Source organism: Erithacus rubecula, assembly GCF_903797595.1.
Source record: "Erithacus rubecula genome assembly, chromosome: 3".
Taxonomy (NCBI): domain Eukaryota; kingdom Metazoa; phylum Chordata; class Aves; order Passeriformes; family Muscicapidae; genus Erithacus; species Erithacus rubecula.
Window position 1 is genome coordinate 111,243,851 of NC_136689.1, and position 144,179 is coordinate 111,388,029.

The 144,179-nt window shown below is 39.9% G+C and overlaps 1 protein-coding gene across 4 annotated transcripts; it reads left to right on the forward strand.

Annotated features, from left to right (window-relative positions):
• The first annotated feature begins 11,842 nt into the window (after positions 1–11,842).
• FAM110B (family with sequence similarity 110 member B) lies at positions 11,843–119,740 on the forward strand. 4 transcript variants are annotated; one of them, XM_079301547.1, is made up of 4 exons: positions 11,843–11,961; positions 41,487–41,617; positions 103,541–103,607; positions 116,852–119,740. In XM_079301547.1, exon 4 carries the CDS (start codon positions 117,154–117,156, stop codon positions 118,264–118,266), a length of 1,113 nt encoding a protein of 370 aa, XP_079157673.1. In that variant the 5' UTR covers positions 11,843–11,961; positions 41,487–41,617; positions 103,541–103,607; positions 116,852–117,153; the 3' UTR covers positions 118,267–119,740. The 4 variants fall into 4 exon arrangements, with proteins under 4 accessions (XP_079157673.1, XP_079157674.1, XP_079157676.1 ...); XM_079301548.1 differs by having other exon boundaries at positions 41,487–41,558; XM_079301550.1 differs by lacking the exons at positions 11,843–11,961; positions 41,487–41,617 and adding an exon at positions 61,611–61,872.
• Positions 119,741–144,179: the final 24,439 nt, after the last annotated feature.

A 144,179-nucleotide genomic window follows, 5' to 3' on the forward strand; every position in this document is an offset into this window, starting at 1 on the left:
AGTTGGTAAGACTTGGGTTTACATGGAAATTTCTGGGGAAAAAAAAAATTCTTCAAGCTTAGAAAGATAATAAATTCCTTATGGAGAAAAGATACACAATTGAGAACTTCTCCCATTCTCTGATTTTTCTGCCATGATACAAATGTGATTTTTCAGAAGGAAAATGTATTGTTCTGGTGGTTTCTCTTACCCTAGCCACAGGTATAACTTTCCCAATACCTCTACAGAGGAAAGGTGGCTCAAAACCCTTTTTCCCCTCCCATTGCTTTCCTTTGTTGTGGGGTGCCACAGCAATAAGGTCTGTGGTGGGGCCAGCAGCTGGCTCTGCAGGGCCACTTTGCTCAAGCACACCATGAATCACGAAGGGCTGGTGCAAGCAGACTCTTGAGGACCCAGGCTGAGCCCCTGCAGGTGTGCTCAGCTGATGGGGGAATGGGGGAAGCTCCTCCAGGGTTTTCTTAAGAGCCACACTTGAGAGAGGAAACAAGAGGAAATCAAAGTATCTACAGTGTTTCTAGCAGAGTTGACTAAAGAGGTAGAAACTGTTACATCCATATTGCAACATGCAGATGTTCCCGGGGTAAAATGCAAAATGACAGGAGTTTCAACTGTAAAGTCTTCTTAGCATTAGAAATCTTGCTGGTAATTATTGAATGTGACTCTCTTGAGGGCAGAGTCAGTTCATATCTGATTCACTGTGCTCCTAGAGATGTTTGTTCTGTTCCTTCCTTCAAGAAAAACTCAAGTGATCCTCCAAGGCAGACCTGGACTTGTGCAGGAAAATGTACTCTCTGGCCCATTTTGGTCAAGGGAGATTTAGCACCTCCTTATGATTGGACTTAATTCAGGTGGAGAGAGTTTCCATCACTCCCTCTACTAGTGGCACATGTAAAGACAAAGATAAAATTTTAAAATATGGAATATTTAAAGCTAGTAAGCATTCTTAGACAGCCAATGTTGCAAAATACTTTGAAGTTTTAGAAAATGAAATATTTCAAAATATCAAGATTAACACCTGGCAAGAAATTTGAGGGAATACACAAAAGGAATACATGCTTTAATTAAAAGTCACCTGAGGCCTAGGAAGATATTTGTTTATAATACAAGATTTCTTATGAACAGTAGCAATTTGTAGCATAACATAGGATTCTGACATAAGCAATTTTATCTTCAGACTGTATTTTGAACACCGGGTATTTTAGCAAGGGTATATATTGAGTTTAACACACTCCATATGTATAATCAAATAAAAACAACAACAACAAAAAATTAAATTTAGAAAAATATGAAGTCTTAGCTTATTATCAATCTATTAAAATGTGTTTCATACTTCTTATGAAGGGGACTAAGCACAATATACTCAACAGTTGCACAATCTTTCCTGCCTGGCATATTTAAATTACTTTCAGGAAAAGAAAGTAGGTGTTGCTACAAATCAACTTCAAATTTAACAAAAAGGCAAAGGACAACTTGTATTACTCTCACTTTCCTTTACTCTGTGTAAAGTTGTACCTGGCTGGTTTAATGACCATGCACAGCAGTGCACAGAGTGCATTCCCTTCCCAATGAAAGGAAGCAACTTGGCACCTGCAAACCTCATACGTGAAAGCCCCAGAAGTTTTCAAAGTGCAAGGGATTTTAGAGAGATGAGATCCCTTTTTTTTTTTTTTTTTTTTTTTTTTTTTTTTTGTGAAAGAGCAGTTGTTTCATATGGAGATTTTTATTACCTAAGGACCTAAGCTTGCTTCTGCATTATTGAAAATACATATTAGAGTACAGCAAACAAGCAATTATTTATTACAGAGTCAAGAGGATTAGCAACATGGCTTTGCCACTTTCTTTTATGAATAAAACACATTAATAACACCTTTGCAAAACCAAATAAGGTTTTACAGTATACTGAGGCAGACAATAAATAAAAGTTGGAAAAACCAGTAGAAAAGAATATTCATTTATGTTGCTCATGAAATCAGCTGTATGCAGCCTTCTTGACTATTTTACATATCTTTGAAGAAACTTCATTTAATGTAGAACGGAACCTATTTGAAGCTGAATGTATATCTTGAATATATGCTTAAATTTAAATCTGCAGCATTAACAACAAATAAATATTTCCCTAAAGGTTAACAGTGTCCTCTCCATGTTTTTTAATAGATTATGAATATTGCATACACCTGGTCAAAAATCAGGAAAATGCTTGAGTGGTAGTCAAAGTCTATTACTGAAAGCATGAACTAAACACAAACTAAATTGGAGGCACACCTGAAAAAGGATGTTTCATGTTTCTGAACTCAGGTTGTGCTTTTTATCTTTATTTAATACTGTAAAATTAGGATTTACGATTGCAAGCAAAATTCAACATATAGTTTGTGACAATATACCATTAAATATTGCACAGTGGTTTTCCTGCAGCTATGAATTGTATCAGGATTCTTTTAATGGCATATAAAACACAAGAACCCAATCTTTCTTCACATGCACCAACAGTTTCCATCATTTCATTCACATAAAGTCTCTTGTTGATATTGAAAAATGTCTGATGAGCAAAATAGGATATATCCCAGTATATGGTACCTTTAATAAAACATCTGCCATTTGAACAACTGGGAATGAATTCAGGAATAATTTTAGAAATTTTGGAGAAGAAAGAATAAGTCAAAATTTTAAAATAAATTATTGAAATAATAAATAAAATGTTATGGACAAGTTTTTGCTGCAAATTATACTTTCAGAATCTGTAATGGTACTATAATGTTACACCATATTTTTGTAAACTGCTGTTTCCTCATAAAAATACCCCACTCTTTTATAGTTATTTAGCACACCCTTTTAAAGTTAAATTTAGAAGACACTGTCATTTTTACAAACATCTACAACATATCTGTTTGGTGTGAAATAAATACCTGCATTGCTGCACTCAGCAATCAAGTAAGCAATATATATCTCCTTTAGTTAATCTATTAAATAATAAGGTACTATGTACCTAGTTTTGTGTAGTGCCTTCTAGCCAAGATTTCCTGACAATTTACACACTTTACAATATCATTTTCAGAGGGTCTGTGAAATGAAGAAATAGCAAATATTTATTCAGTTCCTGGAACAGAAGCACAGAAAGGATGTTTTCAAATGTGGCATCTCCGTTCCCAGCTGTGGAAAGGCAAACATTTGGTGGCTGTTTAGCACCTGCAGCTGCTCTGGAAGTGGAGCTGAGTGCAGTCCCTACCCTGCTATACCCAGCCTTGGCTCCATCCCTTTGTAAAAGCTTAATGTATGGCTTTTCTGCTGCAAGATAAATCTTACAAGCAGCCAAGTACAGAAAAAAGACAGTGGATGCTCCACCTCTTTAATACAATATTAAAGTCCTGTAGTTGCTATTTTTTTAATGTGGATATAGAATGTGTCTCTTCCATGATTCATGCTCTTTAAACATGCAGATTTGCATACTTTTCTTGTTATTGTTATTGCTATTCAGTAAATTGAAAAAGTGTGCTGACTGATATGAAGTTTTATCTGACAACTCTTCTATGTTAAACTGTTTGGGAGTGGTAATGAGACCACCACCACATGGGAGCTGATACTCTGCTCCAGCCATTGACCTGTTCTGGAAAGCCCATATATCTCTCTCTTCTGTTTTTCTGATGTAAAATATTTCTTTTTGGAAGATACTTCAATGACTACAGAGATTTGTTCCCAGCTAGATTATACCTGCTGCTGCTTTTGAAGAAAATAATTGGCACTGTTGAATAAAGAACTCAGGAAAAGTACATACTGTCTTGTAACTTCTTGGTTTCACTGCCATTTCCAGTCTACAGATAATTATCAAAGAAAAAAAAAAAGTCTGAATGAAAATACAGTCATGGCCTTCACTGGAGTCTCTGAAAGAACCCCGCAAGCTCATTCAAATGTCCTCCCTGGAGTAAGTAATTTGTTGCTGAAAAACTGCATTGTTCTTATGGGGGTTAATCATAATATTTGTTTTACTGTGTGACTTCATCACCATCCAAATTGCTTTTACACTACACATACCCATCATTCTGCCTGATCCTGCTGTATATTTTAAATACCTTTACAGGATCTTTTTTACTTGCAAACCAGTGTCTCACAATCAATGGGGCTTCATCACATACCTGTTTTACAAAAACCACAAGTATTTAATAGGGTGCTGAAGTTATTATTGGCTGTATATAGAAATTCAGATTAGAGTTTATAAACACTTTCTTTTTTCTTCTGATCTGTTAAACTGAGGTTCCTTTCATCTTCAGTTTTTCTCCTGCTTTTTAGAAATTTTATATGAGTTTTGATCCATTTGTATGTCTATATTCTCTCTTTTAGTAATCCCACTCCTTTTTATCTTTATCAGCTTATTTCTGCTTGCTTTTTCTCCTTGTCATGGTTATTCATTTCTCTCCTCTGTATTTGCACTCATCCCCTTTCCTTCCTTTCAAGTTAACAAATGTAGACTGTATTTACAGACTGGATTTTTTAAAGAATAACATATCAAAGTCAGACTACAAATATTACTTATGCCTGATGTCAGTTATTCACTGCTTGTCACTTCCAATGCACACATCACCAAAGAGCCTCCACTGACACTCTGGCCCAAAGTATAAAACCTCTACCATTACATTTCAAAAAATAACAAATCTTTTCATGTCTGAGCTGTCAAAAGAAGCTCTTGGAATAGCCAGCATAGAAAGGGACACAGCCACTACCCCCACACACAATATAAGTATGATCAAATACCTACTAGCAGCAAGAACTGATAACTCTGGGGGGTGGCAAGCTCTTTCTGAGCAGCTTCAATGCAATGACATGGATTGACTTTTTTTCCTTTTTTTTCCCCAATCTGCCTTTGCTGGGGTATTGGATGCATTCTTCACAGCAGGGCCTGGGAGCAGCTGCAGCTCTGCTGGGAGCACTGCAGGTGAGTGCCAGGGAGGCATTGCACATTTGGGGTTAGACAATGTACGAGGCCACGCTGAGCTGCCTGCTGTGCTGCCTGCTCAAGCCAAGTGAGAAAGAGCAAGCAAGGCTTGGAAAGTAGGGTAGTTTCATGTTCTGCAGAACTAACCCCCAATAACCCCAACCTCCTCTGACACCACACCACAGAGGGACATTGATGCAACTCAACCTGTGCCCTGGTAGGATCCCACACCAGCTGGGGGGCAGAGTTAGGGAGAGAGCACTGCTGTCAGCTCTAAGCCAAAGGAGAAGTGAAACCTCTCATGCAACTTAAAACCATCAGTCTTCTAGACCCCTTTTGACAGAGACTGGGAAAAAAAATGGGAAAGAGCTGGTTCAGGGAAGCAACTCTTGCAGATGAAGTTCTGGAGAACAGAAACTGTTCTGGAGAAAGAGGCATCTGTTCCTTTGAGCAGAGAGCTTTACTGAAGGGGAGAAAAAACACACACAATTGTAAAGGCATACAGGTTTAATATGCTAGCCTTGTATTTCAGACTTTGGCTAAGATTTTTGCTTGTCACATTGTTGTGTTACTGTAATTGCAAAGTGCTTCAGTACAAGCAGATTGCCCTCATGTTTAGAAAATCATATGGATACAATAGATACCATGAAAGAAACATTACGATTAATTAATCTTTATTTTGATATATCATAGTTGTTGGAACAACAAGTTATTAATTTCTACATACAACTCAGTTCATGCTCATCTTTTAAGACTCCTTTTTTTTCCTTAACTGTTCTCAAGATCCTTGTAAGGGTAACCCTCTTTCTGAGGAAAACAACAAGTAACTACATCTTTAAAAAATGCTAAGTAGAGCTTTCTTTCAAAGACACTTTCTGGATTAATGATTTACCAATCCAAACCGTGTTTAGCTCTTGAGAACTTGGTGTGTTGTTTTGCCATTTTCCTCCTGCTATTCTGAGCTATTTCTGTACCTCACACAACACTTAAACAATGGAGAGACCCTGAAATCAGACCTTGATGCTTTTGGATTTATTCACACTCAAACATCCACACTGCATCTCATCTGGCTTGAATGATACTCAGCCACACTCAGCAATTTTGACCCCACTCAAATTTTCTAGCTCTGGGGATTTAAGGGAGAAAGCCATGCAGCAGGCAATGACTCCTGGAGTCACTCTCTGCTAGTGCTTGCTGTGTGCTACAGGATCTGCTAGATCTTTCTCATCTCCCTTTCTGATCCAGACTTCCCTGATAGCATCACTTCCCATGCTGGCTTGATGAGCTGCAGAGAAGAAACCCTGCCCCAGTGTTTGAGAGCTGTGCAACAGCCAGAGTGCTGCAGGCTGACGTGAGCACACAGCAGGGTGGGGGCTCTGTGCATGGATGAATTATGATCAGCAGTTTATGTCATCACATTTTCTATCTGTTACCGATTCTCTTGTTAGTGCCATTCCCCAATGTGGTCATGAGTGTGTTCCTACATTCCTCTGGTACAATACTGAGAAATGTGATGCTCTGTGGTTTTAGTTCCTGTAATGAGAACAAGGCAGCTCTCTTCACACACAAAATTTGTAATTATACAAGACTATATTGTGTTACTGGCAACTAATTAGAGTTCTCTGTTGAAATGACATTATTTTATTATACATAATTTACATAAAATGTCAAAACTAGCATGATAGTTGCTTTCATACAAAAATTGAGCTACTTCTGTAAGTGAAAGCAACAAAATTACAGCAATTTTATTATCAGTATTTTAATATATTATATATTATAGTTAAAGTGGTATGGTAAGAGGTTTCTCCATATAAAGATCACAAAAAGGAAATTCTCCCTTTAAAAAATGTCAGTGACTATCAATTTTGCCCTCTGCATTTATTATGCAGATTAAATAAAATTCAAAAAACATTAAATGTCAAGGGGTGTGGTGGGGGGGGGAAGCAGGTTTGAACTTATTCTATAAGTTTGTATTTTGGTCTATATCCTTAGAGCACAGAGTACACATTACAACTAATTTACTTTCCTCAACCACTAAGTAAGTGATATTATTATATTGCATCCAGTTAAACTGAGACAAGCAATTGAATCCCTTCTGGCCAGGCAGTAAGTAAAATGCTGGTGCTGGGATGAGGACCCAGGGCTCTTCGGAGCAGGATGAATACCAGGATACCACATTTATTTCTCATTTACATGCTAGGATGGAATGTTTCTAAACTAGATAACAAGAAGGTTTTTCATCAGGGATCTGTAGGAGACAGTGGTGAAATCAAGCCCCAGTTGGCAAGGTACCTAGCTGTTCCTTGACAATATTAAGATGTTGGTAACATATAAAACTGATGTGAGGGTAGCATTCCCTTGGCACCACACTAAATATGCCACAAGACACATAACCAATGAGTGTAAATGCAAATGTGTATGGAGAATCAGTCTTGACAGTTTTGTTTACAAAGGCAGGCAGCTATTTGCTGATAAGAGATATGACATGCTATTCATCTTGCTGCTACTAAGCCAAAGGGATTGCAACTATGATAACAAACTGTTAGATTTGATTGTTGGAATGCTTATGCAACGTTAGTAATAAAGGGTGTTTAAAAGCATATCTCATTTGTTCTTGGGCAATCATATGGTATTCCTTATAACAATTTTCCTGGGACTCTTAAAAGGACCAGCTAATTAAAGAAAAGATATGTCTGGCTCAGCTTTAATGGGTCTGTGTTCTCTAAGTAGGTGTATGTAGGAAACAGGAGCAGACGTGTCTTTATTTCTCTGCTTGCATGGGTTGAGGCAGGATGTCAAGTGACACAGTCATGGCCTCACATCTTTCAGTTCCTTCATTTTGGCTGGTGTTACCTGCACACACCTTCCAAACCTGGAAAATAAACAGTCCTAAAGATAGGACAAGTGTAATGGCTTTAAATTGAAAGAGGGTAGGTTAAAATTAGATAACGAAGAAATTTTTCACTATGAGGGTGGTGAAACACTGAAACAAGTTCCTATCCCTGAAAATTTTCAATGCCAGGTTGGACTGGGCTCTGAGCAACCTCGTCTACTGGAAGTGTTCCTGCTTGTGGCAGTGGGGCTGGAACTGGATGACCTAAAGGGTCTCTTCCAACATAAACCATTATATGATTCCAAGTAATGCTGAGACCTTCATGAAGCCAGGAGGAGGGAGGCTTCTGGCTTTTTTCTCCCTCTTGCTGAGCACCAGAAGAATGGGTCAGCATGACTAACACTTCTCCTTTGTCATCAGCCCCCTGCTTCAAACAATACTGAGAAAACACTTTTCCCAGCACTCCTAAATACCTGCACCATTTATAGCCTGAGTAACATGTTGCTCACACATTTTCTTACAAAGCTCACGATCAAAATAAAAAACTCGCGAAACTTATATAAATGCTCTGCAGAGCAAATAGACGACTCGAGAACTCAGCCATGTTTTTGTTAAATATTGCTCACTGAGCTTTGTTGAATGTGTACATGCAACTCAGTAATGTGCAGACGTGGGCTGATCCAGCTGTGATGGCTAAAGTAGTGTTTTGTCTGGCCACCTCACTCCCACCTCAGCAGGCACAGCTGAGGTGACGGCTGCACAGCCTGAGCAGGCAGACCAGGCTGGCCATCAGAGATCGTGCACATGCCTCACTAATGGATTTAACCAAGGCTGAGTACACTGAAATACTTGGTGAGGGGCTAGCTGCTGCAGCTTGGTCAGTTCAGCTTGAGACTGACCCCAGATCACAGCTCCTGATCAGAAGACTGGAGAGAATATTTACAGGGACAAATATCATACACCCTTACAGGGGTAGGGGCAGCTAGGAAAGCTGCACCACTCAGTACCTGAGTTACTGTGGCTTATTCAGTCTGAGTGCTACAGTAATTCAGGCAGCAGTCTGCATTTTTTAATGTATTTGAGCATTACACATAAGTCTACACAAGGAAGACATATCAAAACCCCAAACTTTCCACAGCAGGGATTTTTGAGCTAACAAGTGGAAAATGAGTGGCTTTGTTCTTAATCATTCTTACAGTTACAGGTGACTTTGTGAATAGCATATACTGTGCCAAACTGGAACTGAAATCCTCTTTGAATGCAAGCAGGCCTTAGGTTCAGCAGCAGCTGTGAGATGGAGACTTACTCTTAATGGCAGATTCAAGCAGCGTGAACAATAACGAGGCTCTGTTTAAGGTGGACACAGCTTGTCTGCATTAGAGCTGGACCTTGAGCACCTGCGTTAATTAAAACGATTTTAAGTGGTGTCAGCTGTTTCTGAGTCAACCTATTGATTAGAGCAACAAATGCTTTATTCTTGGTCTTATAAGAATATGGATTTAGGAAGAGAGTTATGATCAATAGGTGTGGTTTTAATTTTTTTTATCTAAAAATCTTTTGAAAGTTATGAAATGGACTGAGAGGATTAATGCATTTTTTAAGAATCTGTTACTTGGAAAGCACAAAGAAGAAATCAGTCTGGAATGTGATAATTTTATGTTCATTTCCAGGGGTTCTTGACTTAGTTCCAGACAACACAATTTCTTATGCACAATTTTTACTCCTATTTAGCAGCCTTATTTTGAGTGAGTTTAATCTGGTACATGGATGTTTATAAAATTGGTTTCTTGTCTTAGGTATGATTTATTAATCAGGGGTTATAGTATTTTAAAACATAAAGATTTGTGTATGAGGATAACCATTTGATGTACACTTAAACATCATTGTAGGGCCAGGGTGCTGGTTTCATTAAAGGGACCTGGCACGTGATAAAGGCCATGGGTGTCCATGATGAGCTCAAGGCTGCAGCTTGTCTTGCAGAGGGAGGTGGGTTGGTCCTGTCTGAGGCTTCTGTCACTAGTTTTGACAGTGAGGACAAAGATCATATTTTAGTAACTATATTAAAATGTCATGCATCAATTGTATTATTCCATACTTCTCAGAGGCAGCAGCTGCACAACATGGCATAATTTAATAAAGCTATCCATCATCTGATGCCTGGGTGTGAAAAACTTAAATAAGTGTGTAAGAAACAACTCCATAGTTCTTGTTTTGTCAGAAAGGGCACAACAGAACTGTTACATGCACTTAGGCTTTAGGAAACATCAGTACATTGATCTGAAGTTAAGCTATCAATAAGCCTCTGTTTTGACTAGGAATTGGGAAATTTTCTGACCAGAACAGGTCCACCTAATTTCACATGACAGTTGCATTTACCTACTCCTCCCCTTACTATGTACACTCAGCCTAAAGAGTGAAGGGCACAATGCACACATCCTGTAAAAGTTGGCCAGAAGAGCTGGGATGCCTGTGGATTGACTATGTGAAAAATGTCTATGCCATTGTGGCAGAGGCTTCATTCTGCCCATGCTGAAGGGCTGATGGTTGGCTTCTAGTGCATAATGCAGCAAGCAGATCTCAGTAACACCTAGGATGTATCCTACACCTCTAGCACACTGGCTTTATTTAAGGCTGGCTGGTGTCTTAGGCAGGCTTCTTCATGCTTACTGCACTCTTACATTTTCAGATTTTTTGCCCTCAAGCACATAATTTTTAAATTTTAAGATAAAACAAAAAAAAATATTTCCTCTACAACACAGCTACAGGATTAAAGATTCAAATTCACATACTTTTCATTCCCTTTTTCTGATGCAGCTATGCTAACACGTGCAGGAAGCAGAAGGTGGGTAACGTGGAAGAGCTTACATGCCACAGGTTCCCCTCCTTCCTCACATACCTCATGGACCATGCAGAAAACTTCTAGCTAATAGCTAGGGAATCTGATAAATAATCTGCTTCTTTGGAGCACAAAAATGCAACATGGTCTAGTACTAAACCTGAGGAGCTGGCTTAGCATCTAAAACCGTGTTCTACTCTATCCCTTTCAGTCTGGGAAGCAGAACTCTGCATAGTGAGAGCTCCCAGCTGGGATCTTTTAGCTACTAGGGCTTAATGAACATTATGTGAAAAGACCTTTCAAAGGAGCCTGCTTAGAGTTTATTCCTGGTTTTTACAACTCTAGGGTAGTCAAGTTTTGTTGCTGCCTTCTTAAAAGTCCTCAGTGACTGTTCATTCCACCTCTATGCAAACCACTAAAGTCTAACTATGATTCAGAGAAGGCCTGATACAAGGGTATTTCTATCAGATTATTTTAAGTTAGATGTGAATGAGGAGAAATCTCCCGCTTCCACTGTTTTAACTGGCATGATTGGACTACATGTGCTGACCTCAGGTACCTGAACTGAATGACAAAATCGGTAAGCTTGGAGAAGGTTTATAGGATGAGCACTATAGTACTGTGAAAAAGAAAAAAAAAAAAAAAAAAAGCTTTGAGAAAGGTACCTTAAATTGGACACGTAAACCAATAGGCAAATGAGTTTGAAAGATCTGTGACCTACTACAGACAATGGGGCAAAGGTGCATTTCAAATTAGTTTTTCAAAGCTTCTTGGCTGCTGCCAAGTACAGAATACCAAGATACCAATCTTGGCGATACCATCTACCCTGAGCAATAAAAAACCCACCCTTAATTTAACAGGAGTCACCAGTCAGCTCCCGAGGCATAAACAGGCAGCTGAAGCACGGCGCGTAGGCTGCCTTCAGTGCCGGGTGCCGAGCCGCGTTTGGCACAGGTGGAGGAGTTTTCATCACAGACCCGAATTAACTCCGGCGGAGCGGCTCCGCGCCCGCCAGCGCCGCAGGAGAATCTCCGTGTGGGAGCAGCGCCCGCCGCTGCCAGCGCCGCCCGGCCGAACAAAGGCGGCACGGCGGGTCCCTTAGCGCGGAGGGGCCGGGGAAGGGGCGAGCCCAGCTCCCGCCCCACTGATCCCGGTCCAGCCCGGCCCGGCTCGGCGCCGGGAGGAAGCGCCGGCTGCGCGGCGGGCGGGCGGCTGCTCGGCCCGGCCCGCCCCCGTCTCCTCCCTCCGCCGATCCCCCGCCCCTCCGCCTTCTGCTCGCGGCGGCGGCGGCTCGGCCCCGGCTCCTCGGGCTCCTCCGCGGCTTCGCTCGCCGCTCTGCGGGCGCTCCCGCCCGCGCTGCCCAGCACGGTAAGGGCTGAACGCGGCGCCGCTCCGGGCTGGACGCGGCTCCGTCCCGCGGCTCGGTCCCGCGGGCTGGGGGCGGCCCCGGGAGCGGGGGCGGGCGGGACCCCCCACTGCACTGCCAGCCCGGCGGGTGTCGGGCGGAGGGGCTGCACGGGGCCGGGAGAGGGCGAGCCCGCCGGGGGCTGCAGCAGGAGCCGCCCTGCCCTGCCCAGCCCTGCCCAGCCACGCTGCCGGGGGTCGGCGGGCGGGGGCTGCCGGCGGTTCGCAGCGCGGTGCCGCGGGCGGTGCCCCACCGGCCCAGCCGGCTTCGCCCCCCGCGCCGGGGCGGCGGCTCCAGCCCCCAGCCCGCCAGCGGGTGCGCGGCGGGGCGGGTAGGGCGGTTTGGCTCCTCTGAATTGCCTCGCTAAATGGCAGGGGAAAACATATGGCCCAGGAGAAAGCCGCTGGAAGCGATAGCTGCTGGTCTCCTCCGAGTTACTCCCCGAGTCGGTGCGTGGTGAGAACTTCCTCCCGGGATGCGCTTTCGGGGGGATGCGGGGCTGAGCACATGGCTGCCTGCCCTGGTCTGCCCCGCGTCTGTCACAGCACCGCCTGCCAAGGGGCCTGCTCTCCTCTCCGAGTGCTGCTCTGACCTCAGAAAACTTCAGCTGGCCGAGGGAACGGGGCTGTTGGGTTTTTTTCCTGCTCGTCCTCTTTCCTTCGCTCAGACAGGCATCTGTGCAAAGGAGGGAAAGCAATGGGATTATTTGTGTCTTAGGGTCCGATACCTATGGCAGCTGATAGTGCAGAGAAGAAGGTCGAAACTTGCAGAGATTTGGCATTGGCAGATTAACATCTCCAGTGAATCGTAGTGTTAACTTTTTAAGCCCGAATTTCGTGATTCTTTGCATGTTGATTGCTCCTCATGTTTAAAGTCTCCAGATACTCAGATATTTAAGGATGAAACATGTTCTTTGTGCTTGCAATGATGATGTTGTTGCATTTTTGTAGACATCAGAACAACTTTTATCTTTAATATAGACCTTTTTTATCACTCAGCTCTACTGAACTGTACTAAATACTTGTACTGTTTGTAAATCTGTTGCTGATTTGTTGGGTGGCTTTGCAAAGGTCACTTCAGTTCATCCAATAGAGGCATTTTTTGTAAAATGCCTGTATTGATTTAGTGTGGTACAGGGTCAGACTTGGCATTTATAAATTATTTCACGTGTGCTGTGAGAACCACGCTGTATAAAGCAACTATTCCTTAGCTGTGCCTTAAAGCCCACTGGCAGATCTTGGTGTGTGGTGTTCCGGAGGTATGCAACTTTATGGCATCTAATGTTAGGTGTCCTACTTACTTCAAAATGTTGGGAGCTCTAAAAGGGTCAGTGTAATCCATACCACATGTGCACTCAACTGACTTGGCCTTCACGGGATAAAACACTTTTAAGCACTTCTGGAGTGAAAGGTAAGATGCTACTGCTTTGTGCATGGCTAACAATGACTTGCTTTTTCAAGGTGTCCAGTGCCATGCTCCCCAGTTTGGAGTGTGGCAGAGCACCCAGCCCACTGCTGGAAAGGCTTGGCTTAAACTGGTGAGACTGGTCACGAGAGCAGGAGGCACCAGCAGCCTGAGGTGCTCCATGGGGAGATGAACAGGATGGTATTGGTGGCAGGGGAGGTGGATGCAGAGACCTCTGTCAATCCTTCATGGCTGGTGGGCAGCCCTCACCGTGGTGTGGGGCTGCTGGAGCTGACAGAGCTGTGTGCCCTCTCAGGGCCCCCATTTCTTCTGGGTTAGCAACTTAGCATGCCAGCTGCTGTTTCATGCTGCAGGACTGAGTTTTCCCTCTGGGTTTCAGGAGGCAGCAGGCAGGTGGCAGGTGCCTGTGTGCTGCCCTGTAGGTGCAGGCATACCAGGAATGTGGTGGTAAGTGTGATTTACTGCCTCGATGGGACTGATAGCCTGTGCCAGCAAGTTCATTCTGCTGCACAGAAGGCCTGGACTGCCCTCGTGCCAATGCATCCGTGTTAAGCAAATTGTATCACTAGCTAAAGCTAAGGGGAGACATCTCCAGATTCGTGTGAACATCATGCACTGTCACTTTGCTACAGAGGCTCTCTCTGTGTTGTGTTGTACCAGTTGGGCACCTGCACCCTCTTTCTCTGCCCCTCTTAGGCTTGTGGTGACCATGCTGAAGATCCAGCTGTTGCTGCACTTAATATAGGTGCAGTCTTCTGCTGGATGAGAGATGGCTGTGAAAGGTTTGTGCTTCTGTTTCAAAATCTGGACATCTAAGGTTGATTTACTGAGGTGAAACCGAGTCAAATTATAGGATGCAACTTTGCAAACATGTTTTGGTTGCTTGGAGCTACAGAGCTCATTTTGGATAGTGTGCTAGTGTGTAAAGGGAAGGTGTTTCTCTAATATGCATTTGTAAGTGTGTTTCCCAGTGCTGACTAGAGAAGTCAAAACACTGAGTTATCTTAGGGTAGATTTTGGCCATTAATTGTAGTGGAATGCAGAGTAATGAAGGTTTATGTTTGCAGCCTGGCCAGAACTAGAGGGTGTATCTTTAAATTCTGGATCATCTCTGGTCTCTCACTGGCTGACAGCATGTCTTGTTTTCTGCTGCTAGATTACGGCTCCCATAATGCCTTAAGCACATGTGTTGATCAGCCACAATTTAATAATTTTGAATTAAACTGAGTACAAAGTGTATTTCTTTCATGGAAGCTTTATTTTGTAGGGCAAGATCTGAGGAGTTAGAAGAACTAGTTTGTGCTGTCCATGGAGCTAAGGGCCTGTATGAGTTGGAGGCTTAAATTAAAAAAAGGGGAAAAAAAAAAAAAGCTTGGACTCTCTTAAGTGGAAGGTACAATAGCTGCTTGGAAACTGCATTTTAAGGAGGAGGAAAAGCTTGCCAAGTGGGGCTGTGGACCTTGCTGTGAGAATAAGATACTGCAAGTTACCAGAAAACCTAAAAGGAATGAAGGAAAGGAGGGGATTGATTGTTGGAGAGCAGAAACTGCAGGGATAGCATGTGAGCTGCCAAAAGCTAGAGGATGAAGAAATTTAAGATGAAGGGGGGGGGGGAAATAAAAAGAGAAGGAGAAGAGAATTTGACTATGATGTTGTAAGGACCAGACTGTATGAAAAAATGCTTGATGCCTCTAAAATTAGCAGCTCTTGTTTTAGTTGTTTAGTTTAGATATGCATGGGAGAAAGATAGGGTGCCAAATGGAAATTACTAGAATAAATGTCTTATGTCTGTTCCCAGTCAGACTAAGTCTAAGGGTCTCTGCTTTTGGGCTGTGAAAGACCTGGCACTGGAGCCAGGTTAAAAAATAGAATTGGGTGTTATCTGTTAGGCTGAAGATAGCAGTTGTGATAGCAAAATAGCAGATAATGTATACTTCCATTTATTATAAAAGGAGAAGAGGATGATATCTTCACACCTTTTACTCTGGTCACAATAGAATTCAAGGATTTAGAATAAGTTTGGAATAGAAAAAGTAATTAAGTATATAAAGCTAAGTGGAAAACAGGATAAAATGCATCATGTATTTGCCACAATTAGGTCGTGGGAGACTAAAGTAATATTATTACTGGTTAAATACTGAATGTCTTAGACAATAGAAGCATAAGGCTTCAATTCCATGTGTATACACCAAAAATAACTAAATTGGAAGCATGAGGCTTAGCTAAAGGTGTCTCCTGAAGGAGAAATTATGAGTTTGCCTGCCTGAATAAAGGAATTATTCATGCCCTGCATCAGTGTTAGTGGTCTCTTTGCTTCATCATACCAGCTGAAATAACTACAAGGATGATTGCTGATGAGGCAAAGTTGGGAAACGTAGTCAGCACCGAGGTGGGCTGGATTATTGCACAGGAAGAATTGAATGTCTGTGATGAGTGAAACAATAGGAGTGACAGGAAGTTAAATAGCTCCAAAAGCAAAGTTATCTACTGAGTAATTATTAGCAGCACATCTGCTCTCAGCTGGCAAGTCATCCCTTAAAGCAGGTTTGGAGGAAAAGGCCTGACAGCCATAGTCAAATGAAAATGACTTTTATTTGATACTGACCATGAAATGGGAGCAAACACAATGCTCAGGAAGAGCTCTGCAGTGAAGAGAGACAGGTCATTAGGCAAGGCATTAGGGTGACTTTGTATCAAATGCTGTACATAGTTCTGGGCACCTATGAACAGAAAATACTAAATCCTAGTGGAACATGTAGATGGACATCCAAGCTACAAAGATCGTGTAGTGTGAACAGTCTGGAGTTACATGAGAGACCAAAACTTGAACTACTTTGGCTTTTGTGTCTTAGTAATGGCAGAGATGGGAGATAGCAATTGCTTAGAGATTCCCTGTGGCAAATCCTTGGAGGAGAGGAAGGGTCATAAACTGAAGGTTCACCTGTGATTTTGGGTTAAAATTTTGATGTACAGAAGGGTAATTTGATGAATGAATACAATAATAAAGTATGTGGGAAATTCAAAAGGAGTTGCCTTGCTGTCAGATTTTGGATGCCTTCCTAGCTGTATGTATCCTGAATCCCAGCTAAGTATTGAAGTTTGCATGTGACTGTTCAGGAATTGATCAGTTCAGATAACTGAAGCTGCCATATTTTATGCTTTGATCAGAGTTAATCAACAAAGATAGAAGTCACTTCAGGAAAGGAGGTGTGATGAGCAGAAGCACATATTTTTGGAGAGTGTGTTGTCACATGATGGTGGATGGAAATTATGGCCAGTAAAAACACTTATCTATGACATTAGTTGCTTTCTTTTTCTCTTTTAGGTGCATAATGGAGTGAATGAAGCTTAACTCATAAAATATTAAAGATAACCACAAATTAATATGTGTGGGACATAAGATGCACAAATGGACATGCAGGCTGGAGGTCAGGTTGGCTGACTTGCACCCATAAATAAATAAAAGGGTTCTCCTGTCGAGTGAGTGCCCATTTTTATCCTCTGCCTGATTTCATGCCCTCTGGTCTTAGGAGCATTTTGTGGCTCTGGCTGCATCCTCTTGTTGGGGACTGTGCTCCTGGGAGAAGGAGACTGCCTGAGGAGGGACTTGGGCAGAGCCTTGTGCAGTAGGTGAATTGCAGAGCTGTTGAACACCCATGGTGGGGGCTCCCAGCTGGAGGGTGTGTGCTTGTCTGTGGATTCCCTTTGCAGTACCTGGCCCAGGTGTTGGTGCTGAGCAGTGCAAAGGCCAGTGCAGCCTAACCCCTGTGAAGGAATTGGGGCCATGCCTTGTTGACTTGGTTTGATCTTTGCTATAGCATCAGTCTCTGTCTGCTCATAAGCTGTCCTGTGGCTGGTCTGTGTATGCCCAGTGAAACTTCTGGAAGTTTTGAGATGACTTCAGAAAGAAAAAATAATATATCATCTGTGTGAATGTGTTCTGAGAAGAACCATTGCAAAAATAAGGTGCTTTGAGTGTGCTTGTACATAAAAGCAAGATCAATATCTTAATATTACTTTATGGCTGTTTGTTTTGAATTTATAAGTTGTCTTACTTCCTTAGAAATAATCCAGTTGCAGACTCCTTTCTGGTGTAGTTTATTAAAAATCTGAATTACTGAATTTTGCTCTAAATACCTGTGTATTTTTTGCTTTAAAGAGGAGCTGTGTAGTGAACTCAATGTGTCAGCATGCCCCATAAGAAGTAATTATGAAAAGATTGTGTTGAGCCATCAGAAGAATACTTAAACAATCCCAGGGAAAATTGAATGTATTGTCCTGTTGCTTTTAGCACACATTATTGGGCTGTTTGCTTGCTGTTGTTTTTCATTTACTGCTATTGCCCTATTATACAAGTGTTGGGTGTATAGTTAAAGATGAGACTAGGCCTGTGCTGGGCATTATAACATCTTTCACTTGACAGCCTTAAAGTCCCAAATATTAATGGATGAGGTGGAGAAGTTATTTCATGTTTACAAGAGAGAGATTCAACCTAAATTCAAACTGTCTTTAGCAAATCAAAGAGCAGAGCACTTGTCTCTTGATGTGCTTTGCTGTGTTCTTTAAAAACAAAAATCACTCAAATAATTTCCTGTTACAGTTTGAGGTCTTGGAAAAGTCTGCATTAAGAAGTGGGAGGAAATGTCTTAACACTTTATTGGACCAGGAAGATAATAACAGAGTTGAGTATTGTCTGAGTCATCTTCTTCCTCCAGTGCCTCTCCACAGTACTAGAAAAATCTGTTTTAAGTAACTACCCAAATTCATGAGTGGGCCCAGACCTCTGGATTTCTAATGACCTTTGTATGTTCTCTCTCTCTATTTGACAAGTTAATATGTGCATGCTACTACTTGGGAGGTCAAGCAACACAAGAAAACTGTTTCTTATGTATGCATGTGCATATTTAGATATATGCAGTTAAAATTAGGATGGAAAAGAGTCATTTAAGCCATGGTTGGGTAGAACCCTTTTGAGATTATGGTGATGATGATAATATGCATTTTATTTGCATATATAAAATTTATTTCATATATATATTTCATTTATTTCATATATATAAAACTTAACATTACTGTGATGTGTTTGTCAATCTGTTTGTCAATCTGTTATTTGTCTTCCTGTCTAACTCCAGTGGGTTTCGACCATTTTTTACTTAAGAACTGTTTGTCACTTCTTATGCAGCTACATACTTCAAAATTATATTTTGAAAAATTCATATTTGTTACTAACATATGTAAATTGCTTATGCAAGTAAGTAGCATGATACATTCATTGTGTATGTTGTATTTAATTGCAAGATTCTTATTATCTGTGTTGTTTTGTTTTTCTGAGCTGCAGTATTACTGAATGTTATTACTTTTGGGTTATCCCAGTGTGTTGGTTTGGGTGTTGTATGATAATTGCAGTGGATGTCTATTCTGAATGAATTTAAATGGTAGGCACTGTGAATGGGACTTCATGGTTTGCTGTTGCTCTGTTTGGATAGATGTTATTTTGTCACTGAAGATCACTTATGATTGTTTCTCTACATAATAAGACTTGATACAATATGTAAGGACTTATAATAAATCAGTTGATTTTATTAATTAGTATCTACTAATCAGAAAGTAGAATCCCAGTTCCATAATGTGTGATTTCTGCAATGTGTTTGTACAAATGCTTGGAGAGTATTGGAGGTGTGAAGATCTGCTTATTCAGATTTCCTGCAAGGCCTCCATACATGCTTTACTGAAGGATTTCAGGTGTTCTAGTTAATTTTGTCTTTATTTATTGTTGCTGTGCTGTCTCCATCTTGCACTGTTTTATGTGCAAGTTTGGGGCTTCCTCCTGTTGTAATATTGGATCCTATTTCCTACAAATGAAATGATGCTTATTAGGTTGAGCTTCAGAACTTCTAGCTGAAATGAATCCCCCAAATCTTTGTTTATTTAAAACCACAGGTTTCAGGTCTTTCCCCCTTGCACCTCTTGCTTTCTGTTTGATAGACTGTGAGGAAAAAGAGACACTTACTCTAATGGAGCACAGCATATAGGAGTGCACAGTGTTCTCTTTAATTTGGAGAGAAATGTTATTTTCCTCTGATCTTTGCTGTAGTCATTTGAGGTGTTCACTTCTGACTAAAATAAACAAGTTTGTTTATTTAGAAAATAAATCTCGATTTGTTTCCTGATGGCCTATTTATTATAGCAAGTTTGTGCTATCACACAAATTTCTTTTAGGACTAATAACCTTTTTTTTTTTTTTTTTTCCCTTGTTTAATTGAAAGATGATCAGTATCATTTTTCTCTTCCTTCCCTCTCAATCTCCCTTAAACCAAAACAAACCCTTCAGTCCTTAAACAAAAGTGTCTTTGTTTTTACATTTGTTTTATGAAATTGCTTGAATCCTATGGGAAAAGCTTTCCTCTCACAGGAAGAGAGGAAAAAAACCCCCCACCCTTCTAAAGCCAAAAACAGCAAGTCTGCTACCAGCCATTACTTTGTTTTGCTATCAGAATAGTAGCAGATTGCATAAAAAAGGCAATTTCTCATCTTAATGAATGAAAAGTGCAATTGCAGAAATGCACACAAATAGACAAATGGTTTTCACTCAGCAAATGTGAAATTGGTAGTATTCAGGGCAATAATTGGCTGCATGCCTTTCTGGGAGCTTCTTTGCATTGTTGCTATTGGGAGTGAAATTTTAAATGGGCATTTCATAGTTCTGAAATGTGGGCCCATCAATGCTCTTTGGCCTCTCTGATTTTATTTTATTTTTTTGATACTATTTATTCCTAAAAGTCTCTTGGTTCTACACCTTTGTGCTGTTCTGATGCCCCAGTTGTGAAGCCATCCATCCTGGCATACAGGCAGTTGGGTGTAGCACGATCTCCTGACCTAGGAACCTGGAATCTGGCAGCAAACATGAGTTATATGAGAGACTGAACCAGGAAGACAAAGAATTATGTGAAATATCACCCTGCTAGTTTGTCTGCATGGGCTTTATCCAGAATATAAATACTAAATACTAAATATTAAAGAACAGAAGTGCTGATGAGCTAGAACAATATTATTGCTGCAGATTTTCTCACAAACATAATAAAAATATAAAATTGAGTCAGTGGCCAGCAAAATCTTCATTCACTGATGGTTTGGTGGCCTACTATTCTTGATCACCTGTATTATGCAGTCTGGAGGGATCAAGGATGAAGAAAAAGTTTTCTGAATAAATTCTGAATGTGAATGAAAAAATAAGGAAGCATTCCTTAAGACCAGGAAGTGAGGGTTTATCTTCTGAAGAGTGAGAAATCAGATGCTGAGGTAAAAGAATTGATACAGGACTATCCTAGAGGACCCCTTGCTAAGCATTATATGGAGAATTAGGAGTATGGTGACTTCCCTGGGTTCCAGTGGCACCTCACATCCTATGCAGCTCTTGAATTTCACTTGACATTCCCTCTGTTGGTGCTCTGCATTGTTACTGTCCCCGTTCTGTCCCCAGAGCCCGTGCTGTATCAACTTTATAGCTCATGCTGGGCTTCCATGTGTGTGCAACCTGTGCAATCCTGGTGATTTGGATCCTGTGCAGCTGTGAAACAGCTGTGTCCTCATGACTGGCTTATCCAAAGTGTCCTGGTGAAACCTTCATGCCATTTCCTGGGCTTACTTTTTATATCCTAACCTTGCAGATACACCTGCTTGTGCTTCCAGTGCCTGGGAAGAGAAGTGTACTCTGCAGTGCCTTCTGGATTAGCATCCATACCTTTAATAAGCAGGCATGTGCAGAGATGATTATATGGATGTTCATCTTATATCTGAAACATTTTTAAGTGCTCTTCATGAAGACTAGACTGGAGAATTATAGGCTTTGGAGAGATAGAAGCTGAATTAACTTTGCTGGCTAAGCTGCATTAATGTTTTCATTACTTGGCCTAAAATGCAGTAGGCAGAAGCTGTAGGGAGAGGCCCTGTCTCCCAGCTATGCTGAATTTAATAAAATATAGGATTTCTCCTTCTAAACTTTGATTATCCAAGAACCTCTATGAATGTATCAAATGATGATGTTTAGATTGTTGCAATCAACTAATTTGATTTCCATACTACTTCTGGATGACTGTTACTGAAAATAATTTTTTTTACAGGGTACCTTGCCCCAGTATGAAATCAGATCCTCACACTCCTACATATATTTTACTAGATTATGTGGTCTGAGCTACTGAGCCAGAGAGCATAGAGGAATATTTGCCTCCTGTGCTATTGTTGTGGTCAAGGCTAATCAAATGCTACTAGTGACAGTCGGGTTTGCTTTGCTGATGAATAACAGGATGGTATTATATGTTTTACTCATGGGGAATCAGCATAGATGCTGAGTAGGAGAGCTGCCCACCCAACAGATCCATGCTCACTCTCACAGTTTGCTGGAGTTTGCTGTGTGCCCAGAACACTTCTCCTGATAACACTGCTCCCTGTTGCAGCTGAGCTGGGACAGGAAGGTGCAGACTGGAAGGACAGACTGGTATCCAAAAGCCTTTGAAATGGACGTGGTTGGTATTGCAGCTCTGCAGGCCAGAGGCTGTCCCCTATTGCTGCAGGTTCAAGCCTGAAGGAATTGCTGTGTGAGTTGGACATGAAGGCAAGGAGGCAGCTTGTATTGTGGTAGTTGTGATACAGATACTGTCTAATGCAAAGCTGCCTGCTGTGAGGTTGCAATCTTTCTCCTACGTCTTTCCCATGTCTTGAACTTGTACTAATTTAAAGCTGAACTTCTAATGAGAAGCAAAAAAACCTGTTCCTTAATCAGTGTGATTTGCTTTCATGGAGAACTTCATTCAACTTAGTGCAAATTGTGAAAGCCATGTTATATTTGAAAATTATGCCAGCTGTTCTTGACATTGAACCAGACAGAAGAGTGCTGACAATCCCCATGAAGTCTGGCTTCAATGAAGTGCAATTTAGTACCATAATATACTAAGCTGAAAGAAGCAATGAAGTAGTTCTCCATGTAGTCCTTTTTGCATTACAGTTCTGGAGTTGCAACTGTGGATTTCCCATTGTTTCCTTAATACCTTTCTCTTCTTAACAGGCAATATATAGAATGCCAGACTTCTAAAATTCACTTTACTTGTTATTCTAATAACTGATATGTAGGAGTGGAGATAATGGCCTCTTGTTCTTCTGTAGAACAGTCACATGGGCACAAGTTCTTTTTTTCCTTCTTTCTTTGAAGTTGTTTAGCAGAGTTACACAGAAATGCAGAGATTTCCCTAGGCTGGGATTTTTCTCCAGTCAATATCAGAACTCACTTTTTCATAATTGCAAAGGTTGTGGTGTCTGACGAGAAGATAAACAGAGCTATCTCTTGTTCACCAAGTTGAACAGCTCTTACAATTTTTTTCCATGATCAACCAACTCATTGACATGACAATTAATAAAAATGTAAATGACAATGTCAAACTCTGTGGTCACTACCCTGTAAGCATCACTGGCACATAATAGTGAGTGTTTTCCAAGGGTAAGGGAGATGCAGAGCTTGGATATGGATACAGTGCTAGAGTATGGCTGACTTAATTGTTGTTTTTGTGCTTTGTATCTCTGAAGGCTTCTGGCATTGAAAGGTGTGTGCCACTGGGTTGTTATCCAGGTTCTCTTTTTTTAAATATTATGATATCTCTAGTCAAAATTCACAGACTTTGGCAGCCTTAAAGTATAAGAGAACTTATTTTCCCTGATGAGAAATTACAGAACATACCTACTTACATGTTCTCAATTACATGATGATTTTTGTTCTAACCAATTCTTTTCTGACTTAGGATGAAAGGGGATATATTCTTCATGAAAAGAGATGTATTCTACATGGAAACTGTGTCCAAAGTTTTCAGATGATTTAAAAGCCCATTTCAAGACAATGTAATCTTGATTTATATATGTGGTCTTCAGCCTGACTACATATAAAATGTAAAGTAAATAAAATTAAGATGTCTGGTTTATTATGTTGTCTACTCATAAAGTGTACTCAAGTAAGTGTTCTCAAAGGAAAATTTTCTTGGGAAAAAGATTCAAATGAAGTACCGCCTTACTGTCTCTGTTGTTACTTTTCTGTTGTCTTAAAGTTTTTCAGTTGGTTATTTTTTTTCCCCTTCTAACATTGCCTAGGATGTGTATTTGAGCTAACCATTAATGCTTCATTTTTGATGTCTGTAGTACTTTTACCTGTATGCTAATGTATGTAGATGAACAGGCCAGGACTTGACCTATATAATACAAATGCCTTAATTTACTCCTATGTACATTCCAGGGTGTGGGTATGTAAATACAAAGGAAAAGAAGAGATGAGCTGGGGCCTGGTACAGCACTTCTAGCTGGAGACTGATACTTGTGATAGGAGGGCAGTTATCAAAGTAGCCACCATCTGATGTTGTTTTTCCCTCTCCTGCTGTAAAGCAGCTCATGGAGACACATCTGCAGCCAGGCAGAGACCAAGGGCTGGCTTGGGCAGTGTCACTCCTCAGTCCCATCTTGATGGCAGGATGCACGTGTTGGGCTTGTCCTGCAGCAGGCTGCACCTTGCACCTGTGCTTCCCAATGGTCTTGGGAAGAGGCAGCCCCTGGAAAGCACAGAGCCTCCCTGAGGTGCCCCAAGTTCAGGCTTCCTGCAGGAGCCCAGGGAACACAGCCTTTCCTCTGGATTAGGGTGTGGCTGGCCTCTGGGTTGGACCATGGGATCTACCTGGCCATCCCTCCTGAGTCCTTTGGTGTCTCACCTCTTTTTCTGTGATGGGCACTTAACAGGAGAACCACAGATGGTTCAGTGGATGCTGTGTCAGGAATTCAGCCATGCAGAGCACTCGCAGGTCATAGTTGAGATTTTGCATCTTAAATAGAGAGAAATAACAAATCCTTCACATTAAACAGTATGAGAATACACAAAAGAACATTTCTAGCATGCAAAGCATGCATGAGATGGAGAAAAGGAGTTGATCTGCTTTCTGATTTGTAGCATTCCTCAGCAGTAGAGAAATGTTATGTGGATGTCTGCAGGTAATCTTGAGTCATCTTGGAGACAGAAGACTGAATCCTTTCTATCCCTAGGTATTCTTTCTGTAACATGATGGTATCCACATGTGTCCACACACAAATAATACCCTTTGTTTAGAAGTCCTAAATGTTTCTATAGGGACCTGATCTAATAATCTAGATGAGCTTTCCCTTTCTGCAGCTGGTTTGGACTGAATCTGAGAAAACAGTTCCAGTCCATGGTCAGCATCCAAAGGAGAAGCATTGCTCCTCTGAGGGCTGTTAGCTATGCTGGGAACATAGTCCTTAGGAGGGCTGGGCTCAAACTCTTGCCCTGCCCTGTGCTTAGAGGTTATCAATGAATTCTGAGCTACAGCATTGCTCCCCCACATCTTCTGAAGGGTGCTGAACACACTGGTGACAAGGCAGACTGAGGTGGGCATCCAGTGAGACACACTCCCCAGGTCCTCCTCCCAGGTTCTCTCCTAAAATTCCATGAAATGGTCTTACTTTTATCTTCCTGTCAATCCTCTGAGTTGAATTGTCAGAAAACAGTTATTTTATTGTAGAAGTTTTTACTGGTGGTATAAGATAGCTTGGCAGCATCTGTGAGAAAACAGTTATATGGGGAAGAGGTTATTTTGAGATTTTTGTCTTAACTGGAAAAGTACCAAAAGCTGGGAAGTGCAAAATACATATGTTTTGGGTTTTTTTTCCCCCTGAAATTTCACACCACTTTTCAAAATAAATTCTTCTGCCTTTAAGTGGGTGAGTCCTTGCTCAAAAGTAGTGATTCCCAAATGTTCATACTTGAGCCAAGAATAAAATCTCTTTTTATGCAATGTCTTCAGAGCCTGCCTTTGAGAAAGAAAGAAAGAATTTAGTCTTCTTTTAGAGACTTTATTCTCTTTATAGAACATAATGAGTTTGCTTTTCAAAGGAAAAACTGAGAATTGGAGTGAAGGGGCTCTGTTGTATCTTGGCTTGATTTTATGCAGGATAAAGCTGTTTAGTACTGAATACAGTAAACTGTTTAAAAGGATAAGTTATATAATTACCATGAACTTTTAAATAACGATTAGTATTAGTACTTGATTGTCAGTCAAGGCTGTGGCATTATAAGTAGGAAAATGGTTGCAGGTATAGTCAGAGCTTTTTAAGATTTTTCTCCCTTTCTTTTTGTTTATCTTTATTTGCATATTTAAATTATGTAAACATCTTCAGTTTGGAAGCTGAAATGCTGCTTAATTTTTCCTAGTATCTTTTAGTATCAGTTCAGTGAGTTCCAGTTTTTAGGAGCTTGTTAACCTGCTTTTGACAGTTTCTTCCTAGTCAGATCTGGCAGATATGATGTCTGACAGCTTTAAAATAATAATGAGTGCCATAAAATTCTTTGTTTACTTAGTGATGTGATCCTGTAGCTTGAGTTCAAATGAACAAGTATCCATATGGTGTTCAGGAATAAGTCACTAGTTCTGTGATCCCTGTTGCTGGACTGCAGCTGACTCTTCAGACAACAGAAGAACCTAGTGGCAGAGTATGAAGCAGTATGAAACCACTGCTGATGGCAATCAGCTGGTCGTGTATGCTTGAGGGGAAGGGTCAGAAAGTAGCCTGCAAGCATTTCCACTTCACAGTGTTGAATTGTGGTTTTGTTATTGCCAGTATTTGGCTAAATAAAGGGGTAGGAGTTGAACCCAGTTTATGGGTATAGTTCACCAAATTCAGTTCTATTCCACTTCAAGAGAAACAGCACTAAATATATGCAAAATGTCTCTTGCTCTATTAGTATTTAAACTTTTGTAACAAAATTGCTTAAGACTGAGAACAGTAGCTTTGGTCTCAGAGGTAAAGAGATGCTTCTCAAAACTGCCACACTGGAAAGTATTTTTGTCTCTGACTCTCTTTTTAATGTGCTCTGTGCTAAATTTATAATCACAGGATTTGGAAACCCCTCCCCAATCACTTTTTAGTAGTGACCCAGTCTTTCCATGATACGAGTTGGATTTGTGGACTTGTGAATGTTCATTTAGCTCCCAGAGACAGCTGGAATTCCTTTACCAGGTGGAATACCTTTACCAAGTGGGTAGGCTTCATCAATGAATACAGGAATTTACATAAAGGTGATGCAAAGTTCACAGAGTAGTAGTGTGGTATGGCTGTCAACTTGAACTGTCTAATATGTTCACAGCAAGAGGGTTTTTGTTTTTGGTGGTTTTTTTGTCTTGTCTTGAGCTTTTTCCTACTGTCAAGTCAATCCCCAGGAATGATGGGTTGTGCATCTGTCACATCCAGGCTATCATTCTGGCAAAATCACTGACAAGCTGGTGCACATGGTTATTGTTTATGTTTTTGGAGAAGGTGGATACTCCACTTCCTAAGCCAAAGAGAAACTTTTCTCAGAGAAGATTTGATCTCTTTGTAAGTACCTTTAAATCCTGCCTGTGTATTGCAGGTGCATGCCCAGACCACATGCTGCCTGGTGACTGCTACTTGTGTGAGCAGAAGGATTAGAATAAAGTTTCAGCCTTAATCCTGGGTTTCCTGAACTGATTCACTTCACAGTCTTATTCTTGTTTCGTTGCCTGTGTGTTAAAATGTGTTTTTATTTACAATTGCTGTCACAAAAAAAAAAAAAACAACAACCAAAAAACCACTCACTGTGGTATTTTGGTTTTTATTGTTGATGAACCATGTAAAGATTCCCCCCCCCCGCCCCCCCAGACTCTTCACAAGATAGTAATTAGCCATGTACTATGCAAATTCATGCAGAAAACAAATTGGTTAGGTGTTAATTAAAACTAAATGACAGCCATTTTATATTTAGGTTATTTTAAAGTATCTAAATTATTTTGGATTTGAAGTCTTAAGTGTTTTTCAATGCATGCCTTAGTCCCCTCTTTGTTACTTTCAAACTCTATAGTAAATATCTATGGTTTATGTACAGCATTATTTGCTATAATTAAAAAAAAAAATAAACAACAAAAAATAACCAGTGTTTATCTTCTTCAGGGCTTGAACTGACCTGCAAATTTTTGTGAAATGTGAAAAACAATTGTTCACTTTTTTTTAGTGGTCTTGCTTTTTTGTATTTTAATGATCTTTGCAGTTTTGAATGTGGGGTGCAGAAATTGAACTGCATCTAAGATTTAATATTGGCCAGGAAAAGATCTGGCAACTAAATTTGTTCAGCAATATGTTTAATTTACAAGAAATTGGTAAAAGACTGTTTTCTCTTTATGTAGTTTTTTGTTTATCCTTGAAAGTTTTGCTTTTAGGGAGCTATTTATATCATCTATCTTTATAAGTTAAATCAATAGCAAGCATACAAAACGGTTTATGCAGCAGGAAAATTAGTTTCTTGGTGTTCTAACAGAAATTAAAGAACTATTTTTGAATTGTGTGGTAATGGCATAGGATGGGTTTTTGATTAAAGAAAACATACTAGAAGCATATGTTTGTGGCGGGTTAATTTTTTTCAGGTTTTCATGTCTTAATTTCAATTTCTTTACCAGTCTATTGCAAAACTGGGCTTGGTGCCCTGTTGAGTCCTCTGAGGGTTGTGTGAAAATCTGAAGTAAAAATTTCAAGGGTTTCAAAACCACTAAGTCAATAACATGTTTGACATGGAGTTGGAGTTAATTTGTTTTTGGGCACTACAAAAGTATAAATCCGTGGCTAAGGTGTACAGGAAAATGTGTGGAGGTGAATGAAGTTACAGGGGGCCACTGGGGAAAATTTCAGATGTTGACAATTTCCCTGATGTGTTTCTGTGAAATGATTGCCAGTATTCCCTCATTCTCACTACTCAAAAAGGTGCTTAAGTGGAAATTAAGCCTTTTGGGAGGAAGTGCTGATCAGCTCTTGTGTCCCATATGACAGAGTCAGGAGCTTGCCTCCCTGTGTGGGGAGGGAAGGGAGGATGGGGAATTCTTCCATCTCTGATCCATATATTTGTAATCTCCTGCTGTTATTATTCAGAGGCCTAAAAATATATTGGATTCTGCTTCAGAAAGAAGATTGAATACATGTTATTGTAGGAACAGTGTTTTAGGTAGTTTAGGCAAGAAAGCAGCTGTTGTGTTAAAATGCCTACATAAGTGTAGAGTTCTCCTTTGAGACAAATTTGTTTTCTATACAACTGAGTGCTGTTGGTTTGCTTTTTTTTTTTCCCCAGTTCTTAATGGAAGCTTAGCAGTAATCCTTGACATGGAATAAATTCTTTCTCCTGTGTGATTTGTGTGCATTTGTCTTTTAAATTCAAATCTTTTAAATGTTTTTAACAAAGTAGTGTGACAAATTTGAGATGACCAACATTGCTGGTTAGCTTTGCTGGAGGAAGCTGGGACAGAAAAATGGGGGAAATCGTGTTTTTTGCATTAGATATGATGAGCTGACACAAAGATTAGCTGTATTGTGCATTTCTTTTCAAATGGTTCCTGACCTCATGGGTGCAAGGAAGTTGTGATTCAGCTGGAGCAGGATAAATTTGGCAAAGATAATAAGCACGGGTTTTGTGCTGATCTGGATATTGGCAGAAAGATATTCTCAGCTCATAGGCTTTCCTTTTACCTCTCACAAATTTAAAAATAAGGTTGATTGAGTGCCAAATTTTGTAACACATGCCCTTGTATTGTGTTTTAGTGATCTTTACTGTTTGTAGTGCCTCTATTTTTTTTTTTCTCTGGATCTACTCTGACACATATGATATGGAGGGCTGTAAATGCAAGTAAATAAGGTGCTGCTTGCCAAAGTTTCTGATACGTTATGAATTACACATTTTAAATTTCAGTAATGTGAAACCTGGACCGTAAAATCCTAGTTTTAATCTAGGCTTATTTGGTTAGGCTATGTTAAATCCACCCCTAAAAATACTCTAGCTTTTTAATATTATTATTTTCATTCAAGATCAAATCTCTTTGAACTATGTAGACACGCACCTGTGCTCATTTTAATCCCTGTGTAGTTTTCATCAATTATCACAGCAGGCAAGAAGAAAATCAAATTGTAAAATGCTTTTGAAAAGTAAATACGTGCAACTTGGGGTTCAGGTTTCTGTTTTAATCAAACATCATCTGTATTCATGTTCTTAGACAAAGCTGGGTGAGGGAGGGGCACCAAGAGCCTTTTTTTGTTTTCATTGTGAAATATCTGTTTTGAAGTGCTCTGCCATATGCTGAGTATAATATGTTTGTGTTTGTAGAGGAAGGCTGTGATGTGTGTGTATAGTTTGTTTTTGTTTAAGCTGGAGAAAATCTAGGTCAAGAGATTTCATTCTTATTAATAACTTAAATCTTTATTCCTCAAAAATTATCCTCCATGGCTAGGAAGCTTCCTCACTGGGGAAGCATTGTTGCTCTCAAACATGGATGGGAGCATTTTCCATCAGGGTGTTAAGATGCTCACTTTAGAATTGTGAGTCATTTAGATTTGAAAAGACCTCCAAGGTCATTGAGTCCAACCAGTAGCCTAACACTGTCCCTAACTGAGTCCACAGCTCAGCCATGTCCCTGAGCACCACATCTACACAGAGGTATGGTGACTCCATCACTTCCTTGGTCAGCTCTTTTGGTGAAGAATTTGTTTTCTTACTAACCAGTCTAAACCTTCCTTCACACAGCTTGAGGCCATTTCCTCTTTTCCTGTCACTTATTACTTGGCAAAAGAGACTTACCCTCACCTGGCTACAACCTCTTCTCAGTAGTTGTAGACATCAGTAAGGTCCCCTGTGAACATTCTTTTCTCCAGACTAAACAACCCCAGCTCCCTCAGCAGCTCCTCACAGGACTCGTGCTCCAGACCCTTCCTCAGCTTTGTTGCCCTCCTCTGGATGTGCTCCAGCATCTTCCTTCCCCTGTGTGATTTTGAACACCATCACAGAGCCTCACAGGAGCCTGTTCTTTGTGTGTTTATCAGTGTGGGGCCAGGCTTGGGGCTGGGGACTCATGGCATTTCCCCTTGCCTGCTGTCCAGCTCCATGCCATGTCCCCAGCCTCCTGACCCATGTGTGACCACACTCTACCCAAAAGAGCTCTTATGGTATTGATATAACAAAATGGGCCACAGGACTGAGGCTTTTTTTGTTTTCCTGAAAACATACATGACCATCAGGAAAATAAATAAATATGGGAAGCTTGCCAGTTCTTGTAGTTCATTGGGAGATGCTAAAACATGAAATCTCTCACTTGGCCTTGTGTAGCTTTCCTGTTCCTCTTCCTCAGCACTACTGCTCTATGTGTTTAGCTGCACAGTGACTTGGCCTGGTCTTGTGTATCTAATCTGAAAACACTGAGAAGAGTGCTGTTAAACTGGAAGAATAAATTCTTGGCTCTTACACAGATAGAGTAATCTACTATACTAGAAGTTTAAACAATTTTGGGAAAAATAGTTTTATGAAGCCTTTAATTTTGTCTTATTCTTTTGTGTCAGCTTGAAAGCAAAGGTCATTAAATTAGGATAATTAATCATGGAATAACTTATACATGGGAATGTAATGAATTTTCCATCAATTTGCAAGTTATGTAAATCAAGATATGAGTCTTCTCATAAACATTCTGTTTGTAAACTATGGACAGAAAACCAGGTTAATTTAGATACCCTTTTTGTTGGCATTTTGGAGTTGTTTCTGGTGTAGCTCCTTCAAATACTAGTATTTGGAACTTTAGTCTATGCTTTGATGTCTGGCACTGTATGAAAGAGTGCAGACTTGAGGGAGAAAAGATAATTTTAAGTTAAAATGTTTGTGTTAATGATTCCTGTGTTGGCTTTCCTTTTTCTCCTGTTTCTCCCCAAGATCTTGTGGATATAGGAGAGATTGGACAGGAGACTATGTGCTGCTACAGGACCAGCAAAACTGGGTTTGTGCAACCAGTCAAGAAATATATTTACTGCTTTCAGGGGGAAGTCTTCCAATATGTTGAGCTGCAGGTCCTAACTTCCCAAAGGGAGATGTGCTGAAGCCTTAGACATTGTATCAGCCCATGTGATTAATATAATTGCATCTTCTTTGTGAATAACTTCTGTAGATGTGAAGCAGACTTTGAAGCAAGTCAGTTGACACCCACACAGAACCAAATTATAGCATCCTGATTAAATTGCTGTGCAGTGTAAATGCTAAAGTATTGTCAATACAAAGAAAGTTTGTGCCCAACAATTCTTAAAGTGTTGAAATCCTGGATTAAAAACTTAACTTGCATAGTTAAGTTATTTGCATATAAAATGATCAAAGATTATCAAGATAATTAAAAATGCAAAGCACATGAAAAAATAATGTCAAATGTATTTTAGGAATACCTGTCAAATTCTGTTCACATCCCACGTATTTTAACTTTTTTAGTTAGTGATCAAATGGTGACTTTTGGTACACTGCTTTTTCTTGAAAGTATAATAAAATAATTCTTCTCTGGTTTGTGTCAAGCAGATTGAAACATTCTGCTTGAATCATGTGAAACACTTTCTCAGCAGGGTCTGAGAAAGCGTGCTTCTGACAATTTATCTCCTTTTTATCATTACAGAGCAGTGGTAGATGCCACATCTCTGGAAGCATTCAAGGTCAGGTTGAACGGAGCTCTGAGCAATCTAATCTAGTTGAAAATGTCTTTGCTCATTGCAGAGGGTTGGAATTAAATGACCCTTGGAGGTCCCTTCCAGTTCAAACTCCTCTGGTTCTGTGGTAATAACTGGACATTTAAATGCATTGTTTGTACACTGTGCAAATGTGGGAGTAGAAATTATAGTACTGCAATAAAAATTGAGATATCTCTTTGGATGTTTGACTTATTTTTAAAGTTTGTTCCTTCTGTCTATAGTGCTTTTGATAAGTTTGATTAATTTTGTATGTTTCATAAGCATCTCCTTAGATGCCTCATACTTTCCTTCAGAATGTTCGAACTGTGTCTGGGATTTCGTACTTGTTTAGGTGCCTGTCTTTGTAAATAATTAAGAATAAATAATAATTATTATTACATAATAATATGTAAATAAAAGGATTTTCTGCAATATCATAATATTGTCAACTTTTACAAGGAAGAATGCCATATCAGCTTCTTATTAGCCTACTGGAATCATCAAAATGTGCATCTTTAGGGATATGTGGGTGCCTCCAGTGAAAAATACCTGTTTTGATGTAGAAAAATGTTTCATATGTGTTTTTTGAAGGTTTTTTTCTTGTAGCATACTTTTCTTAGCTGTGGTTCTTTAGAAATTCCAAAGGTTAACCAATGTAAGTGTTAGTGATCCATCTCATTATTTAAAAAGAATTGCTAGGAAGTTTCAGGATGAGCGATAGGACAGGACAGTGTCTCAATTGCCCTTTGGCTTCAGAGTAGAACAGAGTCCTTGATTTTGGACTGATGATGTGTGACTGACCAGCTGCAAGCTCCCACGCATCTTTCCTTTTATGACTGGTGCTTTGAAGTAGCTATCTACTTTGTGAATTCTGTTTCCAGTTTGTAAAGTTGGGGGGTTTTTGTGGTTTTTTTGTTTTTGGTTTTTTTTTTTTTGGTTTTTTTTTTTGTTTGTTTGTTTGTTTGTTTGTTTGTTTGGTTTTTATTGGGTTGGGGTTTTTTTTTTGTAGTACTCTCTGCTCTTTCCTTGTTCCCTGGACTCAGTGGGGTTAAACAAGGGTAAGAGTTGTCAGTAAAATTATACATGTGGCTCTCCTTGGCTCTTTGTCCTGCATCTGATGACATGATGTGACTGCTTGATATTTTTATTTATAAAGTATAAGAAAAGTGTCAGAGTTCTATGTTATCTTATGCTATGCTGAGTTATGTTTATGTCAGAACAGTTTGAGATTGTAGTCTCTTGAGTTTTGCTCCTGTATTTTACGTTTTACAGTCAAGTGGTCCAAATCAAGGTCAAATCCATGAGGTACTCTGCAACTGTTGCCCCTTTCTTCTCTTCCAAAGTGACCTGATACAAGGTTGATAAATGTTTCTAAAAGAAGCAGTAAGTGGCTGCATCCTCAGAAAGGAAGTGTAAAGCCTTCTGATTCAAACTGTTGATTTATGCTGCTCTTAGCAGTAGTGGCTGGTTTGGCTGCTTGCCCCTTGCTTGCTTGCCAGCTTCCTGCTACTTGGAGATGAACAGGGTCCTGGATTTGCTTTCTCTGGGGTATGGAAGTGCTGTGCCATTGCACTGAAATTCTGGTTAGTAACAATTTGCATAAACAAGAAACAATTTTTTGTAACTAGCTTTAAATATTGAAAAGTAATCAATTGTGGCACATTATGTATTTTTTCCTCCTGTACAGAATTGCCTTCTTGTAAGCTGGAGTTGGATAGGTGACTACATTGCTGTTTGCTTCTCTGTTTCTCAAAATTGTGGTGTGCAGCACAAAAATGTTATTATTAAATGCCTCTGATGAATGTAGGCTTTTGCAGAGCTGGCACGTTACACTTAATTCCTGCTTTCATGACCATCTGCTGAGTAATCCTGTGATGAGCCCATGGGCTGGAGATGGGCTCTCCTTCTTGTCCAGGGAGGAAGACTTTTGGTAAGACATCCCTTTTCCATCGTGTGCCAGGCACAATGCAAGGACTCTTTCCAAACCTCATTAAAGTTAAATCATCGATATCCTATACCCAGCACTCTTTTTTTTCCCCTGCAAGTGTGATACTGTTCCTATCAATGATGATAGTGTGGTGTTGGAACAGGTGGAACAGGTCATAAAGGGAAGCAATAAAACCCTTGTTCTTTATCGTGATCCAGTATTAGGTATATTTAATAAACAACAGTAATGGTTTAATGTAGTTCCTGGAAAAGGGTTTGATGTGTGTTCTCTGAGGTGTCTTGATTTGAGCCTTCCTGAATCCCCAGCTTGGTCAGTGTGGTTCCTGGGGTACTCCCCACTTATATATAACCTGGATGTGAGAGCCACGTCCCCGAGCTTGGCTGGGGACAGGGATTAGGTCTGGCTGCTAAAGCAGGCAGCACATCTGTGGCTGGCTGACATCTGCACGCCCTTGTACTTGCCTTTTTTCCAGTGTTGATATGTTTTCATAAATACTTCCGTGCTCACTGTCTTGTCCTTTGGCAAGCAAGTTTTAGAAATAAAGTCTGATTTATATCCTCTTTGTATATTTGACCCTCTGGCCTGACCCCAAGTCAAAGCTTTGTATGTCTTCTTATTCCCAGCAAAGTGGACCGTAGGGTTTTGTTTTGAAGCCCAGCTGTAGATTTAGTATTTCCTATTATGGGTAATGTGTCTGTTTCATGTCTCTTACTACTAACATTTCATTTGTTGATTGATTTAAAGTCAAAGCTGAGGTCACCTGTTTGTATCTTTTCCTCCTCCAGCTGTAAAACATCCTAAGAGAAACAATTACAGTTGAATAATCAGGAACCAAGTTATTCTTCCTGGTAATACTGAGTTGTGAAGAGAGAACTGACAGTCTGAGTATGAAGGAGAGTAAGCAAGTGGATGTCCTCAAGCAGAGATGGAATAGTGATTTAGGTGAATTCTTGCTGCTTTGGGGTTTTAGTAACTCGCTGATGAAAAGTCTTTTCTTGGAAACTTGGATGTAGAAATGTAGGCTGCAGAGTCTTTCATGCCAGATGAAAATTCATCTTTACAGGCTGTAATGTCCATCTGTGTTTCAGTCATGTGTGATGAATTGATAAATCAATGACTGTTTACCTCAGCTGATTCCTCCTGCTGGTTTTCTCTTACTTCTTATGAAGTGCCTAACTTTTGTGGGCCTAACTCTTCTGAAGTGTTTTGTTTGTTTGTTAGTTTGCTTTCTGGGATTTTTTTTGGGTGCCTAGGGGGTGGGCTGGTGAGGTGTCTTCTACATTTGCAGCTATCTCATTATTAGTTTTTTTTTTTTGTTCTAGTCTGAAGTTTGTTATAAATTCAGTTATTGTGTTGGCCAGTGAGCAAACAAAGGTGACCTGAAACTCCTCCAAAGTGTATGCATGGCTTGATTTTCTGTAGCCATTTGGCACTTTCTCACTTCCTGATTTCCTGTAGATCTGATGAAAGAGTCGTGCTGCCTCTAGTCATTCAGGTACTTTGGAGAAGCATTCTTGCAGTTCCCTGGCATCATTCCCTGGCAAAATTACTTGGGCAGGTTTTGCTTCAGCATCTGACTGTGAACTGAAAACCTGAGAGCTGCCTTGATCTGGTTACTTAATGGAATTGGGTGTCACTTTTATTGCTTTGAATGTTAGTCATTGTCCCTTGGTCACATTCAAGGAAGAAGGAACACATCTCACATGGGATTCACTGCCAGGAAGGATTAGGATTCTCATGTCTCTTGCACAGCCTATTTTATGCAGATCTGCCAAGATGATGGAAAGATTAGAGGCTATGGCAAGTTTGTTTTATAATTTATATAAAAGTCCTACTTCTCCTACTATGGCTGGATTTGCCACAAAAACAGTTGTGAGTCCAAATCTGAAGTCATTAAGGAGTATTTGTGTAACTTTGATGTTGCAAAGGCTTTTGCAAGTGTCTGTGTATTCCAGACTATCATTCTTAAGATGCTAATGGCATCACTCTTTAAAGCTGGAGAGTGGTGTCACCCTTGTTAGATCTAAAGTCTGTCTTATGCATAGTTTTGCTTGTATTTCCGTGCTTTTCTTATGCTTAATAGTTTGCCAATTCTGTCCATTAAGTGCTCCTGATTTTTAGGAAGTTTGTTTTGAGAATGCAGGCAGTCAGTGTAACATATATGTTTCCCCTTTGAGCTGCAAATAGTTAATTGCTCTCATGTATATTTTCATCCATGTCTTGTCTTCAGATTTTTTCCAAATACCAGGCAAAGATGGTGATAGCATATGGTTACTTGTAATATTTGTTCCAAAGTCAAACCAATTACTTAGCTTACATCTTATGAACAACAAAGTGGTTACGCTTTAATGGAGACTATGAAAATAAAGCTAAATGGCAAACTGAAAAGCAGGACAATTCACTTCTGGGGTTATGCCCAGGCTGTCATTCAGAAACCATTGTATTTGGGAAATAACTCTGAGACCGAGTATACCAGCATCTTCCCTGAACCATCAGTAAAGTCTCAGAGAGTACATTATTTTTTAAAAATTTGAAAATTAACTACTTTAATAATGTCCTTTTTAGAAGCTTCATTGACCTTTTTTTTTTTTTTTTTTTTTTTTGACTGATAGAGAATTCACCAAGAACTCTTACAAAAGGTCTCTTATTTTGTCTTAATTTCAGCTTTTGTTCTCTGTTTTATGGTACTCTGTAATGTTTGCAGTAAAAAGACACTGTAGCATTTTCCTATTCCCTTTCACAGACAAAACTTGTTGTTTTGAATAAATTTCCTGGTCTTGTTTACTTAAAATTAATCATGGTACCGGGCCCCTTCTTAAGCCTCTCTTCTGGTGTCACTTTGTGCTGGTTTTGGCTTGGATAGAGTAAATTTTCTTCATAGTAGCTGGTCTGGAGACATGTTTTGGATTTGTACTGAAATCAGTGTTGATAATACAGAGATGTTTTTCTTATTCCTGAGCAGAGTTTGCACAGTGTCAAGGCCTTTTCTGCTTCCCACACCACCCCACTCTTGAATCATTATACTTGCTTTTCATCATGTGCCTCGTTTTCCTTTCCTCTTTTTTCATGGTGTGCCTCATTTTTCTCATTTTGCAGCCTTTCTTTGAACTCTTAGTTGGCTGTTGTCACCAAACTCAGGAACGTTCACAAGTTTACAGGCTTTCTTCTTTCAAGTCCTTTGGCAAGAGATCCATGTTCTCAAAGACTGAAGAGGGTAGGAAGTGGTACATTAGCATATAAACACAGTTCATAAATTCCCAGTTGCAGTTTGTAGTTGGCACTCCTTGAACTGTGTTTGTGCTTTCAGCTGGGGAGTACTTTCCATTATTATCTGCTTTTCTGGGGAGTTTCTTGAAGGAATGGTTTTCTATAAGAATTGTGTTTATCCTCTTGATAGCCACCTGTCTCAGCAGACCTAATTCTGATTGCTTTTTTGTTGTCATTAGTTTGTTTGTTATCTGGCTGTTGTTCCTCAGGTGCACAAAGAAAGTGACAGCATGGAAACCCATCAGGTCCATCCATGCTGCTGCTTTGTTCAAGTACTGTAATTTCCCCGTCCTTCAATCCTCTCTAAAATAATTTCTTCCTCAAAAAACACATCATCTCTTTTTGCTCATCTTTGGAGCCCTATTTTACCAGGCTGCCCACTGATGCTTAAACACCCTAATTACTCTGTCATGATGGCTATACATACTTTTTCATTTATTTTTTAACTTTAGAAAAACAAATCCTATCTTGTAGAACCAGGTAGTAGGCTGGCCAGAAAACCTGCTTTTTTTCTATGTTCTTTTTTTTTTTTTTTTTTTTTTTTGTTCCTATTAGATTTTAATAACTGATACACACTGCAAATGAAACCCTTGGTGCTGGAGAGTAGAAAAGAGTGGTTAAGAAAGTGGACATAAAACTAATAAAGGTAAAATGAAGATCTGCTTTTTGTCTCTTCTTGTAGATATGTTTCTCAGACATGCATGCAAACAAAAGTATTAGTGTGCTGGATTTGGTGATCTGCTTCTAATTGAAGCTTTGTTTCAGTATAATTAATGTTTAGGAGATTAGTGCACTTTTATGCTTCTGCTGTAACTTTCCCTGACAGTTTTAAGTGACTAAATAGCTGTGCTATCCTGGTGAGATACTCAGGGCTGCAAGAATGGTGGGAGTGTAATCTTGGAACTTTTAAAGATGTTGCTACATCTTTGTTCCAGTTGTCCACTGGATGTATCTCTTGCTTGGGAAAATTAGCAGCATTTTCATCAAACTTTGCAGAAAGTAAGGCTCCTCTTAGTACCTTCTAGGTGTCTAGGTGACTAAATTTATTAGTCTTGATCTGAATTGGGATGAATGCTTCTAACAAATTGGTATCAAGTCAGAAAAGATGAGTGTTATTCCACCTCAAAAGTGAAACCTTCAGTACTGAAGATACTATTTACTAGACAACAAAAGTAATATAGAGTAGTAATTAAAGTAGCAGTGTGTTAAGTATGAATGTATTAATATTAATTGTGGGAAGTGCCTGACGAGATTTTTCTGTATATCTTAAATTTGATTCCTCAGTCTTTTCAGGGGCTTAATGCTGAATATGGAAACGGATTACAATTTAGTTTTATTATTGATGTAAATGTGAGTCTGTCTGGAGTAGAAACTGCCGGAGTTAGTGGTTATGGACTCTTTCTAACAAAACTCCACTAATGTTTTTGAAAACTGTGTTCTCTAAATTGACTATACTTTTCAATTTATGCTTGATGCGAGATTTTTACCTGAGAATTATAGAGATGCGAGAGTAGTGAGTCTGTACCTGCTGGGTGTGAAAATGTAGGGTCTGCATTAAAAAGGTTTTATAGTTTTTCACAATACACATTGCTAGATATTCCCTTGTTTCTAGCTAGATATAAAGCTGAGGTTTTCTCAACCTCTTCTGCTTTGTTAAATGACTTTATTCTCTCACAGAGGTTTGGCTGCAGAGAACATTCATATTTTTTTTTTTTTTTTACACAGAAACTGTATCTTACTTGTTTGAGTAGCTAGATCTCTCCACTGCCTAATTTCAGTTTCCTGACTTCTGCTGCTTCTCCGTGACAGAGATTAAGGTAACGCCTTATCAAAGCATCACGTTATCAAATGCTTAATCATATGATGCTGAGCTTCCATATCAGCTTATTTCTTTGTAAAGAAATCCTATGTTTTTAAAGACTTTAGTTTGGATTATGGAAACCTCATGGTAGACTTGAGTGAGGTTTGAAGGTTTAGATTGATGCCTTTGGGATTATTAGAATAAGAGGGCCATTCATTCATTCACGAATCCTTCCAAATTTTGTTTGGCTTCCCTTCCATGAGATGTGTATTTTTGTAAGTATTAAAACTTTGATTTTATACTTAGCAAGAGAGGAAGAACATAGCAATTGAGGATCAAAAGTCCTTTCAGAAAAAAAAGCCCAAAGACTTGTTGATACTGGATAACGAAGCAGGAAACTACATGTGTCATAAAAGGCTCCAGCTTGTTGGATAAAGGCTGAAACTCAAGATGTAGTCTATAAATACAAAACAGGTTCATAAAAATATTTTTCAAGTGCAGTTCTGAGCACTTTAGGGAAGCTGACTGATAACCGTGCAGCTATTTAATATGAATATATTTGTGCAGATGCACACACACACAGACACTCAATCCAATATTTCATCTTTAAACATGAATATATTCAACCCAGTGATATTTATTTCCCTTATGAGACTAGTAACACTACTAATACCAAATATGAATTTGGGGCCATATTTTTTGCAGATTCTAAACCAGCAATTTAGTAGAGAAGCAAAAAGAAAGGGACTAATTTCAACAGGCAGAAGGGAAGGAAGATGAGTATTTACCTGCACAAAATACTGTAGGGAACCTTTTTTTTCCCCCTACAGTATTTTGTCACAAGTTTTTGTTTTTAAGGAGTACATCTAGCAGTCTTCTGGGGATTTTGAGGATGTCTTCTGTCCTGACCACATGATAGGTGTTAAAGTTTGTCACTCAACTTGGAAATAACAGTGTTTGTACTTGAACTTGCTTAGGTTCTTGTCAAGCAACATGGCTGGAACAGATTTATTATCTGCCACTAATGACCATGTTCACTTTTTTCCCATTTGACTTGTCAGGTATTAACTTACAGGGATCCTTTTGCTTACACAGTTGCTTTGTTTTTTAGACTGAAATGAGCATCATTCAGAATTGCTGCTTAAAATACAGTAATTTAGATATCAGAATAATTTGTAATAATACAAGAGTGTGTTTCTGGCTGATAATCTCTTGCTGTGCTTTGTTGAACTAAACAAGGCAAGGTTGAAAAACATCTTTTTTTTTTTCTTGCCATGTTTTTAATTTATTTTTTTTACCAAGTACCACAATAACAGTAGGCTCATAATAACTGAGTAGCTGTAATGCTATGTCACTCTGAATATGCTTATGCCTTCATCTTTCTCTTGTTAGTTTTTTCTAATTTTAAGTATTTACATGAAGATACCAATCCTTCTGACAAATATTGCTACCTGTTCAGTTTGTTAACAGTATGAGACCAAAAATTATTTTCTTGAACTTGTGCTTAAGCTGTTTCTGCATATCTTTTTGTGATTTTTGTTAAAGGAACCCCATGTTTCATCACAGGGTCTGTAACCTGACTGCAGTCCTCTTTCTACAGTGAATAGCTGATTAGAAAATTAAAGTAATTTGAAACCACTCAGAATTGTTTGCTTAGAGGAAGCTGCTGTGCCATCTGCTTGTGCCAGTAAGGGTGCTTGACCACATACTGTCAAATAAAACCACAGAAATCTCATGTACCCAAGTACTTTTCTGTGATTAGAGCTGGTCTTACCTTAGGTGGCATTTTGAGAAAAAGAACATAAGCAAGGATTTAGGTCACAGCTTGTAAACTACAAAATTCTGTGTGGTTGTTTTGCATGTAAAAAGCAGCGGTGAAACACATTCATTTCAGGAAGGCAATTTCATTATCCTTCCCTTCTGATGGTGGAATGTAAAGATTTTTATTTTTATTTTTTCTGAGCATAAGACATTGTTCTGGAGTGGACTTTACCAAGGGCTGCTTTGTCAGCTGGGTGGAGGCCATGTGCAGGGAGGCTGGGTGGTTTGCAGGCAGTGCTCTTTGCCTGCAGGGATGCTGCACTGTGTGAATCCCCTGAGAAGATGAAGTGTCACACTCGTGCTCTTTGCCCTGCAGCATTTCTAGTGCATATCTCTGAGCAGTTTCTATGTGGGGAAAATAATGACATGAGAGAAATTCAGAATTTGTACCTGTAGGTCACCTCTTAAATTTCAGAGCTTGGAGATTATGCTGTTGGGACTGGCAATATAAAGGCTAGAGACCATCTATAGCTGACTGAATGTTTTTCCAGTAGTGCTAAATAAACACCTCTTTGCAGCCTTTAAGTCTCCAAAAGATTACGTAGGGTTCTAATTTTTGGAAATTTACATTGTTTAAACCAAGATGCAGCCTTTAGGAATGCTGTTCTTATCTAAAAGTGTGGCTTTGATGGTGAAGCTAAATGTCTTCCCTGTTGCTGTGTCTCCAGGCATTGATGCAGGGAGCCTCTGGGAATTCCAGGGTGAAGAGATCTGACTTCATCTGGAGACCTCTGCCAAAGGTGAAGACCTCCTAACAGGCCAGGCAGCCTTGGCAGGAGTTCAGCAGTCTTACACTGAGGTAAAGTGATTCATTTTTCAAGCAAATTGAATTGTCTGATACAATTTTCAAAATAAGGATTTTTCTTTTTTGCAAAATAAATGCTCAAGTGCATCTCTGGATTTCTCCTTCTTCTGTGTGTTTAGCTCCTTGCTACCTGATACAAATGTTGTAATAGCAAATGCTGGGGACAGGGAGAGGAAAACAACATAATATGCATTGTAGGTTAGAGCCAGAAGTAATTCCTTAGATTAATTGTAGAAAGATATATCTGCAGTTCTTTGTTGGTAAGAGAAAGGCTGTTTCTGAGCTCTATAGCATACTCTGTTATTAGAAACATCCCACTTCAAGTGCCACACTCAGAGCTTGCTTTGAGTGGCCACAAAAATATGGAAATACTCCCTGGTATCTTCAGAAATGGGAGAAGAATGAAGTTTGTATATTATGATTTTCCTTTTATCAGCACTGTGATGATTTCTTAGCATCCAGAACCTGTTCTGGCTTGTTCAGGATACACACCGATGGAAAAAAAAACACATGACCCAAGAACTTTGTTGAACTTATCAGTGTTACAGTTGCACACACTCAGGAGAATAGACTGTGCTATGGTTTAGTTTGCCAGTGTTTGAAATGTAATGATGTTATATGCAGGATCTTTGCTTCAAACTGATGAGATTAATTGAAGTAAGTGTAGAGAGTTGGCTGAAAAGAAGTGAGTAGTAGTGGAAATGTTTACTACATATCTATTTAGGATTGAATGTAGGTGCTTCTAAATTTCTGTCAGCTTCTCCATTTTTAAAAGCTACCTGTTGCAAGGTGTTAACTTCATTGTTGAAAAGCTTCTTAAATGAATATTTCTTGATTCATCTGAGAAGAATTGCAGATTTTTCTAGTTAACCCTCTATTGATCTTAATTTAAACTGAAATTAGAGCTCTGAATTAGACACAAGTTCATTGTCCTTCCATCCATGGAGTAAAATCAAAATCAGTGTTGAGTTCTCCCATTAGCACAGTCAGTGCTTCAACTCAAAACCTTCACTCATGATCTGCTCATGTCTGGGGGTGAGAAGTAAGCACAGTTAGCCCCCCTCATCCCTTTGCTGCACCATGCCCTTTCTCTTTGCTTCACATTTCTTGGATTTCAGCTGCACACATTTCTTGGATTTCAGCTGCACCCCTGTTTCTTCATTCCACTAGCAAGGTCATCTTGAACAACTGTATTCAAACAAAACAGAGCAGAAAAGCTGCTGCTGATGGTTACAAAGTGATTTCAAACTGAAGGCAAAAACCTCATCCAGAAATACTTATCTCTGTAATGTTTCCTTTTGTTTCTTTTGCCTTAGGAGTGCACAAAGCAATACAAGTTGAGACAACCATACAGTACAAAGACATAGCATTTCTTCTGGTAGTTATTTAAACATTTATTTATTTTCAAAGTGCAGTTTTATGCATTGAGAGACTAAAGACTTCACAGAAGGTATCCTCATAATCCCATGGGGTGCATGGATGTATCTAGGTGGGGTGGTGGTTCAGCTTCAATCACAGCAGTCAGTGTAGTGTTGGGTTTTGGTGATGCACAGCATCCGTGAGTGAAATGCAGCCTGGAGCACTCTCACTGCTTCCAGCAAGGCAGTTTGTTCTGTGCCTCTCTGTCTCTTGTTTCCCTTTGTTGGAGGGGTTTGTTGCTAACTAGAAACACATGATACGAGACAGCCAAATGTTCTGGTGAAAATCAAGGACACTTCATAGCTGTGAAGATTTTATATTTGCCCTAGATTCCTTTTTTTTCCCCTCATTGATGCAGCTGTAACTGTTGTAAATTATATGAATAATTGATCAAGGAGTTCTTGTTACCTCAAATCATGTTATCCTTATTGCTTTTTAGATCTGTGCTGCTCTTTGTTGTACTACAGCATTGCTCCTTTGCTGTTCTGTGTGTGTGGTTTTTATGGCCTTAAAGTTTTCTTCTGCCTCCGACCCTTTGCTCTTCCCCTTTTTCCCCTTCCCTGCAAGAACATGTTGTTTCTGCTTCAGTATATTCCATGATCCAAGTGAAAAGCAGAGTCCTTTTTAATCGACAGCAACACATTTTAAAAAGCCCTTCCCAGCCCTGGGAACTGTGCAGTGCACACATCTGGTTTCACATAAGCATGAATTGCTGGCTTCACAAACACAGAGCATGTAGTCCTTGCCACAGAGTTAGCTAAAGTGTTCTGTAACTTGAGACACTGTTTGAAATAAAAACAAAATTGTATAGCTTCTTTACCATGCTAATGGAAAACATTTAATTTGCTTTTTTTCAAGCCAACCAAAAGTATGACGCAATGCTGCTCAGGCAGATTTACAGTGCCTTTTCTTCCCTAGAAATCAATACAGCTTGGAGGGACTGCTGTGGGAGCTGGCTAGCTGACTGCAATCCAGCTGCATTCAAATGTAAACTTCTGTACCACAAACCAAAACCAGTGATTTTGATTTATTCAGGCATCACTGTATCTCTGAGATTGTGGTGTTGGATTTATTCTTTGCTTTATTGCCATTAATACTAGATTGGATTTCAAAATAGCAGGTTCAGTGGCCTTACAATTTCTTTTTCATTAAATCATTCAGTGATTTTCTGTGTTTCCTGGATTGGTCTCTGGTAGTGATATCAGCAACAGCAGATCTATGTACATGGCCATGTGAGCCTTTCAGTGCAGTCTTTTTTTCCCCCTTAAAAACAAATGAAAGAGCAACACCAAAAAGCAGACACTCATTCAGTGTAAGCATTATGGGCTTGCATAATCGTTTTCCACTTTGTACAGAGTAAGCCCTGAATATTAAATGTTGTTTGATTTCTCTTCTGCTAGAACAGGTAAAATGCAAGAGTTTTGTGTGAGTCCAAAAAAATTTTTGGAGGAGAACCATGAGGTGTTTTCATAAGTGAAGCCAACAATGCAGGTTTTCATAGTAAGCCACTTATTTTGCCTTTGTTTCCTTTCTGATTGCTCACTGCCTCCACTAGTAGCTTTGATATTATTTAAACTCTCTGTTATAAGAGGCTGTTGGTGTTTCTCTCCTTATTTTTTTTCCTTAATGGGATTTCAGTCTTGCTTAAGAGCTTTCCTTCTGGCAGAAAGTTTTTTCTAGAATGGCCCTTAAAGATCCTTGGCACTGCTTTTCTCCCTGAATGCTGTATTTCTTTGGGAAGTCTGTCACTGGTGGTCTGTGTCTTGGTCATACTTAGTTCTACCAGAAGGAAAATCACTTGATTGCTAGCTTGCCAAAAGGACATTGCATTTTACTCTTTAAGAAGAAAAGTTCTACTTCCAGTTCTAATGCAACTGTGATCCGGGTTTTTTTATCCTCCAGCAATTTTTCTCTCATATACTTAACAATCTCATAGTGAATAAACAGCTTGAAAAGACAGTGTAGAGGAATTGAGGCCCTTTTTGCAGGGATAACTCAGGATGTCATGGGTTAGCAAAGAGGAGCAGGCACATTTTGGAAATACATTTGGCCCATAGGTTTTTTGTTAGATCATTCCAAAGTTCTTGTTAGCATGAAAGGTCTGTCATTATAGTTTTTGCCATTTTCCCTGCACTAACACTGGCAGTCCAGGCTGGAATAGGCCATAAAGACTTCTAAAGCTATACTTTGAATAAAGCTTACATTTACTACAGAATATTTGCCTTGCATGCTTACAGTACCAGCACTGTATTCCTGTGTAAACACTGTAATGAAGTTGTTAAGAAGAAAAGAAATGCTTGCAGCGTTTGCACTAAAGTTCATGGAGCATGAGATAGCTGTGCTTAGGATGCTGGTACTTTGAAGGGATTAAAAAAAGCTTCTCAGAAATAAACACAACATTCTTAGACTAGCAAAACAGTGTGCAAGTGATGAGAAGAATGGCACTAATTATTATGTAGAGAATAATCTGATTTGAAATGCCACAGTGGAATCCACTTTATGGTCTGACCTTCCTACATAAGAATTGAAGAGCAGGACAAAGTACAAGGCATAACCCAAAAATGGTAGTCTGGAAACTTCTTTAGGTGTGTTGGGTCTTATTTTTGTCTAGCCTGAAATGTAGTTTTTCCTCTTTAGTCAAACCTGAATAAACTGGTTTGTGTGTTTGTGTTGTCCTCATGGTTCCAGCTCTGCCAGACATAGCTACTTTATTTTAAGAATTGCTCTTACTTGGAATTTGAGTCCTGGTGGAAACAGTATGCTGTCAGGAGGATGCAGTCTTGCTGTTAAGAAACTTAAATAAGATAAGGCTAATCCTATTGTATGCTTCTACTTTTGGAGGGAGTGTAGAAACTTGCCTTTCCTAGTTAGGGCACCATACCATTCACCTGTTTTATGGGATTTCACTCCCATTTTTTTCTGAATTTCTGGTTTGGTTAGACATTAATACTCAAAATGCTTCACACATTTGTAGATGGCATTATACTGTGCCAACTTTCAGACTTACAGAAAAATAAACCAGCTTTTGTTTTCTAGGAATCAAAGAAGGTGAGAGAAAATAAATTTACCTGTAGTGTCTTTGATTATGTCAAATTTAAGTTTCTTTTATTCAGGATGTTTAAATTGTTTTCTTTTATTTATGTATCAGTAGAGATAGAGTAAGGATTAGGATACTGAATACTGTGAGCTTTTGCTGAGATTATTTATAAGTTTCAAAATCTGAAACTCTTTGCACATAGAATTTTCATATTGTCATTTTGGATTGGTGCTGAACTAAACTTCATTATCCTGCTTCAGGAAGAGGTAGTATTGGCTATTACAAAAAAAAACAATCAACAACAATCAAATTTAAGATTCTACAGGTGTAGGAGGATAATCTATTTTCATTATTTGTTCTTACTTTGATCTTTTGCATTTAGAGATTAAACTGCAAAATTGCTTCAGAATGAGGTTATCATCCGAGTTGTCTAAATCAGCTTTAGGTTTTTAAAACTTGCAGCATAACAGGTGATTTGTAGAGAATTAGGCTGAGTATATATTCTTGAAATAAGTTGATTTAGAAAAGGCACACTTTTCAAGCTCTCCTAAAAATTAGTAACTTTGTAAATGTTTAATCTTAGGCAGTGGTTAGATGTCTGTGCTTGAGTAATTAGCAGTAGTCTCTTCTCCTTTCTTCTAAAGGACCTGACACTTTTATAGGACCGGATAGTTATCAGTAGGTTTTGACTCACTGGGAAGATCTAGATTAAGAGCAGAAACTTTTTGTTGTTAAAACAGCAGCTGATTTGCTGTGTGCCCTTGGGCATGTCCACTTGACTTCCTTGCACCAGTTTACCGTTGTATCCATTGCTGTTACCATCCCATAAAGTTCTTTGTAAGCCTTTAATCAAAATACAGTTGAAGCTGTTTTATTATTCTGAGTGTACTCAACTGCATTTGCTATGCAGTTCCACATATGGCAGTGTAAAATGCAATGGAATTATGCAGTTTAGTCTATAAAGAACTTACACAAAATAAAACCACCTTATGCAGCATATATTATAGTAAAGGAGATTTGAAAAAAAACAAAACAAAAACACAAACACAGTTTTATTTTAGATTTACCAGAGTACACAAGGACTGGGGGATAAAGCTGTTTAGTTAAAAATGGGAGTGCTGTGACTATAAAAGTTGAGAGGGGAAAAAAAAAAATCTGTCCTAGAAGGACTGCGTGGCAGTCTTAATTTGCCTGAGTCTTTAGCAGAGATTTTCCACTTCTGTTTCTGCCAAGTAAGTTAAATTTATGAAGAGAAGCTAAACTCCAAGGGTTGGATTGTTAGTATCTTTTGACAAGGTTAATGTGGTGAAGCAGAATATTGATAATAATGAGCTGACATTTAACAGTGGACCAGCTGAGAGATCCTTGTGTTCCTATGTAATGTGAAGATTGAGTGTCCTGTAAGCTTATTGTTTTATGTTTTGTACTTGCTTTTGCATGCATGCCAGGACATGCTCTGGGAAGAGGCATAAACTTTTTTCCTTTTTTCTTTCACAAATACATTTCTTTCCTGTCTAGAGCTGGAAAAGAAGAACACAAGAGGGGTTTTGTTAAATACAGCAAAATCTAATTACAGCTTGATTTAAAGCCACATTTACACAATGGCTGAGGGGTGAGTTCACTTCTACAAAAACAAACTTGTTGGCTTCCTACTGTGCATTGGGGAATGTGAAGATGCATGTCCTGGAGAGCAACTGCCTCCCTCTGCTGGCACCAGCTTTTCTTACTCTGTACTACAGCTCTGCTACATGATATAAAAATGCAGCTGTTCTCCTATGCAAAAGAACAGTGATGAATGAATGCATGGTAAATTCATGAACTCACTGGTGTGTGCTCATCTTACTGGTTATGCCACAGGTAATACATGGGAGATCATGTGTTCTGTGTGATAGGCCTGATGTCTGTTTTCTATCAGCTGTAGAAACCTTGTTCCTCAAAAGGAATGGTTGTTTCCTCCAATCTGTATCTTGAACCAGCATGTCTCTGCTGGTTCAAAGGAAAAATGTGGGTGAACAAACTACATTTTCTTGCTGTTGTGGTTTTCACTCTGTGCACCTCTGGGATGTGCAAGATCTCATTTTGCTGAAGTAGCTGAAAATGTGGTTTTGTTTCTTCAACTGGTTCAGATGTTCTTTTAACTCAGTTTCTCAGATGACAAGGTTGCACATCTCCAGCTTACTGAAGGTTCACAATTTGTACTATGTTTTTACTTCCAGAGATACCTTTTGCTCAAGAGCCCCATCACAGGTGGTTTCATAACAGCTACTGGTAGTTGAGACTATGGTCTTTATTCTTCCCTTGTTTCTGGCTGATGACTGCATTTTTAGCAGTTTTTTATTATTGAACTTGCACTTTATGCTGCTACTACTCCTTCCATTTTTGCTACTCTAGTTCATAAGAATTAGAACAGCAGAGATTAAGTATATGCACTGCCACTATGTAGAAAAATGAGGCTCCGTGGAGGTAGGAGGTGGCTGGTGGTGAGGCTGATGTTGCTGTGCTGCTCAGCAGCATTGCTGAGCCATGTTTGGAAACTGCTTAGTGAAGAGATTTGTGTTTGTGAAAGGCTGGGGCAAGTGGGATGTCTTGGGGAGGGAGGAACAGGTGTAGGGTAAGAGGGGATGGGTCACTGATATTCACAGAAATGAAGGAGGGACAACAGGGCTTGCCCAGAAGAAAGCAGGCAGAATGCAGTGGCATTCACAGTGCAGTACAATGTCCAGTGAGGTACTCATTGTCACAACCCCTGTGATCCTTGCTCTTGGTCTTCAGTGCTGGAAACCACACAGATAGCTAAAGGACTTTTGTGGGTTTGGTGCTTTTTTTTTTTTTTTTTTTTTTTTAACTTTTGCATTGTCTCACATCAACCAGAAATTCTGCAGTTGGCTTCTCAAGAGGGGATGACTTGAAGGGTAGAGGTTTATGGGTTGCCTCTACCTTTTTTTCCCATTACTTTTTATTGTTAAACTCTTTCAAAAAACCAAAACCAATAATCAGCAGTTTGATAAGATCCCAGCTGCTAGTCAGTGTTGATATGCAGAAGTGACTTGGTATGAGTTGCAAGCTTTGTTCTTTAGGAAGCTTTTCTTTTAGCTGTGATGATTGTAAAATTATTCTCCTAACAGATGCTCAGATCTTCCACCCTCACCCCTGATAACCAAACAGACTCGGTGTTCCTGCTGTTCCTTTGGTGGATACATATTCAGAGACAATGACATTTTCACCTGTATTAATTACCACAGGTACACTACCAAAACACTAGGTATATGGTCTTATTACTTCCCTGAAAGAGCCATAAAATGTAAAAACAACCAAATTCTGGCCCTTGTAAAATTTTTGTAAGGAAGATTAAATTTAAATTTATGAAAAAGGGTATTCATAAAACATAGTATGAGAGGTTGTTTTCTTTGTTCTAATTATATTGGATCTTCTATCTATTTTAAAGAAATTTAACTCCTGTGGTGAATCTAATTTTTATTTAACAAAATTATTTTTGGAGTCCTCTCAGAGTGAGAAAGTTTACAGAACTGGGGCATGGGATGGGATAACCCTCCTGTTGCATCCAGTAGATGTGGTTGCATAAGGGACTTGATGTACCAAATGGTGTCAGTGGGTCACATTGACCCACTGATGGCTGATCTCAAGTGCTGAGTGCCCACTGTGGGTTTTTCACTGAGCCCTGGTAGCACTGACCAGTGGTGATATGGGGCATTGAGCTGTTCAGAAGGCAGGACCTGTGTGTTTTCTGCACCAAGAACTCCTTCATGGAGGAAGGAGCTCTCTTTATCTGCAAGGTGGTGAGCTGTAAGTGCACTTCCAGTGGAGAACCTCAGTCCTGGAATTTCACCACTGTCATTGCCAGTTCTGGAGTTGTCTCCCAGCTTACAGAAGCTGCATCATGGCACCAAATGTAGCTTTTCAAGGTAGTCTTTATCCTTCCATAAGGGCAGCTAATGTCATGGTGGTGATAGTGGGTGATCCAGAATTACCTGCTCTGCAATAAAATTAAATGTTTCCACCTAGGCCTGTTTCTTAGAAGAATGAAAAAATCCCTATTAATTTTTTTCCAGAGGAACTGGTACTAGGCTCTGTGATCTCCTCAAGTCCGAAGAGTACAAGGAATAGAAAATAAATTCTCTGTGAACGCTTTTGCAGCTGATTTTGTTTTTCTACCATTGTCCCTGAGTCCTCCTACAATGGCACAATGTAATGAGAACTCCCAACAATTATCAGATTTCTTATTAACAGTCTTCTTAATAGACTTAAGTATGAATATTTATGCCAGATAAATGCACAGTTTGGAAGCTAAGTCAGCCTTCCCTGATTTGAACGTGTCAACATCTTCAAAATAGTTTTCTGATCTATAAAGTATTTTCCAGAAAGGAACATGTTTTTGCATAGATCTGTTTAATACCATTTAGCAAAAAAAAAAAAAAAAAAAAAAGTTAAAAAAAATCACTGTGTCTCTTTTATTGCTGCTGCCTTCTGCAGCCACAGTTTGTAATTTTTACTAGGTTAGGTGCTCTAAGCTTTCAAAGGGGTAAAGTATTTTCTCCTGTGTCATATAAACATATAAACAATATTTGGTCAGAAGCGCTCTAGAGTGAACTGCTCAGATAAAGAAATAGCAAGACACATGGCCTCAGCCAAAAACCAGTAATTTCAGTGTGGGTTAAGTTGTCTTAATTTGGAACTGTTTGGCATTAAAGTGTAATCAGTCTGATTTCCAAACTTACTATATTCATATCAGTTTGAAATGAAATTTTCTGTTGCCTGTATTATTTCTGTAGGGGTTTGTCTTCTGTAGAGTTTTCTGTTTGCCATCTCTCTTCTCTTTCTGTGTTCTACTAACAAGAACAGGTTCAAAGAAATGAATAAATCTATATAAGCAATACTTACTTTGTGACTGTTTCAAGTAGCATCTTAACTCATTTCTACAGGAATGTCTTTTGCAATGCTCATTCACTTTTTTCACTGCAATAGGCAGCCTGTAATGAAAATGTTGACTCACCTGAATGATGTCTCTGTTTTCTTTATTCTCTAGTTCAGATTGCAAGATAATTTTAAATTGCAACTATTAGATCACATTTCCTTGGACAATTGCTTTTGATTATACCAAGTTACTGCACTCACCTATTTAAGTCACAGTCAACATTTAAATATCAGTGTTAAGGGAAGCAGGAGAAGGTGTCCTAAATGATGTTGTCTATATAATATTAGATTAATATTTTGAGCCTCTTCAAATTAATGGTACTCCTTGCATTAAAGAACTTTGTATAAAGAAAGACATTGATTTATCTTGTGGTAAAAAATACAGGTAATTTTTGCAAAGGGGGTGTGGCAGAAGGTATTTGTGAGATGTAGCCTGGATATGCACATAGTGTAGTCTTTCATTCTTTTATAGATTGCATGACAGCAGCCTTTAATTTCGGAATGCTTTAATTCTAGGGCAAGTACTCAAATGACTCACCAGTTATCTAAAGCATCAGGTAACTATACCTATCTTTAGCTTTGTTCTGTCTTCTTATCCTTGTTTCTATCTTCATTTTCTCAGTGGTAGGCTACAGTGAGTTTAATAATGTTTAGAAAAACAAAAACCCAAAACAATGTGGGAAGTGTTCCCAAGTGTTCTCATGAATACAGCCTCTGCACCTTTCTCTTGGGATGGCCAAGACATACAGAGGATAAGTTCTTGGTCTCCTTCCACAGTGCCTTCAAACACACCATAACTTGATCCCACCTGCCAACAGGCTGCACTTTTCAGCTGGAGGTGATACTGTTCTTAAGAAGAGATGTCTTCTCTCTGCTGCCTGCAGCAGGTGCCTTCCTTTTGGTGGTTGGTCTTTGCCAAGGCACGACTCTGGCTTTAGCTACATTCCTCCTCCACTGAGGGATTGCTGTGTGATATTTCACCACAGTGAAGGGCTCAGCTCTTCTGGCTAATTCTATCAAAGTGCTGAATTGCAGGGGTTCAGGCAAGAGATCAATACTCTTTTTCCATCTAACTGTCTCAAAGACTATGTAAATTAAATCTGTCTGTCTGTAAAAAAAGTTATGTCTGCACTACAAGAAATACAGTTGCCACTTGTGTTGCTGCTGGGAAGGATCTTGCCTGGATAATTTTGTTTACAAAGTAGTTATTGGTAAGTTCCCCTGAGATTTGTAATAGTGAGATGCAAATAATCTATACAACAATGACAATTCTACTGTTTTCCTCACAAGTTGTGGAGATCTGCCTGCAGCAGGCTTTGCAAGTTGATGAGGTGAGCAGAGATATATTGCCACCTCAGAGGCATCCTTGGTTTTCTGGATTAATACCTTTTATGTGTATATTTCTTGCCTTTCTCTTCTTTGACACTTTTTTTTTGGTTTTGTTTTCCTTTGTTTTTGTTGCGTTTAGGCTTTTTCTGACATAGTGTTCTTCTCAAGTGCAGACGTGCATCTCTTTTACCACCAGCAGCTTCTGCAGATTTTAGACTTAATTTTTTTTATATCCAGGCCAGGTCACTTATTCCCAGTTAGTTAGTTTTGTATTTTTATTTGCTTGAGGAAGTTACCTGTATAAATTCTGCTGAACATTAACTCATACTCAGCTGCAGTAAGGCTGGAGGAGTGTCATAGGTTGGGAGATATGAGATGTTCTAATATTTGATATAATTTGGCATACTTTAAGGAGCCTCTCATTTTAATCCAGATTTTTCCTTCTACTAGTTCTGGGAATTGAAATAGTAAGTATAGAGCAAAACATGACAATTTTCAGACTTTATGCACTCTTAGGTCTGTGAAAGTCAATTTAAAAAAATCCCAAGTTCTGAATGAATACAGACTTCTGAAATAGTTCTTTGCTCTAACATAGAGTGTAAATTTTAAAAAAGAAATTGTACATCTAATTTGGTTGGGTTTTGGTCTCATGTTATTGATGTGTGATGCAAAACAATAGTAGAAGCTACTTTTACCTGATGTAATGTGCTAGTTTGCCATAAGAGTTTATTATATCTGGAGTACCACAAGGGAAAATCAGCCTTCTATTTTTCCCAACATCAATATGTCAGAGCTGTTTGTTTGTTTTAAATGAAACAGATATAGAATTATATAAATGGGGAAGCTGTATGTACTCCAGACAAACAGCTTGAATATTGTAAGACAGATAAATGATTTGATTTTTACAAGTTAGCCATGCACATGCTGCAGCCTATGTGTTGAACTGATCAGCATGAAAACTCAGTATTATGTGTGGGGTTATTCACCTTGCTTCCACTCAGTCCTTCCAAATAGGAATATTCATGCTAGTGAGTGGGATGTGGTAGGATTGCCAGCAGCAGTCCAACTGAGTGTAGAAATTATGACATTTTTCAAGTTATGCCATTTTTCATAGTTATGCAGTTTCTGATATAGAAAACAACTAATGCCAATGGTGAAGTCTGTGTTAAACACTTAGGCAACTCTGAAACTTGCCAATGTTTCATTTTTCTAGCAACCCTTTTACTGTGGTTATGCTGCTTATGTTTTGACTACAGACTACTGGAATTTGCTTTGAAAATATCATTGTCTGTTACATTTGAGGATTACTCTTGGAGCAGCTTCTTCTATAAATCCTGGTTAAGGCAGACTTCAAGAAAAGACTTTCTTGGCTCCTGTCAGTAAAGATTGCATTGTTGTAGAACCTGCAGGAGGAAAAATGTTTGAAACTGACTGAAAGGTCCAATTCTGACTTCACTTAGTTTTGAGTGCTCACATTTTGACCTTCTCTTCCCCTGTTTGTGCCTGCTTTCTGTAGGGACAAAAAGGGCTCCTGTTATGCCATTAAGGTTGTGTTGTATGGGATTACTGGCTTCCCTTCTTACCACTGACATGTTTAGGACTTTAAGACTCACAGCTGAGAGTTGTTCACTTGATGTAGTGGGAAATCAGTGGTCTCAAAAATGCACTGAGCTTCACTGGATACATTATTGGAAAAGCTGAGTTATACTTGCTGTATGCTGGTGCTCACAAACTGTATGTGAGTTTACAATGAAGACTAGGTCCAGCCCTGTAACCATTACCCTGATTTTTCCTAATCTTATGTTGATATAAATTCTTGACAAATTAATAAATGCCCACTAACGTGATGTGTGTGCAAGCAGTGTTAAATTACAATGCCTGTGAGATTAAGGTTGTTATGTGCTTGCAATTTGCTTAATTTAAAACTGACAATTTTAATGCTTGTGCTTTTAGAGAATTGTTCTGGAAGTGCAGTGGAGTTGCAGCTAGGACAAAGGTCTGAAAGGTTCCATCTGTTTTGGGTACTTCATAAGAATATCCACCTGAAGAAATTCTGATTATTGACACCAGTTATATTACAAGTGATGACTTCTGTGAGGCTTCTGTGCCATGCAGACGCGTGCTTCTGGGAAATTGGGCACTTTGGGATGGAAGTGTTTGCTCAAATGTTCAGAAAAGGATGGAAAGGTTGGGGTGGGAGCCACCCTGCTTGAGGAATATCCACTCTTTTGGAATATCCATTTATGCAAAGTCTTGATAACCCTTCTTATGTGACTTGTGTACTCATTTTGCAGTAGGGGATTGGACAAAAGCATCAAGCAGTTCTTGGAAGAAGGGTAAGGGGATCTTATCATCTCAGCAAAATTTAACTTGCTAGGTGTACAAGCTGTCCAGGATGAAAGTATGCTTTTATTTGGGAACATTATATGGAACAAGAGTCCTGATGGCTCTTTCATAAAAGAGCTTTTGGCTTGTTCTATTAAATAATTAAGTCTCTCTTCCTGGAGAGGCTTTTCATCTGTGCCAGCAAAATGCTTCTGGCTTCTTGTAAGAAGACCGTGAGACTGGGTTCCAGTATGGCAAGTCACAGTTGCTGGTTTTATATGGACACAATTTCTAGAAATTTAATTATAATCTTACTGAGATTAAAATCTAAATTTATTTTACTTTTGGCTAAAAGGGCTTGACATTTAATAGGCTGCCTTCAAACTCGTTAGCCTTGATTTCTGTGGTAACCAAAGCCATTGCATAGTTTTCTTCTGAGATTCATTGTGCTAAGTATCTTCAATTCTGGTGTAAAGTAATAAGATCTTAGAGTTGCTCTGAAACCCTGAATTATGGGTGTGGACTGGAGACTTGAAGTCTCAAAGGTTTGCAATCTCTGAGCTCCCAGAGAGCTGCCTGGCAGCAAGGAGAGTTGTGCAAGTGCCTGTATGCATTAGTGTCTGCAAAGAACCACTTCATGTTCCAGCAGCTGCACCTTGGCTTGCTTTCTAGTTGCATCCTGCAGCTCAACATAAACACCTTCTCACACAGAGAGATGTAAGAGAGTGAAAAACAGTCTTTGAAGAATAAAAAAACAATGGGGTTTAGAGAGCCTGATGGGTCTTCATTGTCATCACAGAAGATCAAAGAAAACTTTGGAGCTGCTCTTTCTACTCAGAATTGGAAATAACATTCTTAATTACAAAAGTGAGCAGGTCTGGCAGAGTTTTTTCTTCAAAGGGAGGAATGCTATACTTCATCTTTCAGCCTTTGCACTCTTTGCAGCACAGCATTTTTGAAAAATTACACCTGTCCTGTAATGGAAGACTTTTATTTAAGGTTTTCCCAGGCCAATCTTATCTCAGTTGGATTTACTCAGCATCGGGTTGTGTCACCCTTTTCAGCAAGGTGACCATAGTGAAGATGCTTCTAAATAGAGAAGAAGAAAATGTCAGCAGGGGTGATGAAGATTAATAATGTGAAGGTGCAAGAAGTTTACTTACTATATTGCAAGCTCTTTTTTTCTGCTCTTCCACTAGGGAAATCAGTACTTGTCTATCAGCTTTCTGGTTTAAGTGATGCTCTCAGGGTCCCTGTTTTCTACCAGCAACTACAAAATATGTGTCTCCACTTATGAAGCCCTTCTGTGGCTTGTTCCAGTATAGTTTTAATCTTCCATGTCCTTGTGAGCAGTTAACTTTTGCTACCCTTATACCTTGTATTAGGACTTCAACATCTTACATCAGTCATGGGATTTTTTTGTTGTTGTTGTTTTTGTTGTGATTTTTTGTTTGATTTGGTTTTTGTTGTTGGTTTTGTTTTTTTTATAAATTGTGCTCTTTTTTTAAACCTGTTTACTGTTGTCTGTAAATGTGTCTTTCTCACCTAGCCATTTGGAAGCTGAGGCTGTCTTTTCTGTAATATATTTTCCAACCTTTGACTTGCTAGGGTCATGATCATTGGTTCTGTGTGAGTCAGTCATGAATTATATGGGATCCATGTTCTGAATGCACTGTTTAAAGCTATTTCAGTGTTTATTGTAAACAGTGTGGTCCCTTTCTGTGGTTCACCAACTTTTGTGGCTGTCTAGCTGGTCAGCCAGAGGCTGTGAAATGGTGGCTGCAAGGCACACATGTTTTGGTCTAGATTGGCCTTGGTTGTGCTGCCCCTTTTGAAAAGGACAGTTCATACTGTGTTTCTGCAAGTAGCTGTGAGGAAAGGGAGGGAAAAATAAGTAAGGTGGAAATACAAGAGGGCACAAAGCATATTTATGTAGTTTGAAGTGGCTGCTAAAATACAGTGTAGATGCAAAGAAAACCTTGCACTGAAGGAAAAAGGGATGGAACTTGAGGAGGAATGGGAAGTTGACATTGGTATGGAGTTGAGTGGTATGTAAAGGGAAGCATATTTCAGGGTGATATGAAATCTTTTACATGACCTTTTGTTTGGGATTTGTGTGTTCTTAAAAATATAATAATACTGTGTTATTCCACATTTGGCTTTGTGTCCAAAGTGCAAGTGCTCTTGCAGGCTTCCCTTGAGATCGTTTTATGCCACATCCATCAGTGGTGGGATGAGGCACAGCTCACTGACAGCTGCTCCTCCCCTGCCTCTCCAAGGTGGCAGTGGTGGGCTGGTGTCATCATTTCAGTCAGGTCTACAGTGAGGTGCTGCTAGCATGTAGAGGCAAGGGATGGTAATGTTCTTTAGAAAGTGGGTGTGGAGGATGTTTTTGTTTGGCTTTTCTATGATTCTGAGATAAGAGTGAATAAGAATGCTATAAAAATAAATAATCTGTAGGGATCAACCTTAGTGCCATCCTGCACCAAGTCTCTGGTATTAATATAGAGACATCTCTGCCTGTTATTGATCTTACAGAGCAGTTCTGTCTGGGGTGTCTATGGATATAATGAGGTCATTTGAAAAAATGCTTGAAGTTCCAGGTTATCTGTCCAGCTCCAAAACATGACTGAGAGCATTGACAAGTGCACACTTGGGGACAGGTAACTGCTTGCTTACCACTCACAATTGGGGCAATCCAGGAAATGTCCCTGTGCTGTGCAAAATGAAAATAAGTTTGGTAATGCTGAGTGCCAACCCCAAGGCATTTGTGACTTCCAGAGAAAAGTTTATACAGCAAACACTACACCCATGTTTCATTTTCCTCCTTAAATGATGGGCCTAGTGATGAGTTTGCCACCAGTTGGCAGACTTCCCATATACTTGTTAGGAAAGGAAAGAGCTCAGCAGATGGCTATTGTGAAATCAAAGGTAAATTTCAAAAGAAAAATAAAATAATACTAGATAAATTTATTTGGGAAGGAAAACTGGAATGCAAAAAAATTAGTGGAAGAGAAAATTGTCCCCTTATCTTTTAAATTGTGTGAATATCAGAAGTACCATCCAAAAATCTCAAGATTTTATTGTTATGTAAACATAACCATGGGATGGTTTAACTTACTTCTAAAAGTCTAATGAATGCATCAAGCCAAGTAAAATATTCATTAGAGTAATTGGTTCAGTTCAACCTCTCAAGGCTACAGCTTGGAAATATACACACTATTGCCTTTAGGAACGCAGCATGTTGATTCACCAGCCATTTTGCTCAGCTCATTTTCATTCCATATGCTTACTATACTTTGCAAAATCTAATTAAGTAACTGAGGTGGCAGTTTGCAAGCAATATCTGATACATTTTTAAGCCAAAGGTTAAGTGGTGTCCAGAGTAAAACCTGTTCAGTTGCAAGACACTTGAGAAATTTTTAAGATATCCAATTATTTTAATACAAGAATATGGAAGTACTTACACAAGTGATAATAATATTGTAAAAAGTTATTTGTTCCCAAAATAGTAATCTGTTTGTTAATTCCCTTAGATATGCCTAAATGAAGTGTAAAATTCATTAATGTGCTAGCTAGACAGTTTTCACTGTAGGAGGCTGGATTTTGTGTCATATGATGAATTCATCATTCCCTCATAGGTTTTCCTCTCTCCTCCCCTCTGTGATGGGCATCTGCCTCGGACCATATGGTTTTGGAAAAATTCAATTTAAATTCCTCTGTCAAGAGAGAAAGCCTGACTTGCTTATAGTTGCTAAAAATGTTGTGGAGACCTTCTGTTTCCATGCGGAGGAGCAGGAGCTTGCAGCTTAGCACAGGCAGTTGCTCGTGCCAGGGACAGGCTTTTGCTTTCGATGAAAGTCTGCCCAGTATTGGCCAACTCCTGTACCTTTCACAGTTTGTTCATTTCCAACAGAGGCTTGCTGGAGTCTCTGGTGACTGTGTCCTCATGAAACCTGTATTCTCTGGGATTTGGTGAGTCTCTTGTGGCTCTGTCCTTATGAAACCTCTCTTGGCTCCTCTTGCTAGCACATCTATAGATGGCTCTGTCCTGTCACAGGTCCAGTGCCTTGTCCAGGTGCTCGTGTGCCATCACCACGGGCAGCAGGGCAGGCTGGTGGAGCTCTGCATTGTCCTCACATGGAGTTTTAGCCACCTGCCATTGCCAAATGTGGATTCTTGTGAATGGCCAATGACTCTGAATGTGCAGCCCCATACCTTCCTGACCCAGTATATCATCACAATGGTTAAAAGCAACTGTAAATATTGGCACTCTTCTGCCTGATCTGCACAGCTAAACACATAGGTTTAGTGAGTACTGATTCTGTTGCAGAGACAAATAGGTGTTTCTTAGAATGCACCTTCGCAGCTGTTTACAAGTTTGCAGCTGTTTGCAGCTGCTACCACGGTGTTTTAAAAAAGAAAACTCCTGGGATAAACACCCTGCTGCAATGGTATGTTGAGAGTGTGATGCCAGGGCAGCCCTTGCTGGGGCTGTGGCTGAATGTGCCTTTGGAGCCAGCAGCTGTAGGAAGAGGCAGAGGCTGGCTGCTGGGGAGCCTGCTGGAGCTGAACAGGGTGCTTGGGATCTGCTTGGGGAGCTGCTGGGCAGAGGGGGACACATGCAGGCTTAGCAGGTTGCATAGGAGAGAGCCAAAACTGAGAGTTCCATGGCAGCTGAAGCCTGGTGAATTCCTATTTCGGTTTTTTTTCGTCATTTTTTAAGTGTCATACATGCCTTGGTGGTTTGCGGATGGGGATTAGATTAAAGAAATTATTTTAGTCTCTTTGACTTTATTTCTTGTTTGTGTTTGTACATCTTTTCTTTTGCTTAGCAAATGTGAGCATTCCCGATAATCAGAGGACTAGGGTAAAGACTTTTATTGGTCTTACTCCCCTGCTGCTGCCTTTAAAAAATGTTGTTAGAAAAACATTTTGGATCTGATCATCAAATCGTTGTGCATCCCTTTCACATGCCTCTTGAACGCTTCCAATTAAGTTTTTAACCCCTGTATAACTGCTTCTCCTGCCTTTCTTCATTAAATACATAGTTTCCTGGTTTCAAGCAGTATGGTAGAGAAACTTGGAATATTCCACAGTATTTTAAAGAAGCAGTTTATAAAAATTGATGAGCTTTTTAGATGATGTAATCTAAAAGGAATGACTTAAAACAGCCTTCTTTTATCAAAACACAACTTAATATTGACTGAACATTGAATCAAGGAGCAAAATGTCACTATTCCTGCATATATTTTTTATTTCTAAGCATATATAGCTTTGAGAATATTATTCTTACATTGATGAAGTCTACTTCTAGCAAAGAACAACTCTTTATGAGCAATTTTCATTGGCAGATTAAGAAAGCTGACATAGCTATTTACATATTGCCAGTAAATATGGTCTTGCACAGTTACCACATTGAGCTCTTGTTCCATTATTAGAATTTTATATAGCACCACATAATAATTTTATACTGAAGTAAGTACAATAGCTAGAAACTGTTTATAGACAGCCTTTAATATCATGTTCTTGGATTGTGCCTGATATTGTGTGGTGCTGGCGATAAGAATGAAGAATTAGAAAAAATGCCAGTGTGGGCACAGTGGAATTCATTATTTCAGTGGGGCTCAAGATCTTGCTAGTGTAATGTTTATGGATATGGTTTATGTGTAACTTAGTGAAACATCTTAAAAGTGCATTGTAGTTTGTATGTGTATAATGCTGTAGCATTATGATGTTTTGTAATATCAGTCATGAAAAATGTACTGTATCTGACAAGAGAGAGTTGGCACCACAACTGGTTTTTTTGATAGGCTGTGTATTTCCACCTTGTCACTGCTGTTTGAAAACCTTTTGGTCAGTGTAGAGCTTTGGTGATTATATGAACCATGTAGGAACAGGAAACATCTGAAGAGTGTTTTTCTGTTTGTGCTAAACAGAGTGATGATTAATCAAAGTATACTACCAAGGAAGACTAAACAAGCTTCTGTATCTTTTTTCATAATTATTTACCTGATGTTGTAAAAGCTCCTGACATCTTTCAAGTACGCAATGTTCTCTTGGATCATAACATTCCTTTGTTAAATAAGCATAAGTAAGCGTGTAGAACTTAGTTGTATTAGTTCCCCATACCTCTAAGTAGTCTTTGCTCATGATTTGCCAAATGACTTAAGTTGTCTTGCATAATGGCAAAAATTTCCTTGGCATTTGCTCGCTAGCTCGTGAAAGCTTAGTTAGGGCTTTATGTGCCAATGCACACAGAAGCCCTCTGATCATCTGGGTGTCTGCCCACGGGTGAATGTAAAGGACAGAAGGGGTCCTGTTGACTTCTGTAGGGCTGCTGTGCACTGTATGTGGTGCCTGACTGATCTGAGGTCCACGCTGTAGACTGCACAGAACCCGAGATCTGCTCTGCACAGTGGTGCTGGCAATGCGTACACTCAGAGCAAGAATTCCTACTGGCAGAACCAGCAGCTTCATTGTATTGTCTCCTCGGAATAGACCTAGCAAAATGAGTGGTCAGCTTCTCAAAGGGCAGACATGAACAGATCCTTGTTTTCAGAGATGGAGACAAACCCTCAGCAGCAGCGGGCAGGGGCGGTGCGGCGATGGCAGTGCCGGGAATGGCAGTGGCGGCGGGTGGCAGTGCCGGGAATGGCAGTGCCGGCGGATGGGAATGCCGGCGGATGGCAGTGCCGGGAATGGCAGTGCCGGGGATGGCAGTGCCGGCGGGTGGCAGTGCCGGCGAGTGGCAGTGCCGGGGATGGCAGTGCCGGCGGATGGGAATGCCGGCGGGTGGCAGTGCCGGGGATGGCAGTGCCGGCGGATGGCAGTGCCGGCGGATGGCAGTGCCGGGGATGGCAGTGCCGGCGCCGCTGCCGCGAGGTGCGATGTGCGGGCTGTGCCTCAGCAGCCTGCGCTCGGCTATAATTAGATTAACAGCGCTGCCAGCCTGCGAGCCTCAGCGAGCATGTGCTGGATTCTGCATGTGCCTCCCGCTTATTGGCGGCCGGGGTTGCTGCCTGCCCCTTTGATAGGTTTCCCCAGTAATCTTTATGCTGCATTACAGACATAGATACAGCGGTACTGCGTGCATGCGACGGGAGAGGTGCTCAGCTCCGAGCGTAAAAGGGAGCCCACAGATGAAAGGCGCTGGGCTTTGTTGCAAAGCATCAGTACTTAAGGACTGCTAGCTGGGAGCAGAGAGGTCAGTGAAGGAGTTGTACTTGGTGGTAATTACTTTCAGGTCTTTATCTCTCCGGTAAAACAGTCATGCATGAAATGAATACTGTTAATCATGTCATCTGTTTAATGTGATCTTGCTTTCGTTAATATCACGTATACTCCGGTGGGAGAGCCATCAGATTCCAAAATGTATCGTTGGAGTGGGTTCAGTTCAAAAATAGAGTGGATTTATATGAGAATATTGCTTTCATTTGAAATTTTGAGCCTGTGCATGAGAGTGATTTTACTGGTTGCCTTTTGTTATGCTAATAGAAACATTTTTTGTTGCAATGTTTTCTGCCGAGCAATTGAATTAGAGCATTTAAAACTACTGGCATATGAAGATAAATCTGTAAATATTGATCAATTTAAAGAATAATTTTTTGAAGTATTCTTTAATATAATCACAGCAATAAATATCTTGATGGCTGTCTTGCAACAAGGTAGAGGGATGAGGAGTATTATGCTATTGTTCTTTCAACAAAGATGCTGGAGCCTTCATGTTTGGGTGGATTCTTTGTTTCATCTACTGGCTTTTATTTTAAGTGGCTTTCAAAATGAAACTGAAGCTATACAGCCTGGTAGATTTCAATATAACCTTTGCTTGCACATACACGTATTTTATATGTATTTGTTGTTCTCAAAGGCTGAATTTTGGCCCAAAGCCTTGTTTATTGTGAGAACTGCCTTCAGCAGTAGAAAGAAACAAGATATATTTTTGCCAATCTTTTAATCTGTGATTCTGAGACTATTACAGTATTTATCATAGCGTCATCTCATTTAAGTTTTTTTCATACTTGACCTACGCATCAGTTGATCACAACTTTTCCTATAAAAAGCATGCATGTTTAATGAGAACATTCTACAGTGAAAGCTGTTCAGAACAAAAGAAAGCAAGCATAAAGTATTTAAACTCAGTCTCATAATGTAGTCATGACTCATTTGAGGAGTTTTGATTATTAAGGCTGACTGGTGAGACTTCAGAGTTAATGCCCTTGTCTGTGTCAGACTCCAGAGCCCACATGAACTTGTATATTAAGTCACCAGTCATCTGGCTGGCTGGCTGCCACCATGCGTCCGAGGTACGAGTAGATTGTCTCAGCCAGGATCAGAAAGGTGTTAGGAACAGGAGCTATTTTGGTATTAGTCTTCATTCTTCCCTCTGTGCTTATCCTTGAAGAGGTTTTTTTTTCTACTGTATAAACCAAAGGAAAATTTAGGTTGTTCCCTTTTCAAGTATTTGGTGTTAAATTGTGTTACCTTCTGAGCAGATACCCTCAAATGTGAGCATTTATTCAGTTACCAACTTTATATGGCAGTGGGCACAGCAAAGACACATTCATTATTATTTGTGATTGTATATTCAAACAGAAGAGTATTTGGGAAGTTTAATCACAGCTGGCACATAACAATTTGAAGTTTTGCTAGTGACTAAGTTAACTTGGCATCTATTTTAGTCAAGAGCAAGTTGTTTTTCCATATTCCAGGAGCTGGTTTTGAAGTTGTTTTCTTTTAGGCAGCCTTGGAAAATGCCATTTTTGCATTGTGACAGTTAAGCCTGTGCAGGGAGGACTCAAGATGTGATGGCATGTTGTTTTTAAGCTGTTTCATATTCCCTCATTACCCCCAGTTAGCAACCAAAAGTGTTTTAAAGATGCTCTAAGCTGATTTATGCCTTCTGCCTTTTTTAACAGAGGCTCACCTCAAGTAATTTATCTGTTTTTATAACCTTTGAAACAGCATCCCATGGAGGAGTAACTGAGATCAACGTTAGTAATAATGAAATGTAGAAGGTAAATATCCTCAGCTGACTCATGTTTACCATATCCAGACAAATGGGTTTCCAAGAGAGGAGAGGCTGATCTTTTCTACTCTGTGTATTTGACTATTCTTATTTGTAGTCAACATAAAGTATGCCTGAAAAAACACTGTAAGAGTTGTCATCTTTTTGGTGGTGGATACAGGTAATACTACCACCCACTGGAACTAAAACAATGCTCCAGCAGCTGTTCAGGTGTGGATGTCTTTGCTCCAGAAAGAGCTGTGATGATCTGTGCAAGCATCACAAGAAAATGTGACAGAGTGAAACTAGAACTGGTGATACTGTAGTTTAACTTTGCAATAGCTTAACAGCAAGGAATATGTTACTTTATTGCTGCATTTTGTTACCTCATTTTTCTTCTCCTAAACTAAGAAAACAAATTGAAGCAACAGTTTGTGTGAATTACTCTCTAAAAAGTTGACATCCTTGTTGCTATAAGCATATTTTAACTATAACCAGTGTATTGCTCCAGGAAATTTAACACACTTCAGATTATTATCAATGAGATTTTGTATTCAAGCTTTGTCAGTGAGTTTCTTGATGTAGAAGATTTTAATTACTCTTTTGTTAGGAGATGTATGCGTAGCATGTTTGTTATGTGCCTCTGTGAACTGTTCTCATTTCTGATGTGTTGCCTTGTAGTAAATCTCCCAAGTCCTTTGTTATGTGAAAAGGAAACTTTTCTTTCCCAACAGGAATACAGTATGTATGTGTATATACATATGTATGGTAAAGGCACAAAAGCAGGTTGTGAAAATCATGATCTCAAGTGTTTAATTTATATATGCTGGTAAACATTTATAAATACATATTTAAATATAAATATGTATATTTTCTACCATATAAATCTAACATATGTTTGTGTAGAAAACACTTCCAATGTCATACCAGTATTCTCATCATAATCCAATAGCAATACTCTTGGAAGAGTTATGTTAGAAACACCAGATTTGGCTGCTGGCTGGAGATGGGATATATGTAGTAAACTGAGTGGCTGTAATAAACTGTGCTGCACTAGCTCTTCCCTATTAAGATATTATGTCCTTTTACTGCTATGCATATAAGTGAATTTGGTATTACTTAAACCCTTACCAAGTCTGAAGGGGAAAAATGATACTTAAGGTTAATGCTTTTTTTTTTTTTGTAGTCTGTTAGCAGCGAAAGAGATACTCCAGAAAAAGTCGTAAGGATTTAAAGTATTACCACAGTGTTTATTTTGCAGGATTTGTACTTACATGCCTTACAGTTTTTAAGTCTAGTAACAGCCCGTGATATATGCATATAGGTTTATATTAGAATGAGAAAAGTGACATTGTGCCCTAAAGCTCCTTTTTGCTTTTCCTCTGTTTTTGGAACTAACTCCAGTTATTACTTTGCTGATGAAATGACTGCTTAAATGGTTGAGACATTCAATAGTGCATCTATAAATGCTTATTATAACACTCTGAGAGTTCACAGGAAATCAATAGCCTGTTTTCTGTGTTTTGTTGAGTGAAGGTCATTTCATTCTTCTAATCTGAAGACTTTTGGGCTGGGTGGAGGTGCAGGATGAGCCCTCTCGGTGGAGATTCTCTCTGTGGGCACAGCACAGGATGCATCAGCTTGGGAAGGCCTTATTGTTGTGACATTCCTCCCACACTGATGCAGCAGCACTCTTTAATGGGCTCCAAAATGTTCCTTGTATGCAGACAGCTGTTGCTCCAGTTCAGGGACCTGTGTCCTCCCATGCCCTGGGACTTGGTTACAGGAGAACTTGTGGCAGGGAACATCTGCCCTGTCCTCCTTCCTCTCCTGCAAGGCTCTTTGCCTGGCACAAGTTACCCTGGGGACTAACCATGTGGAATTAGAAACTGGATGGATGAAATATGTCTTGCTTTGGGCAGCTGTGTGTCAGGCATTTGCAGTGTTAAGAGCAGAGTTGTGTTTGATAGTGCAGGAAGTGAAAGTGGCTCTTTTTTGCAGTTCTCACAATGGTACGGTGAATTAAAAGCAAAATGGATATTAATTTTTTACACTTAATCTCCTGTTATGATTAATTTAAATTGTTCTTAAATGTATTACCTGCAGTATTAAGTGTGACTTGGTAGATTAAATGCAGAGTACAGCCAGCAAATGGTAATCCTGGATGCTATTGTCTGCATAATCCTGGTAATGAGATTCCTGTCTTAATTTCACGTTGTCTTTCATGAATGTGCTTTGGCCACCTGTAGGCACAAATATTTGCTGCATCTTTCCATGAAGCACCTGGAGCTTCCAACCCCAATCCTCACTTTGTAAAAACATTATTTTTAGACATTAATTGTCCATTCCATAACAGATGTTATTTGGGTTTGTGCCCTGTTGTGTACCTGTTGCATACTTGTGTAGTATATTGGTTTATTAATTGAAACAATATTTACATTGATGATGATCCTGTGGCCGTCTACTTATTTGGCTACTTATCTGTTGGGTATTGTAATTTTACCATATCACCCATACCTTCCTGAATGTGTATAGTACAAAAACCCCAATTAATGGCAAAGAAGAATGTTAAATTCTTGCTTATCCTTTAAGAGATCTTAACATTGTGAAAGTTGGTAGACTAAACCAAAGGTTGTTCCTGATTTGGAAGTATACAGAAAAAATGCTGTAATAAAGTAGTGCAATGTGTCAGAAGACTTGTACATATTATTAGTGCTATTTAACTGGAGAGAAATGTGGACATCTAGATTTGCAGTGGTATGCACATTTTCACAAGTTTGTGAACCTTTATCCCTTTAATCTATTTAGGGTCATTTAGCATCCATGGATATAAGTGGTTTTTTAAAGGTCTGGTTTTGTATATAATGTTACTGAAGGAGAGACATTAATACAATGTGGTGTGTTGGCCTATAATACAAAAGCACAATATGATACAGTGGCTGTGCCAAAATGTTTCCTGCCTGTATAATCTAGGCAGAAAAAGGCTAGAGTGGAAGGGAGAAATGGAGACAATAAAGATGAATTATCTTTTATGTGACCACAAACTGTGGAGTTTCAAGGTAGATTGAACAGTCTGTGCTTTAGGATTATAAACCATCACTGCAAATTCTTTACAAAGAGTGAAAAATACAAGATCAGTGTAACAATTCCTGTCTGTATAAACGCTTACTGTACAAACTTCCCAGGGTAAGGATGATTTCCTTCTGTCTCAATGTCATAATTGTCATTGGGTATTTTGGGCATTGCAGTCATCTGGAAATGAGTGTGCAGCTTTGTATTTCTACTGTGACATTACAACAGCAGTCTAGTCAGAAGATGTATGAAGGACATGATAAATTATATCCCTTCCTCTTCCATTGCTGTTACATCACCCTCACTGTAATCCACAGTTCTGTGCCATGTGGTGTCCTCTGTTTTCCTTCACCATATTGTGGAGTGCAGAAGTTGCTGTTTTGGCCTCTAGCTCTTCAGGGACTGGGTAAAGTCTGGTAGGGGCTGTGTAATTGCTGTAACTTTTCTGTGAAACACGGGTACCATGGGGGGGTGCAGCAGAAGAGGACCTCTGAATATGATGATGTCATTATCCTCCAGTGTTTTGGTGATTCTTGTTTCTCTTCACCACAGTTCTTCTCTCCTCTCTCACCTTTCTAAATTTGTCTGCTCCATATTCCCATTTAAATACACTCTTCTGTTTTCCCCACTTTCTTCAGTCCTTCTTTCTGCCATTCAGTTTCTACCTGTCATTCAACCTTGTGCTCTTTGACATCTTTGCAGCCACCTCCCCCTTTTTTGGAGGTGGATATCTGTGCTGGTTTCAGCTGGGATATTTGTATTTCTTCCCATTGGCTGTATGGGGCAGTGTTTTGGATTTGTACTGAACACAGGCTGATAACACAGATGTTTTATTATCACTCAGCAGGGCTTGCACAGAACCAAGGCCTTTCCTGCTTCTCATGCTGCCATGCTGGTGAAGAGTCTGGGTTTGCATGGGAGGAGACACAGCCAGGACAGGTGACCTCAACTGACCAAGGGGATATTCCAGACCATGTGGCATATGAATCGGAGGGAAGGAGGAGGAAGGGTGGATGCTTGGAGTGATGGTGTTTGTCTTCCCAAGTCACTGCTATGTGATGGGGCCCTGTTCTCCCAGGTTCTGGCTGATCACCTGCCTGCCCATAGAAGCAGTGAAGTCATTCCTTGGTTTATTTTCCCTGTTTAACTGTCCTTATCTCCACCCATGAGTTTTCTAGCTCTTACCCTTCCTATTCTCTCCCTGATCCTGCTGTTTGGGAGAGTGAGCTTGTGGCTGCTGACTGGAGTTAAACCACAATAATATCCAAAAATATCATGTATGCAGAGGTTGCCAAGGGCAGCACACAGGTGAAGAATGTAAGATCTCTTACCAGAGATGCTTGATGTTTTAAGTTACTATGTATTCATTTTTTGGAGCAAGATGTCCTTGACTCCTGCTTGGAAAGCTCATTCTGACAAATACAAATTGTGCCCCTGACCTTTTCAAGTCTGACATATCTGCTTTTTTTCTCTCAGCCAGTTACCTCTTTACTGAAAGCAAACATCTCCGTTCATCTTCCTGTCATCTCTAGATCAGGCCTTTCTCCAGTGATTTGTGAGCTTTGCTGACCACTTTCTGCAAACAGGACTCCTTTCATGCCTTCATGCAGGCACCTCACAGCACAGGTGTGTTTCTGTGAGAGCTTGACCCAAGGAGCTGCTTCTGCTCCTCCTGCTCTTAGGAGGTGTCTCACACAGTTGCAGCACATTACTGATCTGAATTTTGACAGCTTGGCTGGTGCCTGCAGGACTCCAAGATGTGTGGGTACTTAACTGCCTTAAAGTCACATTTATTTTGCTCTTCTTCTTTTGCTGGCACTTGGCACGTTGGCTGCACTGGGTGCCTAAAGGATCCTGCCACAGGCTGTCCATTGGGAGGAGATTTTTCAGACTGATTTCATTAAATCCTCACAGAAAAACAGCCAAGCAGGTTATGCTCCTATCCTGTGCTAAATTATACTATTTGGGCTCTTCATCTGTAGTGACTTGTTGAGGTCTATGGTATGTGTAAGAAAACTGCTTTTTTACTATCTGATTTTGACCTCCCTAAAGAGACAGAGTTTTTGCAAGTATTTCCTCTTTCCTTATGCTTCAAAACAACTTATACTTTCGTATTTTATTTCAGTGTGAAGTACTGAAGCCTAAATTTGCAACTCTGAAGCCTAAATTTGCAGCAAAACCATGTCTATAACTAACTCTTAAAACACATCCATTCTTAGAAAACATTGCAGATACTAAATCCATCTGGTGTTGAATTATCATTGATTTTTTTTTTAGTTTTTTATAACTACTCTCACTTCTGGGTTTGTGTAAAATAGTCCTGGAAGCATTAGGATCCTTAGGATCCTACACAGAGCTTTCCCCCCCCACCCTGCTTTTCACTAAAATTAATTCTGGAATTGTTAGTCTGCAAAGGCTGACCTGGAACAGAGACTAGACAAAGCAAAAGGAATAAAATAGGTATTTATTGAAAGGATGCACTTTGGGCAGTGCAGAGCCCAGCTGGGGCTACACCCAAATCAAATCCTAGATGGTTTCCAGTCACAAGTTTTACTCTTTTATAAGTTTTGGTTCATCTACATATTAAGATTAATTGTCCAACCACAGCCCCAGATTATGAAGTCTCAACCCCATGGCTGACCCCTTTCCCTTTGCCATTATTTATGCTTTTTGGGTACCAGTTGTCCTTGATTTTCAAGCCAGAAAGGGATTGTTTTGTCTACCTACCCTGTGAAGAGAACTTACTAACACCTAACATGAAGTTTGAGTTACACACCAAGCAGCAAAGAATCTGAAAACTATAAGAGCTAAAACCCAAGGCATCATTTCCCCTCTTTAGCGGCTTGGCAAGGCTTTTACCTTGTCAAGTGTCTATTCTAAATATCTACTAATAATAGGTATTTATTAATATAAATATCTAATAATGGATAAGTATCTAATAACAGTGCATATCTAACAGTAAATATCTAATAATAGGTAAGTATCTAAGTAATTAACTAATAATGCTAAACAATAATGAATATTTAACAGTAGTAGTATCTTATACTGTTAGGTATCATGCAAAGAAATATAGTGATTATCATGAGCAGGCCTGTTCATGCACATGTTCTTCAGGTACAGAAGAGGAATCATTTAAAGCATGTTTTTGTTTGCATCAGTCTGTTTTTCCAGTTGTTTCAGGAGCAACAGCTTTCTTACAGACCAAGCAGCTGAGAATCTGAAAAATAGAAAAGCTAAAACCCAAGGCATCAAGTGTGTATCCGTACCTGATGGAGGGAGTAAAGAACATGGAGCCTTCTCAGTGGTTTCCCATGACAGAACAGGAAGCAATAGGCACTAAAATACAGGCAAATCCATTTAAATGTAAGCAAACCCTTTTATACTCAGGATGGTCAAATGCTGGCACAGGTTACCCCAAGAGGTGGTGAAGTCTTCATCCTTGGAGATTTTCATAACCCAACTGGGATGTGGTCCTGGGCAGCCTGTTCTAGCAGCCCTGATGTCAGCAAGGACTTGAACTAGACAGGCTCCAGAGGTGCCTTCCTGCCCCAGCTGTTCTGTGATTCTGTTACTAGAAGCCCTCAAACAGCAGACCAATCAGGCCTTGCAACTCTAGGCAAGTTATTATTTTTTTAATATTAATTCTGCAATCCAAATAGTTTAACATTTTATAGCTGAGTATATCCTAGGTATGAGTGTACACATGTACAGGTATGTATACACCTACCTATTTCTGTCTCCTAATGCCATTTCATACAGGCAACACATGCTTTGTGCAGTCATTGAGGTTTGTTTTTTCCCTCCCCATAATTATGCTATATCTGTATAGTAAGAAAAAATGCTGGATAAAATTGCTTTAAAGAAATATTTATTTTTAGTAGCTGATTTCTCTTGGGCACTACTTACACATAATTGCATCTTTGTTCCAGTGCACATTGGAATTGTCCAGGAGGAGATCTGGAGAAGAGAAAGCAGAGAGCAAAAGGCTCTGGGTCAGAACAGGGAGGTTCCCCCTCAGCTAGACTCCTCTTTCTTTAGAAGGTAGCTCCAAATTAAGCAGTAAACACAGGAAAACTGGTCTGAATTTATGTATCTATATACAGTACTCAATACTTTGGATTTTTTTCAAGTACTTTTTGAGTCCTACATGTGCATAATTATGGCTTTGCCAGTATTCAGCCCTATTTCTGCAGCCTACAGCTGTGTCTGGCTGTCTTATGGTGTTCTTGAAAACTAGAAAGCTGGATAGGGCTGACTGCTAAAATTACATGGAGTCTCTTGGCGTATGGATGATCCTGTGGGGTAGTGTTGGAGGAAGCTGTCTGGGAGCATCCCTTGTAGCATGAATTGGATATTTGTGGGGAAAAGGAGACACTTGCACAGTTCTTCATCATATCCCTTCAAAGTCATGAATCTTGCCTTGTAGTACTGACACATTTTCTTTCTCCTTTTCAACCCACATTAAAGTCAATTTCCCCCTTCTTTAAATGATGACCATTATGTTGTTTGGGGTTGAAGACATTTTCTTTGTTTATATCTTGGCCATGATAAATGACAAATTATTCAGGCTTGATGTTTTTTATATCAAGTTGAAAAAAACATTATTTTTCTTCCCATAAGCATTTGGGTTTTTGTTTAAGTAAATGGCAATGCCAAGTTCTCTCTTCCAACTCTTCATGGTCAAATATGGTGTGGGATTTAGTTTTTCCTGCTAGTTCATAGCTCTTGAAATAACTTCTTAGAAATACACTTGCAAAAATAACAACAGCCATAATAAAATCTGTTTTGAAGATGAAAGGAGCCAAACTCTGGTTTTGAGAGCTTGCTTAGCTTCATATTTAACATACCAGTTTCAATCACAGCCACTAGAAATTTTGGAACTTTCTTTTTTTGCTGTTGAATTTTCAAAAATTAATCTGATAAACCCTCTAATCCTTATGAACTGTACCATTTATTTTAGTGTAGCAGTTATGGCTTTTACACTTGAATAGATTACTTTCTTGGGTCAGTGCAGTTGTCTTTTGAAAATCATTTAGAGGTATCCACTGGTAGAGAAGTTGTCTTGTCAGGTATCACAAACATGCAGGAAGAGTGAATGGGTTTGCACTGACAGCTCCACTCTCCATACTCTGCTGTTTACCTCCTTGCCTCTGTGTTTTTAATCATCCCTTCCTCTCTCTGTCCCCCAGCCCTTTTCTTCCCAAATTTACAATGACCATGTTTCTTGTGATTTTTCAATTTCAAGGGCTGTTAGGCCATCTGAAGCAAGAAAAAGCCCCGTTCATACTTTAAAGCATGGAACTTGCTTTTCATTTCCTTTTCATGATATATCTGGAGGTGTTCACCTGTCTGATGTGACATTCTTCAGTAAAAGTGGGACCTGCCTCTAGCTGAAGCTGTCCTGTGAGTCAGAGGTTGGATCAGTGCTGCCAGCAGTGTGACTGGTGCCCTCTTAGCTGGTTCTGCCCTTCCAAACTCCAAGGGATGAGACAATGGAATTGCCAGAAATTCCTGTTCAGCTCCTTGGAGCATTTACATGGAAGGAGTTTATTTGGAAGTTTACTGGGTTTTCTTAAGGAACTTGGTATCAATCTTCAAAATGGGGTTGTCAATAGTGCCTTCAGCATGTACCAGGCTGTGAGTTTCCTGCTTTTCCTCACAGCTGGAAAGGAGTTTTCATAAAGTGTGGAGGTGTTGGATGGGCTCTATTTTTAGGATGTTTCTTCCTGAGGCCTTCCAGTTTGAGGATTCTGTCCCACCAAGCCCAGTGGTGATGAAACAACTGCAAGTCCCACCAAGGTAGACTTGCACCAGGGGTTTTTATGTAGAGCACTGTGACAGAGGTATGACTTCTTGAGATTTTGCTGTGTTTGGTTTCTTTCAGCCAGAAGTACTAATCAAAACCTTGCTCTTTACCCTGCACTACTCCACAGTGCCCTTGCTCTGCTAGGGAAAAATTTGGAAACTCAGAGTGTTTTTGTAAAGAGGGGAGAAAACCAGCTGTAGTGATGCCTTTGGGGACTTCATTTGAGTTTTGTCTTCAAAATGGAATTGTTTATTGCATTTAGAGAATAAGTAGCTAAGACTTAAGAACTAGGTGTATGAGGTTAATTTTTACTGCTGGTTTATTTCAATTTTTTACACTTGTGGGAGAAGTCGGGTGGCCCAGTTACTAATGCAGAACTGATACAGCCTCAAAAAAAGTAATTGCATTTTTCCTTCTCAAAGAGAAAAACCATACTAAGTATAATTTTGTTTCAGTCCCCATTGCATCTAGCATGATTTTAGCATAGTTTTGGAATCATAAGGGATTTCCTTATTTCACATAAGCTGTCACCTGAGGTGACTTGTACTTCCTTAAATGTACTCTCCCTTGAAACTTAAGTCCTTAAGTAGTCTGCATAAGTTTTTAATACTTGTGTTGCCTTTGATATAGTTAGATTAAAACTTTTATTTCTGTGTAGATGTGGGTTTTGTCTGTATAATTTTTAAGTGTATGAAAACAGGGTTAGCATTAATCTCCCCTCTAAGTTGTCCTCTGCTCAGCTGGAATCTTTAATTTGCTTTCAGAGCCTTTTAAACCCCCAAAGTGTCCTAATATTTCTTGTCAATAAAGGTCACTTGTGTAGGAAGTGTAATTTCTGTCAAGTTAGCCTGCTGAGAGCCTTGTGCCTTAAGGAGCCTTTGTGATGAACTTTCCAGACAAAGGAGCACTTATGGAGAAATTATGAAAGTGGTTTAAGGTAAAAATTCTGCAATCCACTTGACTTTTTCTTCCTGTCTTAAATATGTTAATATTTTATAATTATAATAATAATTATAATCATAATAAATGGAGATGTAAACAAAAGCAGTCATCACCCTATACCATAGCAGTGGAATAAAAACTGACCAGTCCTTCCTACCCCTATACCCCTATTTTATTTCTCCCAAGGCCCCCCCAAGCAGGGAATGGCCATATCTTGAGGATTTTCCCAGTGTGGCATATCTGAGATGCAGGCTGCTCTATCTGCCCATACTATGAAATCTGCCATCCATGTTTCTTACCATACTACTGAAATACTCTGTTGTCACTCTCCTGCCTGGATGAAAGCAGCCTTGTCCCACTTACATCAATTCTGGATACTGCTTGAAAGAGCATTTCCCAAAGCCTGTGGCTTTGATCACATCATCTGTCTTTACATGTTTTGCTGGTTCCTTCTTCTCTGTTGTACCCAATATTGAAACTCTTGGTAGGGTATCCTAACATTATCTGTCATCTTCCATTTATTACCAAAATTTTTGGTTTCTTGTCTCCATAATGCCATCCTAAGTCACCTTTTCTTTACACTTTCAAACAGTAGTCTTTGTGCTTTCCACCTGGTAAAAGGTGTTTTAAATAAATTCAGTGTGCTCCACTGTGTTCTTTTAATTTACATAGTATAACCCAGCAATCTTTGAAAATAAGTATTAGTAACATTTCAATTAAGACCTAGAAAAAGATCCTTTTCAGGAGGACCTGTGTTTGTGTTTGCATTGAGTCTGCAGAATCATATCTGTTGGGAAGAGTTTTTCTCTGCAGATGATAGGCAAAGGCTTGTAATGCAATAGAAACTGCTGTGGTGTCACTGATTACAGAGAACAAGTCTAGTCTAGTGGCATTTCTAGGTGAATGGATTTGTCTGCAATGAGAAATACCATCAGTTACAAAAGCAAATTGTCCTGGGAAGAAAGATGAAGTGTAACATTAATACAAGATAAAGGAAATCTTAAAGAATAATGAAACAAAATACAATTTGTTATGTAGCTCTTTGGTATTGAAGGTACAAAACAAACTCAGTATGTGTTTTTGTTTCCCAAAATGATTTCTGCATGTCTGGTGGCTGTGGGAGCAAAAGGAGACATGTCATTTGAGGGTTGCATTGTGGCCTGGCAGAGGGGATGCAGCCTACCTTCAGGAGCCAGGAATTGCAGTAATTATTGCACTTCTCTTCCACTGAGTGCTTTCTTTATGTACAAAACAGCAGCGATACGGTCAAACCCACGCCATGGTTCCCAGCATTAATTAACTCTTTAATACTGTCCTGGAAAACCAGTGGGGGTTTTATTGTTGTCCTTTCATGTTTGGTGGTGGGGTTTTTTAAAAGATGCCTGAAAGTCTTAAGGCCAGTTTTGTTTACCAGGTTATTCAACACTGTGCTGCATGCACTGGCTCTCAGTGGAGGCCACTGGCAATGCTACTGTGAGGTCACTTTGTTAGCAAAAAGAGAACAACCAAAGGGAAAAATAAACCACCCACCACCAAAGACCCCACAACCAAACCTACTTTTTGAGGCCTTTACCACTGTTTCTAGTGTTCACATAAAAACACCTGGAAGTGCAGAGCTATTAAAATCACTGGGGCACTGTTGAAAGAAATCAAAACAACTTCTGAACATTTACTGCTGCAAGATGTTTAGGTGAGATTGGCAAACAGCGCTTCTTTTAAGAAATCAGAAAGTAATATTTGTTTTTTTTATACTGAGAATTACAAGCATAAAGAATGTCATAGATCCCTTGGAGGTGCCAACTGAGTTGATTGTGAAATATCATCACAGACATCCACTTGGCAGCACCACACTTTCATAAGTGAAGGTCATTGGTGATGAATTAGGGCAGATAAGTTTTCAAAAAGCACTGGGTACTAGTTTAAAAGAGGGAGCAGACAGAGTAAAATTAAGGAATTTCCTAGTTTAAGGATTGAACTAAGTACAGGAAACAAGATGCACCTTGAAATTCAAATGGACTCTCAGCCTTTCTCTGTCTTAGAAATGTGTTGGCCTATTTCTTCTGGATTTACTACAGGGGCAACATTTGTTGAAGTTATTTTAGTGTAAAGGTAACACATGAGAGAAGTTCACAGTTGCCATTAAGGATCACAGAAAATGAACAAAACCACTGGGGCTGGACAGTTGTGGCCTGAACTGCAGTGGGGGAAGCTGGAAAAAGCAGAGATCCCTGAATGGCCCCTGGAGAGCTCAGCTCCAGGGTGGGATCCCCCTGACTGGGCTAAGCCAATCCTGTTCACACAGTGCCACTGCTGTCAGTGCAGAGAAACAGGCAGGTTGGGTATGGCTTCTCCAACCAGCTTGGGTGGTAAGGTGCTCCTTCTCTCTGCCAGCTGTGGAAGGGATGGGATACATGGCATTTGTGTGACTGCAGCTTGTTGGCTGCATTGCTGTACTTGGACAAGCCATTTCTGAATCTAACTCCTGTTGTGGTTACAAATGGTTTCATTTCCAGCATAAATTTTTACTTTTGGTTAACAGCATTTCCTATACTGATAACGTCAAACTTGTTGCACTACATTGTGATATGGGGTTTTTGTTTTCCCCTCCATATGTACTCTTCTGTGAAGAGAAGCATTTTTAAAAAAATAAAATGTTTTTTCCAGCATAGTTGATATAGATTGTATGCATCTAGTGGCAGTTTACAGAAGAGTGGTAGAAGAATTTTTGTTCCACGTTAAAGTCTGTCTGTCCTCACATACATATATCTATATTTATCTATATATATATCTGTATTTATCTATATATAAAGTTTTAAAATCTGAAAACATTTGGCATGGCAATGGAGTGTGATCACAAAGGCCAAATGTTTTGTGCAATTTGGCCAGTGCTTCCCACCAAAACTGATAAGAGGTGTGGGAATTGCCTGCAGTGGTCACTGCCTATGCATTCCATGGCTTGGGAAGAAACCTGGTCTCTACCACAGGAGGGCAAGTTCAGGGACAGCTTTTCAATCTCAATTGCTTTTTAAGGCAGTGGTGGTTTATATGTGTGTGGTAACTGAGGAAAGGGTGTAGCTGGCATCTTTGCAATTAAAAATCTCCTCACCAGCACATGGCTGCTTTGCTGTGCCTCTCTGTGGTTCTGGGGGTTTGGAAGGTGTAAGAAAGCAGCAGCTGGAGCCAGGTTTGGAAGATGAATAGGACATGCTGCTGTTGGGGCTGGGGCCATCCTGGGCTGAGCTGGTGTGTTCCTGATGCACCTGGCAGCGTGTTGAGAGGTGGGTGTGCCATTGACTGAAATCTCTTGAGGTTTGCTAGTAGTTGCTAAGCAACTGCAAAAAACTTCAAATCGGGATTTTTTTTTTTTTTTTCCTTACCCGTGGACTGTTTTTGCAGCAGGTGGAAGAGAGGGAAAGTGAGGAGCACTGTGGGGTGGCTGTCCAGAAGCCCCTCTCCTTCCTTCCACATGTCACAGCCAAGGTGATGGAGAAGGACCCAATCGTGTACTGTGCTCCCCTTGCAAATTCACAACTCTTTCACGCTGGTACAGCAATTTCATTTCTTTTGCCATGTACATAAATACTGCTCTCGACAAGAAAAGATGCTGTATTTTAAACATTGCTCTGAAAATCAGTGGAATTTTCCAGTAAAACTTCAGTGTTTTAAGGAACATAGTTGTGCAGCAAAAGAGCATAACACGAGAGGCATGAGGATGATGAAGATCCAGAAGTGCTCTCCACCCTCAGAGGACAAGTATATTCAGCCTAGTCATCATTGAAAATAACCTGAAGTTTTGCGTGACCCCATCAGTTTGCACACTATAAAAACAACCAGGTGCATGGATTGTTTTAGCAGTTGGCATCCCATCTATTAAGTCATAAGTTCTACAATTGGTATTTCAAATTTTTCCCTATAAATGATGTCTTACGTGTAAGGATTATGTTCAAGTGATTACAGCTTGAAATTGGCTGGTGTCTCATGCATTTTTATTACTAAAATACAATGTCCTCGTTGCAGTAGCTTAGTTTTGGTATTTGATTTGTTTTCAAGCACCTTACTTTTACAAGTCGTGTATTGTTTTTTGGCAGAAAGGCAGCTGCTTGGCATTCAGAGCCACTAGTTTGCAGTAACAGTTGTTGGTTTTGGTCCTTATTGGTTTTCTTTCCAATTAAGATACAGCTGTTATGACTTCTGGAATGAGGGAGGATTATTTTATCTAATGATGTGAATAGGAAAATCCTAAAGTAAGGATCTGTCCTTCAAAACAGCTGGGAAAAGACCAGGTTGTGAGTCCTCAATGTTTAGTGAGAAGTACCTCAGGCTGTGATTTTTGTGACAAACTGCATAAAAAGATCTGGTGTTTCTTTTCTCATGTAAATGGAAGGGAATTAATGATTCGGAGAAGATTATCCTAAAGGATTTTTCACACTGCATCTTTTACAACATAATAGGGGAATGTACAATTGCTAATGCCTTTGCACTTGGTTTTTTTTGGTGGCATTTGGAGCACTTGCACATACAGTGCTTTTGTACTTTTGAGGGAGTAGAAATAAGATTGTGGTATTTTTAACTTTTTTGCTCAGGTGTGTGTTCAGTGCTGTATATGAAAAATCCCTGAGCCACTTTTTGTTTTAGTTGCAGCCTAAAAGCTGTAATCAGCAGAAGAGGAAGCCACACACACAAATCATTGCAGTGTATTGCAGACTGGACAATTCTGTTAAACCAGCCATTTAAAGTTAGGAAGTCCAGCAGGCTGAAGGTGGTCAATGATTTTACCTTTATGTGTAATTTCACTTTGGTGGCTCATTCATGCATTTTTGTTTTTTGAAAAGATTGTAGTACACTCTTTCACCAAGCTTCACCCATACAATGGAAAGTCACTCATACCTAGTATGTGCACCCACACTGGGAATCACACAAGTTAAACTGTTGCACTGTATATACATATATGGAGAGATTTTTGTATGTATATATGCCATTACACACACACACACATATATATATATATAGTGTATTTTGACTGTTGTTCTCCTTTGTATCTTCCAGATGTGATTTTTTTGGAAAGCTGGGGGTTGAGTGAGTTGGGAATCCCATGGTACTCTCTTCTTTACTGTTGTTTTATGGGGCAAAGGAAGATGAGGAGCAATTGTGGGCTCTTATTTGTCTTCTTGGAAGGATTTGCATTGTGTCTTTGAACACTGGTTCTTCCTTTTCCTCCAGCTTTCTGAAAGGAATATAAATTATAGGAAGTTGTTTTAGTAGATTAGTCAAATATGCTTAGGCATTATCTCTCAACGATAAGTGGCAGTATCATCCAGTAAAATTAAAACTACCCAGCCAGACCAAAAGTAGGGAAGTTGGATATTTGATATATTCTCACACTAATAAAAGTAAACATTCTTATTAATTTTCATAACAAGAGTGTATCTAACTTGACAAATTATTGAGCTGAGAAATTGACTTAGAATGTCAGTGCTATTGGCAAGTGATATTGTAAACCAGTACATCAAGCTCTTATTGACACAACCATAAATCAATGACTTTTATTTTCCTCTTACATTTCAACACAAGAATCAGAAATAAGTTCATATAATCTCAATAACTTCTTAATTTTTCTTTTTATGACAGCAAGACCATAGGAATGCTCCTATAGGTTGTTACAGCAGACTTATGATACAAAAAGCATGTTTTTAGATACTATCTCTTAATAGAAAAGATCCAAGAACAAGTCTTCAGGATTTTAATTCAAATACTTGATGCTGTTTGAATAAAGACCATTGCATGAAAACTTGCTGGATGGATGTGGCTCCTTGTCCACATGGGATCCTGTGGCCCTTGTTGGTAAGGGCTGGCTGTACAGAGAGTATTTATTCTGGGGTTGAAGGTATTCTTTTGGGGATACAAGGAAACTCATGTGTTTAACAAATTTGTGTGAATGTAGCACAGATACTCTGGTCTGTGTGGATGTGATGACCGTGAAGATGATGCCTTTTGAACACTGAACTTTACATGGGAATGTTTTTAATTTGAGTATTCTCAGTTTGAAGATTGTCTGATCAAGGATGGCAGGTTGACTTTTAGGGCATCCAGTGCCATTTAACATTCCCCAGGGTATCAGAAACAGCATGTTGGTCAGGATCCTGGTGTGTAAGAAGCTCTGAGAGTGAGATGTTGTTGTGTTTTAAATAGTGTTGTGACAAGGAAAGAATGTCTTCTATTGTGAGCAGTCTGCAAAAGTAAAACCAGAGGTGGAATGTTAAAACTTTTTATACCTGGAAACTGAAACTACAACTGCCCTTAGCAAGTCCTAAGAGTTGATTTTTCTGCTGGTGGCGGTGATTCTATTTTTGTTATTTATTCCTGCATGATAAACAAAACAAATTCTTAACAATATTTTAAAAAGGTGTAGGAGTAGTAAAAATAATCATAAATAGTTAAAAAAACCAGATACAAACAAAGGAAAAACCCCAACCCTCCAAAACTGAAAAAGCAAGAGTTTTTATAACTTGCTTGGTCACTAACTCGATTATAGTGGCTGTATAAAAAGTGGCCCATTTTGGTAGTACATTATGTTACCATGGTAACATTGACATACTAATTTAGAAACCCTTCAGGCTACCTCTGAGAACATGACCATTGCACTAGTACACCAAAACATGAAAAGACTTATTGTGAATGTAGCTGCTAAATGTTTAGGATGAACCCACTAGACACGTGGACTTTTTACCATCCTGAAATTTCTATCAGAATCCACATTTGCTTATGGTGTTAAAAATATCTGAACCAGATTTATCTTAATGCTTTTGCAGTGTTTCTTATTAAATCCTTTTGCTTTCTTCTTGGAATTGGACTTTGGGGTACCATTGTGAAGACCAAGTTAGGTGCAGCTCCTTAATCCCCCAGCTGCAGGAAAGTGTTATTAGGGGTATTTGCTTCATTCTCCTGGTACTTGGACTGTAAATAGCACTTTGAGTCCTGGGTGCTGACAGGTCCTGCATCATCTTACTTGTGTGTGGTCACAGATTTTTTTCCAGTGGCATTGAATTGTGTCAGCTGGACTAGTGAATTTACTACCATTTCATTTCTGTTTATTTGAAAAAGAATAGTTCTGTTGAAGTGCTGTGTAACTAGTACTATGATACTCAATTTATAAACAACCAAAAAAACTTGCCAAGAGTAGGGAGCATGCCTGTTACACTTTGTGTCATGAGTAACTTCCTATGTGGTAGAGAAATTTGTAGGCTCAGTTCCTTGAACCTGTTCTCATAACACCCTCAAAGGCTGCCATGAGCCCTTGTTTCTGGCTGAAGTTGGCAAAAACTGGATGTGTGTGGGGTTAGCAAGTCCTGTACATGCCTGGGGTGCTGCTAAGTTATGGTCTTTTTCATTTCAGGGGATTTTTGGCAACAACTCTTCACTCTCAGTAAAAGGTACCATGTTTTTTTTCATATCAATATATACATGTACACTACTGGATTTGTCACTTTACCTAACTCAATTAAGAAAAATAAATCTTAACGTGGGAAATAAGCATTATTTGTTAGATCTCAGTTGAACTGATTCTGCAATCTGAGGAAGACTTTTATCTGAAAATAAGTGACAAAAAGATTGAAATATCAAGAAATACAGTTAAAACAACAAGAAGACTGTTAAGCAACAGTCTTCTTTACTGAGTCTGCTTTGGAGCAACTTGGTGTACTTCTTGTCTCATGATAATTTGTTTAATCCTTTTTTTGGGAGTGGAGGTAGGTTTTAATCTTAATGTTTAAGTGGTACTAAATTGACAGATCTGGAAATCAACGGGCAGGATTAGGTTGTAACACCAGCTTGGGCAAAATGAGGGTGTTCTAAATTCTGAGCTTTTATTAAAATAAAAAAAGGGAAAAAAGTAAAAGGCATTTTGAGCCCTTCTGGTCACAAGGATTGCTGTTAAATCTGTGAGCAGAATGCAGCTGGCACATTCTGAGGTGTCCCTGTACTATGGAGATGCTTCATGTGCCATACCAGCCCAAAGGGTGTTGGCTCTGAAGCAGAACAGCTTCAGCCTGTGTCTCAGGGCTGCTCTACCTTCTGATCTGAACATGCAGTCCTGTGTGCAGGGTTGCTCTACAGCTCGAGGGGAGAAACACTCCAAACCAAAACAAGGCCAAGATTTCAGGTTTTCCCATCACAATTAAAGCTGTGCAGGTATGAAGTTATAGGCAGTAACCAGTGCTGCGAGCAGGGCATGTCATATGCATTTAGCAAAGTTATTAAAGTTAAGATTTTTAAAGAAAAACTGAACTAAGCTAAAGGAAATCATGCATGTTTCTCACAGTTATGAATCTATTGGCAATTGAGCCAGGCTACAAACTGTGCTTTTCTTCCCTGTCTTCCCTACCTCCTTTTGAGGAGACGACATCATTTTTATCCTGGACCACTTCTTTATCTTGATTTTGCTGCCTCTCTACAAACAGTTGCACCAGTGTAACCCAAAGGTTTTTCAGAGGAGAGAGAAAGGTCTTGCTGCCACACCAGAGACAGGCAAAGCCATGCTCCCAGGGGAGTTCAGATCCCAGCAGCCTTATTTGATTGCAGAGGGTGCCTGCAGCCACCCATCCTCATCACCAAGCCTCTCTTCCTGGCAGCCTGACCCTGCCCAGACACACAGTCTGCAGCATCCTAGTGATGTGCTGGTGGGCCAAAATAGCCTCATTTTAGGTCAGAGAGGTAACTTACAGTGCTGGAATGGTACCTAAGGAAGCTGGTCTCAGTCTGGGAAGGGCTCCTGACCAGATCTCAGGGTGAGGTTGGAGCACAGATCCATGGGACCCTTCCAAGGACACTGGATGTAGGATAGGAAGGAGCACTGGTGGGGATGGAGTGGGTGGGAACTCAGCCTCCTCTCATCAGTGTGAGTGAAAGGTGGATCATGTCCTAGGGCTGGGTTTTTGTGCTGGGTGGAGAGTGCAAGCTGGAGCTGCTGAGATCACAGCTGTGTGTTCCAGCCTGGCTCTGCTCCCCCTTCCCTTCAGCCTCCTGGCCCAGCCAGAGGCCATGGCATGGGGGAGCGTGTGGCAGCTCGTGCTGCTGAGTTATCCCAGCTGTGCTTCAGCTGCTCCCTTTCCTCTGCAAGAGTAAATAAATATTTAGAGTTTGAATTACATTATCTAGCAAGAACCATTTCCTTTTTTCATGTGGTATTTTCATGTGTTTTGCTCCTTAGAGCTCACTAGCAGCAGCAATGACATTGGGGAATTATTTAGAGAGAAAAAAAAATTGTAAGCCTGTCTGGATTTGCCTACTAAAAAAAACCACTTTGACAACAGTCATTTAGTTTAAGAATTTGTGTCCAGCTTGAGCATCCCGTTTAGTTTGTCTGGTTCCATATCCCTTTGCTACTAAATGTTTTTTAATAGATGTTTGAGAGGCTTTTCCCATCTCCACTAGCTAGAGAATCAGTATCCTATAGTTTTTCAAGATTGAAATAGATTAGGATGATTTTTTTCTAACCATAATCTATCTGATTTTAGAGGACTTGGTGGTGGGGGGTAAAGTGCAGTGGTGGTAGTTTCCTTCTTTTTTTCATTTATTTCTGTGTTGAGTAATTTGTTTGGGTTTGGGGTTTTTTTTGTTTGGGTTGTGTTTTTTGTTTGGGAGGGTTTTGGAAGGTTAGTTATTTTATTTGCTTGTCTTATTTTGTTTTCTCTGAGCACTATTTGCCTGTTTGCCAGATGAGGAGACTGATGCAGGGAGGCAAAGTTGAGTCCCTCCAACAGCATCAGCCCCCCACTGCCATGCTGCAGTACAGAATGTGAAAGCAGAGCCTGTTCTGTTTCTTTGCAAATCCAAACATCTGCTTTCAGCATCCTGGTACAGGCTGTGGGCCAGTTTGTGTCCTCTCCTCATTCCTTCACCTGGAGGGAAGTTGAGTGCGTCACCACTGAGCTCTTGGGGATGTGCCTTCCCACAAAGGTGGGGTGCTCTTACCCACAGCACCTGTGCCAGCATCCTGTTGGACACTTCAGTTTTGTGCTAGTGCAGTACAGACTGGCTGGATTTATAGGAGAGTGTTCCAGGCTTCTTTTCCAAGCATGTTGTATGGATTTTGTTGTTGTTGTTGTTGCATGCTCTTTTTCATAAGGTGCATGGTTTGTCCTCGCTCCAGGGTTATTTTTGTTTGGTTTATCCTATCTTCCCTGAACACTTTAGAAGTTGTTACTTCTTTGTGCACTCAGCAATGCTCCCCATCAGGAAAGAGGTGGCTTTCAGGGCTGGTCATTCAATTTTTGTTCCCAGTTCCAAGCTTTTGTTTGCCTATACATTAATATTTGCCATGCCTGATGAGCCTGGGCTTTGCTCCTGGTGTCAGTGACACAAGTTGCACGTTTTTTCACAGTCTAGCAAAGGGATAGACAGACAACAGAGCTGTTGTCACAACTGGAATTAACATGCCATATGGTCCCTACATCACCTTTCTTTTCTATATTTGTCTACTGCAGAAAAATTATTGAAAATTGATGTCCATTTTCAAACTCAAGTTGCAATACAAACTGTTTATTTTTCTTCCCCAGCTTCCTGCATTTTGTTTGCAGAGGCACTGTTGTTCTTAGACTAGCAAATAAAAACTCCTCAGTTGCTAAAAATAATCTAGCTGTAGCTCTATAAATAATTATTTTCTGCAATTTCTTATTTTTAAGCAGAAGTGTTATTTAGTATTCCCAGTAAGTGGGCATCTCTGTCATGTCTGTTTTTCTCTAATACAGCAATATGATCTCTGATCCATGGGTCTGATGTCTTCTCCTCAGTTTGCAGCTTCCCATTGCTTTATTAAAGAAGTCAGTCCAAGCTTATATAACTTTAATTCTGGGTAATCAGGTTTTTTTTTCCTTCAAAATAGATTCTATTTCATTTCTGCCAGTATTTTAGGACTTCCAGTCAAAATTACTCCAGCAAAATAATCTGATAGTGAGTGTGATAAAACGGGATTTATCTGTGTGTTTCTCCAGAAACTTTGTCCTGCTTTGTCTCTCCAAAAGGCTTTATTTTTGTCCATTCTAAACTAAACTGATCATATGAGGAGGATTCAGATGCACTATGAATGACATTTGAATTATGGAGAACTGAAAATACATGTCTGGACAAATATTCAAAGTTCAAAAGAACCTAAAGAGGTCAGAAACATAAAACAAAATGCAAAACTGCAATTAACTTTACAGAAGTGTATCCCAAGTGAAACTAATGCATGTTGTGGAGAGACTTCAAAAAGGGTTATGCCATAAAATACTTGGGAATAATACCAGGAAGGGTCTGAAATACAGTGGGAGGGAGCCTCACAATGGTTGGCCATATAAAGATGCCCAATTCAGGGGGGAGTAGTGGCTCTGAAGGTTTGATTCTGACCCCATTGAAATACAAAAGAAAATTCGATATAGCTGACGTAAGAAAAACCAAGAATTAACAGAGAAAAATGTAAAAATATTCATTTTTTAGCTACATATATCCAGAGAATGGTCTGCTACAGTAACTGGGAAAAGGCTCTACCACCTGTGGTTTCTAGTTCTAGATCTTACAAACCATTAGCTAAGAGATGGTAGAGAATAATCTTCAATTGGCAGGACTGGATAAAGGATCAGTCTCTTTTTCTAACAATTTCTAGTTGCTTATTAGTCTTTTAGATGTGTGAAAATTGCAAGGACAATGCCTGTCTCTGATTCTCCTGCAAATCTCCCAACAGTGAAAAAAAAATTGTACCCTGTGAATGAACTTTACTGTTTCTCAAAAAACCTATTAACTAAATTAGCAATATGAACTTTACTTGCTATGACAGATCTGCTTTCTGTTGTCATAATACAGAGATGATACTGACTTTTCCTCCCTTTATAATTTCGTTCCCAGCTCTCTCATGTAGCCTATCTCCATCTACATAAAGTGTGGGGGATTTTTCTCCCCAAGTTGGATCTATTTTGGTATAACTCCATGTTGTATTCTTTAAAACTGAGAATCAAATAATTGTTTAGGTTGGAAAGGACATAGAGTGTCAGCAAGTTCAACCCTTAACCCATCACTGCCAAAGCCACCATAAATTGTGTCCCCAAGCACCAGCAGAGCCCTTTCCAGGTTACCTTACTCTGGACTGCCCATGGTGCTTGTGCATGAGCATGTCCACAGGGACATGTTGCAGTTTTGAACCAGTAGGATAAGAGTTAGGGGCATAAGCTTGTTGTATAAGCTTTTCCCCTATGGATTCACATGTAGTTAAACACCACAGTTGTGCAGGAACCATTCTTCTGTATAAACAGTTGTTGCGTTTTGCAAATTGTATAAATTTTTTTTTTTTTAAGAACTACAGGAGAATAAATACAAATGTTGAGTCCAATAACTAGAAAGCAGTTTGAGTAGGTGTTGTTACAAAGGTGCAGTTGGAGCTTGCCCTGCCTCCTGCTCCAACCCTCCAGTGATATCAGAGCCCCAAGGGAAGAGAGCTGGAGCTTTCTCCCTTTCGCCTTCCACTACCATGGGACCTGGCTGCACTTCCCACCTTCCTGCAGCTAGCAGCTGTTTCCCAAGGAGTTTTGCTCTCCTGTCTGGGCAGGGTTGGCTCCTTTGCAGGTGGGTACTGTGCTGGTTTGGCAGCCTCAGCCCGAGGTGCTGCATTTATCTCCCGTGAGCTCTGGCCTCGGCGCCGGCTTCCCCCCAGCGTTTGTCAGCGCCGAGTCGAGGAGCTGGCACAGCAGCCAGCAGCCTCCAGCAGAGATAATTCTTATCGTGTGTGCTGCTGGCTCTGCTCTGCTTTGCCTCACATGGTGACAATTTCTGCCTGCCATCAGTCCCCTCGTTGGATCCCAGTCATGCAGGCAGCAAACACGGCCAAAGGATGTGTGTTCGTGCAGGTTTAGTGTTTGTGCCTTCAGTCTCCATCAGCAAAATTTGGGAGAGTGAATTCTTTCCAGTTGCTTTGCCCCTTTCTTAGCATATTTAGCATTCAGTATCTCCTGTGCTGACCTTGTTCTTTAAATTGCATTGGGACTTGTCTTGTTTGAGACTCAGGTCAGCAGGAGAACAGTCAAGTGTGGAAAAACGTCGTTGCTGTTCACTGGGGTCAGAGCAGCACAAGTGACCTAAATATGAAATGCTCCATACTCCGTGGCTGATCCAGCATCCTCAGGCTGCAGCTTGTCTGTCTGCTGCAGTTGCAGACCAAGAAGTGATTTTTTTTTTTTTCAGGAGCAAGATTTCCACTAATTTAATCTACTGAAATTTAGAGTTTGGAAATCTGGGGCACAATGGAAGGGAAAAAGAGAAAGCAAGAGAAAGAAATGCAGAAAAAGACAAGATGAAATTGAGAAGCTTGAGTGAGATAAAATATATTGCATTTTGGTGATGCAGTGGAGTGTGTTTCGGCAGTTCAATTTGTTAATTTTCTAGAACAGGCATGAAATCGCTATATTTATGTATATAGGAATTAATAATAGCTTACAAAAGCAACACATTAGCTTTTTTAGGGTGGGAGGAGAAACCAAGAGCTGCCTGAAGGCAAAACATTTCTAATTCCCTTTTTTAAAATTATTTTTGTTTTAATTTTTTTAAGAGAGCTCCGTTTTCATTGTGTGCATTGCTGTTGCCCACAGCGGTGCCGGAGGAGGAGCATCTGTGCAGTCTGGATAAATTGACTGGGAGGGTGCCTGACTGTGCTTGGTGCTTCCTTCAGGTCAGGGCTGCCAGGGTTTGCCACCTTTTGTCTTTTATGCATGCATGAGCAGGGGCAAACACATCCAGGGTGTAGGAGTGCAAGCTTGAGGAGCGCTGATGTGATTCCTGCTCACAGAAAAACACAGGACAGAAAAACCCAGGGAGGCTTTCCCCTGTAAGGTGAAGCTTGTAGGAGCATGCCTTGCATTGCTTTTGCTGTTAAAAGCAGATGCTTTTTTGTTGGTTTGCTTCTAGGCCATTAAATGCTCCTGGCTTCTTTCCTGACCCCCAGAGATGGCACCAGTATCACAGGAAGGAATCCTGTCATTCCCTCTTGGACAAGGGACAAACCCTGGGTCTGTGGTGGTGACCCAGGAGTACTTTCTATAACTAATGTGAAAATCTGGGGGTTTGTGGTAGGTGTTTTGAACACAACAGGAGAGAGGGTTTGGGGTGGATTCCCTCCCACCCCTTTTTTCCTTAATTATGAGAAGTTTCTGAGTGATTGTGCTGGTTGAACCATCCAGAGGAAAACAGCAGCATTCCTGCAGGGGCTTGCAAGAATTTATACTGGGTTTTTGCTGACACCTATTTTTATATCAGAGATGGCAAAAACATACTGACATATCTAGTCTATCTGCTTGTGAATATATTTCATTTCCATATGCATCCAGCCTTGCAGTGTGTTTGATAAGTTGGGTTACTTGTTTTAGCTCATCTGTGCTTCTCTTCCCCTGGAGCTAATCCAGAAAATGTCTTGAAATGTGGGGGGGGAGAAGGAGATTTAATCTGCATCATGAGGAAAATATGAAAAGTTTTCACAAGATGTCATGACTACATTTGATATCCTGTTGTTTTTATTAGTCTAGAAGTTATTTTTTTCTCCTCTCCCCGAATCTGAGTGATCTGGGGGGATGGTAATCATCTATTCTTCTTGTTCTTTGGTATTCAAATCTAGGAACTAAATAGCTTCTTTAGTGAATAGGTTCACTCTCTGACAGTATTTCTGGCATTTTTCACTTACTCTAATCTCCCCCATCCATGAGGTAGATTCTGTTTACTCTTTGTAAAATATTTTGCATTATAAACAATAACATTTTGCTTAAAATCTTCATCCTTCTCTGCAGGAGATGGAGAAGTATGCTGGGCAGGAAAGCAGTGATTTTTCTGGTATTCAGAAGAAAATACATAAATAAATACTGTATTAAATACTGGATGTGGCACAAGGAGATAGGGTTTAGTGATAAACATGGTGGTGGGCTAAAGCTTGGGCTCCATGATCTTAGAGGCCTTTTCTAATATTAATGATTCTATAATCCTAATTATCTCTTCAGGTTTAAAGCTTTCCCCTTCAACACTGATATTGATGGCAACATTTGACATTTCAATTGTTTGTTTTCTGTTGTTGATGAATGAAAGAATATAATTGAATTCAAGTAGAGGAAGAAAAGCAGTTTTATAAGGATTAGTAAGGTAATATAAGAAAAATCATGATCTTGTATAGTTTTCACTATCAGCATGGTATATATTTATCTTTTCAGTGCCTGCATGACATCACATGAAAAAGGTGTAACATTGATAGAATGTGGTGCTTCAATGTGAAAATGTAGCACTTACAGATTTATTCAGCAGTTTTGTGTGGTTTTTACTCCAAGTTCTTGTACTTTAATGTACTTCAAGAGAAATGCACGTATGTATGCATGTAGGTCTTGCATATTTACTACATAAATTTCTTCAGAAGGAGCAGTAGTTGCTCACTTTGTGAACTGTGGAAGCTAGGCAAACATTCATACTTGTTAAATTTATTTTTTACCTTCTGAGAAGAAAACAAAAACGATTTACCCAAAGATTGTGCCCAAAAATCAGAATATTCTATGTTTGTGTGGAAGTCCTGGAGCAGTTGCAAGAAAGTAAGAGAATTTAAGAAGAAGGAATATGCAGGTCATTATTTTGAATACTGCCCAAATTACTGGTTTTGACAGATAGTTCTTGTTGACTATTACCTCCCAGACATTTTACAAGATCAATCTTTAAAACTTGATTTTTGATCTACCTATTCATTCCTGTTTTGTCTTATCCTTTTGCTTTTATCCATGTATTTTAATCCAGAACTTATAATGAAATTCAAGCTTTCAAAACAGTTCACAAAATCAGCAATTTAATACATGGTTTGTCACTTTTACTTTCATTACAGCTATAAGATAAATAAAATAATGAGATATTTACAGCACAAGGTCAGGCAATTTTTGTGATAGCAGCTTTTCATATAAGATTACTGCTAAAAAAGAGGGGAAGTGCTGAATTACATAATTCACTAAAGTTTGACACTTAGAATTTGTGTTATAACAGCACTTCATAGGCTATAGATGGGGTTGTTTCAAATTCTGTTGTAAATTTGACTTTACAAGGCTTTAATATTCTGTAGGCTAATAAAAATCACTCTAAGATTGAATGTGTGAAATAAAAAAAATTGGTGTTTTTAATATATTTTAATGCTCAGGGTATTTTGTCATCTTAGATTTTTTTTTTCACCAAGATTGCATTGCTTTTTGAATAAATCTTAAAGCTTAACATCATGTCTGAGAGAGGAGGGGCAAGAAAGAAAAGGAAAAAAAATAAAAAGGCATTCCAAAAATAGAAGTCTTGCATTTGCACAGTAAAGTTTAAGGTATCAACATGAGCTTTTGGCACCAGAGAAAAGGGCATAAATATTGAGCATGAAATATAGTGTAATAATAAGTGATAACATTTTCACATGGTTGAAGTTTAAACCTTTTGGAGTACAGAGGATAAGCTGTAAGCCCCAGAAAGTCAGCTTTTCTGGAAGGCAACCCCTGTACACTGCACATCTCTCCTTGTTTGAAACATCTGGGGTGCTAAGCAGCAGAGGAAACTGTCTGACCTGAAATTCTGAGGGTTTATGGAGTTTTTGCATGGTATTGTTCAAAGATTCACCTGCTTGGCAGCTACTGTGAAAATGCCTGCAGTTAGGAAGGGTGATTAAAAATTCCATCTGGATTCCACATAAGCAGCAGTGGCTTACAGGAGGAGTTAGCCCTCAGCTGAACGTGCTGCACGTTGCCATTCAGGCAGTCTTGGTGAAAGGCAGTCAGGGCTGCCATAACAACCTGCCCAGAAACCCTGCTGCCTTCCCTTGGTGCTAGTGATGTGAGAACAGTGAAAACTTCAGCTCTGGAAGCTGTGTTAACATCTCCCTCAATCCCAGTGCTACTTTGCAATTTATGCTAGCTGTATTCAGTGCTGGAGCTGTTGTTTCTGGCTCCCTTGTCTAATCTGGAGGGAGAGGACTGTCATATGTGAGGGTGACACCTGCAAGGCTTCCAGTGGCCTCATCTGGAGGAAGGAAATCCATCCAAGAGCATAAACTTCAAGGTAAAAGAGACCTGGGAGCAAACACCTACAAATTTCTGACACCCCTGCTCCTTCCCCTATGTCCATGAAGTCATTAGTTTCCTCAGTAGTGTTTGGTGACAGTAGCATGCCACCCTTCTTCCCCAGGTTGTGGTGTCCCAAGGAGCTCTGGCATTGCTGTTCCAGCTGGTTTCCATTGGGTTGCCATTTCCAGCTGAGTGAAGGGGAGCTGTTGACTCTGCCCACCACATAAACCATGCCAGGGACCAGGGAGCCCCAGCAGCCACAAAACCTGTGGCACACACTGATGCTTTGGACAAGGGCACACTGTTGTTTTGTCTGTAATTCAGCCAAAATTACAAATCTGGGAGGGACCCCCATGGCTGGACTGGGCTGGGCTGGTTTCTTTTGGTCTGGCAGAGATAACCAGGCTTGCATTGCACAAGAGATCTGCCAGGGGAAAAAAGGGGCAATCAGTGTAGGGTAAAAGCAGCTCCAAAAGGTAATGTGTCCCTGGCAAGGTGGCCAGCTGCCAGCTCCTCCCAGACACTTCCAACATGGGCTTAAATGAAGTTTGAGACTGTTGGCTGTTTATATGATGTTCATTGTTCTGTACAGGCAATTGCAGAAATTAAGCATTCAAATATGGGTGTAAAAAATTTATTTCTTAAGATTTTTATGTATTGCCTTCATTCTGCTAATGTAAGAAGCTATGGTCCACAGCTTTCCTTACAGGCAAGAAAGTAGCTTTTCCTTACATTAGACGCTGTTGCTTCAAGGTAGAAAGGGAGAGATTGAAAATTATGGGGGGTTGGGAAACAATGCCCCCCCCAGATTTACTCTGTGGTAAAGAAACAAAGGCTAGCTATAGCTAGATTTTCCCTTGAACACTTTTATGTGCTGTATTGTTTACTAATGTTTTGTAACTTGGGCTTAAAACTGCCAGGCAGCTGGGGAATTCCTTTCCCTAGTTCTTTGTCCATGAGGAATTATTGGACAGGAAGGGAAAGCAGTTCCTGCAAGAAATAAGGCAAGAACAGGAGCTTCAGGTGAGTGCATCAGAACTCCTCTTAGTGAAAGAGAATTAAGGTATCTTTCATGATATGAAGGCTTTATTTGCCTCAAATTACATACTTTGAATTCATTTTGTACTGAAGTCATGCTCTATCAGGCAGGGAAGTTGTTCAAGTGCCCAATATTTTGAGTATGCACGACGGCAAAATCCTTTTAAAAATGTGATACCTGGTTGGAGTGTATCTGGTTGTTTGTTAGAACTGTTAGAAGTAGGAGGTTTTGTTTTAGGAAGTGTAGAATAATGTGCCTGTAGGCAGCTGTGCAGCTTTGGTGTGAGGAGAACTGTGCTGGATGGTTTCAGAGGAGTAAAACAACAAAAAGAGTGTGCTCATTTTAACCCTCAGTGCCTTCTGTAGCTTCATTTCAAAGTACAGGATCTCTTAATGCAGTTTCTATTGCTAGTGATGATTTAGTTAAGGGACAGAAGCACAGACAAGTCTGAACACAGATCAGATGTTTGCTTTGGTTTTATGTGCTTTGGTATCAGCAGTGCATTGGTGAATTGGCAGTGCAGCAAGTCCTGTGATAAATGTCTGGGCTGTGGACTGTCCCTGTGCTCCACCTTGAAATCTTGCTCTGAATGGGGTTGAACATAACATGAGGGGTGTGTTATTACAAATAGTGAGAAAGCATCTGAGCAGTTTTATTTTTGAGAGTTGTTCAGATTTGAAGGGAAAGGAGGGGGACAGAAGCTGCTCTGTGTTGGCATCATGATGCACAGTGGCTGCTTGTGGCTGCCAGCTCTGCCTGTGTTGTGAAGGTCCTGGGATAGATAAAGCCAGGTTTAGGCACACACATTTTTTAATTACACAACCTTTTGGGGGTGGCTTTGTATGCCTGTCTATTACCAGATCAGAAAATAGGAGTAGTCTCACTAAGCCTTTTGCCACATGTTTGTTGAGGCTGTGGAGGCACACAGTGAGGGTTCTTTTGCATTGTGTAGAAGGCAAGTTCTTCCTTGGAGATCTGTGTATTTTTACTTTTGAGTGTGTGTAGATTTAACTGAAGAACATGTGTTCACACAGTTGTGCTATTTAAGTTAATATGGGGTGACTCAGTGTGTATTCACTGCTTGAGCCCACAGCAACTTCCACAGAACATTTTATTGTCTGAAGACAATGCTAATAACGATGGCATTAAAACAGTGCTGGAATTTCACAAGACAATATTCTGTTCCCAGAACTGCCAAGGGATAAAAGCTTTGCCATTATCAGACAGGGGAACAGGAGCTGGCCTGCAGTGCAAACAGTGCACTCTGCTTCCCCTGGGCTGAGCTGGGGTGTCCTGCCCCTCTCTGCTCCTGCTTCCTGGCACCTGCTCCAGAGTTTGTCACAGCAGGAGCACCTCTGCAGAGCAAGCAGTGCAGCAGCTGGCTGTGCTGAGAGCCTCACAGCCCCTTCCCAGGATGATCCTACTCTAAGCTGCTTTCATCCAACAGGTGAGCTATCCACCAGCATCTTGGCCAGCTGAAAGGCTGGAAAGGGCAGGCACTTCTTTGGCTGCCCCTCACCTATCACTGCTCTGGTGCTTGGTCCCACCAAGTATGCAGTTTGCTGAAGGAGAATTTGGGATAGGTGTAGTGTTTTGCAGTTAGTACATTGTGGCTGCTATGGCATCTCCATAACTCACAAAGCAGTGATTCAGAAGTGATGCAGTTTACATTGGTTGTGCACTTATTTACTGTGAACTTTGGTGGAGGGATTGTAGGATGAAGCCATTTTGGCTGTGGTGACTAGTGGAGGGCTGCTGTGCTGTCTTTGTAGCTGAGGTATAGGTTATGAGTGCAAATAAGTTGTTCATTATGAAATTAATAAGGATTATATATATATTATAAATCCTTAGCACCACCTATTATTGTGTAAGAACAATAATAGTTTCTTTATCAGAAAAGTTGATAATAATGCTTGGGTCCTGAAAACAAAGATGCAGAGGTGGGAGCTGTATGCATTTATTCTTTCATATGAAATATTTAAAGTAAGGCACTTCCACCCTCATAAATACTCCTTTGCAGCAGGTTCCTGCTATGCTGGTGTAATAGTCAAATTGGATAATGACAGGATAAACAATAAGATGAGATAATAAACTGAAAAAGAGACTGTTGGCAGTGCAGAGGCATTGTCTGGAAACCTTACCAACCATAAACCACATTTGTAGTACCATGGCTTACATCCAGTGTGGACAGCATCTACAGTGCAAAGCCACTTGGAGATTCACCCAAAGTTTGATTCTCTGCATTAGTAACTAGCAGATAAGATAGCTGTGAATTCAGGCTCTGGGTCTTGCTCGGAACATCTTTAAGATGAGAATCCACTGAGTTCTTGGCTCTTTAGTGACTCCCAGGAGCATTTCCCAGGAGCCATGTGGCAAAGTACCAGAGGGTTGGGCTTTGATTTCAGTAGCTTCATTATGGAGTTGTGCTTATCTCTTAAAATGGATTCTTTCAAAATGTAGTTTGTGTTTGGTTGGGATAGTGAAGAAAAGAGCTGATTTAAGGAAAATTGAATGGGGGAAGTGTCACATGTTTTGCAGTGTTGAGATTCCAGACATCATTGCTGTGAAAAATGGGAGTTTAATTACCCAGGTTTTGTGTGGGTTTGCTGAGTTGCTTTAGTTTGCTTGTCCTCTCTCAATCTCCAATAATGCTATTATTTACTTTCACTAAACACAAAAAATTAATTCAGAGGTCTCTGTTTCTCAGTGTCTGCTGGCAATACTGGTACTGACTCGTATCACTGAAAATATTGGTGTGTTCTTGCATGTACTGTTGGCAGAAACACTGGGGAGACTCAAACAGCCTAACTCAATATTGCTTCTATTTTGTTTTGACTTAATCATTGCACAGTTCTGCCTCAACATGGTCTTCTGTGAGCTGCAAGGAGCAGATCACATCATTATTGGACTGGCTAGTTCAGTCCATGTGATATGTGCCACAGAACTTTATGGAGTACTTTCAGCAATTTCCCTGCCTAATGCATGTTTTGGGGCATCAGAACATCTTTGATTAAGCAGTTTCTAAATAGCAGCATTTGTTATACCTGTCACTTGATTTTGTCCCAGTGTATCATGTGTGTCCCTACATATTTGTATCACCTATACAGGGAATTTGGGGCATGTTTTCAGCATGACAGCCAGGCTTGCACAGGATGGCACAGCCCATCAGCCCTCTGTTTAGCCTCCACTGACAGTTAAACACTGGCATTAACAGATTTTTATCCTTCTCACCCCCTTTCCTGAACTGATTCCTCAATGCTGTACACCAAGCAATCCTGCACAACACTGCCTGTTAAGTCACTGCCTTGCTGAATAAATTACAGGTGCCTGCTGCTAAATGGGAAGAGATTATGTTTTTCTTTCTCTACGTGGCTCTTGTTCTCTTCCTCATGTTTTCTTGATTTTCTCAAGTTAGCCTGTTTTGTGTGCTGTTGGCAAGTAAATCAGCAAAAAGCAAAAGAGCAGAGGAAATGCCCAGTGCATACTGAGAAGCAAATATTCCAGTCTTTCAAGCATGGAGAAGTGGAAAGAGGTGGATGTATATGGTGATGAATTTAAACATGTACTTATTTATTATTCTGTCTTCCATGTGTGAATCATCAACTGTTGAGGAGAGGGTGAGACAAAGAAACACTTGATTTTTGGCAACAGAGGTAGCAAGATGAGATCAGAGAATCCTATAGGGTGGAGTGGGCTTGCAGAGGTCACCCAGCCCATCCTGCTGACCAACCTGAGTCCCATCTGATCAGCTTGCTCGGGGCCCTGGAGTGTGATGTCACACCAAAATCTATGTATGATAGTAGAAGAGGAAAAAAACAACTGTTAATTCTTAACTTAGTTGCTTGTATCTCTCATGATGTTAAATTCTACAACTATACCAATCCAGCAAGATTTGATCCTGACTTTTTTTCTTAGAGAACTTAAAATGTGTTATCCAGTGTGAAATTAAATATTCTCCAGTCAAATTCAAACATCCAACCCAAAAAAGGCTACTCCAGGTCTATGTGCAAGTCTATATCTACTAGTAAGTCATATTCTGTTAGCAAAAGGTGTGGGAAAATGACTCTTAAATAGCTTCTTCTGCTCCTTCCCTATTTTTTTTATATTAGGTTGCCCCTGTTATTTCAAGAGTTTCTATCTAGATACTGTCTACTCTCACAGCAAATCCAAATACAGTTTAGCGAGGCAAAGAACATTTGGAGACTGGCTCAGTGCCCAGAGCCTGGTTTTAACCTCTGCAAAGACCCTTGTTTTTCTCAGCAGCTCTGAGTGTGGTGTAGATATCCAATATTTTCTGGCTAGGGGAGAAAAAAGAAAATTTCAAGATAGAATTTCTGAATCTTCATGAATCAGGTGTGGCAAATACTGGCCTGAAAGAAGATATCAGGTTGTGAAGATCCTAAGCAGGATCAGGCATGCTTAAACACCCAGGTTAATGAGCAGAGAGCTATAGCACTTGATGAATTTTCATGTAATTTTTTTGAGATATCCACTATCTCCCAGCTGCAAATTAACACACAGTTACTCTGTATATATATTCTAAAATCATTATGACCATTAAATATTGTTTAATATATGCATAAATTCTGCATGGCTAATTTAGATTTTGGACAGTCTTCTTACTAGTATATTTGAGAATTCCTCTAGAGTAATCCACCAACTCATCAAGGAATTGAGTATAAGTTAAAGCAAATAGTATGTCAAGAGACTGACAACTTGATTTTATGTTGCTATTTCTCACTGACTGAAGAAATTGGATCTGTCTCTCCATCCCTAAAATAAAGTAATCCCAACACAATACTGAAGCACTCATGAAGAGCTGTTGCTCATAGCATGATGCCCCTCTTGGAACTTGAAATAATGTGCATCCATTTACAAGGTGCATGAATAAAATATTAGAAAGGTAGAGTTTGTGACCTAGTTAGAAGTTATGTCCATGATCTCTTCTCCTTGGTTGAACTGAGGAAACAACTATAGTGGGGGATGTCTTTACATGCAACAAACATTATCTTAGATTTTGGCTTTGTTTCTTTTAGTGAAAGGGTCATTTCTGAATGTGTGCTCTTTTGATTTGGGGCTGGGCAAAAAAATATCTAGACATCTGAAAACTTAATATGCACAGTGAAATTTAATTAGGTAACTGCATAAAAATCAAAGGGATTCCCTTGTAGACAGGAAACAAGAATCCCCTTTTGGTGCTTTCAGCACATATGCAGCTAAATCCTGTTTTCATATCCCCCTCTTCAGCAAGAGGTGTTAATAATGGATGTGTGTGATCTGCTGCCAAGGGTGATGGGCCAGGGATATGAGGAAGAATGGACTCTGTTCCTTCCACTTGCATGGTGCCTTCTTCATGGAGCAAAAGTGCACAAAGTCTAGTATTTCAAAAGGCAGTCTTCAACTTTGTACATTCCAATTTGATTTGCTAAATTTGGTCTCCACAGACACCAAGCATCTATTTCATGGTCACAGTTTGACTTTTGGATGCCAAGTACCTCTTGAAAGTGTGCACAGAATCTCTGAACTTAGGCTTAATTAAGAATTTCCATGGAAAATACAAGCTTAGCTTTTTCAGTACCTGAATTTATCTTCCTTTTTTTTGTAAAAAACAAAGAAAAAATTCTATCTGCTTATAAAAACACTTTTATATCTATAATGTGGACTAACTGTTGGGAAAGGTAATAAACTTCAAATGTGCTCCAGTTACACCTCTCCCATTTTAAGTTATTTATTTCAAAAATTGGTTTTCTTTTTTTTTTTCTTGGTAGAGAAGTCAATACTGAATAAAATTAGATTTGTTAAAAATCTGCTCAATGTTAACTCTTGGAATGAGAGACTACCTGCAATATTTGTGAATCATAATTACTCATTTAAAATAAAAAAGCCAACAAAACACAGAATCACAGAATAAATTAGATTGGAAAAGACCTTTGAGATCATCACAAAAAACCACTATGCAAGTGAAGAAATAGAGGATTCCATTATAGGAAAGACCAGGTACACTTTCTGAGCAAGATCACTGACACATCCAAATATGAATATTTCATATAAACCATCACACTCTTTAAATCACCTTTTGCTGGTAGTCATCAAAGCCAGCAGAATTTTCCAGTGTTTCATTCAGGCAAAGGTCAGCAATGAATTGAATTTCATTCTCTGAAACATTTCACATTTCCATTTCTCTTTTGTGGCTGTGTCACTGCCTTGATATTTGGGTTTTATTTTGTTACGTTTTTCCCCTCTATTTTGGGGGATTTTTTTGTCAAAAAAGTGGTGAGATTAATATTTTTGCAAAGAAAAATGTTTAGGAGGTGTTTTAACTTTTGTTTTGTTTTTTTTTTTTAACTCATGGGAAACATGCTGGAAGTAAGCTTTTCTATGTCATGCAGCTTGTGGTTCCCACCTCCTGCTGCATTAATGCACTGTGTGCTCCTCAGCAGAGCACAGGCAGCAGCTTTGAGCTCCCTTTCCACTCATTTAAAGGTTGGCCAGCTTGGCACAGAGCATTCCTCTCTGTGTGTCTGCACATGTCGGTACGTGGTCTCCTAATTAAGATTTGTTGTCATCCAGGTAGTTCAAATCAAGTTTCATGTGTGGCTTTCACTTTTCCTGTTGTGGTATTTCTGTGATTTTAATGTTCAAGAATGAGACTTCTCTGAATCTGCATGAAGGCAAAAAACAGAGCAGATATAGAAAGTATATTTAGGTATAAATATTCTAGCTTTTCAGAAGATGCATTTAGTTGGCATGATGTTGCCTATCTGAAAATTGTTTTATAATAATTTCATTCCATTCTTCTTTCATTTCAGTTTCCATCAGCAAGGCAAAACAGTCTTTGCTTCAATTATTCTTCATTAAGATTCATATCTCTGAGATTACCCTGAGATAGCTTTGGCAGTTCTCAGGTTGTGGTTGTCTAAAGAGGAGCCAGACCGAGGAAGCAAACTCCCTGTTTTCCAGCAAGTAAAAATAGGAAAAATCAGCTACACTCCCTGAGTCCTCACTACAGTACCTGCATGCACAGGGCACACCATGCTTTTGAGTTAGGAGATGCTGAGGAAGATAGGTCCTTGAAAATACCTTTGAGAATTTGTTAGGAGATGTGTCCCTCTGCTGATAATACCCAGGGACAGATGTCTCTTCCAATCTTCAGATGTATCTCAAATAAGAAATCCAGATGTTAGGCTGGCCACTTTCTTCATTTTCAAATCCTCACTGGGCTCTTCCTTGCATGTAAACACTTTGGTCATTCTTGCCTTTGGGATTTTTAAATTTTGAATATGCAGTGGCAGTCACAGGACTCTGAGATTTGTTTTTTTCATATCATTGGTGCTTTTTATTGTAAGAATATTGAAGTGAGAAGGGACCAGCTAAAGGGATCACTTGTGGAACAAGGTGTGGAGTATTCTGTAGTTTTGTATGTTATATTCTCATTTCAATGATTCTTAGTTCTAAAGGTCTCAGCCTCATTATGAAGATATTATTTAATGAGTCTTCTAAATGTGTATTCTGGAGTAGCCTGGCACCACAAATGGCAGGAGAGTTTCTGTCCTGCCAGTACCCAGCCTGGGTGTGCCTGTCCCCAAGTCAGCCAGTCTGTCTTGACAAGGAGCATCACTCTTTCCTGAGCAATGTGCATTTCCTTTTGCTTACCAAATGATCAAAAAAATAAATTTCTAAAAAATGGTAAAAAATGTTTAGAACTCATCTAGTTGCAAACTTAAACATGCACAGATCTTCTCATATTGGTTGTTAAAATTTTCCACTTGACCTTGATATCACTAGCACATAACAGATTTCCTGTTGAAATTAGGATAATGAGCCATTGCAGTATGCCAGCTGCCCAGCCATTGTGGACTGTTTTTCTAGGCATTCCAGGATTTTTTTGAGAGAAATTTGAATGAGTGTGGGATTTTATAGAGAAAAAAAGCTACAGAGAAATGTCAGTTCAGAGGAGAATATGGTAGCTCTCACCCATATAATTAAAGAAGTGAATATTTTTTTACAGTCTGAGTCTAGTCCAGAGTTTCTTATCTTGGTTTGGGTACTCCCTGTCTAGGTGTGAGGCATTTTCTGCCCTTACAGAGGAGATTAAATCTTAGCTGAAGCTCAGAAGGGAAACCAGCTTTGTGTACATCACTCAGTGTCATCATTTTTTGTGATTTTGAGAAGTCTGATATTATCTGTCCTTATGTTGTTTTGGATCTCAGATGGTTTAGAGTATTTTTTTTTTGTCTTTTCTTTCTCTTACTTTTTTCCCCCTCTCTCTCTTTCCCTCAAAGAGAACTGAAAAGATAAGGACAGTTGCTTTAAATATTCATGTTGAGGCCATTTGCACCAGTCTAGTAGGAGCCAGTGACCAATCAGTTCTTCACACATCTCAGCTACTGTGTGTTTGGCACTACATCAGCATATCTATTATTGATCTTTAAGAGAAGTACTGTGGGGGCACTTAATGTTCCTAAGAGAAAGTGTTGAGGAGATCAGTCTTTCCTCTTGGAGTGAACCAGGCTGGATGGAGCTTTGAGCCAACTTGGTCTAGTGGAAGGTGTCCCTGGCCATGGTGGGGATGTTGGAATCAAATGATCTTTAAGGTACCCAAACTCTTCTCTGATTCTATGACACAAATCTGCTTGCACAGGCCTTGTTAAGTTACTTAAAGGGAAAAAAAAAGATGTAAAAAAGAGTGTCAATGAAAAAGGAGTGGAATGGTGACTGTGCACAGCTGTTGGTGCACACCACAGCAGCTGTGCCCCACTGTGCCTGCCTGCCTAAAGCAGGTCTGTCCATCACCAGGAAAAACCACTGAGCACTCAATGGTAACAAACATTTACAAACTCTACTGTGCATCCAGTGTAAAGCTGTGCAGCAACATATCCTGCTGTATTTTCATCTGGTTCATACAACTGCAGGAGAAATTAAATCCTGGGCCTCCAGATCCAAGAAGAAATCCAAGAAAAAATTTAAAAGCACCTAAGAATTGACTATAGTAGTTGTCAGTCATAAGTTGCCTTCTTGGAGGCCAATTATTTGGTATTGGTTTATCACAAGTAGGTTGGTTCTTCAAATGCAGGGTTGGTCTTGTATAATACTGCAAATTCCACAGAAGGAGTGAGCCAAGCAGAGTATTTATTTCATGTCTATTTAACATCTTGCTTTCGTATTTTCATGGAGAAAAACAAATGCATGTAACTTGGTGGTTTTTCTGGGTTCTTCTGGATTGGAACTGGGCCATACAGAGAGGTAGCTGGAGTAACCAAATTTGATTACAGGGGTCTGGCATGGTGCTTGCTAAACACATTAGAATTGCACTTGCATGAGTAATTAGAACTTGAAAAATATTAATGTGACACCTCTTATGCTAAACAGTATATTAAGTTGTTAAAGGAAGATCTGGGTCTTTTAGCTATCCTAATAAGTCCTTGCTCATAAATTCTGCTGAAATGTATGCTATATTCTTCATTTTCTCTACCTTTTCTTGGAGTTCTGTGTTAACGTTTAAAAATACTCACTGTGGTGTATATAACACAGCTTCTCAGCTGAGTTGAGGGTGTTGTGTTGATGAAGAGATTTGTCTGAAATGTGTTGCTGAAGGGCACTGTCTTGGACTGATAAAGTGCTACTGGACATCTATTACCAGAACAGTTCATCTGCTTGAGCAGGGCCATTAGTGCATGGATCTGCCTGGGGCTGTTCATGCTGCCAGTGCTGCCTGTCTGAGGATTTGCTGTCCTGCTGGCAGAGTCCTCACAGTGTTGTCCACACTGCTCTTTGCAGTCCCATGCATGAGATGTGTAGTCACAAGAATATTGTGTGTTACATTGGAGAACTTACACAGTCTGTAACTTAGCTCAGAACTTGTTCTGCCTCGACATCACTCCACATCAACTTTATCCATTGACAGTTTTGCCAGTGCACACTGCTGTTGTAGGTGCTAAATAGTACTGTTGGGGTTTTGTTCCATGGTGTGAATGATGAAACCACTAAGAGCTCCAGAGAGCATTCATCTGTTTGAGTTTTGTATGTATATCTTCTTTAGTCATTTATGTCCTGGGTCCAGAGCCAAGCTCAGGGAAGCCCATGTGGTGTGTGTTTTCCTGGTGGTTTCACAATTTAATGGATACTCTCTTGGGAAATCCTTGAGACTTGGAGCAGTATGTTTATTGTGGCACCAGAGGATTATGGCATCTCACTGTACAAGACCAACTCCAGTATTAACACTTCCACTTTTTATTACTGTGACCTCTTTCTAACACTTAGAAGATAAAATAGGCTATACATTCTTAACATAGTGTACACTGATGTTCACTAAACTACAACACATTCCACTATATAGTTCACACTGACATTCTTATCATAAATGTGTCTGTTTGAATTACTACTATTGGAATAAACCAGGTGTATGTGAGTTATTATGTCTATGTACTTGTATCATTTAGAAAGTAAAAGTGTATTCTTGTTGGTATGGGAAGAAGAAAACTCTTTTGTGCATGCACTTGTGGTAACTGTGTTCTGGAGCTCTCTTAAAAGCCATTGTGAAAGTGGGTCTTTCTCAGCTTGGCATTTCTGCCCTTCTGCTGGCTGTCACCAGCCTCACAGCAGAGAGGAAGACTGCAGCTCCCCTTTCTCCATCACTGCCTTACTTCCACATAAAAAGATGTATAGAAAGCTGCATCCCACAGCAGAGGGGTTTTCCTCCCAAAGAAATACACTGACTTATTTTTCCTATACCTATTGCATACACAAATGCGTAATTACAGGAATATTATCTCAAAATTCTAAAATTAGGTGTTTTTCTCTTAGCTTATTGTAAAGTTATCTGCAATCATTTTTAGCAGGTGACACAAAATACAAAGGGTTGGTTGTTGGGGTTTTTTTTGTGTGGACTTTAATAATGGGTTTAAATCTCCAAAAAGTAGCTAATAATTTTGTGGAGAAAAAGGAGAAGTTGTTTCATATGAAATGAAACATGTATTGATTGGTTAGACAGGAGCAGTGGTTTGTAAATACAATGCTACCATGATTTTAAAAAGCATTGTCTAAAATAAGTGCTTGTGAAAAGGGAAAGGGGCTAAGAAAAAAAAAAAAAAAAAAAAAAAAAAAAAGCAAAAATTTTCTGTATGGATGCATAAAAATTAAAGAGTAAAGTTTTCATCCTTGTTAACTTGGAACATATCCTGTCATCCCTCCCAGCAAGGAAGGTATGGAGGGTTTTTAAGCACACAAATATTTTGCTCTTTGACCTTAACTTTGAGTATGGGAAAACAGATGATCACTCTAGCTTCCATATTTTCATGTCAAAATCAACTAGCAGCTGCCCTGAAATAACACTAACATTTGCATATTTTTCCCTCAGTTACTTGTAAAGTAGCTGACATTGATTCTGTGCCCTACTAAATTTTTATCATAGAGACAGAGTTGTGGGTTTTTTATTTGCAGTATTTCCTCTCTTCTTGTTTGGAAGTAGCCCAAAACACAATAAAAGGGATTGTTTATCTACAACAAGAACTTACAAAGCACAGATTTTTGTTTTCCTTCATCCGTGAACTAAAAATTACATTTTGACATTTTGGCCCTGTTTACATTTATTCCTTGATTCCCCAGCACAGATGCATTTCATCTCACACATTGGATACTGCATCATGCAAGCTTGTGTTCTGGGACTTCCCTAATGACCTTTTAATTAGTTGTTATTATTATTAACAGCTCATAGGCTTTAGCCACACTGATGTCATCATTTATCTCACCTTTCATGTGAAATAGTCCCAACTGCTGTTGTGGCTGCCTTGCACTTCTTCCCCTCCCTTCTCCTGGCCTTGGTGTCCTGTTTCCATGACTATCAACACTGATGTGCATGCACCTGCAGTGTTACTGCTATGATGAATTTTGGAGTTTTTTTATGCCCTTTTCATATATTCTTTTCTTGTCTTTATTTTTCAGAATCTTCCAGAGTATTACATTCCCCTGTTCAGAGTGTGGGCAAGAGTTTGGCATTCTGCTTTTACAGGTACTTTTCTGAATTAAAATGCACTTTTTTTTTTCCCTGGGATGGGTAAAAGGAGAGTAATTCCAGAATGATTTTACTGTGTCCTCCTCTGCTGTATCAGGAGATGTGTTGTGATGATGAGTTTCTCTTCCTCTACCTTTTCTAGTTGATTATGTTGGCAGATTCATTAGGTGCAAGTGTATCATTGAATGCCATTTCAGAAAGATTGAGACTTTCTCTTCTCTTGCTGGCCTCAGTCATGCAGCCATGTGTGTCAATTGTGCAGAATCCTTTCTGGAAGTACTCCAGGTAGTTCCAGGCTTTTTTTCACCCTGTATTCCCAACCTGTACTGTTGGGTTGCAGTCACTCCATTCAGTAAATTTGTTTTAGCTTTTTACAATGGAGACCTCCAGTGCAAGTGAACAAGGACTTGCCTTAGTCATCCAGAAGCTTTCTATTTATTTCTGTTACTTACCTGATTCCTTTTTGGAAGTATTCCAGTAGTTCCAGGCTTTTTACCATCCTTTATTCCCAGCCTGTACTTTGGTTACTGTTTTTCCATTCAATAGATTGCATTAGCTTTTTGTAACAGAGACCTTCAGTGCAAATGAGCACTGGAAAACCTCAGTGTTTCAGAGCTTTCTGTTACTTATCTGGTTATTTTCCAATTACTGAGTCACCCAGAATCAGAGAAGGGGTGAGGTTGGAAGAGACCATAGTGGGTCATCTGGTCCAACCTCCCTGCTTAAGCAATGTCATCCTAAAGTATGAGGCACAGAATTTTGTCCTGACAGTCCTTGAATATCTCCAGCAAGGGAGATTCTCTAACCCTTCTGGGCAATGTGTGATCAGTAAAGTTCTGCTGGTAAAGATGTTCTTATATTCAGGTGGAACTTTCTGTGGATCAGATTCTTCCTGTTGCCTCTTGTTCTATTGCTTGGCACCTCTGAGAAGAGCCTGGATCCATCTTCTTTCCATCCTCCCTTCAGATACTGATAGACATGGATGACATCCCCCCTCAGTCATCTTTTCTCAAGGCTTGACAGGCCCAAGTCCCTCAGCCTTCCCTCACAAGAGAGATGCTTCAGCCCCTTAATCATCTTTATTGCCCTTTGCTGGACCTGCTCCAGGAGCTCCATGTCTCTTGTCCTGAGGAGCCCAGAACATTCCCAGCACTCTGGATGTGTCCTCACCAGGGCTGAGGAGAGGGGCAGGATCAGCTGTCCCAACCTGCTGGCAATGCCCTTCTAATGCAGCCCAGGACACCACTGGCCTTCTTGGCCACCAGGGCACTGCTGGCCATGGACAGATGTTCTCCAGCAGGACCCCAGGCCCTTCTCTGCAGAGCTGCTCCCAGCAGGTCAGCCCCAGCCTGGGCTGGTCCATGCAGTTGTTCCTCCCCAGATATAGGACCCTGCATTTGCTCTTGTTAAACTGCAGTAGATTCTTCTCTGCCCATGTCTCCAAGCTGTACAGGTCCCTCTGAAGGGCCACACAGCCCTCTGCAGAACTGGCCACTGCTCCCAGCTTGGTGTCATCAGTGAACTTGCTGAGGAGGCATTTGCTCCTTCATCCAAATCACTGATGAACAAGTAAAGCAGTACTGAGCCCAGTACAGAACTCTGGGGGACACCACTGGTGACAGGCCTCTGGCTAGACCCTGTGCCACTGATGGTGACACCCTTGGGATCTGCTGTTCAGCCTCTTCCTGCTCCACCTCACTGTCCAGGCATCCAGTCCACACTTCCTGAGTTTCCCTGTGAGGACATTGTGAGAGACAAGGTCAAAAGCCTTGCTGAAGGTAGAAGCATGATTTACTTTTAGTGAGGTACTAAACTGATACTGGTGAGGTAATAAACTCGTACTCCTGAGCACTTTCTTGTCATCCACGTGGATAGAGATGACCTCCAGAATGAGCCACTCCATCACCTTTCCAGGGAGGAAGGTGAGGCTGTCTGGCTGGTCATTCCCTGTGTCCTCTTTCCTGCCCATTTTGAAAGCTGGGGTGCTTTTTTCCAGTCCTCAGGCACAAGTCCATCCATGACACTCTGAGCATATCTCAAGGTCTGAGTAGAAGATGAGCATTAAAACTTCAAATCTTTATTTTTGTCACTGAAGCTCCAAAACAAAAGATGTGAGAAATCCAGTGTCAGGGATAATGAAAAGAATAGCTTCATCCTTGGTGAGTACAGGTAAAGCAGCTGAAACCTGTGAGGGCAGGAGGGCACAGGAGCTGAGCATGTGGCACTTTGTAACAACAGTTGTACAATTCTTGAAAGATTAATAGGGCACTTCTGGTATTTCATTGTAGCAAAGTAAAAAATCAGTAATCAATGTCTCATGTGTCATGTGTCAAATTACCAACACACTTCACTAATACTTAGTTTTAATTCTGCTCAGTAAAAGGCATTTCATGTTCATCTGTTTCCAATCAGCATATTTGGCTCCAGAACATAAATTTGCATTGTGTGGGGTCTTAAATTAACAATTATCACTGCTGTTTTATTTCAAGACAAAATGTTAAGTCTGAGAGTACACATGGCTAATTTAAGAGTAAAAATCTGTTCCCATAATGTGAAAATCATCTCAGAAGCCATTTCTGTCAGCTGAGGAATTGGGAACTTGAAATTCCAGATACGTTTCATACTTAGTATGAAATTAAGGCAGCAAAACCATTTTAGCTGTGCCATGGACTGATAGGAATATTCAAAGATCTGTGTAAATTTTTGTGATCACAGGTTAACCTACACTAATTTTACAGCTACATTTCATATTTTACCTTCATGTGGTGCTGGATGGGATTTATTTCTTCCATCTCAGAAATGGGATTCAATGTTTTGTGTTCATATAGATGCTCCAGTAGGTCTGTAGTTCTGTTGGAAATACATTGCTCATTTTGTCAAGAGAAAAGATTGGATTCCTGATTTGTGATGAAAGCAGCATTCAGTCCTGGTTGGGGTGGCACAGCCAGCTCTCCCTTTTCATTAGCTTTTAAAGAATGCCTGGAAACCAGTCCAGATCAGTGATGAGGGACACCTTCAGTGGAGAAACTCAGTTGCCAGCAGTGGTGGGGGTGATGTGCTGGCAGGACAGCTGGGCAGGAGGGGTTGCCTTCAGTTGTCTTTCTTGACTTCTAACAACTTATTCCCTTTGACATGAGGTTAGAGAAAAGGGGAATGAACTATCCTGTGGTATGGGAAAATGTCCTCTTATCTAGAGAAAAACATAGCTGTACCTTTCAAAAATAAAAGAAATCATTCATGGAGTTGCTCTGAAGGTTACAGTGCCCTTGAACACTACTGTAAATCATGTATGGTTTGTTTTAGTTGTTGGGTTTTTTTCCAAATGTAATTTTAAAAATACTTGATTTGTTTTTACATAGTCAAAACTTTTATAGTGTGTTTATTTAAGGGAAAAAAATTGCAATATTTCATGTATTGAGAGTTGCAATGCTTAGAAATGGTTAACTTAGGGCAATTAGGTTGTAGACATTATTTTGAAATAACCATTCTGACCTTACTGCTGTAATATCTCATGTTACAAAAAAGGCTGTTTAATACAAAGAGTTTTGACAAACAAGACCCCACAGCTAATCAGAAGAGCAGCTCAAAGTCCACAGTTGTCAGAATTAGGCCACTCTGTTGTATCCCCCTGGCTGAACATTATCCTTGTCCTAATGGTACTGGTTTTACCATGCTCATTTTTTAATTGTGCCTACTCTATTGCCAATTAAATGTGGCCTTGTAAGCTTTTAATGTCAGTAACAGACATTAATTAGCTATACTTTAATATTTATTTCTAAAGATGAAATGTTAGTGTTCATGTATGGAATTTATTAAAAAGAATTTTCCATGTAACAAGCTGTTCAAGTAAGAAAATATTTAAATATAAATAATTAGATGCCTTTCTGATTTCTTGCTTGTAAAATCTTGACAAGTATTATAAGAAATATTTATGCTTGGACACTATTTCTTTTAAATATATTTTCACAGCATGTAAGAAACTTCAGGAAGGTGTTACTAAGCTTTATTTTGAAACTTTGAAAATAAGCATTTCCAAGAGATTCTTTTACTATATATATTCCTAAAGGAAAGGAAATTTTAAGTATGATGTCTTTTTCCATTTATAATAGCTCTTTATGGTTTATTTTTTTGACTGTGTAAATTGTTGGAATTGTTTTTCTTTTCTGGGCTGTATTTGTTTACTTTGGGTCTTCATGTGTTTGAACATTTCTAGAGTTTTGCAGAATTAGTAACTGCAAGGGAGTGTCTAGCTGAAGCTGTTTTCATGTGGGTTTATGGTTATTTCTCACTTAAAATCTGTTCATACCTATGATACCATGTTCCTTTAACATATTTCTCATTGTAAACAGTTTGAAAACTTTCATCAATTACTACGAGCCTAAACATGGCAACTTGATCTTTCAGGGTCTTGTGCCTTTTATGACAGTCGGGTAAATTTTTGCCTTACTCAGAAGAGCAAGCTGGCAGCAGTGTTTATGTACATAAAATCAGAGCTTGCTGAACTCTTTTGAGAAATGGGAGATTGGATCAAATTCCCAGTCCCCAAACTGGAGCAAGTTTCTGATCTCCTGAGGGAGAACCGGGTTGGTCTTCCTATTTCAGCTGAAATGTCCTACTTGCTAGAAATTATTTAATTGCGCTGGAGCAGGGTTAGTAATCCAATTTCATTGTCAAGTACCATACATGGTCTTTTTTTCTTTTCTCTTTTTTTAAAAAAACAAACTTGCAAATACTAATTTTTTTTTGTTTTAAAGTGGAAGCCTTTGAAAGAAAGTGCTGGAGAAGGATCTGTTTCTACATACTGAATCACAAAATAGGGTTGGAAAGCACCTCTGGAGATCATCTCATCCAAGCCCCCTGCCCAGGCAGAGTCACCTAGAGCAGGTGGCACAGAGATGTGTCCAGGTGGATATTGAATGTCTCCAAGAGAGAGACTCCACAAGCTCCCTGGACAGCTGTTCCAGCGCTCTGACACCCTCAATGTAAGGAAGTTCTTCCTTATGCTGAGGTGGAACTTCTGTTTTTGTTTCTGGCTATTGCTCCTTGTCCTGTCACTGTTCACTGTGCACTGAAAAGAGCCTGGCACCATCCTCTTGATACCCACATTTGAGACATTTGTATAATACAAGGTATAGCCTGGTACCCTGAGTATCTGGAGGGCTGCTTCCAGTCAGACTCCAAATCTAGTGGAGGATGTGTTTTCTTTGTCATCTTCCACAACTCTGGCTGCATTTTTAGGTCTGGCAGATATCTGCTGGATAAGAGTGTGGATGACTAAGGTGAAGAGATCCCTGTTTTTTCCTGCAGATTGGGAATTATCATCAGGCTTAGTTGCTCTTTCCCTGAGCATGTCTTCTGTTCCACATGCTCATGATCATTCCAGATTTTTCACAGTTCCCTTCCATAGAAGTGGAGCAGGAGAGATGGGCAGCCATATAAGTCATATATGGGAGATAGGGAAAGTGTCCAGGTTTTGACTTGGTTTGCTGTTCAGGACATAGCTGAGGCCTTGTAGGCAGACAGAAGAGCTCAAAAGTGATTCTCAATGTATTAGTTAAGGGGAAAAAAAGTACTGGCAGAGAAACATGTGCTTTGTGGTGAGATCCAAGCTTAAATATCAGCTACCCAAGATTTTATGAGTACTGCTGTCACTTCAGTGGTGTACAGAGACTGTTTCCCCACAGAATTATGCCATGTTAGGTGTGTGTCTGTTTCAGTGTTGATAAGTTTTGAAGGCTCAGCTTGATGCTGCCATGCAGCAGTAGCTAAGAAGGAGATCAACCTGCAGAAGTCTTCTGGGCATGGGTCCTTAAGTCTTTGACTACAAGGCTGTGTTGATAGGCACACTGCACATTTGATATAAGCATTCATTTTGAAAATCTATACTTGCACTTTATCCATTTAAGTCTGGCTTGATTTCTTAATATTTCCAAGATAAAAAGTTCTAAGCCAAAGTGGTTTGTTTTAGGGCTTACTCCATAGGGTAGTTAAGGCCAAGTCTGATCCCATAGCTGCACTGGCATACTGCACTAGAGTGCTTTAACATTTACACAAATTTTCAAAACATTTCAAGGATTTATGACTATATTTAATTTATCCCAGTGTGGCAAACTGAATTACACAGAAGTGGCATTTTGAAAATATAACTGTCAAGATGCATGTAGGTAAGTTAATAACTACAATTTTTTTGGTGAGGGGTGCTGCAGAAGTTACTGAGAAGTTTCCCAGTTGGCCTGATTACTGATGACACTCAGGTTTCTGTTGTTGAGGACCAGACTTGGCAGTGTTGTTGAGGGGACCATGTGGGTGATGGAGTCTGAAAATTCTCCTAGTGAGGTTATGTATCTGTGGTAATACTAGAAGGGAGGGTGTTTTGTAGGTGTATCGCCACATTTCTGCAGATAGATTTTTATTCCCTTCTCTGCAAATGCATGTGATTTTTATAGAACCTATTGACATGAAGATTTTGGTGGCTTAAAATATGTCTCACTCTGAAAGTGGGCTTGTTGAGAATTACCATGGGTTTGAGATGGAACTAGAATGAGTAGTATTCAATTTAAAACATTTTTTCTGGGCTTCATAATTGAAACTATTTTGTTGTTCTGCCTCCCTCTATTTTCCCCCACTTTGCCAGCAGTGAATCCCCAATGTTTTTTTTTCCCCACACACACATTGGAAGTACTACCACCAGGAAAAAAGGTGAAAAAGGTGGTTTACCAGGATGCCCAATCCAAGTGTGGCTGTGAAGGTCATCTACCAGAGCAAGAAAGGAAAAGTATAGTGCAGATAGCATTGCTCCTTCCATCAGAGCAGAGCAGGAGTTATTCCACCTTGCAAAAATGGGATAGTGAAGTGGAGAAATAGAAGAAAAGTAAGGTGGGACTTGGTACAGCAGGGGCCTATATCAGGGTTTGATGAACCTCTGAAATGTAAATGAACACCAGAGCCAAGGATCCTGTATTGAAGCAAGGGATTGTGTTGATCTCTAAAAGTTCATAAAAGATCCTAGGAAAACTGTGTAGGCTCAGGAAACCTCAGGGAATTGTGGCTTGTTGTAAGGAGGAGGCTGTAAATTTAAAACATAACAGTTATGGACAGCTGTAAAATTAAAAGTATAAAAGTGATTTGGGCTTGAGACCATTGACACTGTCTGATGAACAAGCAGTAAGAGTCTTTTCTAAAACTTTGCAAAGTGTTCAGAGCATCATTCTCATAAAATACACACTGAAATAGAAATATTCACATAAGGCTACAAATGTAGTAAAACATTCTATTTCTTATTATAATTTTAAGGCCCTTCTCTTTTTCTTTATTTGTTTGTTTGTTTTTTGGTTTAAACGAGTCACTGAAATTACTGCAAATAATGCAGTGCTGTCTAAGCAACACAGGCATCCAAAGAAAACTGATTTCCACTACAACTTTTACAAACAGCCTGTACTATTGCTCTAAATAAGACATTTTATTTTGGTTTGTACTGTCTTCTTGGAAGAAAGGGGAATTTAATTTCTGGGCTTTCTTGTTCATTTATGCAGCCTGTTGAAAGAAATCAGAGTTTCCATCATTGTGAGTTATCTATAGGGCAGAATTTAACCCAGAAGCATCACTGAGGGTGAATTATTGCTACTAGGTAGGAGATGTAAACAGTGCTGGATTTCAGAATTTAAAAGAAGCAAAATACTTTCTGGAGTTTTTTCTTTCAAAGAGACTATTTCTATCCAGCTCCCAGTGAGCTCTAGGCATACATTACAGGGTTAGTATGTAAGTATAGCTGCTAGGTTGCTTTCCTGCTTTCCAGATGTTTATACCTCCATGGATTTTACATATTTCACCTTAAAAGTGTTAGCATTTTTCATTATGGCAACGTCCTGCTTTAAGCCTCATCATTTTCACTGCACATTGAAATAGAAAGCATGTTCAGTGGTGACACTGTTTTATTTATGGAGAGTTTTGTCTCAAAAGCCTTTGATGTAAGAGCAAAGCAGAATTAGCATAAATATATCAGCCTGTATTATGCTCAGCTATGCAAGCTATTGCAAACAATGCTACTTGGAGTTTGGGTTTTTTTTGGTTGAAGTAACACATAAGCAGTGAAAAGTGCAGTGAACTATGCCAAAGTCACTACTTTCCCACTTGGTGGAAATTTTTCTTGCCTACATAATTCTTCCACTCTTAGTTTTAGGTGACTGTAGTTCACATTATTCATGACTTTTTGAAGGTTTAAATGTATACTTGAACAGATGCAAATAGCTCTTACTGTTCACTGTATTATGTTTTAGGGAGGAACAGAGTTGAAAATAGGCACTTTCATTAGTATTTTGAGTCATGGTGGATCTGAAAGACTATTTCATCTCTTCATGCTTTATCTTGACAGTTAATATTATGTGAGACCAAGACTACACAGCACACACATCTTTATCTAAAATTGGTTTTAAAAATGAAATACTGCTGCCATTCTGGATATGGATGACCTTTTATCAATTTCAGTCAAGTTTACTTAGGCTTTGCCTGTTTTTTTTAAACTTAGCAACATATATATGTGAGGTTTGCAATGGCAATTATCCACAGAATAACTTGTATCAGTTTTAGGCATACATATTAGTTTAACTTAGCACATAGACCTGTAGCTGGTCATCTCAGTGAAGCTCTCATTTGTAGATTTTGCAGTGACAATTAAAAAAGCAGAATCTTTGTAAGAGGGCCTGCAACTCTGAAGTGCACCCAGATGTTAGAGGAACCTGATATTTTCCATCTGTGTCCTGTGTTCCTGTGCAGGTTTTGTTTTGTGATCTCTTTGAGTCCTGTTGAAGCCACTTCTTGATTGCTTGTATTGGAATTTATGTCATGTTTATGGTGTATCTTGAGGTAGTGGTAGTTATATTTTATCACCTGGAAAATAAAATTGACATAAGCCTTTAAATATCAAGGAAAGCAGAGTATAGGTTGTCAGCCTTCATTATATTTATCCACTGTACATCATCCTCCCTTCTGTGCAATCCCTTCATCTGCTGTCCCAGAGGGATGAATTAGGGGAATGAGATTCACTGTAACTTTATCAGGTGAAGCAATGTCCTCACCAAAGTCAAGGACAGAAATTTCACTCATTTCATTTGGACCACGTTTTCACATGGCTTTTTGCTGCCTTTTCTTAATTTAAATATGTAAATATGTCATGTTATTCTGTGGATACTTTTAGACAAAGACTGGCTGAAACGTGGCCAATGTGTAGGAGCTACAGTGCACCACAGAACTGTGGAGTGAAGTGCCTTATTTACTGTCAGTTACATCACTCAGTCTGTGTTTAGAATGCAGTTTTAGGTATGACAGGAAAACATGAACTCTATTATTGTACAATACTATTGTATTCACAATAGTGCTAGAAATAAATACTTGCCACAATGGGGTCTGTTCATAAATTTCTCATACATTTCAAGAAACTGCTTATTTAGAATATATGGACCTGGGATTCCAAAATTTCTGCATAGTTTATCTCTTCCTACTGTCTTGGCTTTAAGTTAAGGAAATAATATTTTACAGGAGATTATTTGTAGTTAATGTTAGTTGTATAGCTATTGCTGCTCTAGATTGTGTTGTGTTCCCCTAAATTGTGCAGATGGTGCATTGGTTATTTAAATATGAATATCTGACAAGCATGTTATGGACTCAAGAGTGATTAAAGTGGGATGCCTAGAATGAATTAAGTTCTTTGAATCTCTTCCTCTGACACAAAGGAATTCTGAATTGAAGTGTCTGGCTGAAAATGCAGCTTTAAAAACCCAAAACTTTGTGCATTTTGTATTCTACTCAGCAGGTCTGCAATAGTTGTGGGGTATTAGAGGAGTTCCATAAGACTTTTCATAAACATTTTATTGATGTATGCATGGTATTAAATACAACTATGTTTGAATGCATAGGTTTTTTGTCTTTGTTTTTCTTGTTTTTCTTGAAATAATTTCTTAAGTCTAGTAGTTTTGTAAGAAGAGCAATAATGGAAATCCAGAGTAAATCCTGAAAAGCACAGTTCAGTCCATAGAAGGATTGCACCTATAGAGCAGACCTCTGAATGTAAACAGAGAGAAAGGAACATTTCTTGGGTCCCTAGGTATATTTCACACATTTTCTGGGAGTGGATGAACCTATTTGCCTTTGAATTTTTGCAGGATGTTGCTGGTAGCAGAGATGTACCCAACACAGCATTCAGATGCCTAAGCAGTGAGTTTCTTTGGAGTCTAAGCCAGAAAAAAACCCAAACATTTCTATGCCCTGGTTGCTGCAGTGGTGATTTTTCCAACTGGAATCTAAGTCTTCCTGAGACTACACTGTAGTGCTGCTCTCAGCCTCAATAATTAACAATAAAATTAATAAGTAGTAAAGCTCTGTAGTGTTGCTGTGGTGTTTCAGGTGCCCACAGACAGAAGAGAGGCTGGTAGGAGTTGAACTCACTTCCCCAGTTAGCAGTAGAATCAGGCTGCAGCTCTCACCAGCAGAGGCAAAAGTTTCATTAGATTACATTCATCCACCTCTCTTTCATCACACTTTCTTTTTTAATTGTATTAGGTTAGTAATTTTTATCTCTCTGAGATGAGAATACTGACTAAACTTTCTGGTGATATTCAAATGCAGCACTTCAGTGCAATGAAGCAATTTAAACAATACAGAAATAGTTGTTCCCTTCTCATAGCTTCATGTTCCTTAATTTATAGCAGCAGCCCCACAGGTACAGACCCTCCAGGACTGTTACCCTCCAGTCTCCCTGTGCTGGCTCAGGTGGACATTTCTGTCCTGGCTCCTCACCAGGTCCTTCCTTTTCTTTCTAGACATGCCTGAAGCACGTTGCCAGTTGCAGCAAATTTCCATTGACTCTGGGGCCCTTGGCTCCCTACACGCTTGCAAACAAGCACACTTGTTCTCTCAGATAAACACACATGCAAGGTGGGGTTTATTTTTCTGGTTTTTCCTTTTAAGTGTGGTGCTGAAGCCAATGTGGATGCTCAAGCTACTAGGCAATCCTTGCTGACATTATTAAGGGGTATCCAAAGTGAGGAAGCTGTTAAATGCTGGGAAAAGACTTCCAAAAGCAGCCTGGAGCTGGAGCCCTTGGTTCCAATAGGGCTGATCTGTAGTGGTGTCCTCACCAGGAGGAGAATGGAGCTGGCAGCTGTCCTCAGGAGCAGGACAATGGTCACCTTTAATGACAGTGGTCAAGGAGGAAAGTTGTCTTGCTTACTCAAGTAGTATTAACTCAGTTGGGTGACAGTGTAAAATACAAAGAGCTCAGTTGTTTTTGGTGTTTTCTTCCTTGTGATGCTCTTGATCCTCTTCCTACTCTCACACAGATTTGATTTCTGCATACAGGTATTAAATATACACATCAATGGGGTATTTATACAGGCACTTAGCCATCCAGCTCTTAGCTGGCAATGTGGAAAGATTTTCTTTGTTTATGGAAGAGAAATGTGTGTGCAGATGCATGTTAGAATTGACTTCTGCACATTTGGAAGTTTCATACTTAATTTCAAAACAGTACCAATAAATATGTTGATTCAAATGAGGAAAGCTTTTTCTCTTTCAGAGAGACTTAGTTTAAATTCAGGAAGTCAAACTGCTGAGGAGTTAGCATTAGGATTTATAAAACAACATTGAAAGAGAAGCTTAATTAACATTTCACTACCCTTCAATTGCACTGAGTGTGTGTCTGGTTTATCACCCACTTAAATATGTTAGTTTGTATTTGAAGAATGCTTGTGGCAGTGAGGCTTCAGGAGAAAGCTCAGTTTTTTCCTATAATCTCATTATAGCATTTGTATATTTTATTTGCTTGCTTTGACCTTGGATAATATGTAGAAAATATTTAAGTATATATCACATATTTCTGGGCATCAGTAGTTGAGGTTGTTTTGTTTTTACTGTTAATGTAACTTCATCTGGATTTTTTTTTTTTTTTTTTTAATGGGGTGTTTCGGGTTTTTTGCCAAAACAATATAAACCCTGTCTTAGTAAGCTGGGTATTGATGGATGAGAATACACAGGATGAGAGCAAGTCATCCCAGGGAAGGATGCTGGTCTGTTTTCTTTAGGATAGAGTGAAGAAGTAGCAGCTGTTTTCTTTCTCTCCCTGAAGATCACAGTGATAATAGAAATGGGATATTAAGGAGGGCAGCATAGATTAATGGGGCAGTAATAAAACAAATGAGACCCATTAGCAAAATCACTACTTGAAAAGTAGATTCTGTGATAAGTGCCCTTCAGTGCCTCGTGTAGGAAAAATTGTTTCAGTACTTGTAATATCATCCATGGTCTTGGGTTTTATACTGTTGTGACAATCTCAGTGATAAAACCTTAAAATAATTCAGATGAAGTTAAATTTCATTTTTACTTACTGCTTGATAGAAAACCTGAATGATTGTATCTACATGTTGAAGACAAGTTCTTCATTTTCAAATCCAGTCACGATGGTTTTGCATGTTCCCAAAATCTTACATAAAAAACCAAAGCCATTTTTGTTGTTCTGTTAAGCCTGTAAGGTGATCCTGATAGCTTGGAAAGCCTTTTATTGCTGGAGCACCAGTGCTATGGGTACTAGTATTCAAACAGACTAGGAACTGGAATTGGTGGGTTTAGTGACATCTTCTGGTTTTATTTATTGATTCTATATTAGATTAGCAATGAAAGATGTGGGTTGGGCTTAAAACTCTACATGTCTCTGTTTACTCTCTGCTTTTTAGACCATATTGTTTTCTGGATGATTTAATGAGCAAGGAAAATACACTTGATGGCTGAGATTTATACAGTATGTTGCCTATATGGAGGAAAGCGTTTGGGGGTTAGAGATAAAACATGTTCACAAATCAACTTAACTAAGTCAAATCTATTGATATGAAGTGCTCTTTTACTGGCAGATGGGTGGGTCCAAGTCTCTGAATTGTCTCATTCTGCTTCCCTTTCTCCCCCTAGAAATGTACGGCTGTATTGCGGTGGGGCTTATTTTTTGGATTGTTTTTTTTTCCCCCATTGTAATTTTGTTGAATCCAAACTCAGAGTGTAAATATCAAACAATGCACATCTTGTGAGGTGCAGGGGGCACTGGGCAAGAGCGGGCCGGGCTCCCTGGGCGCTGCATCCCTGTGCCAGCGGCAGCATCCCGGGCGGGCGGCGCTGGGAGAGGAGGGCTGGGAGGCGGCTGTTGCTACCGCTCTGATGTCAGGCGCTGCCGCTAACGTGTGGTTGGTTATTCTGCCTTTCAGATCCCTGCCGCTCCCGGAGCGCAGAGGGGACGGCCAGACTCCCACATCTTTCAGCCTGAAGAAAGGAGCCAGCGGAGCAGACTAATAGGGACTTGTGTCGGGTGCCCTTGCCCTACAAAGGCTGCCTTTAAAAGAGAAACGCAGTGCTATTTAATGAGCTGTGAGATGAGGCACTGCTGCTAACGCTCAGATCCCAGGATTCATCGGCTATTCATTGTGCTTAATGTACATGTTTCTGCACCGTGCATTTAGGAGATCCCAGAGAAGAATCCAAAACGGCTGCGGGGGAAAGACCACCAAACATGCCTACAGAAACATTACCGACAGGTAGCATGGTGAAGCCGGTCAGCCCTGCCGTGACTTTCACATCTGCCGTTCCCCTCCGCATCCTGAACAAAGGACCTGACTATTTTCGCAGGCAGGCGGAGCCTAATCCCAAAAGACTGAGCGCAGTGGAGAGGCTGGAAGCCGACAAGGCGAAGTATGTCAAGAGCCAGGAGGTCATCAATGCCAAGCAGGAGCCCGTGAAGCCGGCGGTGCTGGCAAAGCCGCCGGTCTGTCCCGCGGCCAAGCGAGCGCTGGGGAGCCCCACCTTGAAAGTCTTCAGCAACAATGCAAAGACTGAGAGTGGAGTCCAGAGAGAAAATCTGAAACTCGAGATTTTGAAGAACATCATCAACAGCTCTGAAGGCTCCAGCTCAGGTTCAGGGCATAAGCACGGTCCCCGAAATTGGCCACCCCACAGGGCCGATTCGACAGAGCTGAACCGACACTCGTTTGCCGAATCATTGAAGGTTTATCCCACGCAGGGCCGGAGCAGCCCGCAGGAGAGCAGCTCCAATGTCAGCAGAAGGCTCCTAGATCAGTCAGCAGAGACCTTCTTGCATGTCTCTCACAGCTCTTCAGACATTAGGAAAGTAACTAGTGCAAAGCCCTTAAAAGCAATACCCTGCAGTAGTTCAGCCCCACCTCTGCCTCCAAAGCCCAAAATCGCTGCCATTGCCACCCTGAAATCCCCAGAGATTGAGGCAGTCGAGTCTGGATGCGGAGTTAGTAGAAGACCCTCCCTACAGCGATCAAAATCAGACTTAAGCGACAGATACTTTCGCGTTGACGCAGATGTCGAACGGTTCTTTAACTACTGTGGACTGGATCCTGAAGAGCTTGAAAACCTTGGGATGGAAAACTTTGCAAGGGCTAACTCTGATATTATATCCCTCAACTTTCGCAGTGCAAGCATGATTAGCTCAGACTGTGAACAGTCTCAGGACAGCAACAGTGACCTTAGAAATGATGACAGTGCCAATGACCGTGTGCCATACGGCATTTCTGCCATTGAGAGGAATGCCAGAATCATCAAGTGGTTATATAGCATCAAGCAAGCTAGAGAGTCACAGAAAGTGTCCCATGTGTGAGAGAGAAATACACCGTAGAAAAAAGCAAGGACTGTATCTTTGTCTGTGAATATTAAGTTTGTGAAGGGTTGTGAAGTCTACTTGAAGTCTTGTACCCTTCTCAAATCTCTTTGTGTTGCTTGTTGTGCAATGTTTCCAAGTTGCATGCCTGTCAACATGTGAGCTGACCTGGCTTCCACTTGAACAATAACTAACTACAAAGCCTGGCTGAGCATACACGTTATCTGCCAAAAGTTTAAGACAAGAATCTGATTAGGGCTTCAGTATAATCAAAGTGTTTACATGGAAAAGTTATATGACTTCTTTGGTATTTATGTGGTTCCTTGTGGATTTTATATATGTCACTTTTTGTCTTAATACAGATATTGTCAACTGACGTTACTCGTTTCTAAGTTGAAACAGAATCCCTTTGAGGGGAAGAAATGTGGAATTGGCCAAAAAATGAGGTTTAGGCATATGACAATAGGCAAAGCAGCCTTATCTCTTAGACAGTGCATTATTGGCACACAAAAGCTGTTTCTAAAAGGCAAAGAATGCTATGTTCTTAAATTATGTATCGTTGTTAAACTGTATATCCCTACTTGTAGTAAGACACTGTTCAGTAAAAGTTTCTTTTTCCTAGATAAGCTCCCTCTGTTTTACAGCAGAAGTAGTCTAGTGAATCTGCTTGGCCTCTCATAAACTAAATGAATCTTGCATTTGGGTTGGTGTAAGCATTTTAATGATTTTGTATTATACCAGATGGAAAAGCTTAAAGAAGGTTGGAGTCAACAGATGAAAATGGCACAGGTGCAGGATTTTGTGGGTTTGATTTTTACTCAAAGATTCCTGGTCTTAAACTTTTGACGGGAATAATTAGATCCTATAGCTGATATTGAATGCCTTTATTAGTCAAAACACATCATGACTACAAACTCCATGCTGTCTTAATTTTTTTTGTGGACCTATTTGAACAGTTAATGAACAAAAATGGAAACACACAGCCATATCAATATAATGCCTCCTATTCAGAAGTAAATACACTCATTAGCTGAACTATATCTGAAAAAATGTGATTATGTTGTCCTGCATATGTTATATCTAAGGCTGTGAAAGTTTATTCCAGCTCTAGGAAAGTGTAGAAACATGACAGTATGTAGCTTTTCTTTTCTATTTTTTTTCCTCCTTAAGATGGTAAGTGCTGCGAATCAACCTGTTACAAATCTTTCAACAATCTGTCTTCCCAGTGGTTTAATTAACTGTCATCTCAACTGGCAGTGGTGGTGTGGTAGTGGAGAAGTTGAAAGTACAGTGGTCTGCTTCATGATTATTGTATTCATGCTTTGAAGTAAATTGCAGCACTACCTTATACTAAATCAGCTAATAGGAACCTTTTTTATTGTGTAAATGCTGTAAGACTTTGTATATACTTCAGTTGTTACAAAATCTTTAAAAGGAAGAGTGTTATGCTAATAAATAGCTCCTGGTGCAGGTATGGTAGGGTTTTTTTTGCTCTTATTTTCGCCCCTCCCATTCTTAAAACTGCATCAGGAACTCAATTGCAGTGTGTTTTAGTGCTGTAGAAGGTCTTGGTTAAATAATAGTCCCAGTAAAAGGTTTCTTTTACTAAAGTGCTTTTCAGAATATAATTTTTTATAAGATAACTATAGCAGCATGATCTGTCTGAAGAACTAGAAGAGATTTTCAAGACTCCTAAAATAGCTTGCTTCTTCCTTACCTAGCAATGTTACTGTTCCCGTTTATAGCATCTGTTCGTAATGAATCACTGCAGTCTTCTGAATTATTCTTCAGTAGTGCTTATTTATATATTTGAATATTAAAGATGTTTTACAAAGTCGGGTTCTATCTTTTCTCTGAGAAGCCTGTAGCCCAACTTCTTACAGATAGCTACAGTTAATGCAGGCAAGACTGGAAGTGGAGCCATGCAGTCATTTGTTTCCTATGGAATTATCCTACATCCAGTTTTGTATAATTGATCTCTAAATGTTTGTTCATGAAGGGGGGGAAGCACACATTCAGTTTCAGCATACATTCAACTTCAGAAGGCTACTCTATGATTTTTACAGTTGACTTCACAACCTAAGACTTACAATATTCTTAGCTCAGACAAAAAAAAGAAAAAAGAGGAGGTCTATATTTCAGCTACAGGCACATTTGTGACATTTTAAGCTCCATGGGTTTCAGTTGGCATTGACATCACACTGGTTTTTCAAGCATATTTTTCCAATAGTAAGTTCTACTCAGTTCAGTGACTGTTTTGCCAAGGAAAATAATGCTTGAGGGACTAAAGCCAAGTGTAATGCAGCTGTACAGCAATGAAATAAAGAAGTTAAAACCAAAATAAAAAATGCACCCACATTGTTCTCTCTCAAGTGTTTTCAGAATGATGATAAACATGCTATCTCAAGTGTTGTCAGCCAAAAACAGTAATAAAGAAGCCTTTATAACTAGAAAATGGATTAGAGCATATGCTAGTATTCTGAACTTGTTTCCTGAGGTTTTTTGGGATTTCCTTTTAATCACGCAAGGGGTTGTGAGCTATCTGTAAGAGGGCATTTCCTCACCCAAGATCTTAGGCAGCGCCCTTGGAACAGCACAGGCTCTGCCTTTGCTATCCCTGCTTCCTACAGTGTGCATATGAATAAGATTTTACACAGCCTAAACCTTCACAGTCAGCTGAACTTGCAACTCTGGTGAGATTGCAATAATAGAAATCATGGGATTGCAAGAAGTCCACAAGGCTTTGAACAAGCAGGTGACAATTGCCTTCATTTGTCACTTTATTGCCATTTATGCAGAATAATATTTAATTATTTTTGGTCTTGTTATCACCTGTACATTTGCATAAAACCCAGATCATTGATGTCTGATTGTTTTTGTATTCAAATGGGAATAACCATTCTATATAATGTCATATTATATGTTATCCACCTTTGCAGACAGGTAATCCTATCACATCGAGTGCATTACTTGTCTCTGCCTTAGGAGATTCTTGAGTGCTGAATGTTGGATTCACAAACAATTGTAACCGGCTGAAATGCTTCATCAGGGACCTGTTCTGGTCATGCTCATGGTGTGGCCAGCAGGCATTTACCCAGGTGCAAAGTGCACAGTAGGTGTTCACAGGTAAACAGCAGCTCTTGTTGCTGCTCTGGAGGGAAATGCAAGCTTGTGATGTCCTGTGAAAGCCAGTGCTGAGCCCAGCACTGACAGTCCTGGCCACAGCAGTGAAGAAAAATGCAGTGTGTCTTCAGTGATTGGTATGAACTCATACACATGCACACAGACAAAAGAAACCACCACAGAGGTTGATGGTGGTTCTGTTACTTTGGCTTGCCAGAGAGGGAAGGGAAGAGGAAAATGGTGTGACCAATTACACTTTGAAAGCTGCTTACAGCTTTGCACAGAGGTAAACCATTTATCTGAGTGAAAGAAGTGGGCATCAAAGTAAAACTGGTCTTTTAATCACTTCATATTGTATAGTAAGTAACATCATGAAAGATGAGAGATAGAGGATCTGTGCCACAAATTTGCATTCAACAAATACAAGTACTGAAATTGTCTTCTTTTTTTAATGAATACTGTTTCTGCAGAGAAGAGCTCTGCTGTGAGTGTATGCACTGAGTGACCGAGGGCTTTTGAAGGGTAAACACGGAATGATGATGCTTTTGGCAGTAATTCAAAAATCAAAAGGCACACTCAGACAACAGAGCCAATCAGTATTGCTGACTTACCTCTTTTTACAGCAGTTTATCCACCCGTGGAAGCCATACGCACTTGATTCTAGTCATTCAGTGAAAAACAAAGTGCTTAATGGAGCTCTGCAGTACAGAGCTGAATAATTGCAGTCTGCAGGAGGATGGGAAGGGAACTAAACCTTAAAAACAAGCTTCCTGGTACCTATTGATTATGGGGTGATAATGTTTAGTACATTATATTCAGAGCTCATTTGTTTATAGGAAACATTTTATTGAGCAGAGTAGTCTAACAAATCTGGGAGGGTCCATTTTTTCCAAGGCCATAAAACTTGTTCTTTGTGAGTAATGCTTCTACACCAGTAACTAAGCACATTAAGCTTAGAATATAAGAGCATCTGGAGTTTTTGTTCCCATGAACAGTAAGGGTCCATTGCCTATTTTGGCAATGAATATAAATGTGCTATACAGGAGAATAAATTGCTCAAGGTGTTTTGTTCTGAATTATAAGATAGCTCTATATTAAAATCCTTGTTACCAAGCCTTAAATATTCACTGATATTCCGAATTCATTTGGCATTCCTTGCTGTCAGCAGAGAGACTCCAATAATCTGCCCTTTGAAATATGTCATCCATAGCTTAATGGGAAAGGCCATTAAAATTCTCTGTTCAGTGTAAGGACTTTTATCTCCTGATGATGGCATCTGTTAAGTGAACCTCTAAATAAGCACATTTCAGTTAGAAGTATTAACCCATAAATGTCTTTTATTTTTCTCCCTGAAAGCCCAAATGGGGATCAATAGCTGAGTCCTACCATTTGTTACATTTACTATATTATTGCTAAATACTCAGTTGATGTCCCTTGGGCTGCAGTGCAATCTAAAGTGGAGACACCTACACTACACCATCTGTCTTGCCCTGGTAGGTATGAACACCCTTCAAGCAGATTCTATGTTTGATTACTTAGGAACTTGATTGTGGCTGCCCATCAAAAGTGATTAATAATAAGCAGTGACTAAAAAAAAAAAAAATCATGGAAAACAATTTATTTATAAAACATTCTTAGATCAAAAAAGTAGTCTCTTGAATGTCATTCTTCTAAATTTAAAGTAATTTTCATGATGCTCTTATGACAAGAGTGAGAGAGTGCTAGTATTTGGTGCTATTATTGTTTCTTGCTTTTGGCACAGCAAGTCATCTCCACCTTCTTGGTGTCTCACCCTGAGTTTTCCCAGCTTTCTTCTTTTCTGTGTCTTCCTTCCCTTGTGGTGTCTGACTTTTACATCATCTCTGCTTTGAAACTTATGACCAAGGTCATCATATTCTCCTCTCTTAACCTCCTTTCAAAGCAACTTTCCCACAACTTGTTCTGTCTTTTATAACCACTGTGTTCATGACAGCCTGTTCCCAGGAGAGCAACTCTGTGGCTACAGTTGAGCTGCCGTGTCCTGAAAAGACATTAATCTTTTTAATGGATTATTTTTAATTTTCTGGGGTGTCATGTTATTTGCAGGCAAGATGAAACAGTGAGATGTGCTTCTTCAGGAAGAGTCAGTGATTGAAAACACTCATGAAGAACAGGATGTCAAACATATCACAGAAGTATCAACTTCTTGGTCCAAAATTATGTGTATTTTTTTTTCTCTGTCATCTCACACAATGAATTCTCCTGCTATTTCTTTGTCTCTGAATAAAATGCTGGCTTGAGATGTATGCAAAGGTGGTCCAATTTCCAGTGGGCTGAATGCTATGGGCCCACTATCCAGGAAATATTTATTGTTTTACCTTCTGCTGTTTGGTAACAGGGCACCTGTGTGTGTCTTGCACCTTTGGCATCCAGACCAAACATCCAGACTTGTGCTGCCTGTGCAGTTCCCAGGCAGCACTGCCTAAAAGGATTTGCAAAACAAAAGGACAGTGGATGATCCAGGAGGGACAAAGCCTGTCCTCACCCTGGCTATTGTGGAAAACTTTCAGCTGTGGTAAGAGAAAGTTTAGAAGCTGAAGTTCCCAAACTGCCATCTCATGCAGGGGCTGAAGGTCTGAGGCTTCAATCCTGTGTATGAGAAGGGTATCTGGGTGTCTGGGAAACAGGAAAAATCGTGTGTGGAAGCAGAAGGCACTTGCTGAAGCATGCTACTGTTCCACTAAATGCCTGCTATTCATGTCTTAAAACATGAAGACAAAAAAAGGAACAGGGTTGAAATTTGGAGAACAGCTGTATATGGAAATGTTTTCAAATGAGGTGTGGAGGTGGGCAGATAGTTTTGCTTTTTAAGAAAGGAAGCTTTTAAAAGATCTTTTAATAAATGACCTGCTTTTCAAGTATATTAATCTTTTATGAAGACTGTCTTGCCATTCTGAACTGTAAAAGCTTTGCTACTCTCAGCACACAGCATTTAGAAATGTACAACAGTGGTTTGAAGTGACTTAAATAACTGGATAAAATGAATATGAATTGCATTTTACTAAAATTTAGGAAGGTAGGAGTTTTGTTCCTCATTTTAAAATTATTGTAGGGGGCAATAGAAAACTAAGAGAGTCTTATTTGTTAATATCCTGCAAGTACAGAAAGTACAGGTTAATGTGTCTGCATGAGAATTATAGTATTAGGTTTTGGAAAATCTTGATTTTCTTCATTCATGTTTTGCATACCTCGGAGCATATCAGCTTACACAAAATTGGAACAAAACTCAGTCATCCCATCTGAAAATTCTTTCTGCAAACTGAGGGGTTTGTGTCCACCTGGTATATCTCCTACAACATAGACATGGAGGTGCTGGAGCATTTCTAGAGAAGGGCAATGGAGCTGGGGAAGGGTGTGGAGCACAAATCTCATGAGGAACAGCTGAGGGAGCTGGGGTTGTTTAGCCTGGAGAAAAGGAGGCTCAGGGGGAGATCTTATTGCTCTCTAGGATTGCCTGAAAGGAGATTGTAGCCAGCTGGGAGTCAGTATTTTCTCCTAAAAAACAAGTGACAGGATAAGGGGGTAAAACATTATATGGTAGAGTCACCATTCCTAGAGGTATTTAAAAGATATGAACATGTGGCACTCAGGAACATGGTTTTTGGTTCTCATGTGGCAAACTTGGCAGTGCTGACTTAATAGTTGCACTTGGTGATCCTAAAGGTCTTTTCCAACCTAACATATTCCATTGTTTTGTGTTTAATGACTCTGAACAGAGAACTGTCAAAGTGCTTACAATTTCCCTTGTTTTTGTTTCTAACATGTTCATGCTCCTCCTCTCCTACAGACTGAGTGAAAATAGGAGTTTTTATCAGTAGATATATATTCTCTGGTACTGAATTCAGGAGCTAGAGAACAGGCATGGAGCCATAGCATAAAACAATTTTCTTCTTGTTTTTCTCATAATGAAATTGCAGGTTTGGTGGGTTTTTTCCTCCAAGATTCTGTACAGTCAAACACAGCCAAAGAAGTTAATAAAGAGAGTGTGTGTGTGTGTGTGTGTGTGAGTGTGTGATTGCACTTATAAAGTGCAAAAATATAAGGCCAGTAGCAATAGGACAAGGTATAATAGATTTAAGCTGAAAGAGGGTAGTCAAACTAGATATTTGGAAGAAATGTTTTACTGTGAGTGTTCTAAAGCACTGGAACAGGTTGTCCAGAGAGGTGGTGGATGCTCCATCCCTGGAGACATTCAAGGTCAGCTTGGATTGGGCTGTGAGTAACCTTGTCTAGTTGAAGATGTCCTTGCTCATTGCAGGGGGATTAGACTAGATGGCCTCTAATGGTCTCTTCTAACCCAAATCATACCATGATTCTGGGTTTTCCCCACAGGAAACCTTAAAACTTGTTTGGCATAAGGAAACCATGAGACCTCTCTGGGTGCTTCATCTGGGAAGACCATGGAAAAATGAATACCCAAATTCCAGCCCCATTGAAGTCAGTGGGAGCTTTACTACTGATCTGTAGTGGGACATACAGCATTTCATCCACTGTGAAAACTTAATATTTTGGCCTGTTTGGGGATGGGGTTTCTTTCCCTCTATTGTGAATATCATGTACTAGTTTTCTACCACTTTCTCACCTGTTATTCTGTTGTCTCAAAAAGTACTAGGGGGAAATCCCTCCAGGCACTGCAGGTAGGAGTCATGGAGGAGTGAAACCTTACAGAGATGAGGCAAAGAAGAGGTTTGGTGAAGCACAGTCCACTAGTACTGGTATGAGGAGAAGGTCAGGACCTACCTGCCCAGCACAGGGTCTCTACACATAAGTAACACACATTTGTTTTCTGAATTTTTATAGAACAGCTAATGAGCAGGTTATGGAAAACCAGCAAATTAATGAGCCATTGTGAATATTCATATCAAGCCTCAGGGGTGCCCCTGCTCCAAACCAGGGTATTTATGTGGTCAGCTGTGATATCAAAAATCTTTATGGGCCAATGTTTATTCAAGAGATCATTTGTGAAGTTTTTGGGATGGACCCTGCTCCTTGGAGGTCACCATGGAAAAGTGTTCACTTCTGTCTGTCCTATTTCCAGCTCTGCTTCAGAAGAGCAAGCAAGCAGAGCTCTTGAGGGCCCTGCTCTGGCTATTGCCCCACCATGTGCAGGACATCCATGTGCTGTCATCGCTCAGAGACACGGATGGTTTAATACCCAAAGGCAGCTGTGCTGTGAAATTGAAGATTTTCCTTGTGGGTTCATTCCCACACCAGTTCCACACAGAGCTGATGCTCAGGGTCGTGCTGTGTTCAGGGTGCTGCTGAGTGAACAGATGTATAGTGCCATGAAATTGTGGAAAGCGTTGAAAACTTATGGAAAGAGGTTTCCTGACCATGTTTTGCTGAGCAGAAAATAGCATTTCCTATGGTTGGAATCTCGGCAGAGCACTCATTCAGTAGTTACTGGGCAAAAGCCAGTGGCCTACTGAAGGGCAGAGCTTGTGTGACTTCAGGAGCAATGAGGTCCTGCAGCTGCATCAGCCCCTTCTGTGATGCAGGACAACATTCTAGGTATGGGGGAAACTGTGTGCATTGGAAGGATGGATTAGCTCTACAAAACCATGCCACCAGCCAGGTTTGGCAATTATTATGTTTCAATACAGTATTTTTAAGAATAATTTATAGGCTCATATTAGTATGCAGTAAATCTAATCCATTGCCCGAATGTGTTTGTGAATAGTGGTGGTTTGTTTTGGGGTTTTTTAATATATTATGTTAGAGAAGTAATTCAATATGAACCCCTGGCAGTTATTGACACACAGCATCTTTTTTTTTTTTTACTGGGCCAGATGAGAGCAGGTCATGTAGATAATATTATGGAGTTGTTAGTAGGTTATGATTAGCTGAGTTATGAAAATGAACCTCTTCAGAAAAATATCATTAAAAATAAAACATAGAGAGATTATTTTCCTGACTGATGCTGACTGCTGCATGTGTCTTTCCCAACAGCTACAAGTAAGTTGTTAGGCTCTTCCTAAGATAAGATCTTCCTCATGCACAGTCTGCAGGAGCAGAGCTTGTCACCAGGTTTAAATGCCAGGCATTTCAGAGCAGGGGTGTGGAGCAGCTTCACTGCCCAGGGCTCCCAAAGGATCTGAGCAGCCACAGCCACCAGTGCTGGCTTTTTAGTTTTTATTGCTGCTTTCACAATACATCCCTACAGACTCATTTGTAATGCTTCTCTCATTCCTCTGAGTGGGGAATGCCAAGATAAGAATACTGGAGGTCTTTGTACTCTCAGCAGTGAAACACAGCAGAGATGAGAGCCATAGGAGAGGTCCAGGGGTCCTGCAAATTTTTCTCTGTGGGTTCCCTTCAGAACCACCCCCCTTAGTAGGAGGCACTGCAACAGTGGAGGCAGGAGCTGCATCCCTTAAAGGTTTTGGAAAAGATTACCCACCTCTTCAAACAAGATGCTAAATCCAGGCACCCTCAGAGCTTCTGCTGAAAACAAATTGCAACTTTTTTTTGGTCCTGTGCTGCACGCCACCACATTTTTGCTGCTGCAAATAACCAGCATTTCCACAGTGATGTAGTAGGTGTGTGGAGAAATGACACACTCAGGAGCTTGCTGGCTCACATGTCCCTTCCCACCATGGTGTAGGAAGTTATACTTCTGTAGAGAAATGCTTCTTGTCTCTGTGTTTGCCCTGTATTTCACCAGTGCTGTTGCTTTCCCAGCCCCATGTTTCCACATCAACTACTCATGAGCTGAGCATCCTTTCTCCTGGACCCTTTTATTCTGATGTTGAATGGTCAAACCAGAAGCCAGGGCTGCAACTGTTTGGCTCATCCTTGTAATTTTTCTGACAACAACTTGGGTATTCACTTTATTTATGACTAGCCATGTGAGACTGTTTCATGAAGCATATCACTAAAATTTTAGTTTTCTTGTTGCTTTTTTTACTGTAAGCTGAAGCCATTTATTTTCCTTGCTGATGTTTTCAGTCTTTCAGCTTCCTCAGGTTGAAGCATCTTTTTTCTTTAAACAACAGTTTCTACATTCTTTGAGAGACTGCCTATTTTTTAAGTCTGTGGTACATGTAACTCTGCTGAACTATTGCATGTAGTTAGTCTATTGCATAAATATGCATTTGTGACCAAGATGAAGGAACAGTAAGTTCATGGAAAATTTTAAAAATAAAATTTTGAGGAGCACTTTGGAGCAGTTCCAGTCTATCTGAGCACTGCAGATGTAATGCTGGCTGCTTGCATTTGCAATGCACAGTAAAAATTATCACAAGATTCTGATTAGTAAATGGAATGTGTAATACGTCCCCAACAGACCATTTTCCCACAAGAAATAACTCATTTTGATCCCTGCTTATTTTTCAAAAGTGTGTGATAGAGCTGACATTGAGAAAATTGTATGTGGAACAAGGGAAATTAAAAAGCCACCTTCAAATTATAGGAACTCCAAGTAATTCAGTTGAAACCATTCTGCATTTCTAGCATAGAATTTGACTGACAAGTGGGTCAGGAAGGAGCAGTAAACCTCTGCTGCCAGGGATGTGTGGACTTTAAGCAGTGGAAGGGCTCTGCTGCTGCTCCCAGCCCACCCCACTGCTGTCCCAACCCACTGGGGCTGCTGCTCACAGGTGGAGTTGGCTCCATCTATAAAATGAGTAGATTTATTTGTTGCTCTGAGATAGCAGCTGCTATACCAAGTTCTCTTTGCCCTGCTTCCCAAAGACAGGACTCCTTCAGAAAGCACCAGCAGCCCTTGCACCACCATGAATTGTTTGATGTGCTCTGTAAGAGCTATCTTGGCATGGTGTGAAGGTATTTTCACAGTGTGATATCACAGCTGGAGATGGACTGTGAAGCAGCTGGTGTCTCAGGATGTACCAGTTCACATCTGGCAAATCTTGTCTAAACTGGGTGGAACTTTGGGGCCTGGAGAATTCACAAAACCAGTATATCCTGTGGTCAAGTCACCTCTGCTCTGAGACCCTGCACTTCTGCACCACAAAGGGTGGTGTTTTCCTGTTCTTAGTGAGTTTTTGAAATTATTTGAAAATTGAATTTTGAGATCTCAATCTTTTCTGGAGAGAATTCTTTCCTGAGACAGGGTTGCTTTCCTCAGCACATCTGCCAGCTGTTGTTCCAGGCTAATCTGTAAGGTGAAGCAGGCATTTATAGCTGTTGCAGTCCCTCCTTTTTGCAGTTCTTTAAAAAAAAAATTTGAAAAACATAGAGATGTGTTCTCTGTAGGAAAATGTATGAATTAAACCTCCTTTTCTGAGGCTCTCCAAGAGTGTTCACGCTATAGAAAAAGAGTCTGTGTTCATACCAAATATTCTAAAATACCTATGTTTGTCACATGTAAACCACTGAAAACTGAATAAACAGAGGCCACAGATTTTTCTTTATGCAGATTAGGTTACAGACTGCAAAACAGCTGCAAGATGGCAACCACTGAGAGGTGGGATTGGATTGACTGCCTTCTCAAAGTGCCACCTTAGAAAGAGAACGTGAGAAACAAAATGCTGCACTTCAGCTTGGCAGTCAGCCCTGGTCAGAATCTGAACAGGAGGCTTCTTGGGGGTTTTGCATTGAAGAACCACTATTGTTCCAACCTCTCCTGCACAGTCAGCATACAGTATCCTTGCTCTAAGGAGGGTTTTCTTTCCTTGCTTTGGAAATTTTGTCCATTATCTCTTTCACCTAATCTGTTTTCTTTCAATGTATTTAAAATGCATTTCATTAAAATGCTTACTTTTGTAGTTCAATTTCTGGGCTGCTAGCAGTGATTCTTGGCATGCACTCTGCATTTTCACTCTGATTTTGAGACCTTCCTGACAATAAACTATTAAAACCACCAGATCATTATTTCTGAGGATGCCACACTGATATATATGCAACCCTCTGTAGTTGAAAAATATCAGTGACATTGCTGTGTTTGTCTAATCCTTGACTTCAAGATACCATCAGATCAAAGCCAACCACTCAGCCAGTGTATGCTGGGTTTACTTCATTTCCAAAAGAAATACCACAAGTTGCAGAGCAGAAAATCCCCTGTATCCTTCTGTAAAATCCTGCAGAATGAGACACACTTATGGTTTTAAAAGGAGGGGAAAAGCAGATAAAATTCTGACCTCCTGTAGAAATGGAACTCCTGTTATTTCTCTCACTGAGCCTCTGATTTCACCCAAGGATTACAACTGTGACTTCCTTTAAAAAGTAACTTGTCTCCTTAATGTTTTTGATAAATGCAGCACCAAGGTATAGATTTGTGCTAGTAGAGAGATACTCCATTGTGAAATGCAGCCTCTAGAAATTAATTCCCCCTGAGTCAGTTTTGTTATGTTTGGTTAGGGTTTTTTTCCTTTTCTACAGGCTCATCAATTTTTAGGCCAGATGAGATCACTTTAATTGTTTTGCCTGACTTTCTCTATAACACCAATTATATCCAGGCATGAATTATTTCCCCTCCAAATCACACAGTATTTCAGTTGAGAAATCCTATTTTGATTTGAACAAAGGAAGTGATGGAGAACCCACAACAGCTTTTACTAAATCATTGCAGTGGTTAATAACCCCCTGCTTAGATAAATTGTAATCTCCTTTGCAGTCTGAATTTGTCCAGCTTCAAAGAGCAGCCCCAAGGTAGTGCTGTACATTTGAAGAGGCCACTACCATGGCTTTGCTCACTGCACAGAGACTGTGAGTGTGCCTGCCTGTAGCTTTTTCTTGGGTACACTAAAAAGCTGTCAGATGAAGAGATTTTCATCCTGCCTGTTCCAAGGTGTCCTAGCAGAAGTGACTAGCACAGCCAAGATAACCCTGCATGCACCACTGATGTAGTGTTAATGATATTCTCTTGTCTTTGTGCAGTCTTTGCACATTTTGGAGCGATGGCTGAGCTTCACAAGCTGTGTCTGAAGTTCTCCCTCCCTGCCTGACCAGAGCCTTGCCCCTTCCTGCCATTCACAAGGCAGAAAGTCACCAGTTAGCACAGCACCCCATGCCATTTCTCCCTCACCCACTTCAGCTGCAGTGACACATGTTATAGAAACAATTGTCAAAACAGCAGGAAAAAAACAACACATTGCTCTAAGTGTTAAGGCTAACCCAGATCCAGTGACAGAACAGGGTTGGGGAGTGATTGCATCAGCAGCTGCCCTGGGTCACCTCATATTCCATTAGAACAGCCCTTACTAGCACCCCCTTTTTCTAGAATATTTACACTTAGCACCCAGCTGTGCACTGTCCCTTCAATACACATGGCCTTGTGTTAGCTGGTGGTTAACTGCTCATTCTGAGCAGGCACCTTGCTGTGTTAGAGTGTGCAGTGTTTGTCAGGCTCTTTGCTTCCTCTGGCATAACCAAAACAATTTTGCTCCATTTTCAGATTTCCCTAATTCTTTTATGTGTTAAAAAAAAAAAAGCCAATGGTTCTTCAAAATTCTTGAGCAATCGCAGTTCTCAAAATTGATGATCTATTATTAATAATGTTTTATGGTTTTCTGCTTCAATGAGTTATTTTTGTAAGTTCTTGCCGAATTGTAGTGAGGAATCCTGCTGATACACTTGTGGGAACAGATATGTAACCCCCAGTGTTGTCTTCAGAGATCATGTAGAGAGTGACAGTGCTCATCAGTCTCCATCCACCACGTGGAGGAGTTACTTTCTCCTTGTAACTCCCTTTTCTCTTCCATTCCCTCAGGAATGGGGTCCCAGTGTGGTGACGCCTGGAGCACAAGCTTTCAGAAGCACTTGTGTCTCCTCTACCAACTAATTCTTAAAACAGGCACTGTGAAGTGACATCCCTGTGGAAATTTTAGTATGGCTGTGTCTTCATTACCCTTTTGCCATAACACTTTAAGCTTCCTCTCAGGTTCCTTAGAAATATGTTAATTAATAAACAAGTTGTTTTCAGCAGAAGAGAGAGATGAAGCACAGTGCTACATGTGTGTAAGTGTCCAGCTCTGAGGGTGGGGCTCCCATCATTTCTCAGCCAGCCTGACCTCTGCATCTTGGCTAATTCCTGCTGAACTGTATTGGATTTGAAAGAGTGAAAATAATGATTTTGTTTCTTACTTGTCCAGTTGATATATCAGTCAACATTTGTTGGCTTTGCCAAGGGCAACTCTTGCTCTATTAATCCACAAACTTGCTCTCCAGAGTCCCTCACTGTGGCCTCACCCCAGCCTGCCAACTTCTGGGTCTGCTCAGGGCTTCTCACCCACACACAGCACAGAAATAAAATTAATGGTGTCCACTTAAATCAACAAGACAGCTTTGGGACTATGCTTACAACCAGTAAACCAAAGCAAAAATATTTCTGGAAACTTTAAAAATGTGAGTTTCAAGTGAAACTGCTTGAAAATTCACCTGTCACAGTGTCAGTTCCAGTGTCATGTAAACATAAAGTAACTTTTGTTTTAACTTTGTGGACTTCCTAATGAAATATCTTGTGACTGCTTTTGTTTTTATATTTGCTATGCTTTACTTCAGTAATTGGTTTATGACTGAAATTACTAATCTTTCAGACAACACTTACTAAAAACAAATTAGGTTGTTCCAAACTCTGGTGATTTTATGATCATATAGATATCAATATAAATCACAGTTTATATAGCTCTTTATCACTCAGGTTTTCCATACACAATGCATTTACATCATTGCAATAACAGGCACTATTCCTACCTTTCCACACCAATTTAGTCATATTAAAACAAAAATCAGTTTGTAACAACAGAGGCAGAAAACCTCTGAATTTCCTTAAGTAGCCTGCTGCACACTAACAATGATATGATGGTGTAAGCTGATAGAGTTTATTTACAGAGGGAAAGAACCCCTAGAAATATAAGCATAATCTGAAAAATGCTATTTTAAGAAGGGAAAATAAAGCAAAACAAGTTAAAACTCCTTGAATATGTGTTTTCTTTCCAAGTTATATCAGAGTTGCTACAAGGTACAATTCTAGTTGCACTATAATGAAAAAAAAAACCTAAACAAAAAACTGAACACCTAAGCTAGTTGATTGCAAGTATTCCTTAAGATGTCCAAGCCAAAATGTGCAAATAAATATAGGCTGGACTTGTTTTCTTTTTTTCTTAAGATCCACTCTCTAATAAATTTCTCTTTAATGGCCATTAACACTTCCATTAAAGACTTTTGTATTAAACAGCTACAGAATGTCTCCTCAGTTGCAGGAGTCTCTGAGTAGTAAAGTTATAAAGCAAAATGTGCCATTGGTCAGCAGGAGTTTTGCCCTGAGTTGGGATCCTTCAGGGGCAATTCCACTAAAACTTCCAAGCCAAGATCCAGCAGTTACAAGTTTCGATCTTCAAAAAGGTACAATTTAAAATATAGATGGTTTTTATTGTTTATGGGGAAAAAGAACATAATTCCTCAACCAAGCCACTTGCACTGACCTTCTCCATTTTTGCTTTCTTATTTATTATGACTGGAGAAATGCACTAGTTAAAAATCAGTAACTTGAATTTAATGCACTAGAAAGTAGGTAGGAGCTGCTTGCACCTCTCCCTGCACCCATGAAGGCCATGCTGGATGAGAGGTGTCTGGCTGTGCTCTGGAGGCTGAGCCATGGCACCATGAAGGGACTGGCAGGTGAGAAATCCATCTGCAGCCCAGCACTGGCTGACCAGCATCTCAGGGCCTGAGATAAAATAATAATAATAATAAATACTGATTTCAGGCTGACTAACATCACTATCAAAGCTGGCTGCTGTGGGGATGAATATTTTCAAGCTGCTGGGTTAAAGTAATCACCCAGTGTATCAACATTACCTGATATAATCACTACATAGTTCCTACAGATACAGTATTATTGCTTTATGCAATACATCTTTGGAAATCTCTGTCCCATTAGTTTAATTACTTAATATCTGCTTTTGTGAGATACTTCAATCCTGACTAGCATAGAACACTTACAATGTGAAATGTAGCATGTTATCATCTCAAATTTTCTCTTTCTTCATCAATGTTTTTTCAAGTGGATCCCCTGTTCCCAAACACCCAGCAACTCATCTCTTGCTGTGGTATATTGATAATGTGAGTATATTTATTAAGAGATTAGGAGCCATGCTTTCTTAATATTCATTTGTTATTCATAGTCATTTGCATTTCTGTAGCCCTGAAAAACACATTAAATAAAACAATAAGGTAGATGTTGGAGTCAGTTTGAAAAAGAAGATTTTGTGAAATACTATATTTTAAATGTTATTTTAGCAGGTGTCAGCAGCATCCTTCTAATGGCCATAAAAAAAAAAATAGAAAAAAAAAAGAAAAAATTAAAAAGGAAAAGATCATTAAAAAGAAAAAAGAGTTCTACCTCAAATGTTACCAAAATGTCACATCACATAGAAACACTTTCAAAGAGGAAGATATGTTCTTTCCTGGTGCACCAGTTTCATAATATTGTGACATTTACATTTTAATGATAACTAAACTTTGATCTTTGGGAAATTTTAGAGCAAAGAGCCTGATTTGCTGTGATTTTGCCACCTCCCTGAGGGAACTAGATGCAGCCTGCAAACCTCACAGGAGTTATACAAACAGAAAATAAGAAAGTAAAATATTGGGAAAGATGGCTGTTTGGATTGTGTGTGCACAGAGTAGTCATGAGGATTAACCAGGTTGAACACTGAGGTTTGGTTAAGGATAGATACACAAAACGCAGGCAAACACTTCTCTGCACTTAGGAGGAAGTGAGCTAAAGACATAAACCTGAACCCATCTATCTTTTACTGACACTGGGTCTTGAGAAGTTGGGAGGTAATGGGCTAAAGGGATTGCACAGCTTCAGCTTTACTCCTAATCCATGTCATAGAATTAAAACTAAGGTGGGGAGAAAATCCTGTAAAAACCCTCCTTAGGAGGGAGTAAAGGACATCATTCTGCAGACAGTACAGCTGGTGCTGCCCTCTGAGCAAGATGGAGGCTGTGGAGCCTCCTTACTTTTGCAGGGTATGCTGTCATGTGTCCTAGTAAAAAATACTTACTTCAACAATTAGACCTGGGCCTGACTCAAGGTGCAGAAAAGATTTGCACTTCTGGTGAAATACTGGATCTGGGTGCTGCTCAAGGCAAATCCTCATTGTACACTGCAGCCATTCTTTGCTCTCTCTCCCTTCAGAGCTGGAAAGGAAACACTTTTCCTTGACAATGTTTTTCTTTTAAAAGCCCTGCAGCTACTGAGTTTTTAGGAATTGCTTTATTTGCTTTAGTGTGCTGGGAAACTGTCTGCCTTTAATGTGAGTAAAAGGGGAAAGAGCAATTTTACCTGGGTTTGTACCTTGTTGGATCCTGCAAGGCACATCATACAGCTCAGTGATATATTAGAGTGAACAGGTTCCTTGCAATAGGGAGATAGGAAAAAAAAGAAAATAGGTGGTGCACAAAGCCATGCAACCAAAGATGTTTTGCTTCTGTAATCATCTGCTACCATACCCCTATCCTGGGCAATGTTGTATTTCTCCAAACTGAAGAAGCCTTTAGGTTCATTAAGGTCTCCCAAAGACAAGCACCTTCTGCCCAAAAGTAATTTTCATCAACTGTCCTTCAAAGTACTATATGGGACAGAATAAATTAACTCTTAAGGATCAGAATCTGAGCTACATGTAATGAATTCAACAACTTGCTCCTGGATGGAATTTTTGCTGTAAGGAGGAATTTTCTTAGCGTCAGAGTGCTCAAGTGGTGTGAGTTTTCAGAGCCAAATTATCAAGCAGTGTATATTCAAGTAATTCAATGATACCACTAATACTAATCTTTCTGGTGGAACTGATGTGTAGCAATGGCAATCTCTTCAATGGGAGAAATATGGGGCTTACTGCTAAAATTCTTGCATAAGCTTTTTATACAATAATTCTGAACTTTAAGTAATATAGTATTACATTGAATAAAAAAATGCAATTCTCCTATCTGAAAAAGAAAGGTGTCCTTTGTGATTGAATGATTGACATCGAGCCTTTAAAGGTTAGCACACAGAGTTCTTGTATGCAGGGAAATATCTGTGGAAGAAAATACAAACTTTGCAAATTGTTCTTGGTTTGCTTAGTTAATAACACTCTTTTTTTTTTTTTTAATTTCATTACAGTAGGTTGCAGTTCATTATTTCAAACAGATTGAGAACCTAATAAGCATCAAACTCTTCCTTTGTGCACATAACCACTTCCAGCTTCTCAACCTTTTGTAATATAAGTACAGGAAAAAGAATAAAAAATATGTACATAAAGGGAAATACACTAGAACATTTGTCTGTTCATTGGAGCTGTATAGTCAACATGGCAAGAAAAATTAAACTGGGATTTAGAGACACTTTTTTTACCTTGTAGAATGGAAAGCTTTCATGATTTTACTTTAATTACCTTCTTGTTCAGTTTTTCCTTTGTTGTCTAAAATATCAATGAGATTTCTGTCTTCTATTTTCCATTGTTATGAATCTCTTGAGCAAAATTGCTGCCTTAAGTAAGAGCAGAATAGAAACTGGAGACAAAGGCACAGAAATGTTTAGGCAACAGATTCCATTAAGAAAAAAATGGGGAGAGAAAGAGAAAGAAATTATGTCTGACTATAGCAAAATTTCCAAGTATTTTCATTTCTTCCTACTGTAGAAACTTTCTGACCTCCTCCAGGATAGTTTCCTAAACTGCTGTGAAGGCAGCAAAGCAGAAGATGGATGGAGAGAGGGCAGTGCTCTGCCTTTCTCCCCCTGCTGAGCTCTGCCACAAGGCAATGCCAACTCAGCCCTGTCCTCTTCCAGCCCCTTTACCCAGTTCTTACTCCTTCCTTGCCTGTAATTAGGCTTCTAAGCTGTCTTGGGAAGGAAAAGAGCTAGAAGAAACACACTGAGAAAACCTGCTGGCTAACCCTGGGATTCAGGGATATTCAGGTCACTGTAGCTCACACAATGTGGCAGCTGAAATGAAGCAGCATCAGAGACCCATAAAATCATCCAATCATTCATGCTGGAAAAGACCTCTAAAATCCTTGAGTACAACCATAAACCCAGCACTGCCAAGCCCATCACTAAACCATGTCCCTAAGTGCCATAACTACACATCTTTTAAGTATCTCCAGGGATAGTGACTCATCAAAGGAAACCCTTTTTTTAAAGCAAAGAAGTCTGAATTAACCAAAGCTTGGTAAATTGAGGATAAGATTAATTGCAGTGTACCATTTCTAGAATTACAGTGCTGGCAGAAAGATATTTGTTTAAAAGTATTCTTTTTTTTAAAGAAACACACTACATTATTATCATAACTGAAATAAACCCAAAAGATTTCAATCATACTTTTGTCTGGGAAACTAACTGTAAAATAACAAAATTCCCTCAACTTTGATTTTGGTATGTGAAAAAGTAGACATCTAAATTAATCCTCACATTTTTCACAGCTAGACTGATGAATAACTATATCCTAGAGAACAAAAGTAGGATTTCCTAAGACTGGAAAGCAGAACTACTGCTCCTTCAAGCATCTTTTAATCTACACCAGTGATTGTGAAGAAAATGGGATGGAGTACATTGAGGACTTTAGACACCATTAGTTCTTCTTTTCCAAAACGTTGTTTGGGAGAGGCAGAGTCTTATTCCCAAACAAAACATGTGGTCCAAGTGGCTGTGGACCCTCCATCCATGCCACCAAAGCCAGCATGTGTTCCAGCTTAAACAGGGAGAGGTTAGCCTTGGCACAGGTACCAAACCTACCAGATTGCTGTAAAAGGAGCACAAATCTCTCAGAGCAGAAGTGCCATGCACAGCTGTAAACACATTTGAAAGGCTTCACACAGAAGCCAGCACCCAGCTGTGAAAAGTTTTTGTTCTTAAAAAAGAGCATTGCTCTGCCAGCCTGATGTGCCTCTCTCTGATCATCTGGAGCTAACAAGATATTTGTTAAGAGAGAGCTTAAGTTAGTCAAGCCCTAGTACAGATACATGGAAAAATGTAAGGGGAGGTCTTTTTAATCTCTCAATTATATTTTTACATCGAGCTTCTACTAAGGGAGAGAGGGGAGTAAGATCTGCAAAGTTTTTCCAGCATGTATAAACCCCAGGAATTTGAGACACCTTCATGATATTTAGTATGAATGCAGATGGCTCTTCCTTTTTCCAAATTTTTAATGGCTTTGGCCTCAGGTTTCCTTACTCATGAACAACTCTAGTGTAGAAAATAATGGTGTTAGTCCAGTTATTCTGAGCCCCAGGAGAGGATTATGCTTACTTGCAGCAATCCTGGCCATCCCTCTGAGCAATGAACTGCACTTAATAGCACAGCATCCAACTTCAGGATGTGTCTATTGACACTATTTCACCACTATGCTGTTCTGGGGAGAGTCTTTCACCTGGGACACCTTCAGTTTGGGTTCAAAGTCTAGGTGTGTGACAGAGATTATCTCATGCATGTGAAGCCATTTACTGTCTCTGTGCTTTGCATTTGAAATGGGCAGAACCATGTTTCACCTGTAAGAGGCTGAGGTAGTACTAATTTGCTGAGCTTTCAGAGGATGAAAAACTGCATCAGGGCTTAGAAGATTTAGGAGAGCCTCATCTGCATCTGTATAATGTCTAAGAGATTTTTATTGGGAGTTTAAATGGAGGTGGACTTTGGTGTGTTTCTGCAAGCTCAGAAGAGCTGGTCTCACTCACACTGCAAGGTCTGAGCAGAACTCTCCAGGAAGAAATCCTTCATCTTGCTTTCTTGTCTGTCTGCATATGGCTTCGAGACACTACAGAATATTTTTCCTAAGGAAAAGACACCTCTGCAGAAAGACAAGGTTTTAAAAGGTTGTTTCTTATCAATTGAATTCTGAGTTGAAATTGAATAGTGGCTGCCTTAGATCAGTATATGGCTTGTAAAGTAAAAGCCTGGCAGACAAAATACACACCTTCTTCTATCTTGTATTTTCTTTATGGCCCAGTCAAGACAGGAAACAATAAATGCACTACTACATTATGAACTACTTTTGAACTACTTTCCCAGGGAAGGTTAGTGTAAGCTGGATGCCCCCCTCCTCTCACTAAGGCTCACAATCTTTATAAATTACAGTCTCCTCTCTTTCTGTAGATGTCTCCAAGACCCACTGCCTGCAGGTCATGTCCGGGTGAGCACTGATGTCTCTCCCCAGCTGTGTCACCTGTGCCCACATCCTTGCATGGCACTGACTGCTGTGGCTCTTTTCCCCATCATGTGGGAGGGCAGACAGAATTTTAGGAATAAATGTACAATAGCAGACAAGAAAGAGGGAGAATGGCTAAAGCCAGGTGTTCCTCAGAGGTCTGTATTTCTTGTCAGCAGCTGGATTGCATGGGAAGATGTAGATCTCCAGGCTGCTCTCTGCAAACAACTTCTGTGATGAATTTAGACCCTCCATGCTTGTTGCTTGTCAGGAATTCTTGTGAGAATACACCAGACATGAGGAAAGGCAGAGAAACAGCCACAGCTGGACCGTGGCCAGCCCAGCTGGCATGGTGGTGTGTGTGAAGCCCCTGGAGCCTGTCCAGGGACAGGAGGTGGGGGAAGCCACTGGCAGCACAACCTGCTTTCCTTCTCCCACGCATGACAATAACCAGGTCATGGTAAAAGGGGGAGCCAGGCTTGGAACAAAAACAGTGGGCTGCACTCATGAGAACTACTGCACCACTGAACAGCTGGAGATCACTGATGCTTATCTCTATGGGAAACATGGCTGTTTCCATTTGCCTTCATGTTGCTACACTCTTTGCAAGGAAGAGCAACCCCTTCTGAAGATAAGTGAGTGGGCAACTGAGCCAGAAGGGCTATATTATGATACAAAAGGCTTTGACCAGTTTTTGTATTACACCACACCTCCCCTGTAAATATGTGTTGTCATAATGGCACCACTGCTACTTCTTTTTGTCAACAATCTACTGAGGAGTCCCTTGGTGTGATGTGTGCTCAGGTAAATTGTGCTGATTAGCTCTTCAGGAGGGGCTAATGAAAATACTATTAGCACTATTTAACAAAAAGGTAAATAAGGAAATCTTTTGGAAGTGGGCAAATATTTGACATCAATCATGTGTTTCTGTGAACAAACCTTTTTAGAGTGGCTGCTGATGGCACTGTCTATAAAGAGCCATGATGCAGGTTAGGAGTAAAAACTTATGTTGCTAAAATGTGTAACATAAGTATTTTGTTTTACAACAGATGAACTTTCAGTCATCACACTTTCAGTATTATACAAAAGTCATTATGTCATTTTCAGAGCTATGAGTACAGACAAGACAATTTAGCAAAGACACCTAATTTCTAACCAAACGACTTCATCAGGTATTTTCATTAGTACCACTGTAACAGTAATGCTTGACCAGAAAAAAAAAAAAAAAAAAAAAAGAAAAAAAGAAAGTGGAAGGGCCAAGGGATTCAATGAGCCCAGCTTGTTTTCTAGAATACATATATACAGCCAATCACCACAACAGTTAGTCCCAGATGGAGACATTTTGTAATCTGCTGGCTTTCACTAACATCATGATTAGAGCAAGATACACAAGTGTTCCTTTGAAAACATGAGCAGTTCTCTATCTTTCTGTATAACTGAAGGCTAAGCCTGCAAGGACTTCTAGAATAGCTCCAGGGAGGAAGTTTCTAGGGAAAGAACTCATTGTACCCAGAGATGGCTCTTGCTATGCTTGTAGGAGTACATCCTGCAGGCAGCTTCCCAGCAAGAAAGAGTAGTTCTAGTTTGAAATGTGGGGAGGCATTGGGCTAGAATGAAGGTCAAGCAACTTTGAAAAAAGATTTGCATTTAAAAGAAAAGCTTCTACAGTATGTAAATGTCGAGACATTTCATTAAACAAAATCTGTTGAATAGCAATTACAGTACTAGCTGGTTGTTTCTTGACTATAGCTTTCACATCCAGTATTACCTTCTTTTTCCATAAGCGCGAATTGATTTTTACAATTAACTACAGCATTTGTTTGATCCTGTAACAATAACTTCTTTCCTTTAGCTGTTCTTTTCCAAGGTCAGAAGGAAATTTCCTCTCTCCACCTACAGTAGTGCACTGTTGGCATGGAATATGGATAGTTATTTTTCATTTTCTTCACATGAATCCCAGTCGTTACCTGTCCTGATTTGAAGGATAGGGGTCTGCCAATAAAGGCAGAAGCTTCTCTTTGAAATGGAGAATGTAAACCCCCTCCCTCCAAATTATTATAATTCTGAAATTAAGGGGCTTTCAGGCAAAGATATGGGAATTAGGAATAACAGTTCTTTACTAGGAAAATTAAAATAGAAATACAGTATTACAAAAAACAATCCCAACTCTGACAGAGTCAGAATACAGCCTGACACCCTGTCAGTCAGGGTGTTGGCAGCAGTCTCATTAAATGGTGGCTGCATCCTCCTGCAGTGGCAGATGTGGTTCAGCTGGAGCAGTGCTCCTGTAGAAGGTGCAGTTTTCCTCTGAAGATCCAGGGATGATGTGGAAAAGGTCTGGTTTTCCTCTGGAATCCAGTGGAAAGATGGTGTCTTGCTGTCCAAAATCACAGTTTTTATCTAGGTAGGAAAGGCTTGGCTCCTCCCCTGGCTGGAGCATCTCCAGTGGGATGATGTAATTTTATCAGTCACACAGTGGGACTGAATGGCCCAGCAGCAGATGATATCTTCCTGGAGGGAGGATGGGTTGTGGAAAAGATAAAGATGATTGCCCCACCTAGTCTTAAAGATGGCCCATTAGCAGATAGTGTGTGCCACGGAGATAAGGGTCACTGCCCCACCCAGATTCAACAGATGGTGATAGAATACACATTTCTGGCCACATCCTGTATTGCAACCCAAGACATGATCAAATGCAGCAGTCCTGACTGGAGGGCAGAGGGGTGGGATAGGAAACCTGTTTGATCCAGTATAGCAAATACTCTGTTGAAATTGGAAATTCTCCAAATTCCCTTCATCTGTGTCTCAACACTATTCCTGCATATTTCAGATGAAGGAAAACGCACCACATCTTCACATGTCTAGATAACGAGAATTGATTTCAATAATGACAGAGCTAAAATTGCCAATGTAGATAGTAACTTCAACTGCAATTTAAATTCTGGATTCAAAAAAGAGAATTCAAACAGCATCTTTTTATCTTATATCTTGGGATGCTGTAGGAGGGCAAGAGAAACCATACAGCTGGAGTATGTGTTTTTTCTCTGCACTTAAAAATCCTTTTATTGAAGAGGGAGGAAAAAAGTGGAATTTCAAAATCTGTGTATCTGATGAGAGAAATTTTCTGTGCTTAATCTGGAAAGAAATGAAAAACAATCCATTGCTATGGTAAAGGGTTCCTTCTGTACATCTGCCAAGGTCATTGAATGCATAAATCCAGACTTTGAAAGAAAGCAGCTCAGCTGTTTCCCCACAGCAGCTCTCTTAGGACTCAGAAGGGTGAGGGAGTTTTCTTGATATTATAAAATTGTAAAATATCACTGAAAATATTTTTCCTATGTTTGGCAGTTTGAGATCTCAGCAACATGTAATGGATCTAGTGACAGTGATACCTAAGAGACTATGGAATACAAACAGTATGTCCACCTTTCTTTCCCAAGGTCTCCTTCCTTCAGAGATCCCACTGTGAGGTTTCTGTGTCGCAGTCTTTCAACAACTGGGCTTGTTGTCAGGCTCTTTGAAATCAGGTCAGTCTGTTCTCTGGTTTTTTCCATTTCTGCTTTGCAAAGCAATGCTCTTGAGCAATTCAGAGCACATGCATGGATGAAGCCCCTCAAAAGTCCCTTCCTCCAGCCAACACCCTTCTCCTGAAGTAACCCATATGATTTCAGAAGTTTTACTGGAATTGAAGAACATCAGGGTGTCAATACATTAATGCTCAGTGAAAAAGAAATTTGTGTTTCAATGTTCCCAGGTTGTCTTCTGTGTGCAACTGCCTAAGTGCCTCTTGGCACATCTGGCTACCTGCTACAGACTCCTGAATCCCAGGTAAACATTTGGATGTGAGAGGTGTGGTGTCACGGCATGGGATTCTAGCACTGTGGTGGGAAGCCTGAGTGTTTCAGCTCCATATCCTGAGAAGCACAGAAGTCTTGGCCTTGCTCCATTGGTGGGGCTCTCAGGCTTTCCTTTTTGTTTGTTCTTGGAGAAACTGGAGAATATCCACTGAAAGGTTATCAGGAGAATGAAAGTCCAGCTGGATGAATCCTGTAATGAAAGGTTGGGCTTCTTTAGTATGGTGAAGAGAAGGCTGGGCGGAATCCAATAGGGGCCTACAGCTTTTCAGAATCACAGAATCATGCAATGCTTCCACTAGTCCAGATTGCTCAGAGCCCCATCCAATCTGGCCTTGAACACTTGCAGGGATAGATCATCCACAAGTGCTCTGCAGAACCTGTTGCACTGCCTCACCATCCTCACAGTAAAGAGTTTCTTCTTAGTATCTAATCTAAATAGTTCCTCTTCATTTTTCTCTTAGGTTCTGTTCAGATACTGGAAGGCCACAATGAGGTCACCCCAAAGCCTTTTCCAGGCTGAGCAATTCCAATTGTCTTAGCCCTCCCCATCAGAGAGGTGCTCCTTCCCTCTGCTAAGCTTGGTGGTCTCCTCTGGACTCACTCCAACAGATCCATCTCTCTCCTGTCCTGGTACCCCAGAGCTGGGTGTAGGGTTGCAGGTGGATCCTCACAGAGCAGAGCAGAGGGCAGAATCCTGTCCCTGGCCCTGCTGCCCACGTTGCTCTGGATGCAGTCAGGTCACTTTTGGCTTTCTGGGCTGTGAGTGCCCATGGCTGGGTCATATCCCTCCACCAATATCCCCAAG

Bases quoted from the DNA above. Each gene is read 5' to 3' on its own strand.
- FAM110B (XM_079301547.1), top strand. From the start codon at position 117,154: ATGCCTACAGAAACATTACCGACAGGTAGCATGGTGAAGCCGGTCAGC.